We start from the raw sequence: 110,879 nt of genomic DNA, 5'->3' as shown, positions 1-110,879 counted from the left end.
TGCACAGTCCTAGTTCTGTAAATGGGGAAACAACAAGTAGCTTGGACCAAGACAAACCATTTCAGCCAATCAGCATGTTGCTCTGGGAGCACACAAGTACACAAGTGGGAACGTGTGTAACATCAACAACCTCTCACCACTCTGAGAGCCTTTAAATGGACACAATACTCCAGCTCGTTAGGAGTTCAGTCGGCCAAGCTCTTTTATCTACACTTTGAACGGTCAAGATGATGGTATGCGTCCAACTTAGTATATAAGGATGCAAACTGTAATAACTCTCCTCACCAATGACTACGTCCACAGGTAGCTGGGACAGTAGGCTCCCAATGGTGGTGAGCTCTCCGGAGACATCCAATGCCCCTTGCTCTCTCAGGTACGTCATAGCCGTCTGGATACTGGAGGCAGGCGGGGGGTCAATAAAGGAGAAGGAGCACGGGTCACCCAGGCCCATACTCTTCATCTGCAAAACATGCACCAAAAACAAGAACACAACGCAAGTTGCTGATACAAAAGGGATGGACCTATATCAACCATTAATTCATAGTATACATACACATTTATGTTCTGTACTAACAACTTATAATAAGATAATCTGAGCAGTTTCAGAAGAGTTGATCACACTACAGGAAATGTACCTGAAGCACCAGGGAGTCTAGTGCCACCCTGTGGATCTCTGGGACAGGGTAGGGAGCAAAGGCATCATAATCAGACTCGGCGTATAATCGGTAGCAGACCCCGGGCCCAGTGCGGCCCGCTCGACCTTTCCTCTGCTCAGAGCTGGCCCTGCTGATCCAGAACTCCTGCAGACGCTGCATCTTCGCCTTTGGGTCAAAACTCATCTCCTTCACCTTACCTGAGAGGTCGTAGTGGGGTAGAAGCATGTTTTCAACTTTGCAATACACAAGCATTTCATGTGGTTCATTCATAACAGTAGTTCATTCATAATAGTAGTTCATTCATAACAGTAGTTTCTAAACAGAGAATTGAATTAACATTTCAACTCTTCGGAGAGAAATCCTCTGAGCACAACATAGTGTACTAGTACTATAGCCATTTCACTCACCCAAAGGATTTGTTAAATGATTTTACCCCTCCATCCACTAAGACACCCACCTGAATCCACTACAAATCTTACTCCATCAATGGTAACTGAAGTCTCAGCTATGTTCGTGGAGATGATACATTTTCTTACAGCAGGGGGGGCTATATCAAAAACCTAGAAGGGGAAAACACAGAAATGTGTTAAAGGTTTAAGTTACTTTCTATTGCATCAAGATTTACATTTTTATAATCTATATTTATTCCATCCTAAAACAAGTGACACTGTTTGACAAACCTAACAAAAGTACCAGGTGGATAGTTTTTTCTTTGAACTTTCACATTTTAATGTTTCGTGTTCAGAAGTCAAATAGGTCAATTTAAACTGTAAACAAAATGTCAAACAACATTTCTAGATTTAGGCTCAACATGGCCCTTTGGTTTGTTGACAGCACACCTTATCCTGCTGAGCCAGCGAGAGGGTGCTGTGGAGGGGGAGGACGATCCAGCGCTGCGTGTGTGTGGCATACGCCTGGCAGGCCTCTAGCACGGCGGAGATCTCAGCCACGCCGCTGAGGAACAGCAGCAGGTCCCCCCGCTCCTCTGGAGGGTACCGCTGATCAATCCCCTGGAGCACACGCAGAAATGGCCGTGGGTCCAGCTTCTCCGAGCGGGAGACCTGCTCCTCCGGAGGGATGGGCTGATAGATCACCTACCCAAAACACATGCACAGACACCACATTACCTAAATGGCTACAGCTACTCAACAACAGCACTATAATTAAACTGAGATCAATAATGACTATTTTGCAGTAACATACAGAGACATACAGAGACACAGCAAATAGGATGCTTATTCAAAGCTTCAGACATAATGCAGTCAGTTACAAAAGATGGATATATGGCATTCTACATACCTGTATGGGAAAGAGCCTGCCTGGCACCTGCAGCACAGGTGCCCCACGAAAGTACTCAGAAAAGAGCTTGATATTGATGGTGGCAGACATGAGCACCAGTCGTAGATCTGACCTCGCGCCGATGAGCGCTCGCAAGACCCCCAGCAGGAAGTCACAGTGCAGATGCCTCTCGTGCACCTCATCCACTATCAGCACCTGGTACTGACCCAGCAACGGCTCCTGCTGGATCTGCCTCAGCAGCAGCCCCTCAGTCAGAAACAGAAGCTTGGTGGCCAGTGTACGTGTGGTCTCAAAGCGGATCTGGTACCCAACCTACAAGAAAAGAGAGCCGCTGGTGAGTGAGATTTCCACAATGAGTTCTTCTGAATGTGAGCCTAATTCATGCTGTAAAAAGTTTCAATATTTTTTATAAATGTTCTGATTTGTTAAGGAACAACTTCATACCTTGGAGCCATACTGGTTCAAACTCTCAAAGCTGACACGTTTGGCGAGGGATATACATGCAATGCGACGTGGCTGTGTGCAGGCAATGTTATTAAATCCAGACGCAAGCAGGTACTGGGGCACCTGGGTGGACTTTCCACAACCTGTGTCCCCTGCCACTACAACCACTGAGTTGGCTTTCACCAGCTCCACAATCCTGTCTCGGTAATGGAAAATAGGTAGATTCCTTTGCTCCTGACGGAGTTTGGCCAGCTTGTTGAAGCTCTGCCTCTGGGTGAAGTCCAGGAAATGTAGTAGGGCCAAGCGGCAGTCTGTGATCTCCTGTTTGCCTGGGCCTGAGGCAGTTTGTCGTTGTCGATGTCCACAACTCTCCAGTTTCTCCTCCACATCCTTGGTGTACACTGATGTGCTGATTCTGTACCGAGCATCATATTCCTTGGGCAATCCCAAGTCTACAGACCCACTCTTACGGCTTTTGCTGCACTTTGGGTCAATGTCTTTATTGTCTTTTGACCCTGACATCTGCCTCTTGGCTTTGAACCGCTGGAAACGCTCAAAGAATGCCCAGAAATCTTTGTGCTCTTGACTACCAGCTTGGATGTAGTCATGTTGGCGGAAAAATATTTCATCTAGTTGTGCGCGACACCGAGGGCTGTCCCAGTCCCACCTCTCCTCCCTCTTCTCTGATGCCATCTCATAGATAAGACGTTTTAATCTACAGAGCTCAGCTAGGCCTACTCATTCAATCCTTCGGGGACATCATCAATCAGGACACATATAACTATCAGACACAGAATCAGCTAGCTTAGCCTACTAGCAGACACAGTGGAGTATATATATTGTCTAACGTGTGTTAAAGTTGCCTAGACGGACAATTTGATTTAAATAATTAAATGAAGTGGTAAGGTTACACAGGGCAGGACCTCCACATTGGCTAGCTAACGTTAGCTCGTTGACTGTATGTTCAGCTTGTTGGCTTGAATTCACTGACCACTGCATACATCACATGATAGCATCATACTCTCGAACTAGTTTAGTTGCTACTGATTTTCCTACCCAGAGCAGAAGAAATGGTGGGTCTGCATGTAATTACTTTGTCTAGTAGTGTCCACAAACTTTTGAATTCAAGAAGCTACATCAGTAAGAATTCTTCTTCTCCTCTGATTTGTTTGCAGACTGGTAACTTTAAAGTGCTGTTGCCGCCACCTGCTGGATAACAAATGTCATCGCTAGGGAACCAAATGGCAAAATGTGTTCACATCACTGTTATACTGTCTACAGTATACTTAACCTATTTTATACATAGACTGTATAATATAGGTTCTCATACGCCTGTTTGCACATTCATTCTTGCCACCAACATCCGGGTGGACAGGTGTGCCATGTTATGGTGGAAACAGCAGGTGTGTCACCATTCCCTTACGAAAAGAACTAGCCTACTCTGAGATGGTAGTATATACTGTGATGTTCTGTAATACCTCTATAATATCCTTAGCCGCCTATACTGTTTCAGTCTTATAGTACTTCTATAGTATGTCAAAAAATACTATAGTATTCCTATAGTATTACTCTGAGATTACTATAATATTTTGTCCCAAGATACTACACGATTCCTATAGTTCTTTTTCATAAGGGTTGAGATAATAGATACTGTAGCCTAGGAGCTTGTAACTTATCTTTCAGTCCACAAAGCTTCAGCTTGCTTTAAAACTTGGCTGGAGGTCAGAATGATTTAAGGATCAGCATAAAAAATCACCTTAAAGATACTGGCAGTCAGCCCAGTATTGGAGGTGATGCAGAAATTTGCTGTTATTTCAAATCTACCGTAGATATATAATACTTCAGTGCCTATAATTGTACAGATGGACATATTACATCACTGGATTATGTAATTTTGTAAAAGATTCTGCTGTCTTTGGTGTGTGTTTGATATGGTGTCATGTGGTGAGTGAAGAACAATAATCATTCTTGCATTTCAAAAGTGGTAGGGTACATTCAATTATTCATTTATGGTGCGTCAGCACAGAATTTCTATTAATTTAAACATGAAATTACACCAAATCAGAAAGAATGAAGGCAATTTTATCGTACAATATCTGACATTATATGCTGCTGAAGAAATGTAAGGCAAATAACTGAAGTAGAAAATTCCATTGAATCTGAAAAAAATATATGCAATGAAATTGCATTGTAAATATTCCAAAATGTTTTTTTTCCTTCAAGTGCGTTGCAGCAATATAGTGGAGTAAATGTTTTCACACAAAAAACTAATTCCAGTTCATTCACACCCTTAGTTGATTTTATTTGGTTACAAAGGAACTAGAAGCGTTTAGGACAATGAACGAGAGTTAGAAAGCACCATTCATGGGAATAAGATTTTTAGAGATAGAAAAAAATGGATTCACATGCTTGAAAGAAAAATAAAAAATGTACAAGAAGTGAAATGAGGTTTTTGATCATGTTAAGTCTACCATCATACATGAAATTAAGTTACAGTGTGTTAGGCTACCTAATAAAAGTTTTAATCAGGTGATATGTCTGAAAAAATAATTCACAGTCAAAACTGTTAAACACATTAGCAAAAAAAAAAATCCCTGCTGTAAAAGTTTTGAAACACAACACAACACAACACAACACAACACACCAGGTGCTTTCCATTTTAAAAGGGATACCTTCAAATGATAGAGATGTAACAATTTCCCTCCATAATCTTACCTACAAGCAACAGCAACAAACCAATTAACATACTTTACAGAATATTCTCCAAGGCACTAAGACATACTTCATGAAACACATAAAAACTTAAAAAAAAAAAAAAAATGTATTTACAACTTAAAAATTATTGTAAAACAACCTCGGTCTCTCTCCATTAATATTTACAAATGTGCCTGCATATCACATTAGCTTTGTATGGACATCATTTAAAATAAGTGATAAATGACCACTGTTCCTTTGTGCTTAAATCTGGTTTGAAGTAGTGTTAGGCTAAATGGAAGTGTTGACAATGTACATTCGGATAAAACAAGGACTCAAAGCAAAACATTTCAATTTCATTGATTTTAAAAACAGGCCCGATGTTGAGTCTCTTGAGGTGGATGGCCCCCAGTTACTTCCATCTTTGGCCATTGGTCTTCCTGCTCACCTCTCCCTTCTTCTGCACTAGACTCCAGTCTTCTCTTTGATCCAGCCACGGAACTTGGTGACCGCTGTGTAGATACCGGGCTTGTTTCTGCGGGCACAGCCATCACCCCAGCTCACCACTCCAGCTAGAAACATGCGACCGGTTGACAGGCTGGACAGCGGGCCCCCAGAATCCCCCTAGCGGTCAGAAAGAGGAGATGAAAATGAAATGAACTGATCAACCAGCGTTCCCTCTGTGTAGCTCACACTAGGGGATAAGCGTCTTATAATGAAAGAGACTCTCTGTGTGGGGGCTCTGTGAAACATCAGGAGGATGTAAAAGATTTCCCAAGGTGGAAAAAACAGCTACAAAGTAAAGACCTACAGACAGATGAATTATGAGAAATACTGTAAAATACAGTTGATGCAGCAAATATCAGAATGTGATTATGTTAATGTTAACATTAGCTAACCGCTTTGAACTAACTCAGGGGCTCTGGAGTACTGTTGGCATGTGAGGCTGAGAGTTCTTTACCTGACAAGCGTCCACTCCGCCTGCCAGCACACCAGCACACAGCATACGAGATGTCAGCTGGCCACCCATCAAATCATTACACACTGTACTGTTAATGATGCGGACCTCTGCCTTCTGAAGCACATTTGGACCATAACCTGCCACACACACACACACACACACACACACACACACACACAGAATACTTCATGACAAATTCAAGATTCCATTTGTTTATGCACAAACAGCCATTTGTGCATTCTGTTATGAAATACAAAAGACCATATAAAAAGAACCACTTCAGCCACTGACCTCCTTCCCTAGTGGCCCCCCAACCTGTGATCCACACAGAATGGCCAGCTGGGAACATGTACGAGGGAGAAGGGAGGCAGATGGGCCGGATGTAGTCGCTGAGGGTGACGGGCGAGTCCAGCTCCATCAGTGCAATGTCAAAGTCAAAGGTATAGGCATTATAGGAGGGATGAGAGATGACCTGCTTCAGGTCCCGTTTCACAGCCTTGCTCTTTTGACGCTGATCGTGAAGGCCCAAGTAGACTTCCCAGGTCCCAGGCTGGGAGTATCTAGCCCAACACACACAAATGATGTGAGTCAATGGCAGAGTATATTCATGTAGAAGTATATCTCCATCATTTACAAAGACATCGTACCATACTGAAAGCTAATATGTTGTCACTAGCAACCTACATCTGTCCTCTGTCAAACACAGTTGCATTTTCAGCTTTGAACAAAACCGTTCTGGAGTTCTGGTCCGAACCGCTCTGGTTTGCCTGGCATGCAGGCTAGTATATTATATCACGTTGGTAAAGAATTTGTGGACTCATAAACTAATTTCCAAAGCCGTTATATAAGGTAGTACAACGATTTATATAATTTGCTTATGCTAATGTTTTCAGTCTCTTGGTTGTTGAGGACAAGTTACCTGGTCTTGGCATCGTCCTGCACACAGTGAGCTGCGGTGACGATCCAGCGGTCACTGATGATTGAGGCTCCACACACGTGAGAGGAACCCTTGATGTGGAGGCCGACCTGCCAGGGGAACTCCCCGGGAGAAGCATCCTGTCCACCCACAATTCGCGAGGTCTTGAAGGGCTGCTCTCCACAGTCTGTCAGAGAGAGAGCAAGCCACATTCAAAATGTTCTAATCCAAACTCATTTCAGCCCAGTTTACAGCATAAGTCCATTTTAACGCATTAACATTTTTGTTTTTAGAAATGAGGAACTCTTACTGCAGTTCTCCTCATCTGAGCCATCACTGCAGTCATCAACGCCATCACATTCTGGGTTCATTTTGTTCACACAGTTCTTATTCTTACACTGGTAGGTGTAAGAAGTGCATTTCACTGAATTTGCTGAAAAAAAGGGGGTAAAAAGTCAAAAAGATCTCAGGAAACTTCCCCTAAACAATTTCTACTTTCACTAACCAAATGCTGCAATGTTGTGGAGACAAGGAGGAAGACTTACATCTCTCACAGTTGGCTTCATCTGAACCATCACCGCAGTCATCTGAACCATCACACTTTTGCTTCTCAGACACACACTTGCTATTGGAGCACGTAAACTGTCCGTTAGCACAGAGACCTGCACAGAAATATAGTGATGTAGGAAGCAAGGAATGACAAGTCATGATGACATGGAAGCAGAACTCTGCTGGAGTGGTTCAGCTAGCTATAAGACATGGCAAAAGACATTCTGAAATCATGAAAAACACTTACAAATATCATACAGCATGAAAGTAGAATTAGCTTTAACAATTATAAGCCATCTGGCTCATTGTCTAAACTGTAAGAAACAGGCAGTGTTAGCCTCTCGTACAAACAACAGGTATAAACGCTCAAATAGTCACATGTGAAAACTCATTGTGAAGCCATACCGCAGTTCAGCTCGTCCGTGTTGTCCCCACAGTCATTGACGCCGTCACACAACCAGAACTTGGGTTTACACAGTCCATTCTTACAGCTGATCTGAGACTTCTCACATTCTACACATTAACACAGGTTGAAAAAGTGACAAATTAGCCATGTCTTCCAAACTCAAGTGTTCAATAATAGTGCTAGTCTTGACTACAATGCTTTTAGACGCTTCAAACACACAGGGCTTATGGACACTTACGACACTTGTGCTCATCACTGTTGTCTCCACAGTCATTCCACCCATCGCACTTTAGTAGACTGCTGATGCAGTTACCGTTGGTACACATGAACTTGTTTGGGCAAGCTATTGATGTGCATGAAAAGGAAAAGAGGAAAAGCATTAGCGAAGCCTCAACTCCTCTTATCCATCTTTATCCTCTAACAGTAATGCTGACAGTAGTCATAGGTAACACAGTGAGCATTTGACATTAAGCCACTAAGCCACAACCAATACAAAGCTCTGGTGTGGGCGGATTCCTGTACTTACGGTCCTTAGGTTCAAAGGCCTCATACTTTGCGGTAAAACCACGGTCCACATAAGATGCATCAGAGGAGAATTTCACTTTCAGGAAATTGGTCTGGGCAGTTTCAATTACATTATGGAAATCACCACACAGCCTGACCAAAGTGAAGCCACATACACACGTTAATGTAGGGCTTTAATATAGACATTTATCAATCAACACATTGACATTCAAGGAAGTCTAAAATCCAGATTAAATACTTCATATGACAAAACTCACTTCTTTCCATTTATCTCCACGTAGTCCTTTAAGCACATATTGTTATTTTGGCCCGGTTCAGAAATGAGAAACTTATCAAATGTCACCTTTATGTGCTTGTCAGATGGCACCTTGGAGAGCAAGAAACAGCAAGTCAAGATAAAAGCTTTTGCTTAGCTGTAGCATGAATGGCAAGTTCAAGAGAAGTCAGTCCCATCATTCCCACATTAGTTCTGGAGAATGAACTCTCACCTGGATACTCCACTCACAGAAGCTGCGAGGGGGGTAGAAGTTTGGGTAGTTTGGTGATGTAAAGGTACCAGATGATCCTGAAAGCGTGCCACCACATGACGATGCTGAAACATTGACACAGGAATGAATATTAGACCCTTGACTAGGGCATTTACAGGTATCCATAGTGCACTTGCACTAAAAGCTAGCGGAAGTTTTTTTTTTTTTAAGTTAATTTTTTTGGGCTTTGTATGCCTTTAATTTGATAGGACAGTGGAGAATGACAGGAAGCGAGTGGGAGAAAGAGTCGGGGTGGGATCCGGAAAGGACCATGGGGCGGGAATCGAACCCGGATTGCCGGTGTACGGTGCAGGTGCCCCAGCCAGTTGTGCCACAGCTGGGGCTAGTTAGCGGAAGTTAACTCCAAGAACAGGCCACAGGTACCTCTAGTTTTTCCGGGAACCTGGGACACGTGGGCCCTGAAGCCTGGGTAGTTATTGGCCTCATCCGTGACAAACGTGACAAGCATGACATTCCCAGAGGACGTGAAGGTCAGGTGATCCCTCGGCGAGTAGTACCCACAGATCCTACAGCAGAACGCAAGTCAATATCCACACAACTCAATATGTCCCCAAGCATCCTAAAGCAAGTGATGTAGGAAGAGGTAGTCTAGAGGTAGAACTGCATGTTAAATTCACACTTACTCTTCAATCACGCGGCTTTCAATGGCCACCAGCGAGTCGTATATTTTCACAAAGTCCTTTTTACAATTCTCCTCCAAATTGAACGTGTCAAAATCCAGCTTGATCACATGTCCCCGGTCAGCCCGGAGCTGCCACTGGACCAGTGTGTTGGGTGGGTATGGGTAGTTTGGGAAGCCAGGGGACTCCAACACCCCAATGTGATTGTCCTTAGTGTGTTGGGAGTAACTGAATGCTGTGAAAAGCAGTGAAATTTTACTTTTTCCTGTTTTTGTTATCAAAAAAAGTGTTGATCTGATTTTATCTTTAGATAATGACAACTCACCCTCGGATGATTTAAACAGTCGTGTGTCTAATTCTGAAAATTTAAAAAAGAAATGCATAAGACTCCATTCAACATCAGTTCAAACAAATCCAAACATCCCTATTAACTCACCTGAGGTCAGGATATCATCAAAGACGAGGTCACTGGTGCCTCTGTCCGAGTGTCGTCGCCGTTGCTGCTCTTGCTGCTTGTCCACTATTTGATTCATGGAGGCCATAGTGTTGTCCACTGCGGCCTCCTGGCCCGCAGGCACGGTGAATTCAGATGTGTAGTACGCAATCACACTGCCCTCACTGTGGGAGCATGGAAAATATAACGTTTCTACATTTCCCATTTTCACTTTACTAACATTCCATCCTTCTGAAGCTCAAACACAATTACGCATTTTCCCTTCAAATGCTATTAGATTCGATCAAGTTGTATATTTGTTTAGTCTAAAAGTCATCTTTTAGGTTACAGTCAAGTTGCAATAAAGGAAATAAGAAAGAACATCAGAGATTTAACACCCTACCTAAATGCCTGTATTGTTGACCCGACATAGTATTTAGACAGTTGTGGTGTCTTGGAGTAGATTTCTTTTAGCTGGAAGAGGTAACAATAAAGCATCAATACACCTTCAAACAAGAATTCATTTTTGACATCGCTGTACTTTGGTGTATTTTCTTACCTGTGATGCAACCTGCCTGGCCAACGATTTAAACTCTGTGCTGTTTGGGTTCTCATAGGCGTCTTCAAACACCTGATTTGTGATCTTCATCGATCCAGTGAACATTTTCTTCACTCGCACATCCTTGCGGACTACAAAGATGACAGTGTGGATCCAACATTACTCATCGTTAAAAGATACAAGAGAAGTATGCAAGTTAAAAGACTGGGTGAAGGAGAGAGGTGCTCACAGTGGAAGTGCCAGACGAGCAGCCCAGTCATCAGAGAGATGATCAGAAAGAAGACTATCAGTCCGATCACGGCTCCCACCTTCCCAGGCCTTTTCTTCTTCTCAAGCTTTTTGGAATCGGAAACTGGCAGGAACTGCAGCGATGGGTCCCAGTCATGCTCCTGCAGGATAGAAACAATCACATGTATGAAAGGGATGACAGAACCAAAGGATTCATATTGCAAAGCAATGAGCTACATATTCAAAGGGGTTCCAGATTTTATTTATACTCAAATACCTGCAGATGTTTCTAACTGACTCGACTCCAACAAGGTATCATTAGTGTGTGAACACACAGGGTATTGTGTATACATAGAGAATTTACATTTAAAATGCCAAACTACTACAGCCTACAGTGTATGCTTAATCTTGCTTATTAAAAGTATGTTGAATAGACAATAGAATAGCATGGAAAGAATTTGTTCACAGTGTTGGCAGCAAATAAATAAATACATTATATATATATATATATATATATATATATATATATATATATATATATATATATATATATATATATATATATAAATAATTAATTTGCATGCATCTAATACAATGTAATTTAGGCTACATGAATCCAATCCAATGATCATCAGAATACAATTAACACACAATTTACTGGCAGATGCACTACTGAGATGTGAATGAAAGACCATCACTAAAGTGCTGTTTGACCAAATCTAGGATATAACATAGCCTATTGATGTGACATATTTTTATTTTCTGTTTTCAAAGACATTATCTAAATGAGCAATACTGGATGAGGTTCTGACATGTCTGAACTGAGCAGGAATTTGTGAACCACAGACACCAGCTATAGTCGTGTTTAAGAGCCTGGACCTCCATCACCACTCTGAACCACACATGATAAGGGTAATCATGCTCATTCACTCAGTCTCATCACACTGCAAATGGCAATGTGAGGTTCAATCATCAGCTATGGTTTAACCACATGCAAGTCACTTGTGAAAACGGGACTCTTTAAATCACCTTTAAAAGTACTGTGCATGATATAATGGAGGAAATGCCGAAATGGAGAACAATAAAGGGTAAAACATTATTCAGTGCTTAAGTTCCTGATATCAAAGAAACTGTCATTGAACAGAGTAAAGGCCTACATGTCATCTTTTTATACATGATTCTCTAATGCAGTGTGATGAAGTAGTGTGTGAACCTTGCTTAGTGCTGGTAGTATAGTGCTGATAAACAGGCAGACCCCTTCACAACCACCTCCATTACATTTAGCTGAAGTTACATTATACACATCTGGTGAAAGGTTTCACATAATTTGCTAGGCTATCTTTGACTTCACGTTATTGAAATGCAGTGTAGACCTATAATAACAATTTAGGACATGAGAGTTCAAAGTAGATGACACCATGCCATTTAATTTGTCGACTGATTAACAATAGTCACCACGTCCGTTTCACGCTCAAACGGTAGGTACAACATGGTACATTAGAATATAAAATAATAAGGCAACAGGTTCGATAAAAGTATTTTCTTCACACTGCTAAATCACACTGCTAAAATGACAATGTTCTCATATACATTGCAGAAAGCTAATCTACGCTGGTAAATTTAGGACATATGCTAGAAAGAATTATGCGAGTATGAATTCCAATTATCAAAAACAATGTCATGACAAAAAGTGTGGGCCTATGCCTGGAGAATGAGTGAATGAATTGTGAAAAAAAAAAAAAAAAATATCAGTGATCAGTAAGGCTGTTTTTTTTAACTCAGTCGTGATTCTCTATAAGGAATAGGTTAGGTATCCTACAAGCTGTCCTTAAATTTCAGGTAGGCCAGTGTCTTTGCCTGAGTATCTGCTAAACGAATATCGAATGAAACCTACCGTGGCCTTCGGAGTGTAGCGCATTCCTGAGTGCATTGGATCCATAACTTCAAAGGTCGTATAGGCCTTATAGTCTGTTTTTCTTGCTTCTTCTATCAATTCCACTTCGGTTCAAGTCTTCTTTGCAATTTTCAGGGTGTGTTCAGATCTCGTCTTCAAAGTAGTCTGCAACTTCCAAGGTGAGCCAACAAACTAACTGGCTATAGCCTACAAAATACGGAGATCAGTTAAAACTTAAATCAAGATTATGGCTCAAACAATGACCCCAACGTTTAAAAAAAACGTGAAGTTGCGGTGAAATAATGTAAACTAGACTAATACCTCGAATGTCCGTCTTGTCTGTCGTTTGTTTATGGCGAACTCACAAATTTCCGGGATGATTGAGTTACAGCGGGGTGTGTTCTCTGAGCGATACTCACCTGTGACTCCCAACCCAGGTGACGTGTGAGCAGACCGAAAGAAATAGAGCAATCCACATACAAATATATATATGCTTAGGCTGAGGAATGCAAGTAATCTGTTTAAAAGAGGTAGCCTACTGAGCACTACAACAAAATTCAGTGGATGTAAAATTAACTTTGAGAAATAAATACATTTAAAAAGTAAGATCAAAACCGAGGGAAGGCTTCAGTTTCTGTGGTGTTGAGTCACGCCAATTCTGCGAATCATCTTAACCACGCAATAGACCGGTCTTACTAGTATATGATAGGAGATTTTGTTAGACTGAGTACAGTTGAGACAAGTGTACAGTTGAGACGCCTTATATATCTTGCGTAGCCTACAGCAAGCTCAAATTGTGATTTTTGATATGCACATGCGTATTAGTGCCCTCTATCATCATGGAAAATGTAGAAAGAAACAGGTATCTCTGATCCAAAGATATCGCAAAAGTTTCTTTTTTCAAAGTAAAATTTTCACTTCACCATGTACCTTCCACAATGAATAACTCATTACCCTTATGTGACTGTTAAACGTAACTGGTATCATCACAAACGTTATTTTGTGCTCTATAAACTGGCATATTTCACGACACTGTGTCATGTAAGGTCGTTGCAAAATCTAGAGAAATGTGTGAAGTGGTCAGAGGGGTACAGTTGAGACACACATTGTATTGATAGTGTTATTACTTGAACATTCCATTTGTACTGTTCGCCATATCTGTTCCTGTGTCACATATTTTGTTCATGATGTATTCCTTTTAATCAATGCTAATGTAAATGAAATGAACGAATTTGCACTACAAACACTTTGCAATTGCTATGTTTTTATTTATTAAATTTTGCAACGAATGGTTAGTTAACTATACATCATTAAAAATGGGTGTCTCAACTGTAGGCAGGTACTGTCTCAACTCAGTATGGGTACAGTTGAGACACAGTCGAGACAAAAATGCACCTTATGTTTATGAGCTAATTGTGAAAAATATAAACTACTTATGGGTATTATTGATTGATAATATTTTAGTCTACAAGCTAAGGAAATGGCACGTAGAATGTCATGGGGGAAATCACTTCTTTTCAGTATCTATTTTTATCTAATATCTATTTTTGTTTGATTTTGTGTGGACAAAAAGTGTCTTAATCACTCAAAAATAGGGGTACGGTTGGGGAACATTTTTGTTCTTTTAGGTACAACTTTTGACCCTGTACTTTAGGGAACACATTTGAGCCCCTAAAATACTAATATGCGTTCCTGGGCCATTAATGTACCTTTTCACATACTTAATAATTTAAACTTCTCTGAAAGGCTGGTTTAACATTAACGTTAGTGCTGGTGAAAGAAGCCTGGTATGTGCATGCATTCAGTAAGCATGATCACTCTCAAAACTGTCATTTTGTTTAGGTGAAAATTAATTAGTTGAGTTGCCTATTCACCAGAACACCCTGTTTGCCATTGCTTATCTATAGCTCCTTGTTAGAGGGAGCAACTCAGAACCATTCTATAATGTTATAAAGTTACTCAGAGCTTGATAATGGTCTAACGTTAATCTAACGTTAATGTTAATCCTTTTACCCACCAAGGCAGAATATGGCCACTTGGAAATACCTTTCCTAAGGATCTAATGGCTATGTAAGTAAATTTGTCTTATTGATGTTAAATACATAGAAATGTATTGCATAATAAATTATGCAAATTATAATAATACAGACAACTTTTAGATTTTTTTTGTCCAAGAGCAATTTATATATGGGTTAGTTTTGTCTTTGTGCTATTTCATTGTTGTGTCATTTTGTTTAATTCTATTATTCTATTGCATGGCATTTGTCTCTCAAACACGCAGCTTTTGTTCATGAAAATAAGGTGAAAAGGAGTAAGGAGAAGTTTGGGAGTCAGCCGGTCCATGGAACTTGCAAAGACTCAGCGTTGATCTATGCCAGGTGAGAAGTTTGATATAGTTGCATACATGTGTTAGACAAGGTATTTTACACAATCTGTCTGAGGCTATTTATTTGTGTGGTTGAAGAAATCTTATTCTGAGGTTTGTGTTTGCATTTTGCTTCTATCAGACATAAAACCCCTGCTGTCATTGGTGAGGCTACCACTGCTATTGAAAATATGTGAACGTCCTGTAGATCAAGTAAGGTTCCAGTTAAAATCAAAGTGGATGCAGAGGAACAGAAGTTGAAGAGGTGGGAAACAGCTAGGAAACAGCAGCCTCCATTGCTAACCTTTACTTAGCACACTCTCCTGAATGTTGGATTTCTGCCAGTTTTTTACGTATATTGAACTTTGGTGCCTTTTGAGACTCTTGCCTTTTTAATAGCTCACCTCATGATTGGAAGGACTGTAGTGTATTTTCTGATTGATGAATGATTTATTGGTGATGTTTTCCAAAATGTCGATATGACTCATTACATCACACTTAGACCCTATTCAATTCTATGGGGTATGCACTGTGAATCCAAGCATGAAAATTCTAAGATCATAGCTACTGCAAAGTTACTGCAAGGACTTTGTTAATTTTGCAAAACCTTAAGTGACAAGCACAAGATGAGATAGTGGGAGCTTTTCTCTTGTAACATTCTCAATGCATTTGTAAAAGGTGATGGTAAGCAGATACATGTACTGTATTTTCATCACTCATACATGATTATTAACATGAACTTGAAAACATACAAGGTTGGTTTTTGTATGAAGTGATTACTAACTCAAATATTGGTATTATATAGATCATAAAAAGGTGTTATTAGTGTTGACCACCTATCGTGCAAATTATTATTTTTTTCCTTCTGCATAAACACAATGTGGCTACTCAGGCAAAAAATTGTAAACCAAATGTTTTATTATTTGCACTTACATTAAGAGTCATAACATGTTTTACGTGAATATGCATATTGTATAAGTATAAGTATACTCTTTTGATCCTGTGAGGAAAATTTGGTCTCTGCATTTATCCAAATCTGTGAATTAGTGAAACACTCAGCACACAGTGAACACACAGTGAGGTGAAGCACACACTAATCCCGGCGCAGTGAGCTGCCTGCAACAACAGTGGCGCTCGGGGAGCAGTGAGGGGTTAGGTGCCTTGCTCAAGGGCACTTCAGCCGTGCCTACTGGTCGGGGTTCAAACCGGCAACCCTCCGTTAACTAGCATGGAACCATCGTTTTTCGTTTTGATCGGTAGCCCCCCCGCTGGACTGAACCCCCCGAAAGGAGGGTAGGGCAGACACAGTTTTCTGTGAATATCTCGAGAACCGTAGGGTTTAGGAGGACCATTTTTTTTGTATGTTGATCTCAAGGGGCCATGTGAACCCATTCCATAACCACTCATTTCATGTATAGCGCCACCTAGTTAAACACAAAAAAGTAAAAATGAGGTGTTGTAATCGCAGGTATCTGTGACCTAACATAGTCAAAACTGCACGAAATTGGAAGTGTAGGATCATTATGACACCCTCTGTATGCACGGCTAAGTTTTGTGGAATTCCGTTCATGGGGGGCCACACAATAAATTAATTTATGTTACTATACACCAACTGGCCTGTAGGTGGCCGGAGACAGTTTTCTGTGAATATCTCGAGAACCATAGGGCCTAGGAGGTCCACCTTTTTTATGTATGTTGGTCTTAAGGGGGCATGTCAACCCATCCCATTACCACTTATTTCATGTATAGCGCCACCTAGTTAAAAATTAAAAAGCAAAAAATTAGGTGTTTTCATCACAATATCTCTGGCTGACAAGGTCAAAACTGCACGAAATTAAAAGTGTAGGATCATTATGACACCCTCCGAATGCATGCCAAGTTTTGTGTACTTTCGTTCATGGGGGGCCTTACAATAAAATAATTTATGTGTACATTTAGTGACGTACACCAACAAGGATTCCGGGACACTGAAAGACCGGGGTACACAAAACTTGGTGGGCATGTAACCCCACATGGATAGCATGGAACCGTCGTTTTTTGTTTTGATCTGTAGCCCCCCCACTGGACTGGACCCCCCGAAAGGAGGGTAGGGCAGACACAGTTCTCTGTGAATATCTTGAGAACTGTAGGGCCTAGGATGACCATTTTGTTCCGTATGTTTGCCTCCTGGGGTCATGTTAACCCATTTCATGTGCACACATGTGCACAAACAGATACACACACACACACATACATTCACAGTAATCATACGTATGACACATACTCACACAGTAGACATATGTACGCATGCATGCACAGGCACATACGCAGGCACACACACAAGCACGCGCGCACACACACACACACACACACACACACACACACACACACATAACATAAACATGTACATGCACACATGCACACAATTCAAGAATTTCTCAGAATTATCAACAGGCAAGATGGAGGTGGGGTTGTATAAAATGAATTTTACATGTGAAATCTATGAACTAATCATGATTTGGTACTTGTTGTCTAGCAGATACCAGTGAGAATTGAGTGTGGATAATGCAATTTAGTGAGACAGTTAGAATCATATAGGCCTTTCAGCGTGATTTATTTTTGTGGAAAAAATGTGCTGGACTGGGCGGCGGTCATATTTTGTACCGCTCTGCGGTACATCTAGTTATTTTATTTTCTTTACCTTGAGAAGTCCCAGCTGTAACAGTAGGCTAAACAGTGCGCTCTACCACCAAGCACATCACGCACTGTGTGTAGAAGAATTTCAATACATTTCCTACTTTTGACGGATATAGGCATGGCATGGATGGATTATGAAGATTTTTTTTTTAAATGACCCTTTAAATGATGACTTCTGGTGCAACTTCACACAGAGGCTTGGGCTTCAGGACCTCCTGAGCTTGGGCCCAGTAAGCCCATTCAGTAGTCCATCCCTGGACCTGTGGTATGACTCCATTTGTCTTCAAAATGTATACTTAAAAAGAAATGACAAACTAGAGTATCTTTGTTAACCTCTATATTACACAGAATGTGGTTCTTTGACTTATTACTTACACCTGAAGATTTTTTTTAACTAAGGCTTAGACTCATAGGTTTAGGCTCATAAGATTTTGTCTTTTAATTTAGATTTTTTTTATGCTGGCGGCTAATCACACAATTTTAACGTTGAAAGGGACAGGATTCAGGAATAGGCTACTAACACAGGCCATTCTTCTGTCTGACTCACCTCATGTTACCCCCTGCATTATAGACTGGCTTCTGACAGAAATTACATTTTGTGCCAACATGTAGAAACACTAGGCCTACTACAGCCTTTAATGGAGGTGCAAATTCCTTTCTTTGGTTATTGTCCATGATTCACATTAACTGTAGGCTTTCACCGCCAGTGCATTGTAAAAGTTTTTTCCAACTTGTGTGCCATCGCCACATTTAATTCCTACGTTTTGCCTGCATGGATGCGCGATTGAGTGCGCATCTAAATAATATGCAAGATGCAACAACCATTTCTAAGAGCCCTATAAACGGCCATTTCTGGCAGTACTACTAGCATATGAATGCATTATTTATGTTGAAAGACATGTGAAAGAAATGAATAACACAGGCTTTCACAAATTCATCATTTAAAACTAGATGTACCGCAGTTTGTACTGCGGTACAAAATATGACCGCCGCCCAGTCCAGCACATTTTTTCCACAAAAATAAATCACGCTGAAAGTATATGATTCTAACTGTCTCACTAAATTGCACTATGCACACTCAATTCTCACTGGTATCTGCTAGACAACAAGTACCAAAACATGATTAGTACATAGATTTCACATGTAAAATTCATTTTATACAACCCCACCTCCATCTTGCCTGTTCATAATTCTGAGAAATTCTTGAATTGTGTGCATGTGTGCGTGTACATGTTTATGTTTATGTGTGTGGATGTGTGTGTGCGTGTGTGTGTGTGTGCATGCTTGTGTGTGTGCCTGCGTATGTGCCTGTGTGTGTGCATGTGCATACTGTGTGAGTATGTGTCATACGTATGATTACTGTGAATGTATGTGTGTGCGTGTGTATCTGTTTATACACATGTGTGCAAATGGAATGGGTTAACATGAACCCTGGAGGCAAAAAATTGGTCATTCTAGGCCCTACGGTTCTCAAGATATTCACAGAAAACTCTGTTAGTGTACGGTCACTAAATGTACACATAAATTATTTTATTGTAAGGCCCCCCATGAACGAAAGTTTATGAAACTTGGCATGCATTCGGAGGGTGTCATAATGATCCTACACTTTCAATTTTGTGCAGTTTTGACCATGTCAGCCAGAGATATTGTGATGAAAACACCTAATTTTTTGCTTTTTCATTTTTAACTAGGTGGCGCTATACATGAAATAAGTGGTAATGGGATGGGTTGACATGGCCCCTTAAGACCAACATACAAAAAAAGGTGGTCCTCCTAGGCTGTACGGTTCTCGAGATATTCACAGAAAACTGTCTCCGGCCACCTACAGGCCAGTTGGTGTATAGTAACATAAATTAATTTATTGTGTGGCCCCCCATGAACGGAATTCCACGAAACTTAGCGTGCATTCAGAGGGTGTCATAATGATCTTACACTTCCAATTTCATCCAGTTTTTACTATGTTAGGTCACAGATACCTGCGATTACAACACCTCATTTTTACTTTTTTGTGTTTAACTAGGTGGCGCTATACATGAAATGAGTGGTTATGGAATGGGTTGACATGGCCCCTTGAGATCAACATACAAAAAAAAGGTGGTCCTCCTAAACCCTACGATTCTCGAGATATTCACAGAAAACTGTGTCTGCCCTACCCTCCTTTCGGGGGTCCAGTCCAGCGGGGGGGCTACAGATCAAAACAAAAAACGATGGTTCCATGCTATCTATGTGGGGTTACATGCCCACCAAGTTTTGTGTACCCCGGTCTTTCAGTGTCCCGGGAATCCTTGACAGAAATGTGGCCATGCGAAAAAGAAAAGAAAAAAAAGAAAAAAAAATCTGACTAAACCTATATGACCGCCGCTTCGCTGCGCGGCGGTGGTAATAAAACGTTTCACTTTTGCTATCATTGCCAGAATAGGCTACAATGGAAAATGTTTCAAAGTTCCCTTTGAGTCTGATCGGCTCCAAAAATTTATGGGATTTCCTTAGCCTGTGCCACACCTTTCCAACAAGTTTTGTGAAAATTGAAACCGAAAAGCTTTTGCGAAATTGTTGACAACCCTACCTCACCGCAGTAGGGTGCAGTAAATGGAAGCTTTTAATAGCGCACGCCACTAACCGAGGTGAAGTTAGTTTGATATTTGATATTCGGATATTCGACAGATATTCTTTTTTTTTTAATGCGGCCGGTTTCACCCCGTGTTTGCAGACAATGTACAAACAGATGACCTGTCTACTTGCTCCCAGCCGACCTACTTAGGGACCGTCTATAAAGTACCTTCTGAATTACCTTCATAGTCTTTTTTGTCAATAGCTTTGACATCATGTGACCTAGTGACTCCAAACCAATGCAGAATAGTTATCCTATATGGGACTCATCAGACACACCTCTTTTCATAGTCACTGTATGCACACTGTATTTTATATGAATATTTTAAAGAAAATACATTATTTTCCATAAGGAATGGTCTCCTTTTTTTCAATACCTCCCAAGTCATGTGACCTAGGGACTCCAAACCAATTCAGAATGGTTATCCTATATGGGACTCATCAGACATACCTCTTTTCATAGTCACTGTATGCACACTGTATTTTATATGAATATTTTAAAGAAAATACATTATTTCATATAAGAAACAGTCTCCTTTTTTTCGATACCTCCCAAGCCATGTGACCTAGGGACTCCAAACCAATGCACAATAGTTATCCTATGTGGGACTAATAAGACACACCTCTTCTTATAGTCACTGTATGCACACTGTATTTTATATGAATATTTTAAAGAAAATACATTATTTTCCATAAGGAATGGTCTCCTTTTTTTCAATACCTCCCAAGTCATGTGACCTAGGGACTCCAAACCAATTCAGAATGGTTATCCTATATGGGACTCATCAGACATACCTCTTTTCATAGTCACTGTATGCACACTGTATTTTATATGAATATTTTAAAGAAAATACATTATTTCATATAAGAAACAGTCTCCTTTTTTTCGATACCTCCCAAGCCATGTGACCTAGGGACTCCAAACCAATGCACAATAGTTATCCTATGTGGGACTAATAAGACACACCTCTTCTTATAGTCACTGTATGCACACTGTATTTTATATGAATATTTTAAAGAAAATACATTATTTGCCATCATGAATGGTCTCCTGTTTTCAATAAGCCGTGTGACCTAGGGACTCCAAACCAATATAGAATAATTATCCTATTATTCCAAACCAATGCAGAATAGTTATCCTATATGGGACTAATCAGACACACCTTAAATTAATATGATTTTTACACATACTATTTCATATTAATTTCTTAAAGAAAACCAATTTGTTTCCTATGGAAGCTGCTTTGTGCTCAATACCTTCAATATACTGGGTCCTAGACATCACAGATCAACATAGAACTGTTCTGCTATGTGATACTAATCAGACACACGTCAATGTGAAAAATTATTTGGCATCTACTATTATATGGAAGGTATTGAGAAAAAAAACAGTTGGGTACTATAAAATAGTATGTGCAAAAATTATATATATTTGAGGTGTGTCTGATTAGTCCCATAAAGGATATTCTGCATTGGTTTGGTGTCCCTATGTCACTTCCCTTGGGGGGGGGGGGGGGGGGGGGGGGGGGGGATATTGAAAAAGGAGACCATTCCTTATAGGAAATTATATATTTTCTTTAAAATATTCATATAAAATAGAGTGTGCATTCAATGGTTATAGAAAGAGGTGTGTCTGATGAGTCCCATATAGGATAACTATTCTGCATTGATTTGGAGTCACTAGGTCAAATGGCTTGGGAGGTATTGAAAAAAAGACCATTCCTTATGGGAAACTAGATGTACCGCATAGCGGTACAAAATATGATCGCCGCTCAGTCCTGTACATCCTTTCCGCGAAAATAAATCACACCAATCAATTTGTCTCCATCTTTTACTCCATCCCCCACTCTTGAAACTTTTGTGTATGCTTGTTTGGCATGCCTGTGTGTGTGCGGCTGCACAGAAAGTAGCCTACTGGCGCTGAAAATGTGAATAGATTGTAGAATAGCCAAAGAAGTTGTAGCATTGTTATAAAACCTTTAAAATCTCTAAACAATCACAAGTAGGGCAGTTCATCACAGTTCATCCATTGCAACTGGATTGATGAAAGGTCACTTACACCTGTAGGCTACATTGTATTTGGGAAAAGCAAAAGGTATCAGCATAATGTTATATTTTTATTTATTTATTTATTTATGACCGCCGCTAGCAAAGCTAGCGAAACGTTTTTTTTTTTTTTCCCCGTCATCTACTTCCTGAATTTTTGGTCAACGATACCCGGGACACCGAACCACTGGGGCACATGAAATTTGGTGGGTATGTAGCCCCACTAGACTTTTACGGAAAAATTTAATTTCGTCCCCAGGGGCCACTCCACCCCCCACCCCCCCCCCCCCCCCGTGCTGGGCCCTCCGAACCACAAAAAAAGCAGTTTTTCCTAAATAACTACCTGAACCGTAGCACTGAGGATGAAGAATCTTTTATGGTATGTTGGTCTCAAGGGCCCACATCAACCTGGCCCATAATCACTCATTTGTGATTTGCACCCCCCCGGTAAAAAATTAAAATGCAATATTATTCTGCTTTAATCGCCCCTATCTTCAGTTAAGATGTTCAGAACTGCACCAAATTTTATGTGTATGATTGACCTGGCATTCTCTGGGGGTATGCCAAGTTTCGTAGAATTTCATCCATGGGGGGGTCTAAAAAAATTAGGTTATGTGTACATTTAGTGACTGTACACTCATTGGCCTGTAGATGGCGGTGCACACATATACACATGCACACACACACAGGCACCCACATACTGTCGGTATTAGAACGGCTGATACATAATTACAAATTCAGTAGGATTAAAAGAAAGCCAAAATAAATATTCATCATCTTCATCATGGCTGCATTTCCAGTATTGGCTATAAGTAGTCGTTTGTCCACTAGATGGCGCATTGTTGCAGTGAGACGTAATTTTGTTGGAAGTTAAAAGTGGGTTGGAAAAACAATGGACGCTTCCTACAAGGACTGTAGTTTACCGCAGAGAACGTCTAATAAGGATAGGACGATGTTCACGTGAAATGTAATTCCCATTTCTTCTTGCAGCAGAAATAAATCTGAGGATGTTTATCGGACATGCTTGGTTTTTACTGCAGGTACGTTAATCTTATCATATCAATAAGGACCTAGGTAATGTTACCGTTAGCGTTGGTTGGGTGATGGAGGCCAATTTGATTGATTGCATTTGTGGAAAACTATAAATGCGGTTATACCAAGCAAAGTGATAGCAGCACTGTAATTGTATCTTTCGACTGTCATTTATTGCACGTGCTACAAAATCATTCTGTGCAATGGAAGATTTACCAACGTTACACCAGTTTGATACAGTTTTGCCTATACATGCGTGAGACTGAGACGCCTGTTTATTTGTTTTAAGTGCGTGCAGGGTGTGAGAGGGGAATCTATGTGCTTTGATTCCAGCTTGGTAGTTGTAGTCTGTGAAATTAAAAAGCATGTGTGTGTGAAGTATCCAAACAATGACACCTTCATTTCATTATGGCTGCTTTAGCAACACACCTTAAGCTACTGTGTAGTGGGTCCCATTTAGAAGTGGCTACTTCATTCGCGCTTTTCTTGACTCATGGAGCTGCGTGAATTTTATTACAACTTTTCGCCACGATATGGCAGTTTAAGTCCGCTTGATACTGTAAGGCGTAAGCCATTGGGTTCCAAAGGAGTTTTTATTTGTGTTGCCAGCATAGCCTATTGACAATTTATGTTGTAAATAGGCCTACCTTATAAGCCTACCTGTAGCTTAGGGAAGCTAACAGCTTTCTATTAGGATCTAGTTTGTTAGTTACAGTTTTGTCATAACTCCCTGATGCATTTTTGCATTTAGAATAGCCAGAGCGTGGATATCTCAATTAAAATTAAACAATATTGGATGCCTATGGACTAGGCTGGGTGAACCCAGCCTGATCTGCCCGCTATTTATTTTTTGATTTCTTAAAAGATTGAGCTTGGTCTGGTGAAAGCCAGACTAGCCATGGACAACAGCTCTTCAACTTTGGCCCGTTAAAATGTGTATGAACAGTCTAGCGACTCATTTCATCAAGGCCCATTTGGACATGTCAGTTATTTGCACCACTGGTTAGATGTAAAACAGCATTTCGTATCAGACTACTGTTACTTAATTTGTGCATTAACAATAATGTTTCAGACTACTGTTACTTAATTTATGCATTGACAATGAAGTATTACATGAACTAAAGATGACTAAAATGTTATGTAGAAGAAGAAACATTCACAAAAAATCCATCCATCCAAAAATGACCTTTGTTTTTGATAGCTGTTGAAAACGGCATGGAACTGACAGAGATGTTTTTGTTTATAAATAAATAAATAAATAAATAACATTATGCTGATACTTTTTGCTTTTCCCAAATACAATGTAGCCTACAGGTGTAAGTGACCTTTCATCAATCCAGTTGCAATGGATGAACTGTGATAAACTGCCCTACTTGTGATTGTTTAGAGATTTTAAAGGTTTTATAACAATGCTACATCTTCTTTGGCTATTCTACAATCTATTCACCTTTTCAGCACCAGTAGGCTACTTTCTGTGCAGCCGCACACACACACTCAGCAAGCATAGCAAACAAGCATACACAAAAGTTTCAAGAGTGGGGGATGGAGTAAAATATGGAGACAAATTGAAGTGTGATTTATTTTCGCGAAACGGATGTACAGGACTGAGCGGCGGTCATATTTTGTACCGCTATGCGGTACATCTATTTATTTATTTATTAATAAACAAAAACATCTCTGTCAGTTCCATGCCGTTTTCAACAGCTATCAAAAACAAAGGTCATTTTTGGATAGATGGATTTTTTGTGAATGTTTCTTCTTCTGCATAAGATTTTAGTCATCTTTATAGTATGTGCGTACCTGTGTGTGTGTGCATGTGTATATGTGTGCACCGCCATCTACAGGCCAATGAGTGTACAGTCACTAAATGTACACATAACCTAATTTTTTTTAGACCCCCCCATGGATGAAATTCTACGAAACGTGGCATACCCCCAGAGAATGCCAGGTCAATCATGCACATAAAATTTGGTGCAGTTCTGAACATCTTAACTGAAGATAGGGGCGATTAAAGCAGAATGATATGGCATTTTCATTTTTTACCGGGGGGGGGGGGTGCAAATCACAAATGAGTGATGGGCCAGGTTGATGTGGGCCCTTGAGACCAACATACCATAAAAGATTCTTCCTCCTCAGTGCCACTTCCTCCTCAGTGCCCCCGGGGACGAAACAAAATTTGTCTAGTGGGGCTACATACCCAACAAATTGCATGTGCACCGGTGTTTCGGTGTCCCGGGTATCGTTGACCAAAAATTCAGGAAGTAGATGACGGAAAAAAAAGAAAAAAAAGAAAAAAAAAACTTTGACAATCATTATATGACCGATTCGCTAGCGGCGGTCATAATAATGTATTTTCTTTAAAACATTCATAGAAAATACAGTGTGCATAGAGTGACTATAAAAGGAGGTGTGTCTGATGAGTCCCATATAGGATAACTATTCTGCATTGGTTTGGAGTCACTAGGTCACATGGCTTGGGAGGTATTGAAAAAAGGAGACCATTGCTTATGGGAAATAATGTATTTTCTTTAAAATATTCATATAAAATACAGTGTGCATACAGTGACTATAAGAAGAGGTGTGTCTTATTAGTCTCATATAGGATAACTATTCTGCATTGGTTTGGAGTCACTAGGTCACATAGCTTGGGAGGTATTGAAAAAAGGAGACCATTGCTTATGGGAAATAATGTATTTTCTTTAAAATATTCATATAAAATACAGTGTGCATACAGTGACTATAAGAAGAGGTGTGTCTTATTAGTCTCATATAGGATAACTATTCTGCATTGGTTTGGAGTCACTAGGTCACATGGCTTGCGAGGTATTGAAAAAAGGAGACCATTCCTGATGGCAAATAATGTATTTTCTTTAAAATATTCATATAAAATACAGTGTGCATACAGTGGCTATACAAATATGTGTGTCTGATGAGTCCTATATAGGGTAACTATTCTGCATTGGTTTGGAGTCACTAGGTCACGTGGCTTGGGAGGTATTGAAAAAAGGAGACCGTTTCTTATGGGAAATAACGTATTTTCATTAAAATATTTAGATAAAATATAGTGTGCATACAGTTGCTATAAAAAGAGGTGTGTCTGATGAGTCCCATATCGGATAACTATTCTGCATTGGTTTGGAGTCACTAGGACATATGGCTTGGGAGGTATTGAAAAAAGGAGTCTATTTCTTTCTATGAAATAATGCATTTTCTTTAAAATATTCATATAAAATACAATGTGCATACAGTGACTATAAAATAAGGTGTGTCTGATGAGTCTCATAAAGGATAACTTCTTCATTGGTTTGGAGTCACTAGGACATATGGCTTGGGAGGTATTGAAAAAAAGGAATCTGTTTCTTATATGAAATAATGTATTTTCTTTAAAAAATTCATATAAAATACAGCGTGCATACAGTCGCTATAAAAAGAGGTGTGTCTGATGAGTCCCATATAGGATAACTATTCTGCATTGGTTTGGAGTCACTAGGTCACATGATGTCAAAGCTATTGACAAAAAAGACTATGAAGGTAATTCAGAAGGTACTTTATAGACGGTCCCTAAGTAGGTCGGCTGGGAGCAAGTAGACAGGTCATCTGTTTGCACATTGTCTGCAAACACTGGGTGAAACCGGCTGCATTAAAAAAAAAAAATTGAATATCTGTCGAATATCAAATATCAACCGCACGCCACCGCACTAACAAAAAACGGTAAACCACCAGGACAAACCACTCAGGGGTGTAGGCTACTCTGGAACCATCACTAGGTCACTAATTTGTGCGTAATTTACGTTTGATTACATTTCAGATGGTGGTGCGTGTTGGTTTCCTGTAGGCCTAGTAGCGCTTTTTTCTTTCTTTATTTTTCTATGTCCGTATATTGGGGGGGACATTTTAGTCATATTTGAATATTGGGGGGGACACGTCCCCCTCAATGTCTATGGTGACTACGGCCCTGTGGTAATGCGCTCCGTTTTGCAAACTGCAAAAAAAAAAAGCTCACCGAAAAAGAAGAAGGGTTCACTGGCATCTTCTTCTGTGAGTTTTTTTTTTTTTTTGGCAGTTTGCAAACGGAGTGCATTACCACCACCATCTGCTGGACTTAGGTGTAATGCCAAGTGTACCCTTCAGCCTCGTTCTGGCCGCCGGGTGAATAAGGCGAATATAAGTAGGCCTACCGTAGCTTTATTTGAACGTCATGCTACTCCATTTAATTGGGAACGCATTGAGCGCGCATGAAAGGAGAGAGAGGGGTAGAGAGAGAACGTTTCCGAGATATTCGGTTCCCACTACTGACCATTTATAAGCTGCGAGCATGGTGGCCGTACCATAGAGGACACAGAGATAATGTCCTCTGTCTTTCTTTCTCCAAGTTCCTTTAATTTACTAAGTAGGCTTAAACTAGCCGACGAAACAATTATCATGGCCTCATCGCACCTTCAGGTGTCACATAGCCTATCACATGGCGTAGGCAACAGGTATTTCTTTCTTTCAGTTTCGTTTCATTGCTGGAATGAGCAGGTGGAGACCATCTCTTGCGAAATAGTCAGAATGAGAATGGGGGTAAAATTCCACATCGGATTGGAAAAGTGGGCTACTGGATAGTTAATGTTATATAGGCCTAGGGTGATGGATATCATGGCCCAACCATAACCTATTGTTAAAGTATATATTATTGATCATTTAGACTTGTTGTTTTAAAAACACATCACATGAGACAGGAGAGAGAAATCAGACAGTTGAGGAGAAAGAGTTAGGAGGAGAAGAGAGGGAAATAGATGTGACACTCACCGTGTCAGGTAGGTCGTCTATATTCAACATTTCTAGCGATGCCCTGACCTCGGTATTTGAAAAATCCTGGCTACGGCCTTGACTGCGAGAGGGCACAACAGGCTGCACTCACTGTGATTTCAATAATTCGTTCCCTTAAAGTTTAAACTGCATTTACATGAAGCACATGATATGTCGATTGAAACGCATTACAGTCAGACAGGTGTGTTTTTTACTGTTCAAAAGATATTTCACATTCTTATGAGTTTTAACACTAAGGTTCTTATTATTCTATTACATTTAGGCCTACTGGAAAAATCCAGACTTCAGGTCAGGGTCATGATCAGGGCAATGAGGTGAAGGGAGTCAGTAAGAGGGGAGGTGATGACAAGTGGAGACCATCTCTTGCGAAATGGTATGACACTAGCTGGTATAGGCTGGCTACGGGAGTTGCTGGAATAAGCAGGTTGAGACCATCTCTTGCAAAATAAGGGGTAAACTGGGAGTATACTGGGGGTAAAATTCCACATCGGGTTGGAAAAGTAGGCTACTGGAATTACACAAGATCAACACTGCAAACAGGCAAAAGGCAGTAACATTTTTGGTCGAAAATGAGTTAGTCATTTTGGGATATTAAAGACTTCCTTTATCATGTGGATAAATATCTATACTCAATTTGACTGTTTTTTTTTTTTTTTTTTTTTTAAATAGAGGGTTGTGTTCACCGTAACTCCCAAAACCACAAGCAACCATGGCAGAAAGCCACAACTGCAGTTACTGTTCTTTGGCTTTGTTCTTCGACGCAAGTCCAGTTACCATACTCTGCCTTTGGTAGCAAATATTGATTATATGTCAATTACTGCCTTTTGCCTTTGCATGACTCCTTATTTTTAGTACATAATACAAAGGCAGAGTACAGTATCTGACAAATAAGGGTCAACTTTGAGCACACATTTTTTTACATACACACATTTCTTCAGCATGGTAACAATTCACCAGATTTTCATTGCTCTACCTACAATACATTTGTGTAGACAAAACAAAAAAAACAAAAGTCATTTTTCTCGGTTTGACACTGGTCAGTTACTGCCTTTTGCCTTTGTAGGGCAGAACAGTCTTCGGAATCTTCTGTCTGCATTGTTGGACTGCATTGTCCTTCGGATGCTTGGTTCCAGAGTGCTAATTGGCTAGCAGGATTTGGTGGTGGATTTTTCCACGACACAGGCAAGGTGGCTACCAGGCTCATAATTGCAAACAAAAATATCTAGATGTCATGTCATGACATGCTTCCAAAGAAATGAAGGCTGTTTAAACCAACTTAATATTATGCATACTATTGTTAATATTGTGCTATAAATGTGGCACACAGTTTGTTTAAATCAGCCATTGTCTATATTTTAATAGAGCTGGCAAAAAGCTCATTATGTAGACTCAATGCCCTTAAAGTGACTGCCATTTATACTAGTACTTCAAACTAGTAGTATTTTTCTGAAGAAATTAATATTTTAACAGTTCTGCTTAGGGCACCCAAATGGCCAGCAGCTGCACTGAGGCTAAACAAAGCTTTGTTTACAACAATTTGTCACTTTTTGAAGTGTTTTAGGCAGCAATGGTTTTAGTGTTTATTTAGTGTTTAGGTGACTGAAATGGTACTGTTACTTTTTATTTAATGCAATTGTAACAGATAACAGTATGTAGTATTACAAAAGAAGAAAAAATAGTGTGGCATTTGTCAAATCCAGTTAAATGCTCTGTCCTTTAGCTGTCTTTTCTGTGTGTGTACTCAAAACACTGACATTCACACACAGTTCTGGTTCTGTAAATTGCTTCAAGAACATGGTAATTTGATTGACAGTTCAGCTCAAATGTCAACAACCTTTTGCCATCGACCCTACCTTTTAGACTTTACCTTTTATGATTGGTCATTGGTAAAGTTTCCATTGACCCTTCCAGGTAGACCCTGTTTGTTGAATGTTATCAATATACTATTGATACATGTGACTCTACATTATGTCATAGGCGTTGAAAGTGTTGTGAATCAGCCTCATTTCTGTAAATGTACATACTGCGTACTTCTTATGGTCATCTGTGATTTTTGTACCCATGTCTACCCTGTGTGTGTCTCTGGTCTGTATGCAAGCATCCTTTGTTTATCCTTGAATTCAATGAAAACTTGTCTAGAGGCCTTTGCCTATCACCAGGTGTGAAATGTTAATGTTTGTAGAACAGCATGTGTCCAGGCCTCTGAGGAACTTCCCAGGAAAGGGGGTAGTTTTAATTAAAAGACAATAGAAGCTGACCAGACCTGATGAAGGCCTAATCCTCATCCTCCCTTTCTATTGCATATTCAAACTGGGTTGGACCTAGAGGTCACTCCTTCTTTTGTTTGTAACATAAAGTTAGTAGACTGTTTCTGTATAGTCAGAGAAGTCAGAGAATACTGAGAATCTGGTGAAATCCACGATGGGGTGAAACAAACATGTACTTCTCTCCCTTGAGGGCCACTGGCCCCTCATTGAAAAGAATAAAGCCTGGATCCTGATCTTGCATCGTCCTGAATGACTCTTAAGAGAAATATGGTAGTAAAAATATACTATCAGCGTGCATATCATGACTTTCACTGACATTTCTCAATTTACATCTATTGAAAATGTCCACTGGTATTTTCCAATGTTCATGTTCTACCATAAGCTTCACACACAGAGCCAATCATGGGGTAAGCCCTCAGGGCTTGAAGCTGTCTATCTTAAATTCAATGCCTAAATGTTAGTGTGTCATAGGAGGCAAGGTGCTATAGACCCTTTCATCATCATAGTTGGCCCCACAAGACTTCCTTTTTAACATTCCATATGTTATCTTAATGTAGAGGATGTAGATTGGGGCCCAAATAGAATGTTCAAGCATTGTTTTTGTTTTTATTGTTGAAAGGGTCTATATAGGGGGTCACAGGTGCAAGACAAAGAATAGTCAATAAAGTCTCCACACCTCTTAATTCTTTCCTTTTTTGTGTTTTATTTTGTCATGCTTGGCACACCTGTCCTACAGAGGTGGAGCCAGCATAGATCAAATGCCAGATAGCAAATAATATGCCTGAGACCAGAGATGAAGTGGAGGCTAAATGAGTTTTTCCACCTCTTATTAGTTTATCCACTTCTCAAAAGAGTTCATTCACTAATTGCAACTTTTAACATTCAAAAATCACACTGTATTATCCACATTCACAATATGTACACTCATCAACACTCTAGGAACCATTTAATACCACTGGTATTGTCATAAACATGGAGGACAATAACCTCCAACATCATCAAACATGTTCTCAATAGCTTTTTTAAAAATCCAATACCGCATGGCGCAGTCCACCTCACTGATCACAGAAATCATAGTTTACCCACCTCTTAATTTACCACTACATCCCTGCCTGAGATAGTCTAGAAATCTACTGGCTCGTCAGGCTATGCCTGAGACACAATACCAAAAATCAAAAGCAAAATAAATGACAGGGAAAAAACAGACACAACAGACTATATTCACTATATTAAGTACAACATCAAGAAAATACCCCCCAAACCAGCTGCATGCCTTAAACACCTTTCTAGAACAGTCTATATATTTTTTATTTAAATAACAAGGGGCTAAGAAGAATGTCCAATTCTTCATTGAGCACTAGAGTTCCAAGAAAAATGAATCCAGAAGGCCTCAGAAGCTGGTTGTCTCCTCCTATTCGGTGTTTCGTAATCTGTTCTGTCCCTAACCTTAAGGTTGAGAGTGGGTGTCCAAGTTTTATGAACAGCCAAAGGTGCTACATTGGACCAGTGGCGTCTGCAGCTGTACGGCTGTATAGACAGTGCGTTCAATCAGGCTATTCAGTCAGTAACATAAAGGTATTAAGTTAGGAGGTGAGAGAGAGAGAAGGGGAAAGAAGAAAATGTGTAGAAGAGGCCCTAGATTCCATTTGTGTGTGTTTGCTAGTGTCCGGGTGCAAGACCAAGGTTACTTGAAGTAGGTAAATGCTGACATTGTATCTTTTTCTTTTGTCGATTCACTCCCAAATTATGGGATGTGTTTGGAGGGCTGCGGCGTAATACTCTTGGTAATTTAAAGTAAATGTGAAGGTGCTCTTTGGTAAAAAAAAAATATATGTCTGGATAGTCCAAGGCACTCTTCAAAAAAAGGTTAAAAAAGCTTTAATAGGTAGGCTTAATCATCATGCTAAAATTGCCAACATGTTTCGGCCTTGGCTAGGCCTTCATCAGGGCAAAATCTATTACAGGCAAGGTGTTCAGACAAGTAAGATAAATCAGCTGTTCAACTAACACCAGCTGACGTGGGCGGAGTTAGGTAATTACAATGAGGTCTAGACCTTAACACATTATCACATATACATACAATATATCACTCCCATGATATATTGTATGTATAATACATATATCACTCCCAAATTAGTTTGTTTCCTGACTTTTCTCCTGTATTATACGGTACCGTATATTAGCTGCAGCAATAAGTTATTCAAACCTGTGTGTTGATCACATTTTGCTACAACATTATGGCACAGAACTTGCTGGGCAAGCGCACATTTTGTGTGAAAAGGAGAGAATGAGAAAGAGCACGCACCAGGACATTGTTGTGGGTATCTGGTAGCCTACAGCAAGCAAACATTAGTTAATTCACTAAGGCATGATGACTGCAATGAAATGGCAAGAGCAAGGTACCAAGAGCAAGGTAAACTAGCATGCACAAAATCTGTAGGTTGTAAAAGGCTTGTCATGAAATTGTGGTATTACTGTAGGTTAGCCATGTATGTGACAAATGTATTCCTGCAGAGGCCCGTGTATGGAACTGATATTTGGTAACTGACGCTCTGGCTGAATAGATACTGAGGCATATTTTTCTTTTCTTCACTATGCAGCCTACACAAGGACAGGTAAACACACCTGGGACCGGAGTTTGGCGGTGAAGCCACGTCAAGGCGGGGACTCTGAAATGGGCGAGACCTCTCGGATGAAGTGAAACTATACCAGTGTTAAATTCTGATCTAGCTATCTATCTTTTATTAATTAGCTTCGGCCTAACTCAGCCCACTGTGTGCATCTGACTTTGCTCTGTCCACAGTGTGCATGCACTGTCAGCAAAATACGCTGTCAAACTTGCTTCTCCTAGGCCTATATTCTTCCCACTAGACATGCAGGATGTGTTATATTATTCTATTTTCCAGGACGGAACACCCTGCAAACATTTAACAAATGATTTCACAGCATGACGTGTTTGCTAGATTTATATGCCAACTGTTTGTTATTTGCCTATGCCAACAGCTTTTTTGGATTATGGACTATGGATTATCACTATTATTTTTACCACAACAAAATCACTACTCTGTCCAATAAATATTGCATAAGATAAGGCGTGTCATGGTGGGAACCACCCACCAATTTAGCTTACTGCAGTATTCTGCACATGTGCTAGAGGGCGCTTTAATTTCTCAGTGGTGCCGAATAGGCCCCCACAAATTAATAAAAGGCTACATTAATGCAGGCTAAACTTGGTTTGTTCCAGTAATCCTATAGGTAGGTTAGAACTACTATGTTGTTCTGCAACAGTAGCCTACGTTAATTTCAATTAGGCAACAAGCCTATGGGTTACATAGGCCTATGTGATGTTTCAATGTTAGGATTAGCCTAGACTAGATGGTGTGAAATTACATCATAGCCAATTTCGACAGGTTGCAGGTTGTCTTAACTTTCGAGTAAAACGCGTTCGTCTTTTAAATATCATTGTCTGCTGAACAACCAAATTTAGCTCAGTTTCCGTCCATCTATTAAATTAGAACCACTTTCTAAAGGCATGGTGAGAACATGACTTCACTTCCGGTAGCTCTTAAAGCTGTCGCCTGGCGGCGCAACGAGTTACTTCTATTTAGGCTGGCGGTGTCCTCGCACTGTAGACGAAGACGTTGTATTTCTATGTCCGACGCAGTCGCATGAGCAGCAATCTGTGTTTATTTCGGGGGGAAATAAAGATACTGGACTTTCACTGCAGTGCGAGAGAGTAAACACGTACTGTCCAGGGACCAGTCTCACCTGCATATCTCTAGAGTTCGCCGTTACACGACAAAACCAACGGAGAGGTCATCTCATATAAAAAATCTGTGGAGACCTCAGTGGAAGATGGGTTCTCTCTCCGCTATATCTCTTCTCTTTGTGGGAATAGTTGTTGTCCCAGCCCTGGCCGGATACATTGAGGTATGTGTATATCGTGTACTTTGACTTTGGCTAACATAGATGGAGTTTCACAAGGTTTTTCTTTTTTAAAAATCAAATTAAGTAAGCTTGGTCAACCTTATTGAAATAAGTGATAATATTTTTTGTCATAGCGCGAGCCTATTTTCCGCAAATCAATGCCTGCTCTTACCTGATCTTTAATTTAATTCCTAATTTTATTTAGTAATGGATGTTAGGTGTTAGGCCTATTTATGACAGAGGTACGTCAGCATCCCTATAATTTGACGGCTGTTGCCTATTCTCATTATAGGCAATCATGCGACACATTTGTTACCATAGAGGTTTAATGTTGTAGGTTTAATGTTTTTTTTTTTTTTATTATTTATATTATTTAGGCCTTTTCTTTTTTCTTTTTATCCCATAGAATAATGTTAGAAAAAATGCGGATGACTATTGTAAATTATTAAGCGTGCCAACTCGGATATAAATCTGTCATTTTAAAAATACGCGAAGAACCACCCATGGACGTAGGGTTATTTTCGATGCGGTTCTTGTGGTCCGATCAAGATATAAGTCACGAATAGGCTATTTGGCCATCCTCTCAGCGGTCTATTGGTAGGGTATTTTAAATCTAGATTATCTGGGCAGGTAGACTAGCAGTGGGCTATAAGGGAGACAAAAGACACACAAAATGGGAACACAGAGGCTACCATGTCAGCCATGCGAGGTCTGATATAATTTAACATTCAATATCCTTACAGTTTACCTTCAGACTTGTGTGGTCTGTTCTTGTTATTCCCATAGGCCTGAGCATCCACTCATTCCCATGGCCTAATGCCAAGTGAAATTACGTTTGATCCCATGTTAGCATGGTGTTTCAGAAAACACTTAGGGCTATGGCATTTTTTTGCGGAGGTCAGAAAAGTTGTGTTTGTGATACGAATAAGATTCATTATTATTTTACTGGCGTAGCCTTCCCTCAATCATTTGATGCTGCATGCTCTTTCCAATAAGTAATCATCATCTCTGCCTCTGAGCATAGGCCTAAACACATTGGAGTAGCCTAACTGCAGGAATAATTAAATCAGCTACATATTTTCCTACATTATATCATAATTCGCATTTTGCAAAATTCATGTAATGAAATGTATGAGATTATCACTTTGTCCCAGATGTAACGCTTGATGTGTGCCTTTGTAGAGTTCACATTTCAGCTGAACATGTTGATTAGGCCTGCATCAGAAACATTGGTAGATCAAATTGTCTGTGTGTTAGGACTGCAGCAATTATTTTCATTGTCAATTATGTTATTATGCTAATTAGTTAGTTGTTTGATAGATAAACTGTCAGAAAATTGTGAAAATAAATGCTCTCTTCAGTTTTGGATGTTCACATTTTTTTTTTAGGTATTTTCTTTTAAAATGACACAACCTGTTAACAGATTACCAAAAAAAATAGTTGGCGGTTAATTGATTGAATTTTGCCGTCCTAGTGTGCGTGTGCGTGTGCGTGTGTGTGTGTGTGTGTGTGTGTTGTGGGTGCATGGTGAGTCTTGACGCCTGGGATATTTGTGGATTCTGTGTGGGTTGCTTTGCACTGTCATGAAAAGACAGCTGAGGTGGATAGACCTATAGGACTGCTGTACTGAGTGCCAACACCACAGGCTTTGAACCGAAGTTATGAGCTGTCTTTGCAAGTGCCAGAGAAATACTTAGAACACTTTTAGACATTCATACCAGATGCAGATTGCATTCTACGTAGAATGCTGAATCATTTTCAGTAGTTTTAGTAGTTTAGACCCAAGTTTGTTTTGTGAATGTGAAATTGGTGTTGACACCTTTTGGGTGTAGAGTGGAAGTGTGATCCCATATTCATAATGCTGCTTAGCTTGCTTCAACACATCCCTCCCTTTGCTTGACTTAGTTTGTGTAGTCACCTGACATCTTCTCTGATTCTGATAAGCTGCAAATGTGATCACAAATGTCTCCTTCTTTGTTTATTGCAAAATCTGTTTCTTATCTAGCATTGCATGTTAAAGGAAAAGGACTACTTTTTTTAATTTACAAAATCAGTGGATTTGGGAAGCAGGCAGCCATCTTGGCATATATGATGGAGGGATTGCTGTTCATTGCTAGGCACTGGATGATACGACTTACTGTAGATTACAGCAGTGTGAAATCACAGGAATTTGTTCTCTGTTCAGTTCTCTGTGAATATTTAAGTGTCCTCGGGTGATGAGCAGTACACAGGATCTAGACAAGGAACATATTGAGTAAAATATAGTTTAGACAGTGATTTGGTAGCCTGACAACAAATATACATTACACTCATGTCATATCTAAATGTATATTGTTGTAGTTTTTTTGTAGTATATTGGCAAATGCACAGGAAAATAGTTGGGTGAGTTTGGTGCTGTCAGTGGAACCAAATCTTTGATCTTGGGTATACTTGGGCATTAACTGCTGCGTCTCTCGATTGTATCCAGGAGCAAGTGGTTGTGTGGATTTGATACGCACACAGAGGTGTGTGTGTGTGTTTGTGTGTGTGGCTGGATGGGTGTGTGTTGGTTCGGTGATGCTGTAAGGGGTGTGTGTGTGTGTTTGTATTTTCACATGACTTTCTGTCTGCTGGCCTGATGCACATGAATGGCGGTGTCTGATGGCCCAGCAGCAATGAATGGCTTTGAGCGAGTGCTCATTGTGTGGCCTGAATGCAGTGTTACAGCAGAGTGACATGTGCTCCAGGTCCAGATAAAGCCCCATGTATTTGGTAGGCTAATAGGGATGGAGAGATGGATATCAGAGAACCACAGCAGTATTGGGGGAACCCTTATCTGCTTGTGTGAATGCAGGTCTTGGCCCCAGTAAAGGTTTTGTTAAAAGACTTGTCCCCTCTACCAAAGTACTGTTCTTTGTGAGAATAGTTCTGTTGTGTTCACAGCCCTGGTAATTGGCATTTGAATAATGTAAATGAATTGAAATCGATGGGTGTTTGCATCACAATGCTGCTGACCATGGCGGGTTGGTGTAAAAAAAACACCTGGGAGGAATAAAGGGAAGTTCTCAGTAGCCAGTAGTGGGAGAGGCATATAGCTGGTTGTGTACCTGAAGTTTCAGACTTGCATACCTCTGAATCAGAACATGCCCAGCTGATCTTCAAATCCACTGGCTGAATACAAATAATAAACACACTTTCAGTTGTTTGACCAATTGCGCTTTACATTCCAGCAAATCCTCTTAGCTGTAAGAAATGCCCTGAGTTAAGCTCTTCTGAAGAGGAGGGGAAAAGATGTAATCCTGGGTGCATGCCCCACCCCTCCAGTGCAGCAACACACACTAAGAAATACAGACAGACAGACAGACAAACAATTCCATTACACTTCTTTATGAGTGCAAACATGTTTCAGTGAAATGCAGGAATTCTAGACCAGCAACTCGTGTTGCTGCGCAGCCCCGGAGTGCAGGTGGCTCATGTTAACCCATGGGTGTTTAGCTGTGTAATCACACCGCTAATGTGGAGTTGAAAGTACAGAGAATGTCTTCACCAGCGAGCTCTTCTTCATTGCCTCTTCAACCCATTGGCATGGATTACCACCAAAAAAGCATTGATGAGAGCATTAATGGGGATTCTGTCTTTCTGAGTCCTGCAGTGGCTGTACCAGTGCCACTGCTTGTGTGTTTGAAGTTCGGCCATCTTCAGCTGTGCATGAGGGTGGGGGGGTGGGGTTAAATATAGTGGCCTCAACAGACAATCCCCCATTCTCATGACTCCTGCCTCCTGGGTGCTGTGTGCTCTAATTATCTTAAGTGAGCCTACTGTGCCAGCTCCTGCTTTGCTTGGGGTGTCCGCACAAGACCAAATCCTTCTACAGCTCTGTTGCAAGTTTAGTCCTTCAAATGAAATCTTTTCAACTCGAGAGATTTGAGTTATAGAGGAACAGTGGTCAAGAGGAGAGTTTTTCTCTCTCCCTCTCTCGGTCAATACACCAACAGACCATCCCAGTCAGTATCAGCATTGGGTTTGTGGCGCACTGAACAAATCTTGTGGGTCTGATGAAAGCCTTGGCACAGCAGTTCTCTGCACTGCAGTGTATTGTGCTGCTGCACGTAGTTGTATGGCCCAGGATGGACTGGGTTGTTGCATGTGCTGTTTGGCTGCTTCTTAGGCTCAGTTTCTCAGTCTGATTGCTCAGTACAACAGAGCAGTTTTCTCAGAGAAAAATCTGTTGCTGGCCTCCCAGCTCGTTTGGTGCAAACATGTTCCAAAATGGGACACCAAGTTAATTAGTAGCTTGGTCAGTACCATTTGGGAAAGCCAGTATGGTGACCACTTCTTGGCTTTTCTCTGGGTATATGCAACTGTGGTAGCAGTTGCATGCAGGATACAAGTCTCATATTTGCCTTCAGGACTTAATGCCATGAGCCAGACTAGTGTGTGTGCGTGCGCGCGTTAGTGCGTGTGTTTGTGTGCAAAACAGCAGAGCAGCGGTGTTGCAGGAGGGGGATGTCACCCCTCCTCTCCCCATTTATCAGTCTCTGTGCTGGAGCTGAGTGGCCTGGGTGGCCCAGTGAGTCATCGCTCCTGTTCGCTCTTTCTTACCCATGAATAAAATATCTTGTATTCTGTCTAGGAGCCCTGCTCTGCACGTGTGTGAGTGTGTGTGTGTGTGTGTGTGTGTGTGTGTGTGTGTGTTTTTGTGCTTGGGCATATGTGCCTGTCATTGTTCCTGTCCCAACTCTAAAGACGATAGCGAGGCTTCAGGTCTTTGTCCCTGATTATCTTTGTGCTGCAGAGAGCCTGTCTCTTGATGTCTGGTCCCGTGTGCGTGATCTCCCTCGGAACCTCCTGATTTCCATGTGGCTGCTCTGCCACTCCCTTTCTTTTGTTTGGGTTTGCTTGTGCACTGAAGCTCACCGTGTGGTGGTCTGTGTATGTGCTTGTTCCTGTTCCACGGGCTGAAGTCTGTCGTGCAGGACTGAGAGCTGTCTGCAGTTCTGTAAATATGTCACTCTTGTCTAGTGTGTGTGTGTGTGTGTGTGTGTGTCTCCCTTACCGAGGAAGTGGGAATGTCTGTGTTTGCATGTGTGCAAGCACAAGTGTGAGTTGGCTTTCATCTCGGTAGATGTTTGGGTATCTGTCTCTGGGGTGCCATGAGTCATCCTCATCATGGCTTTTCATCCTGCCCAACTCACCAGTTCATACCTAGACCTTTGAGTCAAACATTATGGGCATGCTTTTAACATTATGAATGGAAGATTACACACAGAGCTTTGAAGAGCTGCTAGTGTTTTCCTCATGTTTCTCTAACATGTTTAAAGAGAGGCCATTTTGGTTGGTGTTCTCTTTGGAACAGGCATTATTTTGACTGACTTGCAGTCTTTATTCATGTTCCATGCATTGGCTTCCACTTCAGTTTAATCCCATTCTCATTCGCAGTGATGGTTGCATTCCCCTCTTGTTTTTTTGAGTTGGTTGTGTATGTGTGATTCTGAATGTGATTCATACTGTGTATTGCCACTTATCTTTCTGTGTTAGTTCTTGTCTGAGCATTGTTACAGCCACAGTGATTGGGAAAGGTCTTTCTTGCAGTAGGCATTGGCTTGGGTAACTGTATGTTTGGCTTGGCCTTGCCCTGCAGCTATCTTTGTGCCAAGAATCAACGTAGACTTGGGAGAGGTTTACTTGGCATACCAGCCAGTAGTTGTCTACCTGGCATCCTGCCGAGCCTCTGCAACGCTCTGTTTTTGCTCAGAATCTTGGCCCATGGCCCCATCTCCTTCCCTCCATCATGTAAGCAGGTAATGGTAATTCAGCACCCAACCGAAGCGAAGATTCTGGGTTTTTTCCGTCTCTTATTTTTCTTCCGTAGTCATTCCAGTCTGTCACAGTGAGCAAGGGGAAGGGGAAATGAAAATGTCCGAATAGCAGGACACGGGTGTGCTGCACTGTAACCTTATACTCCCTGAGAGGGGGGCTCTCTGCTGCTGCTGCTGCTGCCGGCGGCGCTGCGCGCGCTGCACTGATACAGCACTTTATCTGAAGGAGACGCTGAGAAGGACAAAGAGGGAGCCGTGGCTGCAGCGCGCCTCGGTGGAGGGGGAAGGGAGGAGCCAGGCACACGGCGCGGAGCTGCTCCACATATGGCGCCGCCCGCCGCCACGCTGCTCCCGCAGGGCATATAAATTCACCTCTAAACACCTCCCGCTCTGCTGCTTTTTGCTCACGTTCGTTTGGGCTTGTTGTTGTCATCTAGACGCACCCTTATTCCACCGCTGCCGTCTCAGACAGCGAAGTGCATTAGAGCCTGTCTCAGCTGCAGCAGCTGTGCTTTCTCTCTCACACTCGGTTTCTATCTCGGTGTTTACTCCGAAAAGGGCTTCACACCACACCCATCCCGTTTCATCCCATCCCACTAATCTGCTGGCAGAGGCGAGAGTACACTTGCTTCCTTTAGCGTAGCCCAGAGAAATCTGGAGCACAGCGAGCGAGCTCCCTCCACTCCCTGAGGAGTCCCGGCCCGCCTCCCTGCCCCTTCCCCCTCCAGATGTGTAGCATCACAGACACAAAGGCCAAAGAGGACGGAGTCCAGCACCATGACATCACCCCCCCCCCCCCCCAGCCCCCCCGCCCTCCTCTTGCTCTCCTGTTTGTCAGGATGTCTATGAGGAAGTGGATCTTCCTTGAACTTGCTGATTGCTATTTGCGGGCGACGGCAGCTTCACCCAGCCATTCTCCTCATGGTCCTGTTGCCCTCTGCAGTTATTTACCAACAGCAGGAGAGATAATCTCATCATCTGCGTGACAATGAACTCATTACAAACATTTAATGATGAACACCATCATCTTGCTGAATTAACAGATGATAAAATTATTTCCCATTGTGTGCTAAATTAAATCATGTGTGATTGCATCAAACCCGCATTTTGAAATAATGCCCAAAGTGCATGAGACCCTGTGCAATAACTTGATTTAACCTCCTCTGGGTGATGAGATCTAATACAACACGACAGAACTAGTCTCATTTGTAAAACTATTAGATATTATAAGGGCCATCAGTCTTTAAGCCAAAGCTAAGTCTGAAATGATCTGGACTGAAAACAACCCTGTGACTGTTAGTGTCTAATAATAAGTTAATTAAATAACATGGTATTTATAGTGTCATGTAAGCCATCCTGATGAGCCCAGTTTATAAAAAACTATACTAATGTTTCAGATGGCTATTTAGCTCTCCTCCTGGCTGCAGTGAGAATTTGCCCTGAAGTGCCCTGTATAGTATTATTGTCTGTCTGCTGTGATGGAAGGGACATGCAGAGCTATCTGGTCTGTTGAAATGTGTACTAAATAAAGGATTAACTGGTTTGGTTCAAATTCAAAAACCTTAATTTACTAATCTTAGTTAGGAGTGGATCTCTATCACTAGCGCAGCTTTTAGCCTTGTTGATGACGAGTTGTGAACTCTTCTCATGTAGTGACAAATTTACGTCTGGCTCTGTGAGGGAGGGGATTTGCCATACATGTTCTGTGTAAGACTGTGTGAATGTCTGAAATATTGCTGTGGATTTTTCAATGTTTTTTCTGCTGTTGCTTTTATGCTAGATAAGTGCTTATAGCACGTTATGTAATCGCTCAGAATCTAAAAAGATTTAACCTTATTATGATAATACCCACATTTTGCAACAGCTTCATGAATTTTGTAATAACCATGTTGAACAAAATATGAAACCGATTTCTCCCTAGAATAGAATAATACATATTGCAGTGGTTAATACAAAATGCACTGAGCAACACATGTACTTTGGTGCAGCTACCATAGTATGCAAAATTTATTACAAAATGTGGGTATTGTTTTGTTGGAATTGTATTGATGGAATTGTCATTAATAGTGCCGAATGTACGATCACAGCCTATAAATTTAGCAGGATTTCGATGTAGCTCTCATTTGTGTGACTCGTGTGTGTGTCTTTGCTCCTTGGTCCTGCCCACACAGGTTGTTGTGTGCAGGTGTGCTGGGGGAGGGGATGTTATTAGTGTTGTCAGAGGGTAGGGGATCAGTATAGAGCTGAGCTATGTAACCTTCCAGGTCATGAGAAGAGTCCAGCTTCCTCTGACTGCAGCTCTAATGACCTAGTGGCACATACCGCCGGGTGCTATTTAGTAACAAATGGCCATGCTGCTTGAAGGAGACCTTTTCCCCCACACTATCTGTTTTTTCTAATCTACCTGACTGACTCACTTCAGTTTTTTTTCTTTTCCTGATTCCATATCTCCTGTGCATTTCTTTTCACCTTTATCATTCTTGCACTTCTAGTGAAGTAGGCCATTAAGAGCATGTGTAGAGAGCTGTCAAAGGGAGGTGTTCTAACTTGTCCTGAGTCATACTGTTTTAGCATGTGTGTGATTGAGAGGGAGAAAGATGGCAGCAGTCTTCCATATTGGCTGCATGGAGCAGCTGGAGCAAGACAAAAGAAAATGAAGTAGATTGAGCACAGGTGGGGCCACAAGGTCTCGGGAGACGGGCAGTTAGAGGGAGAGAGGCAGTGAAGGGATAATGGGTCACTGTCCAGAATCAATTTCATATGAATAGATCAAACATCCATCCTGTGATGACTGTCCGATGAGAGCCACGCTCCTGATCAACCTCCCGTTATTGAAATGGCAAACGGTGGAAAGTTCTAGAGCTCTCTGGATTAACTGTTTGTTCTCTAGAGGCTGCTGTTCGTTCTAATGAGCCGATTAAGAGCGCGGCGTGGAACACAGATACCCTTTGGCAAACATCGGTGGGGCTTTGATATCTCAAATCGGACAACCTGCAGTGTGAGGAGTGTGGAAAGAGGTGGCCATTGTTCAATGTCTGCAGCATAGGAGCTGCTGTTCTGGCTATTTTGGTCGTAAACATCTGGTGTGGTGATGTCAGGAATGTAATCCTCTCAGGGCCACGTGGACTGTAAGCCCAGATAGAAAGGGCTGAGGGGGTCGCCTGCTCACATGGCGCACGCAGAGAGAGGGAGAGGAGGAGGGGTGGAGGGGTTTGCACAATTTGGCCAATGCAGATAAATATTTAGGGTGGAATGTGTGACGGAAAGGAACAGACCAAAATGGGAGGGGGGGGGGGGGCGAGAGAGAAATAGAGTCAAGCAAATAGGGGGAGAGGGAAGAAAGCAGAGAGGTTTTGAGAGAATGGATGAATCTGGGCAAGAGGACTGGAGGGCAAGACTGTTGGGAGAGCTTGCTGCTAGAATGAGGATGGAGATGAAAGGGAAGTGGGAGAGGGTCACTCATGCAGAGCAGAGGGGTTTCTGGAGCCCTCCGTCCAGGCCTATGGCCACTACAGCCAGGGCTCCAGCAGTGTGAGACCCACACGGGGAGTTGGATTGTCCAGCATCCCTCGTTAGAATGATTAAAAAAGATCCCAAATGAATTGCCCTCCTATAAAACCACAATGATGTTTAAAAAGTAGGCTATGCCATCCACAAGAGGTAATGATCAGTACACCAGTTAGAAAAGATTTTTCCATTTTCCCTTTTCAGGGACAAGATTCAATTATTTCATCCTTTGTTCAAGTGATTGCCTCGTGTAATAAGAGACGCACACACGGGTATCGGCTGGTTTGTGTGAGTATCCTACAGTCAAAAATAGGCATAAGAATAAATATCCTAGGTATGGGTAAGAGCACAGTGCTGTGTAAACGCTTTGCTTTGATGCCTGGGCACAGAGGACCCATTGCTGATGACGGTGCAGAAATGCAAAAAAAATCAGGAGAAAACACTGACACTCTCTCTCTCATGCACATTTTATGTTTACAAATGGTGTCAGCCTGGAATTGCTTCAGTTGGAATGAAGCAACTGCATACTCAAATGTCTGCGTTTCATTTTTAGTCTTCGGTAAACAGAGAGAACAGATACCTCAAAGTGAAACTAATTTAACGTCGGAGGGAAATTTGACTGCACTGGGGGCGTCTTGGAACCTTTGCTGTGGGGGTTTATGGGAATATCATGAGCATGGCAGAGGAGGATGATTCACTCTCTTCCTCATTAACTCCTCAGCTTCCCTTTTCTGCTTCTACTTTCACTTTTTCTCCCCCCCCCCCCCGCCCGCCTCGTCTCGTGACAGTGATCGCACTAACAAGGTCGCGGAGGCCAGACTCTGGCTTGAGCCTGTCAAATATATCCCAGTGAAGTGCCCAGGCGGCGTGTAGGAAGGAAGCAGAAAAGTCTGAAGGGGGTGGGCAGGACCGCTGGAGTTGGCTGCTCTCTCCCTCCCACTCTCTTTTATGTGAGATAAGCCTCTTTCATATCAATCCATTCACAATGTGAGACCTCGACAAGGGACACCTCATTGTTTGTATAACCCTGGAAAAATTGATTAAAAGGTGTGCGTGCACAACATTTAGTCCTAGAAAGTGCTTGTGTGCAAGCGATTGGGTTGGGTAAGGATTTTGTATGCATGCATATGTCTCCTGAGGGACGGTATAATCTTGAGATGGAGCTTGTGCCTGCATGCAGCTTGAAATGTGTGTCAAGGAGTGCTGGGAGGGAGAGGGCTTTAGCCGTGCCCTGCTGCGCCTCCCTGCCTCCCTGCCATTTCCTCCTGAAGGGAAAGGGAAATGGAGAAGTGATGGGCCACCCGCTCCAGTCGGAGGCGCACGCACGCACGCACACATGCACCTCCATGTGCATGTAATGCCAGGGCTGGAGGAGAGCCGCACGCACCTCCATGTGCATGTAATGCCAGGGCTGGAGGAGAGCCGCACGCACCTCCATGTGCATGTAATGCCAGGGCTGGAGGAGAGCCGCACGCACCTCCATGTGCATGTAATGCCAGGGCTGAGGGGAGGCGCACATCCAGCAGTGTTGCGTGCCTTTCTCTCCCTGGTGGCCGGCGCTGGTGGTGCGTTTCTCATGCATGTCTAAGCCGTGCTCGGCGGCGGAGGAGAGAGGCCGGTGCTGCCAGGACGCGGAGGCTGAGGCTGGGAAGCGGCAGAGGCCATCAGGTGCAGCGTGTCCACTCCGTCCGTCGTCCTCTCCTTGGCTGCAGTACAGCCCCCACAGCACCGGTGAAGCGGAGTGCAGTTTGGGGCCGCAGCCCCGGGGCCCGGGGCGAAATGGACTCCGGCCCAGGCGCTCACCGGACTGTAACCTGGAGCCCCACTGGTCTGCCAAATGCTGCACGGCCGAAATAGCCAACATGCAGCTGCTGTTGCACTTTTGCTTAAAAAGATTGAAAAACAGCAAGTGCATTTAGAGGAGAAGAAGAGCTTTGTGCTAATTAAAAGCCATTAGTTTAATTTATGCGCTTCTTGAGCACCAACTGCTTTGTAGGCAGAGCCTTCTGCTGGGGACAGAGCTTTGTTGTTGAAGTTTGTTTCTCTCTCTCTCTCTCTCTGTCTCTGTCTCTGTCTCTGTCTCTGTCTCTCTCTGTCTCTGTCTCTCTCTGTCTCTCTCTGTGTGTGTGTATAAGTGAAGAGGCTGTTCCATTCTACTCTGGGACACTTTGTGGCTGTGTGCAGTATGTTACCTACTCTGTGCCATAAAGACAGCCTTCCACCCCCTCCCTCCCACTAACCCCCCCCCCCCCCCCCACACACACACACACACACACACACCGTTTTCTTGCCATTTGCCTGTGTGAATAGCTGGGATGCTTTTTCTTGGAGGTTTCTGTGGTGCCGAGAGCATTGGAACAAGTTGTCATTCACGTCTGTACAGTCTGTGCTGGAGAATAGCCAGGTTATCTTTCTTCCCCTGCACGCACAGTAATGCCCATTACTAGATACCCCCCCCCACACACACACACACACCGATTGAAACTTGCAGTCCAACTCCAGCTGACCTTGGCTGGCTGGTTAGTGGTGTGGTGGCTCTGTGCTGGGTGAGGGCAGTGGAGGGCTTGTTTGCTCTCAGGTGGCCTGTGATTAGACATCATGGATTTGTCATTGTGGTGGTGAGCTGTTTGTGTTTAGTCAGGTGCTGTGGGACAAAGAGCTTTGTGCTTTTGAGTTTTCCACTATCTCTCTCTCTCGCTCTCTCTCTCTCTCTCTCTCTCTCTCTCTCTGTCTCTGTCTCTGTCTCTGTCTCTGTCTCTGTCTCTGTCTCTGTCTCTGTCTCTGTCTCTGTGTGTGTGTGTGTGTGTGTCTTGGACGTTTCCATGGTGTGTCTGTTTGTGATTGTGTTACTCATCAGTAATCATCACTGAAATTGCTCACCCTGGACATGTTTCCCATTCTCCTTCCCAAGAAAAGAATGTCATAATTTCTGAAACATCCTAGACCTTTCACATCTCTTTAGAAAACTTTTTGTAGAATGCCAGTTTGTGAGTATGACCATTTAGTGCTAGTATAGAAATCTAGGATAGAAATAGTGTATTGTGAGGTATAGAAATGTCTAAATCGTATTGTTCTAGATTTCAGCAGTTTAGGATGTCTGGTCTGGTGGTATGTGGATTTAGCTTTGGTGGATTCAAAACAAAAGGCAAATAGTTGGCCAAGCACTAGGCCTGTTCTATATCAGCAGTCAGTCATGTTATTTAGAACAGACTGATTCCTTTATCATATGAAATGGTGAACTGCTTAAGCATGTTAGACTATTCTGAACATTTGGCACCTAATGTAACTTGACTTGTTGTGTGGAATGAAATCGAATAAAGTGTTGGCTATCTGCGTGTTTACGTGTGTTTGTGGCTGGTGAAGTTGTCTGGCTCAAAGTGATGTTGGCACTTCTCTATTGCTCAATTACCATTGGATCAAAAATAATTCACTTGAAGGAGCTATCTGATAAAGGTCGATGTGCCACTCACAAGAAATGCACTCAAACAAGGGTCACCAGGTCCATAAGTGGTGATAAAACCCAAAGTTGCCTTGCGTATCTGCCGGTATACTCTGGTACGCTCTCCTGGGCGACCACACCCCAGAGTGTGGGCCTCCGTGGCATGTGCTGGCCGTGTGGCAGGCGCAGCCCAATATCTAGCCTGGAGCTATGGTGCTCTGCTGAGTAAACAGAAACGGCTGGAAGTTACAAAGTTGCATAGTGAATCACTAAGAGGAAGGGACTTTGTCTGTCTTTCTGTGTGTGCACATGAACTAAGGTTGTGTGTGTGTGTGTGTGTGTGTGTGTGTGTGTGTGTACAATGTGTTCAGAGCGCTATGTTAGTTCCTGAAAGTCCTAACGGAAGTGTAGTTCCCCACAGAGCTCGAGTTCCTGCTGAAATCAGCGGGCTGGTGGAGTTTAAGGGAAATATGTTTGGGTGTGTGCTCGGGCGTCTGTGTTTACATCTCTTGACGTCATGACCGTTAGTCACAGCCAAGAGTTGGCTGTGTTGGGAAAGTTCCCGGGACACTTCCCCCCTCATCCACAAGCTGGTGAGAGGAAGCGAGCGGCAACCCTGATCCGAGCCTCGGCCCTGCACAGCAGACGGCGAGCAGTTGTCGTCCCCCCCCCCCCCCCCCAGCAGGTTTTTATTGGCTTGATGTCACTCCGCTAACCTTTTGAAGGGGACACGTGGTCAGGTCACAGCAGATAGGCAAATACCATTGTTCTGTTCCCAGTCGGCTATCCTTCCTGCACTCTCTTCCCCCTGACTCTCCGCCCCGCGTTATCAGATAAGGGTTATTTGTTTAGTCCAAGTTTCAGTTACAGCCCTGCTCAATCTGGCTTATCCGCTTCCTGCTTGGGTCACTGGAATGGGAAAGACGCTGGCGATCACAGTGTATCCCTGTGACCTTCTGATATATTATGTCTCTTGGTTTTGTCTGTGTTTTGCATGTGAGCGTGAGTGAGTGTGTAGCCTGTGCATTCTCACCAAGCCATCTCTTCCTTAAGCGTTAAATCCCAGCTCGGGGATTATAGGGACTTACAGGGAGCGGGTGGCGGGCATTCCTACTCATGGTCACATGTGCCCAAAGCATTTTGGGAACTCTTGAGATGTGACCATTACCATGACCAGTGCCCTTGTTGTTGTTGCTCTCTTTTGTGGAGTGAAGGTGTATATTTATAGTGCCGTTGTAGAAGGAAATGACTTGAATGAAGGACATACCTTTATGTTTTCAGATAGACTCTCAAAAGCTTAATTGGCTGCATCTGGTACCCAGAATGCCCCGTGGCTATTTAAACCAGTACATGTCACTTATTTACTTAACCCTGAAGAAGGCTGTTGACGAAATGTCTCTCGTGAATAAATAGCCTAAAAAGATGTGAGTGTGTGTGTGGCTACTTTCTTTATTCAAAAATGATCAAAGAAACAAAAAAGTGTATTTTATTTGTCACCGTGAGACATAACATAGAAGTGTGTGTGTGTGTGTGTGTGTGTGTGTGTGTGTGTGTGTGTGTTTATGAAACTTCAAAGTGGTGTCTTCCTGTATAGTAAATGCGGTCATGAAGTTTGGCCACACACATTCTGACAACAAATTAGTCCTGCTGGGTTGGTGGCCTTGTGTTAAGTGATACTATTAAGTGTGTGTGTGTGTGTGTGTGTCTTTGAAAGATGAGTCTACCATGTCTTTCCTTTGTAATATGTCTGTGTCTGAGAAATAAGGCAGAGGCAAATGTGCTCAAGTTTATTTGGGGAGTTTTATGGGACTTTCTTTATTAGCTGGGGCCAAGCTAGTATATCATGTCCTTGTCGGGGAGACATTTGTGGCGTTGCCATTTGTGGGCCCAGTTTTAACAGTGGTGTTAAACTTTGCTCTGTGTGTGAGAAGTTGTGGTGGTGTGAAACAGATGGCTACTCGTGTGCAGTAGTGGGGTTTTCTCTTGACTCACTCCTCGCATGTGGTTGAATATTGGGTGACGTATGGAGGTCTAAGTGAATTTCTAAAAGCCCATTAGTCTATCTTTGCCCACGGCTGCTTGTAGCACTCAATGTACCTGTGCCCTTTCATGCCGTCTCTTCAGCCTTCAGCCGTTTGTCTTTCATGCATCCTCCACTACTATTCCTCCTCTCATGTCTCTCTCTCTCCTTCAGCCTCTTCTGTTCCTTCTGTTCTCTCTCGCCATGACTCACAGATGACATTTTCCGCCCCACTCGCTTTTCACACCAGCTGACGGGGAGGTTTGAAACGATGCCCCCGCTGGTGCATAGAAAATGAAGTTTATTGCGTCGATTGGTATTTTTAGTGTTGGGTCTTTGCTTTTCTGATGTGCAGGAAGAGGGGCGATCCATCCGCAGCCAAGGGCCCTGACGTACAGAGAAAGACGTTTAAGGCTGCGCTGGCACTGATTTGTTGTTAATTAGTGCCTTGGCAGCGCTGTTTTTGTTTAGCGAGGGAGTCTGAAGGGAAGAAAGGGGGGGGGGGAGAATGAATGCAGGGAGCTGGGAGGTCAGGCATGCTGAGCGTCCAGTCAGCCAGTGCCACTCGCACAAAAGCCCTGTTGTCCTGCCCTGTCCGCTGTGGCGTGTCTCGGGCCCGTAACATGCAAGCCAACACATGCGCTCAGTGAGTGGGGTCCCCCTGGTGTGCGGAGGATGAGCAAATGACTGTCTGTTTTTTTCTCTCTCCTCGGTTTGGCCTCTCCGGCTACACTGCGGCTCTCTCGCTCATTTGTATGGGCCCTCCTGTTCCATCTGCAGGACTGGGCTGCTCGGCTGCGGAGCATTTGTTTATTTGTTGGCCTCCTGCTTTTACTCTGATGCCCTTAATGGCTTCTCCCTCTTCACCATAGTGCATCCTTTTGTGTGAGGAGTGCATTTCCCAAGTCCCTCCTCCTCTTTTTTTCCCCCTCCTCTTTTTTTTGCCCTCATTCCTGCTGCCATCTATAGCTCCTTTGCACAATTCTCTCTGTTTGCTTAGAAGTGGCTTGACCTTACAAAAGAATGCGAGAGACGGGAGAGGCGAAAAACTGCCACTTTGTGGCTCCTCTCAGACCATGCATGAGCTTTATTTTTCTATGTCTTCCCAGACGCTAATTTGCTGTCTTTGTCTTTTTTCAATCTCTTTTTCTCTCCCTCTCCCTCTGTTTCCTCTCTGACTGTTGATGAGTGTGCCAGGCGTGAGTTGACCCATAACTATTGGGAAACAGGGCTGCCTCTAATGGATGTGCTCTGTTGTATGTCAAAGTAATCGCTCTTTCTTACACACACACACACACACACAAACACACACTTTGCTTAATGTCTTAGTCTTTCGCTCTCTGTCTAGTACACACACAAGGACCGACTCCTTCCCATGAAGTGTAATTCTGTATTGTACTTCAAGAATGTGAGGGCCAGCACTGTCCACCTGTCTGTCTGTCTGTCTGTCTCTCTGCCTGACTCTATTTGAATCTCCATGTATCTATTTTTAGAGGAAATTGTCAGTTAAAGAAGTGAAGCGCCTCCCTAACCTCATAATTGTTATTCAGTGATCTAAGTCTGTTGTTTGGGTTCTGGTAGGTTCTTTTGTTGGATTGTAAATCAGTGCTGCACTCTGCAACTGTGTGGGCTGTGTTGGCTATGAAGTCTTATTTAGTCTTATTAATCTGTTATGAAACAGTATGAAGTTCTATTTTTGAATCATCAAATGGTTAAAATGCACATAATTAATATGAACATATGGAGAAAATGAACATAAACAATGACCCCTCCTATTAATTATATTATTATTATTATTATTATTATTATTATTATTATTATTATTATTCTTCATTGAGCCACAGAAATACATGCTGATGTCAAAAGCATGTGTCAGGCAAACATTTCAGAAGCATCTCTTAAAGTTACTGACAAAATAACTTCTGACCTGTCTCTAAAGGCTGACCGAATGACGTCCACAGCACTAATTGGCTAATTTATCCATTATGATGGTAAATATCACTTGGTTACATAAGAGTACTGTGGCCTTCCAAATAAACAGCCCTATTGTTCCACTCTCTTGACTGACTGTATTGACTATGCCAGCCTGGTTTTGCAGGGACACTGTATTTTCTCTACAACCTTCAGTTCTGTATGCTAAAGGTATTATCTCAATGGGCTCATTTGGTAGCTGTCATAAAAAGATCCTATAATCCTATAAAAGATCTATAAGCTTCTCTATAATAGTCTTGAGGAGTGAATTAAGTTTAAATTGTGGTTGCATATAGTTAAATTATGAAATGGCATATTCAAATACTAATGTTGCTTTCAAAGGAATAATTAAATGAATCCGGTTTTCAACTGATCAGGGATGTAGAATCAGTCAGGAGCATTGTGAGTTGGTTTAACAGCTGGGCATTAGGGATCAAATTAACTGGAGAATGTAGATGAGAAACTGAATAAAGGCCTCCATGCAAGGCAAGGAACTAGAACTAGAATGGATAGATTTGAGATGATGTAAAGTCCAAAATGCAATCGGTCCACAGTGCCACAGATTCTGAGGCGTGTGCACCCATTCTCTGGCTTTTGTCCTCTACTCTCTCCAATGTGTGCTAAATCATGCATGGCACAGTGAAGGTCTCAGTCTCTCTTGGTCTTCCTCTCTGGCCGTCTCCGTCCCCATGCCCTGTCCCACACTCCTACGGGAGTCGGGAGCACACGAGTGGTTTGGGCCATCCTCCCGATGTGAGCCATTGTTTCTGCTCCAACTATCTGACCTCCTGTTTTTTTGTGTTTCGTGGTGGTCAACTGATGAAAGCCTTCCTGTTATGAGGGAATATGGAAGTGCTGTGACCGTTCCAGCTGAGGACAGTTGGAGCTGGGTCATGTTGTTAAGCAGCGCTTGTGGTCCATAGTAATGGCCGGCAGGGTGGGGCTGCATCCTGTGGAGGGAAGTGTAGCGGCAGGACCAGTGGGGAGGAGTGGGCACATCCTGTCTGTTGGAAGGACAGAGAGGGTGGGTGGGTGGGTGAGCGACCAGCTGACTTCCCCCTACGCAGCACACCGGACACTCACTTCTCCATCAGCCCACTACACGTGATAGACAGGGCTTCCCAAATGATGCCAAAAGCCATTGTTTCAATACAGCTCATTTCTTTACATTGTGTGACCCTTCTTAATGCTGTGCTATGCAGGTGAGGTGTTTTTGACGACAGTGGGACTTTGCTCTCCTGAGAGTGTTGGGCAGTATGTACGTGTGGCTAGGGGTAAATGATCCATTTGCAGGCCAGCACCTCCCCTTGAGTGTTTCTATTCCACTGCGCCCAGGAAGAGCATGTGCTCTGAAGTGTGACCGAGTGCCAGGCCCCTCTACAGACACACACACACACACACACACACTCTCTTGTACGCTCCTCGGCAAGTCAATAACTGGCAGTCCACCGGTGTATGGAGAAAGAAAAACAGAGCAGTGAAGTGATGAAGGCCCTCTACCCCAAGACAAGCCCATGTCCTCCCGGCTCCATACTGGACACTCCAAAGGGTCTGTTGCAGGGTATTTCTAGAATGCGCTTGACCTCCGTGTGAGCGTGTGTCCTTGAAATGTATTATGGTCTGGATAATGGACTAGAGCGTAAGCAAAAGCTGGTGTTTTGCAAGGGTGATGCTAATGAGTCCAGCCTGTGGAATGCCTTAGCGTTGCAGATGACTTGATTACCTACAGGATTTAATGGCTAATTATGTAGCCATAACAAGTGTGGGCAGCAACTAACAGTATCTCTCCCCCCCCCTCTATCTTTCTCCCTCTTCCTCCTCCTCTGTGTCCTCCAGGCTCTGGCTGCTAATGCAGGCACTGGCTTTGCCGTGGCCGAGCCCCAGGTGGCCATGTTCTGTGGGAAGCTGAACATGCACGTGAACATCCAGACCGGCCGCTGGGAACCCGACCCTTCTGGAACCAAGAGCTGCACAGAATCCAAAGAGGGCGTGCTGCAGTACTGCCAGGAGGTGAGGTGACACTGCAGTTCACGCTGCCTTCTAAATTATGCTAATCTGCATGTTAGCGCCTGAGTCAGGAGGACTCCGAAAGAGCCGCTCATCAGACAAACACATGTAAATGTCTGTGCCGCTAGCTCCTCTTTTCCCCCTAGTCTCATGCAGATTCTCTCTCACCCTCCTTCAAGTACAGAGGCTTCATATTGTTCAGTACGCCATGTAAGTTGCCATGATATGACATGAGACACGTGGTTGTGAGGAGAGCTGATCCATTTTATCACACATTTCTGATGGCATCTCAGGAGAAGTTCATTTGTGTAATTTCACACCTGAGCGGATAGCATTTGAAGATGATTCTGGATGCATCACTGAGCGCTCTCTCTCTCTCTCTCTCTCTCTCTCGCTCTCGCTCTCTCTCTCTCGCTCTCTCTCGCTCTCTCTCTCGTTCTTCCTGTCCCAGATGTACCCTGAGTTGCAGATCACAAATGTGGTGGAAGCCAACGAGCAAATCAAGATTGAGAACTGGTGCAAGAAGGAGAAGAAGCAGTGCAAAGGCCACTCCCACATTGTGGTCCCCTTCAAATGCCTAGGTAAGAACAACACGCACGACCTTTGAGAGGGAGGGACTGAACACTGCCGCGGTCAGATGCAGTTGCTCAACAGATAATCTGCCAGACTTTGATGTTGATGCTTGCTGTGCAATAGCTAATGCCTCGGAGGGAGGGTGGAAATGCTGTGGATAGAAAGCTATTACTGAGAAGCAAAGATTGTGGTGCAGTTAAGCACAATATTCTGCTCTGTAACACTAGCTGTAAGGCAAAGATAGATGGAGAGAGGGAGGGAGAAAGGGAGTGAGTGATAAAGTGATCAGAGGGAGAGAAAGAAGATGAGGAGAGAGTGCAGCTGAGAGGGGAATTCTGCTGACTTAACTGCTGCTCGTCTCTGGTCAGTGGAAGTCCGGCATGGCAGCTTTGTGCTCGTACTGGGAGGAGGGAGGACTGTCCATAATTGACCACGGCCACAGAGTCCTCTCGGTTTTATGGACCGTCAGAGCTGGTAAACTCCAGCTCCCAGAGCAAAGAAGACTCTTCTCCATGGCGACAGTGAATTATTTGAGCCTCCCTATCTGTTTTCTTTCTCCCTTCTCTTCTGCGCCATTTTCTCTCCAATACAGAAAGCAGACCTGTCTTTGCTGGGCAATTTTCACACTCCGTAGAAGTAGAAACCCTGTCCTTCTTACTCAGCATTTGTGATGTTGAAAGGAGACTACACTTTTCCTGTTTTCTTGTTCAATTTGTCCTCTCCACTCCTCTCCTCTCCTTTCATCTCTCCTCTTGTTCATTCTGTCTGATTGAGTTGTGGCGCTGAGTTAGGGAATGAGAAAGCCATTAGTGCTGTCAGTGGACTGTGAAATGGGATGACAAGCGGAGGCTACCAGAGATGGCAGGGTGTTTTTTTTTTTTTTTTTTTTTCTTTCTTTCTTTTTCAATTTTTTAGCTGCAGGTTTTGGAGTGAGGAGGAAGGGAGAGCTGAATAGGTATTGCAAATGGCTGATTCCACTGTTCGGGTAGAGTTGTTGGACTGGTTTTGATTGATAGACTGTCAGAACCACAGACCACTTTTGTGTTCTCTCTGTACTTAACAGAGTTTTAGATTTAGCATTTCACAGATGTTTTTACATTTAGGGTCTGAGGTACGCTATGATGGGTTTGTATTTGTATTTGTTTGGGCTTTCCTGCTATAAACCATTAGAGGTCCTGCACATAAAAAAAAAAAGCTGCTAAAATGTCACTGGTGCAGTGCAATGTCTTCCTCGGGCACAGTGCATCTGCAGCTCTTTGTGCCCTGTGGTCCTGGTTAGGCCTGTTATCTGTGATGATAAAGATCATTCATAATCAAGCTCTCTTATTTAATTAGAGCACTACAGCCCCCCCTCTCTCTCTTTCTCCTCGTAATTAAGCAGAATTACTGCATATTCCCGCTCCCCACTGTCATTACCCTCTTGTTTCTAAAATAGGTTGCAGATATGAGGATTTATTTCAGCTTATTTTGTTGTGTGCCATGTTTGTTTCTGGCTGTTAGTTTTGATTCTTCATTGAGGTTCAAAGTGATCATGTCATGGGGACTGAGGAAGGTGAAGTGCTGATGTAGGCAGCTGATGATGGAGAAAGCACAGCTTGCTAAGAATAAGTGACCACAGGTCAAATTATTTGAAGCTGGTCAAATGAACCGCAAAAGCCAATCATGACCCCGTTCCCAGTGAAGGTTCAATCTGCTCACATGAAGGGCTATTGTCTTTCTCTTGAGATTTGTGTAATCAATATCAGTTGTTTTGAGGAAAGTGTGTTGAAGACCCAAATCTACTTGAGGATTCAGGCATGGCCTGGTCAGTCTTGTTTGAGCAGGTGCCTGACCACATGGCCGTGTAAAAAGTTACAATCAGTTAATGCCTGGAGCAAGAGAGCGTTAAAGAAATCATACAGCGAAAAATGGGTCACTATGTAAAGTGTTCCGTTTATGAAGTGTGCAGTAAAATCTAATGAGATTTATTGAGTGACTCATCTCTCTTGCCGTTGGCCAGTGATTGATCCCTCGGCCGTGGGCTGGAGGCTCAGTGGGAGCCCACCTGCCCCGCCGCTTGGCTGCTAAGTGCTAATCTCTCCCCCCCAATCCCCCAGTGTGGGGCCGCTGGGCCCCAGGGGAAGGACGCGCTCCCATCTGCACAGCCTCATGACTGCAGTGGGCCATGCTGCGACAATCCCCACAGATTGATGGCTGAGATACTGGTAGTGATGGAAGAGGGGCAGAGGAAGTGCTGTGGATGGAGGAGGAGTTCAGATCCACATTCAGCTGTGTGGCTAACAGGCAGAGATGACTAGGGAGAAGAGGGAGCGCGCTACACAGCCAGATGTCACCGGCTCACCTGTCAACCTGCCCACCTGTCTTCCAGGACGACTCCTGACACCAATCCTAACCGGCCCTAAACAGAATAAGACCATAAGGAGCTTGAACACACAATGGTGTTTGTGCGCCTGCACCAGAGAGGACAGACAGGGTGAAATAAAAAAGGAGGAGGCTGGAGCGAGACTCTCTCCCTCTCACGGGTTCTGTCAGTTGTACTTGAAGACGTGGTCTTATTCTGCCCCTCCAGTGTGGTCTTCAGTTCACATGAGGAGTATTGTCATAAGAAGTACTATCCATGTGATGGATTTGTCTGAAAATAGGATTTCTAAATAGTAAAAGTAATGGTGACTAAGTCTGATTTTTGTCCTTGTAAGAAACGGACAGTGACATTGTTGTTGTGCTGACCCCTATTTCTCTGGCTCGTCTAGAGTGTGTGTGTGTGTGTGTGTGTGCTTGTGCAATGTGCTTTTTTTTGTGGAGGACGAAACAGGCAGCTGTCTGCTGTGCTATTTGCAACTCCCTTCTTTTTCTCCAAACCCTCTCATTTTCCAGAACACTGCCTTCTCTCTCTCTCTCTCTCTGTCTCTCTGTCTCTCTGTCTCTCTGTCTCTCTGTCTCTCTGTCTCTCTGTCTCTCTCTCTCTCTCTCTCTCTCTCTCTCTCTCTCCCCTTTTCCTCCTGGTCTTTTTCTTTTGCTTCATGCCAGAGTGGCCTGAGGTAAGCTTTGTGGCAGGCAGCTAAATAAGCAGTTAGAGAGCCATCTTTTGTACCTCCATTGCACATGTAATCTCCCTGCAGCCTCCCTGCGGACGGCGCAGTGGCTCTCCACTCGGACTGCGTGTCCGGAGAGGTCCATGGCTGACCTCTGGTGACACCAGCGCCATATGCTGGGTGGATCAACAGCCATATCTCATATTCCTGGCGTTTGATGAAATGTGAAGTGTTATTATTAATGGGACTCATTTCACATGGGTGAATATTTATCATCAGAACGGCCCAGTCACAATTAGACTGTGAAAGGACACTGATCCTGGACCTGCCAGCTGCACTGATAAGTGTTTTTTATTGGACATAGAGATACGGCTGAGGAATTCCTGTCTCCCAGTTGCAGGTCTGGTCACTGTGAGCTCGGAGTGTGGCTGTGTGCCGGGATCTCTGGGACATGTCCAGCTATGCAAGTGTCACTCGCCCACTTTGTAATACTGCTGTAAGAAAGATCAAAGTATCAGATGGCCATGAATTATAAATGATGTCAGGTTTTTGCCTTGTGTCATTAAATATTCTCTTTTTAGGATGGGGTGGGGTGTCCACATCTACAGCAGAGCCTTAATTCTGTGTGTGTGTGTGTGTGTGTGTGTCTGTTTGTATGTTTGTGCTGTTTCTGAAACCGTGTCCTCTCTGTTCATTGTCTTGTAGTGGGGGACTTTGTGAGTGATGTCCTCCTGGTCCCTGAGAAGTGCAAGTTCTTCCACAAAGAGCGCATGGACATGTGCGTCAGCCACCAGCAGTGGCACGGAGTGGCCAAGGAGGTGAGCTACTGACCACAACCCACTGGGTAAACACACTGACTCACAGACCAAACACAACGGATTAGGGGAGCGCGCTCCAAATGGAATGTTCCAACATGAGGAAATCTTAGTGGTTTTCAGACCACTGTTTTTCTCTGACCACTTTTAGATTGCATTGTGCTCTTACATCACAGACTAGACAGCAGATGTTTCACAACAGACTGTTAAATAGCTGCTGTAACAAAGTGGGTAGGATAAGGATGGGTGTAGCGCTGGGTGAGTGGAACCATCCATTCACTAGAGTCCACTTCCCTTCACGACCACTGTTATCTGTTTTCTCTCTCTTTCTCTCTCCCTCCCTCTCTCTCTTTCTCCCTCTCTGCCTGTGGCCATGGAAGCTGTCACATTGCAGGCTGTAGTCAGATTAGCCGTAATGCCACTAATCCCCAGGCCCGTCCCACCTTTCAGGCCACAGCGTACCAAACACACACAATGCACACGCGCACACTCGACACACAGCAACTGCTACGCTTTTGGCCCGGTTCCCTCGGTACGACTTACTGTGCTGCATATGGCCTCCTTTTGTGTACGCTACAACCACACAGTGCTCAGGAAAGAGAGGACCTGAGCTACCTCATTGAATCGTGAGACTATTTCATGGGTTTAGCCATGCTTTCACCATTGTCTATGCAACTCCATCCCCATGTCCACATTATGTGAGCCAGTCCACAGCAGTGAATCACACACCCAGTCAGGAGCCTCTGTTCGCATACAATGAAGTTGACTCACTGCTCCCGCAGAATTAGTGGAGATGGTGGAAGTTCTGAAGGAGATGTATGTATCTGTCCGTTTTAATCTGCGGTCTCATTCCTCACTCTTAACATCCCTCTCCTCTCTCGTTCCCTCTCCTCTCTCGTTCCCTCTCCTCTCTCGTTCCCTCGTTCTCTCGCTCCCTCTCTCCCTCTCTTCCCCAGGCCTGCATCAAGAGTAGCATGGTGCTGCACAGCTACGGCATGCTGCTGCCCTGTGGCATCGACAAGTTCCACGGGACCGAGTACGTGTGCTGCCCCTCCAGCCGGCCCGAGGAGCCCGCACCGCCCGCCCTGCCCGCTGAGGTAGAGGGCGACGAGGATGAAGAGGACATGGAGGTGGAGGAGCCCGAACCTGAGAATGATGAGCCCATTGAGGAGAGGTGTGTGTGTGTGTGTGTGTGTGTGTGTGTGTGTGTCAGCTAACATCTGGTGTGTACGTATGATAAATTACGGGGCCATCTGGTTGCTGCCCTGTGATAGCTGCTCTTCCATTTCATCACACACAGTAGCGTAACCCGAGTCATGGCCATCATCCTAAAATCACTCCTCCCTCCCCCCCCCCCTCCTCTCCTCTCTTTGTCCTGCAGTGAGGCCCCAGCCAATGAGCAACTCACACAGAAGGAGGACACTGCCGATGAGGAAGAAGAGGAGGATGACGATGATGATGATGACTACCACTACGTTTATGAAGATGAGGAGGAGGACCGTGACAGCATGGAGAAGCAAGACAAGAAAGACAAGTCTGCTGAGAGCCCCGACGATGACGACGAAGATGATGATGACGAGATTGAAGATGATGATGATGATGATAAAACTCTGGAGGATGTTAAGGGTAAGTACAGTGGGTTGCTTTTTTTAAAATTATTTTGATATATATGATATGGGTCAAGAGTAAGCACCAGATTTCTTCAGACATCTTTCTTTTTTTTTTTGAGAATAGCCATTACTATGATTAATATATTTTTCACTACCAGGCAATTAACCAGGCATCAAATGTAGTAACATAAAATATTAAAAGGCTTAAGAATGAACCAGATTTAGCCTTAGTCAGTCATCATCGGTCATATTTGAGTCATCTTGGCTCCAACCCCTAGCCTGTAGTGTTTTTTGAAATGGCCGTCTTGAGTGCTGCCCCCTCTGGTGGGAGGCTCTAACTGCTGTCCTCTGGCAGCCGTGTGCTCTCTGGAAGCGGAGACTGGCCCCTGCCGTGCCTCCATGCCGCGTTGGGCCTTCGACATGCGCCAGAGGAAGTGCGTGCGCTTCATCTATGGAGGCTGCGCCGGCAACCGCAACAATTTCGACTCCGAGGAGTACTGCATGGCCGTGTGCAAGCGCCTGAGTAAGTTGGATGGAATGGGAGGCCAGATTTCTGACACGCTCCTCTATCCTCACACACATGGGGTGCATGTTTGGCGGCGGTGTCTCCATGTGCATTCGCCGGGGTTACATCGCTGCCAAACTCACATCCATTCTCTCTCTACCTCTCTATCCCTCTCTTTCTGAATATGACCCTCTCTCTCCTCCCACCATGCACAGTCTGCTTATGTACATGACTAGAGAAAGCGAGATCTGAAGAAGAGGAGCACACATCTCTGTAGATCACACCTCCTAAAGATATTCCTTCTTCTCTTTCCTTTACCTCTCACAAGAGTCTGGACTAACAATCACACCTTACTGTGTTCAACTTGCACTGCTCTCTCTCTCACACACACACACACACACACACACACACACACACACACGTTTTCCTGGCCTAAGGACCCCTTGTCTCTGTCTGCTTGCTTCCATGTTCAGTTTCCCCTTTACCTGCACTGTCCTATGTGAGTCCTGTTGTGCCTACTGTGTCTGCTAAAGATCCTTAAAGGTTGAAGATGCTTCTGGAAGGAAGTGGTGTTAAGATGCAGATGCAGTTTGATCAGCAGGATTTTTGAGTCTGAACTGAAGAGCTGTTCCTTAGCTAGCCCTGTGTGTGTCCTCTGTGTGGGCTGTGAATGTCATCTGGCTGCCTATCTGAGTGGATCATTGTTGCCTCTAAACTGCTAAGCTTGCAGAGCAACTAGAAAACAATCTCTTCTCACATTACCCCTTTGCCTTGGAGAGTCAGGCATCTTGTTTGAGTCCCCTCTTTCATCTGTCAGTCCTTCTCTCTGTTAGTCAGAGGAGACACTTTGTGTCAGAGACACTGCTACCTTGCTGCTTTACCTCCTGTCTTTGTCCGTCTGCTGGCCTTCTGTGTTTATGCTTTTAGTCACCTGTCTGTTAGCTGTGCACTCTTTCACTCATCATTGTACTTTTGCGTGTGTGTGTGTGTGTGTTTGCAGTTACTCCCACCACACCTCAGCCTACCGATGATGTGGATGTGTACTTCGAGACCCCAGCCGACAACAGGGAGCACAGCCTCTTCCAGAAGGCCAAGGAGCAGCTGGAGATCCGCCACCGCAACCGCATGGAGAGGGTGAGTGCCCCGGAGACGCACCACAGGAGAGGGGAAACCATCCCAGTGCTCCCAGTGGGTGGTCAGTCACATCTTCTCTCTCTCTCTCTCTCTCTCTCTCTCTCTCTCTCTCTCTCTCTCTCTCTCTCTCTCTCTCTCTCTCTCTCTCTCTCTCTCTCTCTCTCTCTCTCTCTCTCTCTCTCTCTCTCTCTCTCTCTCTCTCTCTCTCTCTCTCTCTCTCTCTCTCTCTCTCTCTCTCTCTCTCTCTCTCTCTCTCTCTCTCTCTGTCTGTCTGTCTGTCTGTCTGTCTCTGCTCAGGTGAGGAAAGAGTGGGAGGAGGCCGAGCGCCAGGCTAAGAACCTGCCCAAAGGTGACCGGCAGACACTGGTCCAGGTGAGTCAGTCAGGCCCCTCCAATAGCAAACAAAGCGACCCCACCTCATCATCCCTGTCTGATTCCTTAAGCATAAGGAGCCATCATTGTTAATCGCTGACTAAAAAGAACCTTCCCATCTCTCCTCCTTGGCCCTCTTACACGCGTGCCGTTCCTGTGTGCTGTGCAGCACTTCCAGAAGATGGTGGAGTCCCTGAGGAGGAGGCCGCCAGTGAGAAGCAGCAGCTGGTGGAGACGCACTTGGCGCGGGTGGAGGCCATGCTGAATGACCGCCGCCGCCTGGCCCTGGAGAACTACCTGGCCGCCCTGCAGGCAGACCCACCCAAGGTAGAGCCTGGGGCCTGGCTTGACGCACTCACTTAGCAGGATGTGCTTACTTTTTGGACTTTTTTGTTTGTGAAGCCTAACTTACGTTATTGATTTTCAAACAAAGGACAGGGAGAACTGAAAGCCTAATTTGATGAGTAAGCACTTAAGATGGCTTGGTTGCCATCATAAAATATGCTTGCTTGTTTTTTCATTGTTGCATTCACATCGTCGTTAACATGGTTAAATCAGTAGAGTGAGCATAAAATGTCATTATTTATATTTTCGGTAATTTGATTCTTTGTGTCTGCGCTGCAGTGATCTTCATTTTGGATATTGCAGTGTGCTTGCATATTCAGGGCCCAGATCAGTATTTGTAGCAGTGAATCCTAGAAAGGTGCCCGGTCTGGAGGGGATATTTAAAACGAATCAGCATGATGAATTGAGCTGCGACTGTAGTCCCCCCCTCAGGCACTTTGGAAAATCAGTTTTTCATAATCCCCCCTCATGTAATTTTTTTTAACTGATCCGCTCAGCCCAACCTGTCCTGCCTGCAAAGTATGGCCATGTAACCCTCCTCTACCCCCCCCTCTCCCTCCCCTCACAGCCCCACCGCATCCTGCAGGCGCTGAAGAGGTATGTGCGTGCAGAGAATAAGGATCGCCAGCACACCATCCGCCATTACCAGCACGTCCTGGCTGTGGACCCAGAGAAGGCTGCCCAGATGAAGTCCCAGGTAAGTCCACATAGTAACACGCACCCCCCCCCCCACACACACTAAAGATTAGTTCTCATTACTGCAGGGGACGAAGCCCAAATTCTTAGCAAGTTTGCCACATCAAAAACAACAGAGTTGAGTGTGAAAATTCTATTTGCAGTTGAGTGCTGACTGAACTGAGTGTGTGGGATCCAATGACTGTATAAACCACGCGCAGCGCCAGGAGCAAAGTACAGCGCAGTTAGCCCAGAAGCTGTGGGTGGGCTAGCATGACTAGACAAGAAGCATGCAGAAACCCTGAGCTGCAGATTAGTGTAGCACAGGTCTTGTGTAACGCTGCTGAGCACCAGTGTTAGAGATTTGATTGGATGGCCTCTTGACTCTGATCCCTTGGTACACTAGCTCGGCGTCACTCTCAGCTAATCTGACAGATCAATCACCTCGTGATGGTACAAAACAAAGGTGCAGAGACTGAGATGAGCACGCTAACGCAGAGAGAGATTGTTGGAGAGGGAGGGAATTTGAATGTCTGTGCGAAGCCATGGGAACAAATTTCCATGGCTTATCTCATTATGCTTTGTGACATTCATTAGGGATGTTCCTGTTTATTTGGTTTTAGATTAAGATTACATCCTCCAGTTTGCTGTGCTTGGGTACATTAACACTGTATACAAAAATCTAGGCTGTTCTCTCTGACGTACGGTAACTGAAAAGAAACAAATTGCATGGTGTGAGTTGCGTGCCTCTCTTTCCCTCTCTCTCTGTCTCTCTCTCTCGCTCTGTGTGTGTGTGTGTGTGTGTGTGTTGGGTGGTACCACCCTTCTGTTTTTGGAAAGGCATATTATTGCCATCTGTTGCTGGCTTTAAGAAACTACATTCATGTGATAAGCAGTGCATAGCAGGGTGTGATTGTTTTTGTTTTTTTAAATAGATTTTTCTAATGCACCAGAATCCAGACTAGATTTGTAGTTCCTCCTTTTTTCTGGGTTTAGTTTGGAATAGGGTATTAAATGGATGATTCGGCTTAAAGGAGTTACAGTACATAATGCTGTCATTTTACAGATAATGAAATTTAATTTCTAGCTATTCCTTAGGGTTGCTTTTATTGGGCCTTGCGGTTGTCTTTCTGCATTGTATTATAGCCTACAAAGTGAATTGATCTCTCCATCCACTTGTGCTTTCCCAAGGTGATGACACATCTGCGTGTGATCGAGGAGAGAATGAACCAGAGCCTGTCACTGCTTTACAAAGTGCCCTACGTCGCAGATGAGATCCAGGATGAAATCGGTAGGTGTTGATGATGATCCTGAAGGCTTAATGAATTTCAGGAAAATAATGAGTACTATGACACCACTAGATGAAAATTCTGTTCTGTTCTGAATATAAAATATTGTATCAGTTAAGTTTCATTGCTCCAGTCACATCTCACTGGGAGCAAGAAAAAGTGGGCTACACCATTTTCTTTTTACACCCATTTATGGACTGAGGACATCATTTGATTATTAATATCTACAACTCCACTGCTGTTCCTATGAACCAATTAGTAGAGCTGCAGGTGGAGATCAAATCATGCCCCCCCCCCCCCCCTCCCTCGCTCGCCCATATGAGGGTAAAGGCAGCCTGGCACTGTACGCGTGTCTCAACATGAGATCTGTTCAGCCCACCAGCACAGAGCCCCAGCACACAGCAGCTCGGGCAATTAAACGAAGAACAAGCTGCACTGCAACAGCAGTCCCAGCCAGTCTCTGCCTGTTTGTCTGTCTGGAGCCGGAGGTGCGTGCGAGAGGGGGCTGGCTGCCCAAACATCTCCACAGTCGCTCGTTTCCCGCTCCCCGCTCCATCTCGCTTTTTATTCAGTTCTGAAAGGAACCTGTGAGGTTGCGGGAACTCGAGATTAAAGAGAAGTGGAGGCTGTGACAGAACTGGGTCATGCCTATTTCATACCACCAGAGAGAGAGAGAGAGACAGGGAGAGAATTATGTAGAGTTTTTTAAATTGGGTGAATAGTAGTAGTACATTTCATATATACTGTGTGAGTGTGTTGTTTGACTTGATATTTTGCCAGATTATGAAAGGGTATTGGGGAGAAAGATGTATATAACTCATTTCTTATAATTGGATAATTTTATATTTCTTACAGCTGGAAGTGGAGTATTTTGAAGTCTGCTCATGAAACATTTCTTATCTCTCTCTCTCTCTCTCTCTCTCTCTCTCTCTCTCTCTCTCTCTCTCTCTCTCTCTCTCTCTCTCTCTCTCTCTCTCTCTCTCTCTCTCTCTGTTTTCTGGACCCCTAGATGAACTGCTTCAAGAGCAGAAGGCTGACATGGACCAGTTCCTGTCTTCCATCTCCGAGTCTCAGCCAGATGTCACCATGTCATCAGAGGAGAGTGTGGAGGTCCCCACCTTTGATGGCAAACCCTTCCAAGTCAACTCTCTGGGGTCCCACCCTGAGCCAGAGGGTGAGTAGTTGTTCTCAAGCTGGGGATCACCCAAAATGTGCACTGTTTTGAAGGATCCCAAAGCTACTTTTAAAAAAGACAGCAGAGGTTCATGAACATCCATTTTTATGTAGTTGGTCCACAGCATAGTACTAACAGCACATTTCACTTACACATGGACAGTTGAGAAAACAATCCATCATATTTCTGAGCATCATTTTGCTTCAAAAAGCCTCTTAAGTGTGTGTTTTGCCTGTAGCCTTGGCAGTTGCCCTCCTTTGGTAGTGTGGAGGAACTGCTGGGTCTCTAAGGACAAGTCAGGTAATGGTAGAGCTGGGAGCAGAGAGAGCCAGTAGCTGTAATGTTTGCTAAGAGCGGCACTAAGTGTACCGAGATCTGTTGGTGTGTCGAAAGGAGCCACGGGCCTGTTCTTATTGGTGCTAGCATGAGTCCCAGTGGCCTTGCCTTCAACCCAACATCGAAGTTTCGACTAAAATCACAAGACCCCAGGCTCTGGTGCCAAACTGGAGCCGAAAATTGCCCTCGCAGTGCAGTACTCCTCCATTTTCTCAGCCTGCTCTCAGTGTTAATGACAAGTGGAAAAACCAAGAAGGCGTGAAACAAACACATTAGTCCAGGAAAGCACTTTGATTCCAGCAGGCCCATATTGAGATTCAACCCTCGTCTTTTTGGGTTCTCTTTTTACCTTTTGTTTTCCGGAAGCTGTGCTACAGGACTTATCTTCAGTCATTTGGCACAGCTTGACAAATCTGCCTTTTCTCTGCTCACCTGAGTTTCTTTCTCTCTCTCTCTCTCCCTCTTTTCTTTTCTCTTCTTCCCCCATTTTTATCTCTTCGTTTGCTCACTCTCAATGCCTAGGTGATCTGTCTGACCCCCCTCGTGCCTTCAAGAAAGGTTGGTGGCTTTGCTGCTTCTCTTCTTTTCTCCTCCCGTTCTGTTTGTCGCCTCTGTGCCTCTCACCAGCTCCCAAAATGGCTCCTTTTTGTGTTGTGGTGTCATCAACTCCTCATCCCCCTCTCTGCTCTCCTTCCTCCCATGTTTTGTCTAGTTAGCCATCTGTGATGCCTCACGTGCCCACTCATTCGTACAGTCATTCATCAGGGCTGGGGGTTCGTTTTTATTGTATGTGATGAGAGGAAAAAAAAGTGCAGTAGACTGCTGGCTCATGGATAGATATACAGCTCAGTGCACTCTGGATAGGCCTGAGGGTTGCTTTCCAGGCTGCTGTCCTCAGCTTCACACTTCATTTTTACACTTTTATCTAATTATGACTCCCCCCGTTCCTACCCTGCTTCCCTACCAGTTAGGACTCCTTTAAATGAGCAAACCCTGTTGGAGGGCTGCACAATTTCACTGACCTGCAGCCAAGTTTAAGCTGGTCCAATTTGCTCCTGCCGTGCTGAAACACAATCATTTGACTTCTCCTGGTTTAGCTCGAGTGAGTGGACATTCATGGAAAACCCATCCATAGATTGTCACTTACACTTACCTTTTTCTCCTTGGAAAAATGTATTATGAGCGTTTGTATCGATGTTAGTTGGGAAGCTTTGTCAAGACCACGTTTTTCTTTTATGGTGAATTGTAAATCTGTGGTCACCAAGTGTGATTTTTTTTTTTTTTTTTTTTTTTTTTCCCCATTATTGATTGTAATTTGTTGGAGTTTCTGTATCGATCCAAACTGTAGCATCTATTGTTCACTGTGACTCACAGGATGATTAGGAAAAGTTCCCCTGATAAATAGCAATGTACTGTAACATCACAACCCATTGCATAATATTGGTAAGAAAATTCATGCACAGATCCAAGAACACTGGGATGAGTCATAGAGGGTGTTCCTGGGTTTACCCTTCTGCAAGGCTTGGTACTGGAGGACTGTGGCCTGGACCTCTGATTTGGACATATTACTGGACCCTACTTTATGAATGAAGGCCTCAACCTGACTGGTTCATGTCAATTAGGGCAAACAAAAAGAAACAATAGAGGTGTTAAATGTTTGCTTGTTTGTTCAGTTAAATGAGACTGTTATATAAGGTTTGTGTGTGTAAAGCACACACATTCACATGTAAGTACAGAGGATGTCATTTGCACCTCCGCTTGAGTGTTTGCAGTCCAAGAGTTCCGTTTGTGTGTGTGTGGATGTGTGTGTGTGTGACTAAGTTCTGTTGATCCCCCGCAGGCTCTGGAATGTCTGGGATAAACGGGCTGATCGGCGCAGAGGAGAGAATCATCAACAGCAAGGGCAGCAAGGGCAGCGACAAAGTGGTGAGTGTGCCTTTCCCTGTCCACCTGCCTGCCCGTCATTGCCTCGGCTACACACTGCTGGTCAGGCACGCCGGCCCATCTTACCTCAGGGGTGCCCTCTTAATCCGGCACCCACCCCATTCCTGCATCTGAGAACTGGCCAAGTCATTAAAACGAAACACTAATCTGGCATCCAACTCTGATGAAACCACTGCAAGGCACACTTTTAGGGGAACAAAATAACCGGCATAGTGTGCTTGTTCAATCACATTCAAACAATTTATCTTCATCTTGGCTGTAAGAGGACCTCCTGTCCCCATGTATGTTAAGCTTTTAATGAGTTATGTGATTACTGGAGCCATGGGCCCCGTAATAACTGCTGTGTTCACTGGAATGACCTCTCCTCAGAATTTCTGTGATCTTGTTTTGGAAAGCCAGCAGCCATTGCATGTTTCTGTGCTCGAATGTAATGCTTGTCAAGGGTGTTGAATGATGGGCAAATGACTGGTAATTTGCATGATCACAGTGCTGTGAGTGTGTGCGTGTGTGTGTCTGTGTGTATATATGAAGGTGTGTATTTGTATGTATGTGTGTTGTTGCTGCAAGCTATTTTTTATCAGCATGTCGACATTTCCCTTGTCAAGTCACATAGAGAACATTGGTAGAACATCAGAGCTGCTAAAAGCTGAATCCTGTGCAGTAAAATGGGTGGCAAGATTCAAATGAATGTTATCACCCATGTCTGATGGTTTTGCCATCCTTATCACAGTTCTTTTTGTACATCACTTATTTTTAGTCTTGGAAGATATTTCATACCTTAGTATGTAAGTGTTTCAGTAACTCTGTGATACAAACAATCCATTTCAGACCTCCAGTGAGAAAGGAGAAAAAAAATGTAAACATTTCCAATAGTCTCCTTCCCTCTCTCTTTCTCTCTCTGTAATTCACAAGAGTTAACATCTGTTACAACCTCGTATTGCATTTTCTGGACATGTAACCTAATCAAAGGGGAGAAAAGTGACAATTTTGATGTCAACAACACCACTGCCAACACACATCTCTCTCTTACACACACACACATAAATACACAAACGCACATTCACTTATTTTGACGAGTTTAACTTGGGCTGCCCTGTCTGTGTCGACAGGTGATTGATGAGACTCTGGATGTTAAAGAAGTGATTTACAGTGCAGAGAAAATCAGCGTTATGCATGATGATGAGATGGTGAGTACAGTGCCCCCCAGTGATCTCTCTGGGGAACTGCAGACAGCTTTGTTTTTTAGCAGGAACTAATGGGGGGGAATCCTGCCTGTGTCCTCTGCTGACGCTGTGGGTCAGTCATGGCTTGAGCAGACGAGACAGCAACTTGCAACCTCATTACCACAGTGAAGTTTTCTGTCTTGGTTCAACTGTCTGACTGCCTTTTCACTGCATGTGTATGTGAGTGTTGATATGAATGTATTTTGTGTGTGTTTTCCTTGTCTGTTATGAGGATGTATTTGATTGTGAGCTCATTTCCTCTGTATGTGTGTTCGACAAATGTTTGTTTACTAAGAACCTTTGTGTGTCAAAAGACTGGCATGTCAGAATGTCTTGCCTGGCAACATATCATGTAATATTTTCAGTATACTGTATCATTGTAAGGTTTAAGATTGAATAGTCAAGGATGTCATCCATATCAAACCAAAGATTGCTGCATGCTAAACTTTATCCATGTCGTCTCTCATGCATGTGTAAAGTGTCAGCTGTGTTTATATAATAAACCTTGAACTTTATGTTGTGGAGTATTATGGGATATAGTTCAATTTTGGCAGAAATTAAGAGATGAAACTTTTATGTTCCCTTTTCTTGGAAAAATATGCATTGTGATGGCATCTGTCAGTTTTAAATATTTTTATCAAGACCGGCCTCAGAGCCTTCTTAAATAATTAGTTCATCCATGACAAAGATAGCTCAATTGTGTATTTTCTTCATCTCACAGTATTTTTTTTTTGACTCCTCTATAATAGGAAACCTTCCGTCCTCTTGGGGAAGACTTCAGCTTTGGGAGCAGTGCTCTCATTGGCCTGCTTGTTATCGCAGTGGCCATAGCAACTGTGATTGTGATCAGCCTGGTTCTGCTAAGGAAGAGACAGTATGGCACCATCAGCCACGGCATTGTGGAGGTAAGCCAAGAATCATTGCTGGAAAGGCAGGAAATTACAATCGGTTGATGGCTATACAATATTAGTAAAATGAGAAATTCTGAATGCCATTAATTGGTTCGTCCTTGACTCTTGTAGGTTGATCCTATGCTCACTCCTGAGGAGCGTCACCTCAGCAAGATGCAGAACCACGGGTACGAAAACCCAACCTACAAATACCTGGAGCAGATGCAGATTTAGTATGGGAGAACATGTGGCACTGTGTAGATGGGGAGGAGTAAGGCTGTGGAGAGGGGAACATACTACTGACCAATAACAAAACTGCTCTTGTTCAAAATCATTTCATGCATCAGAAATGACTATTCTGGTCCATTTAAAAACAATTCTTAGATAATGCTACTACTTCTACTGTTGTATCATTGAGCTATGTTTTACTATTTTACTTTTATCTTTTTAAAGCCGCTGTATCTGAGATTTTAATTTTTTGAAAATGTGATTCTGCAAAATTCTCTGTAATTACACACAAATATCAGAGTTAGATCCGTTGCTATCTTGTTTTAAATGTTTTTCTCTCATTTGTAAAAATGCAAATCAGACTAAACCGATTTGAAATAGTGAAATATTACTAAATGAGAAACAATCAACAGCAAGACATTGCCTGTTCTCTGTAAAAACTCCTCAGATGTCCCGCTGATGGTCAACTCATTCAGAAGGTCTTTTTCCTTTTCGATAGATTGCTTGTATATGAAGATTCTTTGTACCGACCTAAATGTATAGTGAAAGAAATGAGAAAATATGATAAGAAAATCACTGAATTCATTTACTTTGTTTTTTATTATTATAAACAAATCTATCTATCTGTCTGTCTATACATATATAAATATATATGAAAAAGTAGGTGTTTTCTTCAACACGGTTCTTGTTTTGCAGAGCTAATGTGCTGGCTGAGGTACTGATTTCAAGTGGTGTGACCTAAGAGATGGTCACGTGGGTTGTGAAGGTGAAAAGCCATGAGAGAGGTTTATGCATAAGGGTTCAGGCCTCCAGTCTTCCATGTTGACTAGTGCCGTTTATTATTTTCAACTTTATGAGTAGGGATCACTCCTCATGTCACAAACTCACAGCCAATGTGTCCTTCATGAGATAAATTAGAACAAACCTTTGTGCAAATATACCAACCAACTAGTCTTTTCCCCTAATGGGACATGAATTTTTATTTTGGTATGGTATTATTCCATAAACATACATGCATACACACAAGCATGCACACATGTACCTAAATGTCAAGTGTATATACAACATTTGCTTGTTAGATGTTTGCTGGAGTTACTGGTGACTCCCTATTGCTTTCTTAACAATGCCATCTGTAGGTGAGGACGGAGACTGTGTAATTTGCCCCATCCAAATGAAGAAATGCCTACAACGTAAATTGGATATAAATGTTTTTTCAAAAAGTGACATTTCATGTTTTACACTTTGTAGTCAACTTAAATGCACCCCAAAAAGATGAAGCTGGAGGCCTGGACAAGATCAGAGCTTTACTGATTGTTCTGGATAATTTCAAGTGTGTGTATTTATGCAGTTCAAGGATGCACAGAAAGAGTTCAATCATTTTTTTTCCTCTCCTAGTAATGTCTTTGTATGCCTGTATAGTTGATGTTGCAATCATGAGTTTTATGGAGGACAACCTGTGGTGTGCATTGTTCTTATATGAAATGATATATATTTTTAAGTTTGTTCTCTTTTTTTCTATTTTTTTTTCTCTTCCTGTGACAGTATCTCTGTATGTGACTGTCTCACTATGCACCCAAAATGGCTTCAATCTTGAATCTTGTAATTGCCTGTTTGATGGTTGATTGGCTTGAGGAGTGACAACAACTAATCCAAGGGGAATACATCAGTTGAGAAATAGGTGGACTCCAGTTGAAATTGATTTGGTTGCAGGGGGAAACACATAAATAAACTCACTACTTCCATTTAGGAGTGACTTGTATTCATTTTTCTGCCAGTTCCAGAGAGCATCATTATATCACTCTCCATATTCTTCTGACCTCCAACCCAGAACACACATTTTTGGCAGCCATTATGTATGATTATATGTTAGTATTATATTCTGTAAATCCTGTAAATGGTCACCTTATGTTGAAAAGTATTTCCATTGACTCTGGGAAACTCTCTTTGATGCATCAGACTCCCATGGAACTGAACATGTCATAGTCTTAGACCCATAACCACCCATGGGCTGGAGAGAGGGTAAACTGGATCCAGGCAGGACCAGAAAAAAACAGACGGTGATAATACAACTAGACCTACATTAGCCTGTAGTTTGGTGAAGGTAGCAAGGAGAATGCAGTGAGATTAGAGGCAAGTATAATTATAAGATGCTAGAATGATTGTAAAAAAACAAAATGGCAGAGAAATACATAGCCTATAGGAGACAGACACTGACACTAGTAAAATGAGCAATTGGAGTGCAACCAATAATGAATAGTCTTTAAAAATGCCATCCTCTACAGTTGATCAGCCTAAATGCTATCCTTCGGTAGGCCTAAAGCTGAAGCATGCTTCAAAGCTGTGAATAGCCTGTCCTTCAGGAACCAGCCCTCTTCAATCACCAGATTTTAAACATTCAGATCTTCAGCATAGAGTAACAAAATGCATGCCCTATTAGTCCATCGTTGCAGAAAGATGTGGGTTGAACTGCTGACTGATAGGCCTATTCAAAAAATGATAAGAATGTTAAAGGACTGAAAAGCTAAATTACAGCAAAAGGTGGATTATTGGTGAACATTTGTTTAATATTACAAATACATAGCATTGACAATCTGTCAGCTTTGAGTTCTGGTGAAAACGGGTGAGAATGGGGTTGGGGTATATCCACGGCTGTGGTTTGGCTGTAGGCACACTGTCTAAATGTCTGCATTTATTTTGTTTTAATATGTTCTATAAATAGGCTATTCAGAACATGTTGTGTCATGACAAAGATTTATTTATTCATAATGTAGCCTGTATTCAGGTATACTTTGTGAAAGAGGAAAATAAAAATTCCAAATGTCTGCAAATGACCAGAAGGATTCATGTAGCCAGACTAAATGGTTCCTTCATATTTCTGTAGGACTATTTTTTTTCTTTATAGCAGTTTTAAATGACAAGAACCACTTGCAAAATCTACCAGATCCTTGATGTTCTAATTGGGCAGTGTCTGTCTGCATTTTTTCGATTGGCTAAAGAGAAATGGCGGATTTTTTCCCATTGGTCATCAGCGAGACCGGTAGTTCAAAGCGCGTGCCAACAACACCACTGTAACACTAACTATCGTTGTTAGTCTCAAAGAAACATTTTACAAATTTATTTTAAATGATGAATTTTATACAATGCCCCTTTTAGAGCACGATAGGCAGTACTCGATACGTTCCTTAAGGTAGAAGCAGGACAGATCACCAATCACCGCTAGGTCCACATGTGTTGCTAGGAAGATTATGTTAATATATGCAATGCAGCCATCTCTGCAGCTACCATTCTGAGGTAAGATCCACTTGTACGTTTTCATTAAATTAATCAAAACGCAATAGTTCTACCATACCAACTTTAAACTTCCACCACCAGTTAATCTTTCTGTAAGTATTTATTTAGACTTGGCCGTCTTCGGTTGTTTTAGTATCGATAGAAATATGTCGCTTTCTATGGATCGGTTCAAATGTGGTTGTTGTTGTTTAGTCCCACCCAAAATGGAGACTATCCTTCCTTGTTCTACAGCATAGACAGGGCTGGGCCCAAGTAGCCTACAAGGGGGGACGGGATGGCCTATTCTCAATATTTGGGTCCCATGAAAATGTAATTGGTGTCTCACCAAATTGTTACATGATGCTGGTAGCGTTGTATAGGTTTGTTCTAAAGATGTCCGGAGTCGCTGTCTCTCTCGCCCGTGTTATGTGCGATAATGTGGGTATAGGGACGCCTCAATTGCCCGTGTTTAAGCGGCGTTGATTTTTGTGGTATAGTCCGATTGGAACTCAGAACCTTAGGGGTCAATATAGGGGGGAGTAGACTAAAAACGCTCAATGTTCAACTCAAATCATTTGTGTAATTGCTGTTAAAATTATAGACGGAATCATACCACTGGGCTTTGTTGCAGGAGTTTTGACTCCATTTTTGTCCTGCGCCCTAACGCACATTTTCGTCCGCGTCTGTTGTGTACCCCCATAGAATTATTAGACTGACCGTTCCTTGCGAATAGTGCCGTGCTTGTGCATTTGGTTGACAAGTGAGGTTGCTGACTTCTCCACTGCAGAATTTCCTGTGTTTACTTGTCACTGAATCATGTTACTGTCGTTGTCAAAGCCCGACATTCTCTACCTAGATAGATTAGCCTTGTACACGCTAGCTGACTAGCTTAACCGGTGGTGACAAACATACACCGGTTTAAGCCAGGTAAAAGTATTAAAGAACATAATACACTAAGATTTTGCTATATAAAACCATGCCATTAATTTAACACACTAGTCACCATTGATGAACACCATTTTCCCTGTCCAGTAACGTCGGCAAAAATGTCGCATTCAGTTGTCATATCGTATGACATTGCTAATGCTGGGCCTCACTGGAACCTAACGTGATAATTGTAAGCTTTCTCTATACCAAGTTCTCTCACGTCCCCGTGAAGACTTGGTGCACTTTGTAAATTCTATTCGACAAACTGCATTTAAAGGCTGTGTGTTGCAAACCCTACCCCGCACCTCTTATACATTGATAGATGCTGATATGCAACGTTACAGGAACAGCCCTGTCTTTTATTACGTTCTGTGCTGACCAATGCGTCTCTTGCAGCAATCAGCAACCTGGATGGTGTTCTCCAGGTGTGCCATAATTAGGCAAGGGTGAATAGGAGCCCAAGAAAAACCTGCAACAGTGTCATCATGGAAACAAAGCAGGAGTCATCATCTATCTGGAGTCAGACCCCTAGTGCTGAATCTGGCAACGCCACTCAGGTCTGTGTCCATGTCAAGTGCATTAAACTGGTCTTACACTTACAGGGTCAGTGAGTTTGTGGTGGCAAAACAACTCTTCCATTTCAGCCTTCATATTACACATACTTCTTTATGTCCCTGTGACCAAACCAAATGAATGAAAACACATGCTTTCCTCTTTACTCTATATGACTAACTGAGCTTATGTAATATTTGCATAACGAAATGTTTCTACTGAAACGATTTCTTCAATTGTCCATTGATGGATATGGTAGGTTCACTTTGAAGGTGGCACAGTGGCTCAGATCGTGTACAGTGGGGATCAGCAGGACAGGGGCCAGCAGCAGGTGGTCTATGCTGCAGATGGAAGCTCCTACACGTCTGTGGAGTCAGCAGAACACACACTGGTTTATATACACCCAGTGGATGGAACAACACAGGTATGACACAGAGGACTCAGGCCATATGATAAAGGCCATGATGCATGTGCCATAGGAATAGATGGACAGTTTGTGTAATTGCCATCTTTTGGATTAAGGATGGGATGGGTGGTGCTAAGTCAAAGAAATGTAGTAGACAAAGATACTGCCATTATTGCTTCTCTGAATTGCCTCAAACCTTTTCAAATGCATGGATTTACATCATGAGGAGTTGTACATTTGCAGGTGTCCTCTCCTCTCCTAATATGTGAATGCACCAGCACCATACAGACTTTTTTATACCATATTTGGTTTTCCAGGCAGTGTTCGCTGACCAGCCTCAAGTGGCATACATCCAACAGGATGGAACCACCCAGCAGGTGATTTAACCTGTGCAGCTGAATCCACATCCTCCACACAATCAGTTTAGATAAGTCACATGAAAACACATGCTTTACTCTTTACTCTATATGACTAACTGAGCTTATGTAATATTTGCATAACGAAATGTTTCTACTGAAACGATTTCTTCATGCTTTTTTTTCTTTTTCTTCATGCTTCATTTCTTCAGTTTAGATAAGCCACATGAAAACACATGCTTTACTCTTTACTCTATATGACTAACTGAGCTTATGTAGCAGCAGGTGATTTAAACTGAGCAGCTGAATCCACATCCTCCACACAATCAGTTTAGACAAGCCTTTTATGCTTTGGAAATTATTAAATGATTTTGATGTGAATTTGTTGTTTGACGTTGACTGTTTTTTTTATTTGTTCTAGGTGACAGTCCTGCTACCAAGTGGGCAGAATATGAACACAGCCAACCTGCATGTCCTAAGCAATGTAGCTGATGGCCCTCAGGCCATCCTGGAGCCTGTGACACAGGTGAGGGTGCTCCTAAATTGCCGTCACCATCCACAACGTAGTCACACTGGACTCAGAATGAACTTCAAAGTAGTAAGGTCTGAGCAAGCACTGACTCATGGTCTATTGTGCATAACAAATCAGATCAGCTGTGTTGCTGTGCAGAATATTTGTGCTTCAAAACATATCAAATAAGCTGATCTTTTCCTCGGTTTGCCTTTTTAATTGAATGTTTTGAATTCAGTAATTATTTCTTCTCAATCCCAGGGTCAGATGGATGTTTCCAACTCCTCCTTGCCCCCCATGACCAGTGTGGGAGACTCAGCCTCTAGTCCTCTTGGGGCAACAGACTCCACTGTGGATTCTGAAGATGAAGACGATGACGACGACGATGGAAATGATTCTGACCTTGACGACTGGGAGCCTGAACCTCTACAGCCCTTCACTCCTCAAAATCTCTGTGAGTGTCGTGAGCAAGCTGAAAGCTGAATTTACTGATCAGAACTAAAGCTGCAATCATTGTAGTGCAACGGATTACTGGGATTAAACAGTAACTGCCATTTCCTCATAGAACATGTATTGGGTGCTCTTGATGGAATTAATTCTCTGATATTTGTACATATCTCAGAAATGGGTAAACGTGTTGTGTCCCAATACCTCTATAATTAAATTTTATTTCAAAGGAATGAATTCTGTTGAAATCATTGATTTCTTTTATCATCACACTCCTAATACCTTTCTGGATATAATCATCTTGTATGTATTGACTTCAGTCAAGCTTCATTCAGTAATTTTTTTCAGTGTGAGTGTGGCTTTAGAATATTGGACTGTATATGCATTATATAGGCTATACATTAATGTTTTGCCTTTATTTCCCCATGAACAGGGTGTGAGGAGTGTAACAAGGCAAACCCCACCGTGTGTTTGAAACATGGGCCCTTGCACCCTATTGCCAGCCGGCCTGTCGTGTCTAAAGCCCGTGCCAGCCTGCCCCTGGTACTCTACATTGACCGCTTCGTGGGCGGGGTCTTCTCTAAGCGCCGCATCCCTAAGCGCACCCAGTTTGGGCCAGTAGAGGGCCGCCTGGTGCGACAGCACCAGCTCAAGGACTCCCACATCCACCTCAAAGCAAGTCCTCCTCTCTGCCTCTCAATCACCTCTACGCCACAATCCCACTAACCCTGTATGAGCCCTCTGTCTGAATACCTGTGATGGCAAGCTGACCCAACATAGTCTACCTAGTCTAGATTTACCAGATACATCCAGAGATATCTGTGAGCGAATTTGGTCTTGATGTGGGACAACTACCATGGGAAGTGTGTTTGAAACATTCTAAACCAGTCCACTACTATCTAAAGGCAAATGACAAACTCGGTGTTGATTCATGGAAAATCCCCAAGATGAGTTTTGAATATTGGGTTTTAGTGGGGAAGACAGCCTTGTTGCCTTGACCGTCACCACATTACAAAACATTAGACAAGATGTCTTCAAGCGTTGTACTTTCATCATAAGTGCAGACGTCACATTTAGCCACAACCTTGACATGTACTCTTTAATCTAAAGTGACTGGCAGTGAAGACAGGCAGTACCCACACACTGTATGTTTGGACTGTATAAAATAAATAATATTACTAATGTTTTTATTTTATGTGGGCCACACTGACAGTGTTATGTCTAGAATATGTTTTGACAGAAATCTGTTTGTGGAGTGTAGAATAACATAATTGTTTTGTTTCCATGGAGTATTGCTGTAAATAGTATTAATATCTCACTTTCTTTGCTCTCTTGCTAGATGTATGTGCTGGACTCTGATAAAGGTGGAGACAAAAATGAAGATGTATGGCTGGACCTGTCAGATGAGGACCACAGTAACTGGTTGATGTTTGTCCGACCTGCCCAGAATCATCTGGAGCAGAACCTGGTGGCCTACCAATATGGCTCAGAAATCTTCTACACCACCATCAAGAACATCCAGCCCAAACAGGAGCTCAAGGTCAGAGCTCCAGTTGGGCTTGAATGACGCTGGGAGACCAAAGATAGATGTTTTAATCTGTGATGTTGGGGGGTAGACTACCAAATAATGGAAATAGTACTGTGACTGTTTTGCCTCTGTATATGCTCCTTTTGTCAATAGCTGATTGCCAGACTTTTTCATTGGTAGGTGTGGTATGCTGCTTCATATGCCGAGTTTGTTAATCAGAAAATTCATGATGTCACAGAAGAGGAACGAAAAGGTCAGAATTGCTTAGAAACTGTTCAATGTTATTATGTTGTAGTACTTTCAGTGTGATTTTAGGTGGAGACTGAGATGACTGTATTGTAGCTTTGCCATTGCACTGTACGTGAGCGTTGTGCTGTTGTGCTTGTGGCTCAGTGTTGAGGGAGCAGGAGAAGAACTGGCCGTGCTACGAGTGCAACCGCCGCTTCATGAGCTCTGAGCAGCTGCAGCAGCACCTCAACATGCACGACGACAAGCTGGATCTGGTCAATAGGTAAACAGGCCTTCAGATATGAGCCATGCTATGATCCATCTTTCTGCATCGATCCGCTGGTGTCCTGGCCTGTCTTCATCCTTTTTCTCTGCTGCAGGCCAAAGGGACGCAGTCGAGGGAGGGGTCGGAAGCGTTTCGGGACAGGCAGAAGACCGGGGCGGCCGCCCAAATTCATCCGCCTAGAGACCCCTGCAGAGAGCGCAGAGAAGACAAGGGTATCAAACCTTAAAGTGTCGCACACAAACATGGAACTGTGAAATAGCTACTCTTAAATACTCCACCATAAAAACATCATTACTGACATTTCTGTATTATAGATTTGGTAGGACTTTGGTAGGAATGTTTTTTTAGATTTTTACGATACATAGAAATTATGCAATTTTTATCACCCTTTCTGTCATGTATTGCATAATCCTGCATTATATTGGATTTCTATGTCTTTGTGTTGGTGACATGTTTAATATTCGTGGTAGGATATGCTGGTGTTCCCTGGAAGTAAGCTGCCTTATGAGGATAGGACAGATGGAGCCCTGAATGGGCTGAAGGTGGTGGAGCTCGAGCCAGAAGCCATCGCCTCAGAGTTGGAAGGCCGGCTGGAGCCCCAGGTGGACAGTGCGGAGCCCCCAACAGATGGGGAAAGTGACCAGCCAGTGCCCCCACCAGCTGATGCTCTGGAGCCCCTCAAGGAGGACCCCACTCCTGCCGCCCAGCCAGATCCCCACCTCACGCCCCAGGACATGCGCCGAGCCCGGAGGATACGGGTATGACCTCTCCGCCCCCTCTGCTGTCCTAGCTCTCTCTGAAATAGCCAGTCTTAGCTAGTGACTTAGTTATTTGACAGTGTTATATGTATGTATGTATGTATGTATGTGTGTGCGTATGTATGTATGTATGTATGTATGTATGTATGTGTGTGTGTTTTTCTCTCAAAACTGGCCTGCCTAAAAGATGGACTTACAGGTACGAAATGCCTGGAGGGGGTCAGAAAGGCAAAGTTGGTGTCACGGCACGATGTGGTTTTTGTTCACGTGACATTTGACCGTACATGGCCACCCCTCCATTCTCCATTGCATTTGTTTGCTCCTCCGTCTCAGTGGAATGTTGTCTGTGCTTCATGTATTTGTCCAGATTTAGGCAAACTCCACCACACCTAGGGACGCAGAAAAACATCAGTTTCTCAGAAACCGAGGGTTGTGAACATTGGAACCCTCTAAAGTTCTGCCACGTGCAAGCCTGTCGTGCCCTTTTCTCCTCATCCGTCGTCAGGCGTCGGTTCCTTTCCCGGTAGACTGACTCTGACTCTTTTGCAGAACGCTGCGCTCCAGCACCTGTTCATCCGCAAGTCGTTCCGGCCCTTCAAGTGCTCCCAATGTGGGAAGGCCTTCCGGGAGAAGGACAAGCTGGACCAGCACCTGCGCTTCCACGGACGCGATGCCTGCGCCCTCACCTGTCACGTGTGCAACAAGGGCTTCCTGAGCACGGGGGCGCTAGAGGACCACCTGCAGCTGCATGCTGACCAGCGCACCTATGCCTGCCTCTTCTGCACCGACTCCTTCGACCGCCTGGAGCTGCTCAAGGAGCACGTCCGAATCCACATGGTGGACGGCTGCTTCTCCTGCCCCTCGTGCAAGAAGAGCTTCACCGACTTCATTCAGGTAGAGCAAAAAATACAGGCCACTGAGAGGATAGACATGCTCTCAGGTAGTCATCACAAGACTGCCTCATCTTATTCAATGTCTACGAAGGAGATTTGGAAACAATTTCAAAACCTTGCAGTGGACATTTCTATCTTGAAAAGTAACAGTGATCTCTAATGACTGACTGTTGATTACTCATTTTGGCTCACTGTTTTGTACCCTTTGTGGGTGTGGGAAGATGTACACCAGTTGACTGTGTGATGTTGAACTGGCGTGATCTGACGTTTGTTTTTCCGCGCCCCTCTCAGGTGAAGAAGCATGTGCGCAGCTTCCATTCTGAGAAGATCTTCCAGTGCACAGAGTGTGACAAGGCCTTCTGCCGGCCCGACAAGCTGCGCCTGCACATGCTCCGCCACTCCGACCGCAAAGACTTCCTGTGCTCCACCTGTGGCAAACAGTTTAAGGTGAGAAGCCACTCACTCACTCACTCACATGTCCAACATGTTTATTCAGGACACGAGTCACGGCATGTTGTAAAAGGACAAGGTTCCTCCGACAGAGTAGATAATTAGTAAATGTTGATGAGTGGTATTAATAGGTGGCTAAGCAAATGAGGATCTAATCTCTCTTTTTGTCCCTCTGTTAGAGGAAAGATAAACTCCGTGAGCACATGCAGCGCATGCACAACCCTGAGCGCGAAGCTAAGAAAGCGGACCGTAGTCACCGCTCCAAAGCCCTGAAGCAGAAGGTGCCCACCACCGACTTTGAGAGCTTCATGTTCAAGTGTCGACTCTGCATGATGGGCTTCCGGCGCCGAGGCATGCTGGTAAAGCACCGACCCTGCACCACCACCTCCACCTCCTCCACACAGCCCCTGTGGCCTCTCTGCTCTGTGTACTGAGTTAAATCTGTTTGTGTGTGTTTGTGTTTGTGTGTGTGCGTGTGCGTGTGCGTTTGTGTGCGTGTGTGTGTGTGCGTGTGCATCCGTTTAGGTTAATCATCTGTCCAAGCGTCACCCAGAGATGCGGATTGAGGAGGTACCTGAGCTCACACTGCCCATCATTAAGCCAAACAGGGACTACTTCTGCCAGTACTGTGACAAGGTCAGGAAACATACACTGCTCCTTACTCAGCTCAATAAATGTCAGTATTTGAAAATGAGCTGAAGATAACGGAAAATTCTATTTCATTGCTTAAATCTGTTTGGAGTTTTTAAATTTGCATGGTTGCATAAATCCAGATCTTTAAGAAGACCTGCCATCATATCAAATGAATCTGATATGCATCCTGCACCACAGCTAAACATATCCCTGAGTGTGTAAATCATTTGTGTGTGTGTGTGTGTGTGTGTTTGTTTTCTGCTGCAGGTGTATAAAAGTGCTAGTAAGAGAAAAGCACATATCTTGAAGAACCATCCCGGGGCAGAGCTGCCACCCAGTATCCGCAAGCTGCGGCCTGCCGGCCCCGGAGAGCCCGACCCCATGCTGAGCACGCACACGCAGCTGACCGGCACCATCGCCACAGCTCCCGTCTGCTGCCCACACTGCGCCAAGCAGTACAGCAGCAAAGTGAGTGGCAGCACAGCGGTTATCTCATGCCCACACATAAACACGTGCCTTCACACACGCGCTGACAGACATGCATCCCACGGGGACTATGAACACTGTGATTAAGGGAGATGTTCACCATCCGTCGTGTGTGTGTGTGTGTGTGGGTGATTTATTGTTCTTTCTTTTTGCTCCAGACAAAGATGGTTCAGCACATCCGTAAGAAGCACCCAGAGTTTGCTCAGATGGCCAACAGCATCCAGGCCCCTCTGGCCACTGCAGTCATCAGCAGCACCCCTGCGGTCATCACCACCGACAGCACCACTGCAGAGGCCGTTGTGGTGAGACGCGTTCATGCTCACAGACATAAATGTATCATTTTGACATTGGTAGTAATTATGAAGATGGCGGTCTTAAAGTAAGATAAGTATTGGTCACATGCTACCCAGCTATCCTGTCATCAAACATTACAAGAACATGGCATTATTATGAGATGACATTATTATCACAGGAAGGCAGTTGGCATGATTTTGATAATATAGTCTTATGAAAGAGAGGTCTATCATTTGTGTCTGGGATTTTACCTGATTGACATGGACTGAACTGCATATGTATAAAGCCAGCTTGTTTGTGTGTGCTCTAGACCACGGACCTGCTGACCCAGGCCATGACCGAGCTGTCCCAGACTCTTGGGTCGGACTACCGAGCAGCTCAGGGCGATTACCAGCGCATCCAGTACATCCCTGTCTCACAGGCCGCCGGAGGCCTCGCCCAGCCACAGCACATCCAGCTGCAGGTGGTGCAGGTGGCTCCGGTACGGACCTCTCTCGCCGTTTCCTTCTTTCTTTCTTTCTTTCTCTCTTTCTTTCTCTCCCATTCTCACGCTCTTTCTCTCTCTTGCGCCCTTTCTGTCCTCAGTATAAAAATTGTATATATATAATATATTAAATAAATAAATAAAAGAAATATATGCCTAATTTGAAGTGTATCAACAGTTATTCTTCCCCAAAAATGTCTTGTTGAGTTCTTTGCAGATTCCTGTTAGCTACTAGTGAAACTGAAGGGCTTTTTCCTCTGCAGGCCTCCTCTCCCCACTCCCAGCACTCCACGGTGGATGTGAGTCAGCTGCACGACCCCCATGGCTACAGCCAGCACTCCATCCAGGTGCAGCACATCCAGGTGGCGGAGCCCACGGGGAGCTCTGTCCAGGGCAGCGCATCAGTAAGTCACATGGCCACAGCTCACATTCATCCAGCACAGAGGCATATCAGCCAGCACATAGCAATATCATCCAGCACATAGCAATATCATCCAGCACATAGCAATATCATCAGAGGCATATCAGCCAGCACATAGCAATATCATCCAGCACATAGCAATATCATCAGAGGCATATCAGCCAGCACATAGCAATATCATCCCACACATACTGTAGCAATATCATCCAACACATAGCAATATCATCTAACACATAGGAATATCATCCAACACATAGCATTATCATCCAACACATAGCAATATCATCCAACACATAGGAATATCATCCAGCACATAGCAATATCATCCAACACATAGGAATATCATCCAACACATAGGAATATCATCCAACACATAGGAATATCATCCAGCACATAGGAATATAATCCAGCACATACTGTAGCAATATCATCCAGCACATACTGTAGCAATATCATCCAGCACATACTGTAGCAATATCATCCAGCACATAGCAGTAACTCAATTTCACTGTGTAATCTTGAAACATGAAAGTGCACATTCTATACTACTTTACACTTTAAGTGCCAGTGCTCATTCTGGTAGATGTTAGCACAAGATCATGCAGATGGAGACTCCAAATGACTGAAGAATGAGCAGGTTTATTTGTCTTCTGCTTCATGCCTCCAGAACCTAGGATGGGCCCAGAGGCCATATGTTTGTTCAAAGTATATACAGTGATGGTATACTGTCTTGTCTGATCTCCACATGAAACAGATTTTTCTCTATTATCAAAGTTCAAAGGTGTTTGTTCATTATCTTATCAGTGTGAATTGAAAGCTGCTGTTGTGTTCTCACATGAATACCCATCGGCAATTCCTTTCCCCCCGTACTGATAGCAGGTATCTGGGCAGCCTCTAAGCCCCTCCTCTCAGCAGACCACTCAAGAGCTTAGCCCCACCCAGCTGACCCCCGTGACCTTGGCACAGAGTCACACGCTACAGACCTCCTCAAATCAGGTGCAAGGGACTGTTCAGCATACTTACCTACCCAGCAACTGGAACTACAGGAGTTATCGTAAGTCAATCTACCGCAGTGGAGTCTGTCACAGTAATTAGATCAATTACATTTGACCCTGAATGGGTAACATGAACCTTGATAAACAAAACTGCTAACAGGACCACTACTTTAACCTATGTGGTATCACTTGACATTTGGAGTAATTTCATAAAATTAAATGACTGAAGTTTGTTGTTCAACCACAACTAAATTGAATTTTGTGGTTGCCATATGTTACCAAAGTTCAAGGTCTGGTTCATGTGATGCCGAAAGTAAAGGATTAAGGTGAAGAGGGGAAATAGTTATTTTCTGTGTTCATAGATTTTAATAAGACATAAGTCCTTATGTGATTATTATATCACAAAACAAAAATACCTGAGGCATATGGGTTTGTTTTATGTGTGATTGATGCATAGTCAAAAGCAATTTATCTGAGATGATACTGAGCCTTGTATACTGTGTGAATTTGTGATTTGTGTATGTGCTTGTGTGCGCCTGCAGCCTCAGAGATCCAGATGATGGCGCTGCCTCATGCCCAGTATGTGATCGCAGAGGCCAGCACCCCAGGAAGCGGTGGAAACAGCAGTCAGGTGAAGACTGTGAGTGGAAGCATACCTGTTAACTTGTAATCACAGAACTTCTCATTTTTATTGCACAAGGCAAACAAATGTAGATACAAAAGAATGTATTGGGAAGTGTACTAATACACACACACCCACACACACACACACATAGTTTACACATTGTTCCACAGGATTGTCAAGTTCCTGGGGGTATTTAGAAGGTAAATTCACATAGTTTGATGTTTGTTGATGTTCACTGTTTCTGTGTGTGTGTGTGTGTGTGTGTGTGTGTGTGTGTGTGTGTGTGTGTGTGTGTGTGTGTGTGTGTGTGTGTGTGTGTGTGTGTGTGTGTGTGTGTGTGCGAGAGCAGACGCACTATGTGATCTCGGAGGGCCAGGCAGAGCTGGAAGGGAAGCCCAGTGGTGCGGCCGCCAGCGGGACTCAGACGCACCCCGAGTCCCTGGAGCAGCCGCCGCCCACACAGTACATCATCACCACCACCACCAACGGCTCCAACGAAGTCCACATCACCAAACCCTGAGCTACGCACGCAGACACACACACACACACACACACACACACACACACACACACACACACACACACACACACACATACACATAAATGCTCCTCCAATGGGAATCGAATCGCATCAGACGCACAGGACAGCCATGCGAACCTGAACACAAACACCTGACCACATCCACATACGCCGCCAGACTGTTAGGGTGATCTCTACTGCATGCAGACCCTACCACTGAAAGCTCCTTCCTTGAACTGACCAGAAGTGGAGAGACGTGCATACAAACACTAGCACACAGCCCCTTGGACACCCAGAGCTGTCAGCTCACGTGGAATTCCTGAGAAGCAAGCTGCTAAATCAGAAGAGGACCGTGTACGAATCAGAAGAGGACAAAGTGGCCAGTGGATGAGATGGTTGTTTAACTTGCAAAGTTTTGGTTTGGAGGTGATTGTGATCCTATGCTAGGTATGACCTACAGATGCCCTTGACATCCATGTATTGGAACAGATCCTGGTGTGATCTGATGAGGATCTGATGAGGTTCTGGTGGAGCTGTCCGACTGGCAGCTCACTGCTGGGACTTTTCGGACATTTCCTTTGATCTTCTGACCTGTTGTTCCACTTTGACCAAGCCCATGGCACTGTGAAAGCCAAGATCATGCGAAAACCACACAACATGTAGCACTGGTTTGGTCTTAGTTGGCACCGTTGTGCTGTAAGAAGGCAGAAGGTCTGATGGGAAATTCAAGTTGTGTATGGTTACGTTTTCTTTTAGCAAATCTAAACCTAGATTGAAGTCCAAAAAGACTGATTTCTGAATTTCTGAACATTCGAGAGATCACCGAGCATTGGAATCAAAATGCTTGCATGATAGGCCAAATGACAATTTCTTTCTACTCTGATCTATATAACAACCTTAAATTATAATGTCTCCTCTGCCAAGGAACTACTTGACTCAGTCTCTGAGTGCAGTCGTGGGGAATTCTGATGAAGGCTCAGAGACTCCCACGTCCCACCCATTTACAGAGCAGAAAACAGCACACACGTTACAAGGCTTATCTGCACTGAAAGGGAGTTTCTTTCTCACTGTAACTCATCTCAGTTCCAGTCTGAGTAATGCTTGAGAGCGTATTGTTTTTTGTTTTTTTTCAGGGTAGACAACACCTTGTCATGGTATTCTGAAATGAGTTGGGATGGGATGCACTCGGCTGCTGGTGCTAACATCTCATCTTAAACTGCCCATCCCCTTGCTACCCAAAAGGGAAATTCCTTTGAATATTTATAAAAAGACAGTTTGTCAAACTGGACTTGTACAATGTAAAAATAAGAGATAGCTGTATTATGAACTTCCTGTACAGGTAACGTTACCCCTGTCTGTTTCCAAGTGAACTCATTCTTGTTGTAATTTGTGTTGAGAAAATTAAACAATGTTTTTATAGAAACATGGATGCCTCTGCTGTGTGCTGCCTTCATTTGTAAAGCATTTTTAATGACAGACAGGTCCAATATAAGTGCTGCTGGTTATGATCGTTTAGGTGGGAGTTCCCTTCAACTTATATTATTCATTTTAAACTAATACATTTTAAATTAGTAATTTATTAAAAAATATTCAAACGCCTTATGTTATCTGTAGATAATAAGTCTTTTAAATGAGCAGTTTGTACACAGGTTGGAAACTTATCAGTACTCTGACCACATGACCACTTGTTACATTGAGAAAACAATTGTGTTGGTGATATCGGTGCCACCTCTGAAAATAACCTTGTGTAGTATGAGTGACCGGTTGGGCATGTATGCGCATTCCGGACGCTCCTATGTGCTGGAATGAAGAAAACAAAGAAATAAATGGCAGCGTTTGGTCACACAAATTAATCAGCCGACAGAACTGGTTATGCCAGCTGGGCCAGCTCAGCCCCTCAGCTAAATCAATGGAAGATCAGTAGTGTAGGACTTCATAGGAGTAAGTCGCACCAAGCTAATGCCTCAGCTTAGCACAGGCGCTGGAATATGTTGGCAAACACCGAGTGGAGGGAAAGTGGTGGAGCAGCGTGCTTACTGTCGGATGGACACTGGAGTGGACAAGAGAGCGGGCACGCTTATGGCAGGACAGACAAAGTAAGTATGACACACTTTCACTTCTGAAACAACTAATAAGTGAAGCATCCAGCTCTCATGCAATCCAACTCGCACAATTATACAGCAGGTGATCTGTAGAGTTGTTTTTATAGTTATTATCAATAAACTAGAAAGGAGAGACGTTTTTATTTGACAGAATTGAGTGTCTTTTGGGCTCAGATTCTGGGTGATTATGAAATGCACAATTCTAAAATGACATTGCTAGTAATTCCGAAAAAAAATTTTTTCCAAATGCCTCTACTTATTTCCCCAACCTGGTGTCCGTGTGGGTTCTCTGGGACTGGATGCAGGGCGCTCAGGCTGGAGTGGTGCTGCCTTATCCCCGTGGCAACGCTGTGGCTGGTGGTGCAGGAGGAGGCCCCCCTGTACCCCTCAGTGGACCTGGCTGAGGTCAGGGTCAGACTGCTGTTGGTTGCAGGACTGTGCCTATTGGTGGGCCTTGGAGTCCTGGCCCTCAGGTACAACAACCCCACTGCCCAACTCCAAGAGCACCAGGTCGGCATCTGTCACTGATCAGCATACATTCTGTTTTCTATTCATTACAATTTGGGAGGTTGTAAATACATGTTTCATATTTCAAATATTTGCTTAGTGGGTAGTACTGCTTCTGAATATTCCTGTGGTCTGCAGGAAGAAGTCTTGTCCTCAACACACAGTAATATGGTGATGGCAAGACAGAATGCCATGAACACACAGACATGGTGAGCCTGATGATACTGTTTAATGTTACATGTTAAAGTGAATCTGATCACCAAGAATGCATTATCTTATATTGCTGTACATTCTAGCCATACTTCTATCTGTAGCAATCTGACATGAACAAAATGATTAACTCAAACTGTCACCCTTCAGCATGCCTGGAGGGGGCGCTGTGGGACTCCCAGGCCCTGCAGTCCAGGCCCTTATGGACTGTCTGGTGCTGTCACTGCTCCAGGAGCCTGAGCTCACCTTGTCCCCCTTCAGTGTGCTTCCCCTCGTCTCCAAGCTGGAGGTCGGTTACACCCGCAGGGGACTGAAAGTGACACCGTTCACAGCTTATCACTTCCTTTTAAACACTGCTTGTGCAATCTTGGTAATGTGGTATTACTGGAATGCAGTAATGCCCTGCCATGTTATCATTAGCTGTGTCTTTTGTGGGCAGTGATACATACCTCCTCTGTATTAAAGACATGTTCTCACAGGTGATTTCTGTTTTGGACAGGCATTATCAAAAGCACTCCAGAGGGCAGATGCCCTTTGGGACCCACCGTTGCCAGAGAGACAAGGGCAGGAAGAAAACAAGGATGATGTCATAAAAGAAAGGATTAAGGATATAAACACGTATCTAAAGGAAAGGTAAAATAATTTCTGATCATCTGGGTTTCCCTTTAAAAATCACCCGTCCTTGAGTTATGAGTGTAATTTGGATAGGATTATTCAGTGTTTATTCACATAGAGACTTTCTACTAATTTATACTGAACACATGCATCTTAATTTATATCCATGTCCAGTCGTTTTCAGATATTTCTTTCTAATTGATGATACTGTGGAGAAACAACGCTGGGAAGATATTATTTCTGTTTCATTATGTTTCTCTTCCATAATCGTTATAAGCGAGGCTGTTCACTTGGCAGCAATTTTGATAGCACCTTTGGGAAAGTTTTTTTTGGTCATAAAATATCAGCCTCCTCTCCAAGGAAGGAAAGAAAATGCCTATAAATTCACATTGCATGGTCAGGCCTTCCTTAAAGCGGTCATCTAGAATCATTAAACATTAAAAATGACAAAAACATTGTGAACTCGCAGATTTATTAAACTCTTCAATATGATGTGCATTACATTGTTTTGTATGTTTCTGTGGTGACCGTGAAAGCAAACAGTGAATAAATGTTAAGATGATCCAAAGACAAAGCATCAGTTATGCTTTTTCCAGTAACGTTCAGTATGAAAATGAGTGGTTAGGGAGATAGGTCTGATTTATTGCAGTATGAAAACTCAAAGCCACTAAAACAGATCTCCAGTTTAGGCAGGATTTAACAATGTGGGACACCGTTTTTCTAAGACTGAATGCTTTGTCACACTCAAATGAAAATTCTGTCTCCAGGATGTAATTTGAATTACATTCCCTCATCCAACATACATATAGTCATACAGTATAGTGACCACTGATGACATTTTTTTTTTTTGAAAAACATGTGACATTTGCCACTTTATTTGACACAATATTCACTATGGCTATGTGGTTATTTCCTGTATATCTGGTTGGATATTGTGTGTGTGTGCCTGTGTGCGTGTGTGTGTCTGTTTGTGTGTATGTCTGTGTGTGTGTGTGGGGGGGGGGTGTAGACTTGAGGCCCTCCACTGTCTACAGCAGCTACAGACTGAGTTTGAGGCCTGTGTTCAGGACACACATGGCCAGCTGCAGAAGTACTGGACCCAGCTGGAGGAGCTGCACGTCAGCGTCACCATCAGCCCCACGCACACCGACAGCCTCCCGGAGTCCAGCCAGGCGCTCACGGACACCCAGGTAACGGCCCTCACAGCAACAAACACATATGAGGTGGAACTGAGTGCTCATTTGTTACACAGTAACACGTGTATAGTTTGTCACGAGCAGGCCTACACCTGTGTATAAGGTGCGCTCTGCTCATGTTCTCTGTCCTGTGTACTTTTGACTCTCTTGCTGATATTACTCATCGGTCGTGTGCTTGTGGGGGACAGCGTTTGTTTTCAGAACTGGACAACTCCAAGAGCAGTGTTCAACAATGTCAGACATCCCAGGCTGCCAACTCAAAGATCCTTAAGGTGAACTATAAATTGAAACATAAACAAAACACACACTCACGCCGTTTGTGTGCAGTAGACACTTTGGTTTTAAGTGTCTGTGTGTGTTTGTGACATCACCACAGAAATTAGACCACAGCTGGCTTGAGCTGAGTAAGACTGTGAACACCGAGCTGCTCTGCCCAAGCTGGACCTCAGATCTACTCCAATCCAACAATGACAAGGTAGTGGCATATACACCACCAGTGCTTTTAACTGTAGCAGATGTACTTTGTTTGAAGTGCATTTATCTTAGTGTAAATTGGTATCCACCTTTGTTCAATCACATTTTCTGATAATGTTTGACATTTCTATACATGAATCTCATTTCCCCCTCCAACAGGTTAATGATGTTCTTCAGAACTCAACGTCTTTGGAGCAACAGACATCTACATTTGTGGTGCATTTAAAGGGTCTTGAGAAAGCAGTGAGTTTAGACAAGAAGCAGATCACCAGATCTAGTTCTCTGCCTGCCAATAGGTCTGTGCAAGATACCACTCATCAGTCAGCCTTTGAGAAATCAATCAAAACCCTCTTCAGAGTGAAATCTACTGGATTTCGTGGCCTGAGAAGAAAAAGGAAATGAACTTTGAACCTGGCACTTTTTGTGTGAACAGTGCAAATTGGATACTTGAGGAGTCTCTGTTATATGGATATGTATGCTATGGCCAACTGTGCAATAGTTTTTCATGAAGGATTATATGTTTTTGTCAATAAGGAATGTACATTTTTGTCAATGAGTATAGTGTCAGGTAAATAATATTTTATTAAAATACTTATTTTTATATTTACACAATCACAACTTGTTTCTCTGACTGCTTTGAGAAAAGGAGTGCTTTCATAACTTGGGTGTGGTTTACAGAAGAGATGAGAAAAAAGGATGAGTGATTTGGAAAACTACTGAGAATGTAGATGGAAGGATAAGCCAAACCAAACTTCAGAACTGCCAAAGGTGTATATCTTGACAGTAGCAAGGTACAAAATAGTTTCGACCTGCAAAAGCTAAACCAAACAGGCTGACAACAGTAACATTCATTGAACTGATTAAGCTTTGATATCCACCGTAAAGAACATTTCAATACATTTTGTAATATCTATTTAGATATATCTCTTCCATTGGACAGGTAGCTCCAATATAGTTTCTGCACAAGTGTGATAATAGCAACCACTAGGAGGCAACATTGAGCTATTTATATCAGGGCATGACCTCATGCACAACAGTTCCAGGGCGCTGATACAGTGCTGTGGTCTTCTCCCTCCTTCCTTTGTGATATCACAGATCATGGCACAGAGCTTTCCACCATCCCTAGAGTGAAGTGCAAAAGCGTCTGCTCACTGTTTAAAACACATGCCTTCTTTAAGAGTTCTTGTAAAGATGATGTATGGGATGAAGATGATGTATGGGATGAGGTGTCCTTTTTTACGCATCCTTTTCCTGGCCTAATATTTTTCAATATGTCTTAAAAGTTAGTCTACAGTTGGATAGCACCAGGTGTGGTGAGCTATTGTGTTTGTATAGAAAAGATATGATAGGTCACATTACAGTGACAGGGTGAAGTAAGCCTTTCACATCAAGTGTAGGTGAGTGGATGAGATGTACTTGTACAGTAGATGCACCCTTTCCCTCTTTCAGTAAAGATGCTACTCAGATGTACCTAGAGGAGTGGAGGGGAGGGGGTGACCATGAAAGGTTGAAGGAGGAAGTCTATCTGTTATTGCTAAAGAACCCGAGCAAACCTCCTGACTACTCTTGAAAATGAAAATCTCTTTGATCCAGATGTAATTGCAACCCCATCTGCCGAGTCTGAAGGATCATACCACATGTGACTCTTGCTTAGTGCCAAATGATTTCTTTTTTCAGTACATGATCAGTGAGGTGTGGTGAGTTTTCAGCTCCTCTGCACAAATTACAATTATTTCTGTATGATTTCTACTTGACCTTTCCTTGTCAATGCCTCTCCAGTATGCTCTTTTCATTTGTTAATGTGCACTTTAATCCCAGCTGGTGGGTAAAAGCACAAGTATGCTCATGCATCTGCAGTCAATAGAGCCAGATTGGTATCCAGCTCTTCTGAATGCTGCACTGGCTTGATTACTGAAAGGCTTGATGTGAAAGAATGAGGCTTAGAGGAGGAGAATAAGGACTGAGGAGATGGCTGGGCCTTAGCCTCAGGCAACACACATACCAAACTCCTCAACAAAACCTTTACACTGACAAATGTCCAAGAGCTTGATTACTGTGTGTGTGTGTGTGTGTGTGTGTGTGTGTGTGTGTGTGTGTGTGTGTGTGTGTGTGTGTATGTATGTACATGTATGTGTGGGTGGGAGCATCTGTGCATGTGTGAGCCCCTGCCTAATTGAAAGCGGTTTTGTGGCCCTGCACCTGTTGGGCTCCTTCACATTGGGGACTAATTGAAAAGGTTGGGCATCACCCATGGGCCAGTGGGGCAGAATGGAATGTGTGCAAAAGTGCCCCAGGACAGAAGCTGTCACAACACCAAGGACACAAACATACCATTTCAGTGTGCAGGGAGGTGTGTGTGTGTGTGTGGGGTGGGTTGGGTTGGGCGGGGGGGTTGGGGGGTTGAATGTAGGAAAGCAGTGTTGCTGGTGTCAGTCAGTCAGTGTTGCTGGTGTCAGTCAGTCAGTGTTGCTCTAAAAAGTGTGTTGATTTTCTTTCTACACTTCCCGTAACTAAAACTGGTGCGATTTCTATATTGTGGCTTGTGAGTCCTCCATTAATGGGAGCAGCCCCCTAACCTCCAAGCCATTGTCTCAGAAAGGAAAATCACACTGCAATGCTGAGGCTGTTGGTTGAACTCCATTAAAATCAAGTAACTCCTAGCAGACAGCTGGAGCTCTTCTGCACCAGGCAGAGGAAGAGAGGAGCACCCCAGATCCTCATGCCTGGCATGGCTCTGCTCTGATGTCATCCCTGGGTTATCTACTACTGACAGAATGCCGCAGACTTGAGCAGTTCACAAGGGCCCCCATCACCTCACTGTGGCCTATTGGGGGTTCTTTTTTTTTCATTGATTTAGTTTGAGAATACTGTAAGAGCATAGATTTATGTTAATGTTTGGCAGGGCTACTTCTAGGACAAGGTGAACATGGAAAATAATATTCACTGTAGCTTGTAGTTTTGATCTTTTTCACATTTGTAACAGCTAGTGAGCATTGCCATGAATCTGCTTGATAGAGCATGGAGGTGAAGTGATTTTGGACTTGGTTAAAGACCAAATGAATGTCTTGGTGCTCATTAAGCGAGATTCTTGGATGTGGAATGGAGAGTTGCCCTTAGCAACCAGAAGTGAAAAATGCAAGGTGCAGATGTCTGCAATTAGCAACCTGATTTGAAATGTAGTTTGCCAAGGGCCATAACCTCCTTTCCTCTTACGGTCCATCACAGCGAACCAACATGTGGCAATAACTGCTTCATTTTGGAGTAATAGGTGTTAAACTGGGTTACTTTGTGACATTTGATCATAACCTTTCTAAACAAAACATAAATGGAACAGTAGTTTCTCTCTGTTTAAGTAAGCTTAATTTTATAGGTCTATACATCAACAAAGAAGAAGAGTTTACAAATATGTCTGTGAATGTTTATAGGTAATTATATTAGTATGGATATGCCATTCTGTGTCTTGAGTGGATGTGCCACTCAACCTTTTGCAAAAGTATACAAAAGGCCTTCTAAAAACTTTCCCTAAAGAAAAACTGAAGCTTTCCTATAAAGCTCAACATTAGAGGTCAAAGAAATGTTTCATGAATTTTAAGGCCAGTACGAAGAAAAACATTAAGCGTAAATTAAGTTGTTCCAATTGTCATGGTATACTTTGCGCATTATCTAAATAAAAAAATGCTATTCTGTTTTCTTAGATGTCAGTACGGTACAATACAGTTTATGAGCAGTACAGGTTGTAGTAAGATTTCTGTTCCTATGTCACAGCCTGCGCATGAATAAGGAAACTAGCCTGAGAGAATGTCCTTGTAGATTGGAGTATACAAACCATTAAGGAGATAAGCTGCCGGCAGTGCAGATCCCAAGGAAACACTTGTTGAGTAACCTACTGTAAATAGTTTGATATTTTTGTTTTTCAGGTAGCCAGCAACATCAGTCAAGTCCTAACCTGTAACCCCACATAACATAAACATTCAGCTCACAGCTTTTTTCGCCAGTTGTGCAAACTCTAAACTAATGACTCTTAACCTCACAGCAGCAACTTTTCTGCTTTGTTCAAACTACAACCATAATGACATGCACCAATTCTTACCCATTCCCACCCCTTACACACACACACACACACACACACACTCACACACATACTCACACACATACTCACACACCCTCAAAAGATATCTGTGGAAGTGCCAGTGTGTAAGGGCCATGCCTCAGGAAAGGCTAAACAAACAGGCAGGTCCATGACAAAGAGTGCACCACACTGACACATGCGCTAGCAAAACCCCCTTCAGTCTCCGTTCCTGCCCCCTTCACCCGGGCGCCTCCCAGCTCCTTCATTTGCCCCGACGCCGAGACTCCGAGGGGGGAGGGGGTGGCCAACGCTGAGGCCTATTCAGTGCGTGTCACCGGCTCACAAAGGCGACTGCATGACACCGCCACTAAATCAGGAGCTAATGGACTTTTTTTCTAAGCACGGCGAACATGACAGGGGGCGTGCCGTGTGCATGTGTGTGTGTGTGTGCGTGAGTGAGTGAGTGAGTGAGTGAGTGGCCTATGAGTGAGAGGATGAATGTGTAGTGTGTGGATAAAGGGAACGAAGTTCCAAAGCTTTTTGTTGAAAATGTATCAATATTTTGCATAGGATAGGAAAATGATTGCAGTCGCAAAATAGTTTTCTGGGAGAAAAGTCTGATTAGTGAAATGCTGATGTTTTTGTCATTTCTGACTGCACAGGGGGCTGTCGAGAAGTTTTGCTCACACAAATGAATTAACATGGTGCTGTCAACTCTGTCAACTTGTCCATCACAAGTAAACCATAAAAACACTATTAACACATTAACCAGCGGGTAAAAACAATCCAGATACTTAACTCAGTTCAATGAGGAGAAACAATAGCTCCTTTCAGTCCACTATGTCGTTCACAGAGAGATTGTTGATTTGCATGTGAACACTTGGAGGAACAGGCAACGCAATTTGGGATAGTGCTCCCCCCGTCCCCTGTGTGAGCTCTCCGTGTGAGTATGCCTGGAGATGAGTGAAGATGACATTTGTGTCGCGCTGCTTCATTCATCCCCGAGTGCCCCTCTGTCCTCCCATGAGTGAAGCCTGCAGGGATGGACAGAGCCAGAGCCAGAGAGACAGAGACAGAGAGCCCCCAGGTACCGACTTCATTAGCAGATAAAAGCAACCTTCCATGTGACCTCCGACCCTGGGGGTTGCCATGGAGTCTGCCCGTCAGGCCAGAGATGGAGCATGCTGGGGTGCCAGTGGGGTGCAGTGAAAACGGGCTCCAGTGGAAATTAGAGTCCCCCCCCCTCTTTCCCAACATGCTCACCCAGTCATCGGTGTCTTGGTTCTGGAATGGCCTGGCTGGTGTCGTGTGGTAGGCCTAGCTGGTATCCAGTGTTGTTTTGTTATTGGTGCAAGACAGATTTTTTACTTTTTATTCGACAGGTGGCATGTACGCTTGGGAGTTGTTGTCATTCTCCACAGGTTTTGTGCAAATATTAAGGAGAGGATGTTCAAACAAGTTGGCCCTGAGTAAAGGTTTGCTTTACTGTAACAGTTGCCATTTTTAAGTTGCCATAAAAGTTTTTCATTGTTCACCTCTATAATCAAGCATCAGAAAATGTGCAAATGTATATAATGAACTGCAGAAATGCATACATACACATTCCATACATACTAACTCAGTTGAGCTTGCGCTGCATACCTTGTTTACATATCCCATAGTGCTTTTAAGGATAGACTTTTTGTGATAGAAGAAGTATGTTTCTCCCTCTCCTCTTCTTGTGTGTGTGTGTGTGTGTATGTGTGTGTGTGAGTATGAGTGAGTGTGTTTTGTGTGAGGGGGGAGGGGTGTATATCTCGGTCACGCTGACTGAGTTTTATAAGCTGTGGCTAACCCCACTCCCCACAGCTGACTGAGTATTAAATAAACAGAGCCAAGTGGCTGAACTGAGTCGGGTAAGTGCTGGGGCTGGAGGAGCACTAGCACGGCGTGGAGGGGCCTCCCCCTGGGGCCCCACGGCTGCCTGACTTATTCTTGGCAGCTGCTGCAGAGAGGCAGGCTGCTGGACCGAAGGAGTCACTGTGTGCAAGGGGGTGGCTGAGAGAGAGAGAGGGAGAGAGAGAGGGAGAGAGAGAGGGAGAGCAAAAGAGGGGGGAGTGAAAGAAATGAAAAACAGGGAAGAAAGAGAGAGGTCTTTGTATTTATTACCTTGCTATGAAGGGACAAACTGCACCAGCACTGGATCTAAAATGGAGGGAGAGGGGAAGTTAAAAAAATATTGTTGACGTAGCTACATTCTTTTCTTAGTTTTGTGCGAGCTGACTGGCTTAGAGAGGGGGCCGGCTCCTGTCACTCACTCTCCGTGTGCTTCTTTGTGAATGTAAGTCAGTGTGTCACTCAGGCTTTGTGACGGAGTCGAGTAATCCGCTGTCGTCCACTCCCCACACTACAACATAGCATGGGTAGGAAACCCCCACCCTTGGTCTGAATGGCAGACATGGTTTTGTGTCATCTGATTGGGAGGGATGAGCCCCTGCATTCATTATGACAAAACACACAATCATACAGAAACCACTCAGAATGGTAATGATAGTATGTCAGTGGATGCCCTAAATTACCCATAATGCACTTTGACTAGTCAGCGCACACCCCTAGGTCCTGCCCTGGCCTGCTCCAGCGATTAATTCACGATTACTCAACACATCGGCCTCTTCTTATTGCACAAAGCAGACCATCTCTGAGTGTTCGAACTGACCATTTCTTAGAGTTCACTTTCTCTCTGGTGAATTTGGCTTGGTGTGGGATAATTCCATTCCACTGTTTAGACTCATAAGAACGGAAACTTTCTGATAAGGGGGTTCCAGGCTCTGGATAACCTCCAGGAATTCATTTTTTGACGTTTTAGCTCATGTGAGAAAGAGACACTTCATAGCACTGATGCTTCGACTGGTCTAAGTCCTGTGTAGGCTACTCTAGTTTTGTGGGGGGTTTGTCCAGAACTTATCTGACTCCAGTGCTTCCCCTCGTTAGTCCCCACTATCTGTTTTTCTTTCTAAATCTGAAGACCTGTCAGTGGTACCCAAAGGAAGAGTCGGGCCTGAAGAAAGAACAATACAATTAATCCTGACGTTGGGACATGAAGTAATACGTTATGGTGTGTGAGAGAGATAGAGAGTGCGAATAAGCGAAAAAGGCCTCTCTAAAAAGCAGGAGTGTGTGAAAGAGCAGAGAGCATGGAGGGAAAATTGTTCAGCTTCTCTAACTGTCGTTTCTCTCTCTCTCACTCTCTCGCACTCTCTCTCTCTCTCTCCCCCCTGCTAGCAAGCTGCCCCCTCCACCTCACTGCTTGTGTGGTCTGAGTTCAGATTCATTCCCAAACAATCGGCATTAATCCAGGGAGAGAGGGGGCCCTCGAGCTCACTGTGCCAGACTGCCCAGGCCCTGCTCACCCCCGGCCTGTGCCATGCTGCCCTGGGTGTCCTCCAGCATCGCCCCCTCTGGGGTGCCCCCTCTGCCCCTAGTCCAGCCGCCCGCCATGCGGAGCCCGTCTCCACCGAGTCCCTACGCTCCTCCTTCCTGCAGCCCAGCCTAGCGTGTATGACCTGGCATGACTCACAGCAAATTGCTGTAATCAGCCATTACTCTAATTCAGCCATTTACCTGACTTCATACATCCATCACTCGCACGGCCTGCCAGGCTGCTTATGATGGATTGAAGTGATCTCAGGGCCCCCAGGTCTTGCCAGCACAGCGTACTTGGACCATCTGGGCGTGCAGAAAGTTGTTTTTTTCTGTTTTCCACCTCTTTTCTTTATTTCCTTTCTCCCATGCTATTTCCTTTCTCCCTGCCCCCTGCCACCCCGTGTCTTTTTTCCACACATGTTTTGTTTTCTTATTTTGATTCTCTCTTTTTAATCAGGGCGCTTACTGGCCAATACACTGGTGTTCAAACCTCCTGAAATCCTGAAACCATATCCTTTCCCACTCTCTCCCTCCTCTTCTTCCTGTGTGGGAGGTTTGGAGGTTGGGGGTGAGGTGGAGAACCAGGTCAGCGACTCCCTTACAGCCATTACAGTAATTCTGGCTGGCGTTGTTAATTGTTTTTTGTTGGCTCTAATGAGAGGAGGGGCCTTGCCTATGTAATAAGACGGAGAGGGGGAGTCACCGGGCCCGGGTTGGGGAGTGGAGTGGAGCGGAGAAAGCAGGATGAGCTGAACAAGAGAGAAAGAGAGAGAGAGAGCAGGATGAGCTGAACGAGAGAGAGAGAGAGAAAGAGAGAGAGCAGGATGAGCTGAATGAGAGAGAGAGAAAGTGAGAGAGAGCAGGATGAGCTGAACGAGAGAGAGAAAGAGAAAGAAAGAGAGAGAGAGAGAGAGCAGGATGTGCTGAATGAGAGAGAGAGAGTGGGAGAGAGGGAGGAGGTGATTGAATTGTCAGCCCAGGTTATGATTAGGAGGCGCAGATGCAACCATGTGAGAAATGAATTTCATGCCTGTTGATTCTGCGATTTCAGCTGGAATGCAGGGGAGCAGTGTAACCCTTTCCTGTTGAGAGGAAAGATGAGTGAGACAGAGAGAAAGTGACAGTATTACAGCTTTTTGTGGTTTAGCACATTACTTGAGCCAGTCTTGGCGTTTTCAAAACATTAAGTGGATTTCCCAAAACTCTTTATATTGCACCAAGTACCACTGCAGTAAAACATCATAAACCAGTCAGTTCATGTTTGAGTAGTAAATGGCTGCATCAGGGAGTAAAAGAGGGCCATCAGATTGTCCAGTTTTACACTATAGATCTGTCACTAACACTAATTACATAGGATCTAGCATGGTGCAATGTACATACCGGTAGATAATGTGACAAATTTGGAAATACACATTAAACAACAGTTTGTGTTAGTATCCAGTTGGAGATGTATAAATGGATTTGGAAATGCATTTACTGAAAATAATGTTTCTGTTAAAATGCTAACCTGACTGAGAATATTGTATCTGTAAAAACAACAAGTTAAATGGTATACACACCTGAATTATGTCAAACTGGAAAATAGTTTTGCTCTCTCAATTCAAGTCTTGTAATTGAAAATAGATTTATATATATTATTTAGATACTTTATTCTTTTTAGCAAAATGGTTTGTAGTTCTGTATCATGCAATCCTATTTGTTTTGTCACCTAATGCAAATATGATGTCTCAGTGAAATGTCCATATTAGAAATCAGATGCTGTCTGCTGTTTCAGCGCCTGGAAAGCTCTTTCTGTCCATCACTCTCTGATTTTTCTGGGTTGTGAAGAGTTTGTACAGCAAGAGAAAAATACAGTTGTCCGAAGCGAAAAACAGACTGTCTTACTGGAAGGAGCAGGAGTCCTTGTGTACCTTCCTCTTAAATGTATTTAAGTGTGTGTGTGTGTGTACTTAATGTGTGTGCACATGTCCGAGTGTGTGCTGAGCGCATGTTTTCCACCTCGGCTGAAGTCAGGCTACTGGAGGCCTGAAGACGAGACACAGGAGATGGGAGGTTTGAGGACTATTTATCCTGGCTGACTGGAAGAATTGGAACTTTCTGCCAACAACCTCCAGTCCCCCCCACACCCCTCCTCCTCCTCCTCCTGTGACTTCTCACTCCATCTCATCATGTCTGAAGGTCGCAGGCTCTTGGCCTGCCTACACACGCTGGACTCTGGCTGTCCTCCGCTCGGCGTGGGACTGTGTCGGGGCGGCAGGATCTGGGTGGTGTGGATCTGCCTCCGAGTTCCAGCAGGCTGAGGTAGTGCTCGTACTGTAATGGGATGACAGTGGGGAGCTCTGTTGCCACATCCAGCGGGGACATCACATCATGGAAACATGGCCTGCTTCTAGTGACTTCTCTTTTTCCGACGCATGTGTGTTAGTGTTAATTGTATGAGGTAGAGATTTTGGGAATACGTCAACAAACCAGCACTGTGGTGGTCAAGCAAACAACGAGTTCACATTTTTTTGTGTGTTCACCTCTAGCATTCCATAATGTGCAGGTTGTGCATGGGGTTATTGACCTATAGTTGTATAGTGGTGTGTGTGTGTGTGTGTGTGTGTGTGTGTGTGTGTGTGTGTGTGTGTGTGTGTGTGTGTGTGTGTGTGTGAACGAGTGAGAGAGAAATAGTGCGGTGTAATTCTGTGTGCTGTGTAAGTGTGTGTGAATGTGCAGAGTCCTCTGTTCCTGACTCTCCCACTGTGCGTTTTAATGAAGGGGGCTAATTGGATTGCACAGCCGGAAAGCAGGGTCCAGAACACGCCGAGTCCAAACGGAACCCCTGAGGCTTGAGGAGATGCGGGGGACGATACTGGGAGACAGACGACAACTGCGCCCCATTCTCCTGCTCCATCCCCCTGAGGTGGAGGATTAGTGTGTGTGTGTGTGTGTGTGTGTGTGTGTGTATGTGTGTGCGTCTGAAGAGACTGGGGTGAACATTTAATAAACTTTGCCTTGTTAAACTTCAGGTCACGCAAAAGTACGAGAAACCTGCAGAGATTTTTCCTGTTATTGAACTGTGGGATATTTTTGGAACCCAAATCTTGCCTTGTAGCCTTCAATAAAAATGTACATTTCTGCTTTGGAAATATAGATTCAAGATAAGTGCAGTTTATCTTTTCTTCTCAAAGTCTCATGATAGACAAGCTAATCCCAATATCCATTGTAGTTGAGCCACATAACATTTAATTGATCATTAATATATTGTTAATTAATGTTGGGTTTGAAGATTGTTTATTAATTAATATTACATACATGATGCCACACACACATTTATTTCTTACATACAGGTGAAAATAAAAACAAACTCTACAATCTACAAAGGAGCATAATTAAAAAGCATAAGGCTTAGGCACAGCCAAACCTAAAGAGAGAAAAGAGAAACAGATGGAGAGAGGGAAAATGCAGGAATGTTGCTCTCCTCCCTCTCGCTTTCTCTCCCTCCTTCTCTGCCTCCCTCGTCCCCCCTTCTCTCTGCTGGGTTATTGTCCGGCTCTGCCCTCCTCCCCTGTCTTCCGGCCAGGGTTTCAGTGGTTCACGATGGTCACAAACAGGATTACGGAGACGCCGGTATCGGCTCACTCTGGCAGGATTTGGGTGCGTCAGTGTGACAGTGCCACTGCTGCGCTGCTTTAATTACCTCAGCAGCAGGGAGCAAGAGGCCAGCTATGGCTTCAGGATGGGGTTGGTGGTTGTGGTGTTGGGGTGGTAAAGCCTCTCTCTCTCCACGCGGGAATAATCCCCGGCCGCTCCCATCAGGTCAAACTGTACTTAGCACAGACAACCATCCGTAACCCTGCCGGTTGCCACCACCTCACTCTCTCGGGTTCCAGGGGCTTGGCACCAAGCCGAGAGCCGAAGGCCAATCGCTCCCTAACACTCAGCAGCACAATGGCTTTGCTCAGAATTCCTTTTATAACTGTTCATTCACATTCACCGGCATGCTTTACAGTGCTGATGTGGATATACTGATATAGATTTATTCAATTACAGACATTGTTCTGTTGGATAAAATATTTCAGCTCAGTATGTTTCAAGTGGTGTTCCCACAGTATGGCCTAACCTGATGGCCTTGAATACGTGAGAACAGCAGAGGATTTAGGTTTCCATTGAGTTTAATTTGTGACATGACGTTATGGTTTTATTGTAACTTTGTTGAGGCTCTTTTAGCTTTATTGTTATTTTGTTATGTCAGTGATCATTTAAAACAACCCCTTTAAAACTTTATGAGGTATGCCTTTATCAGGAAAATATATTTATGGTATTGGAACCAATTTTGATGGTATAGCCATGTGATAACAGATAAACACATGTGTCATTCCCACCAGTCATCTAGGATAAGCACTGTGCAGGTCCGTGTTCCGCAAAGGAACACCATACAAAAAACCTTGGAAGAAAACGCCCCAAACCACCAGTTGGCATGTTAGCAAGCTTCTAGCAATGCTAATGGTATTTGCTAAGTTTTGCAGTTTTAAACCAAAATTTGCATAATGCTACTTTAATTGGTACAGTAGGTGGGAATACCCTAATTCATTTCCCTATTTTGTGGGTGATGTGGTTTATGTCATTTGAGATGTTGAGGTAACCCAATACTATGGATTATGCATCCTACATAAAAACCTGTTTACTCTGAAAGTTGACATTGGTAAAGTAGGGTCAACATATGTTTTTCACGATGTTTAGGTCCCAGCAAGTGTGTGCACTTGGGTCTAAAGAATATAGGTGAGATTCCGTCCACTTATTTTCCTGGGCAGTACAACAAAGCCACACACAAAAATAGGCAAAGTGCTCCTCACCTACTGAAATTCTACTTCATTCTAGGCCTCCGAGCTAGCTACTAAAATAAGAGACACACATTCTGGTGAGGTAAGGTGACTTGTGTCTGCTGTTGCTTACCCCCAATCTGTGGTTTAATGTGGACCAAAATAGCATTACACTCCAATTTACCAGATAATATTCAATTGACCTCATGGCATTAACAATGTTTTTTTTTTTTTTTTTTTCAAAAAATGATAAATGTTATGTTAGTTATTTTGTGTTACTTATGGTACAAATACCAACATGTTTCAACAGTCACTTACCTCTGTTTTCTTCGGTCGCTTCATGGAATGTCCATACTAGTCATACTACAGTAACTGCCTGTGTGGTGTCTCTTTGTCAGACTACATATGTCTTGTTGTGTGTTCCCACTCTCAGCCTACACTTTCACATTGCGAGTGAGCTTTAAACTAAATGTAATGGTAGCCCATTAAGCAGCATGTAAGTTAAGCAGCATATACGTTAAATAAACCTTTTGCCCCCAACGACTTAAGAGACATGCTAGGAAGAGACGCCCGTGGCTTTTAGCTCCTTTGCTAGCACGCTTACGAGGTGCTGCAAGTTCCTGGTTCTATGGCGGTACAACAGTGCCATGACTGTGATGGTAGCCAGCTAGTATGATAGCTGAGCAGTATGTATGTTAGGTAAGCGTGGTTAGGTAAGCGGTAGGTAAGGCGGTTCCATGCATGCATCACGTTCAGCCAGATCTGCACAGTGCTGAAGAAAGTAAAATGAGCCTAATGTCATGGCTAAGGATTTATGTTTTGAATCTACAGATGACCAATCACAGCCTCAGTATGCAAATTCAAACTGCAGTCCTTTTTGACCACCATAAGGGTATACTAAACCAATCCTGAACACTTGGAACAATTCTTCACTGACGGGACAAAAGACACTGAAGAGCTCACTATGCGTCAGCTGCAGCAGCCAGTAGCAGGTGGACAGTGTGTTGTGGGGCCAGATAGATCCCAATTCCTGAAATGAGGAAGAAGGTGTAAAGTTACATTTAAACCATTTTAAGGCCGCAAGGGGATTTTTTGTGAAAAAACAACTTCTGAATGTATAGAGACACGGGGAAGAGATTTAGAGGTGTCATAAACTGATGGCGTCCATCTTTAATCAATCGGCTTGTTTTCCCGCTACAGGTGTGTTAAAGGAGAATTCCGGTGTGATATTGACCTAAAGTGTATTGAAACATGATACCGAGTGTGAATGTATGTCTCATAGCCCATCTCGACTTGTCCCCTGCACTCCAAAATCTGGCGCTAGTTAGCCGATGCTACCAACAACGTTTTCAGTAGTGGTGCTTCGGCATCGGGCTAGCCATGCAAATAAATCACTGTTTTACACCCATTTACAAGGCTCAATGTATCTCCACACTTCATTGGTAGACTTCCGAGGGCCCTGACATTTAAAACGAGACATTGAGAACTTTGAAAAAGCACTGGTAGTTTACTTACAAGACGATTTATACAGACAGTATCTTATAATAATTCAGTGGAAATGCATGGATTCCAGTTTCTTCCAGTAGCAGCAACTGGAATCCATGCATTTCCACTGAATTATTTTTGGAATCTGATCCCTTATCATAGCTGTTCATTCTTACTCGTTGCTCGACTTATCGTGACTAAATTCAAGATGGCTGCAAACGCTAAACTTCGTGAAGATACTGTCTGTATAAATCGTCTTGTAAGTAAACTACCAGTGCTTTTTCAAAGTTCTCAATGTCTCGTTTTAAATGTCAGGGCCCTCGGAAGTCTACCAATGAAGTGTGGAGATACATTGAGCCTCGTAAATGGGTGTAAAACAGTGATTTATTTGCATGGCTAGCCCGATGCCGAAGCACCACTATTGAAAAAGATGTTGGTAGCATCGGCTAACTAGCGCCAGATTTTGGAGTGCAGGGGACAAGCCGAGATGGGCTATGAGACATACGTTCACACTCGGTATCATGTTTCGATACACTTTAGGTCAATATCACACCGGAATTCTCCTTTAAGGTAACCTGACTCTCGCCAGATGAATTTCATTCCGCCTAGCTCCACTCATCCATCTGGGATCACTCCATAGGTGTTTCAGAAGGCTGGGCCTTATCAAAAATCCTTGCATATGATTGGATAAGCCACTTGTCCGTCATCTTTATTGACGTGCTACTTCAACCACTCACATCAAAACCAACCTGTGGCGCTGATGACGCTTGCTTCCTCGATGCGAGCCGCAAAACAGTCTCACAGTCGCTTCTCCGCTACGTCATCTATGAAACTCCCGCCCTGCGTCCTGATTGGCTCTACCATAAAATCTGGTGCCGAAATCACTCCCAATGGAAACGATCCCAGATGGATGTGAGTGGAGCTAGGCGGAACGAAATTCATCTGGCGAGAGTCAGGTTAGTGTTAAGGTGTTACCATGTAAGATACTAGGTTGCTCAAGGAGCAGGGTCCTAGTTTCTAGTATCCTGGGAGAAACAGGTGTGATCTCATTTCAAATTTTGCTTATCAAGCCCTTTACCTGAATACTCTACATTTAATCCTGTTTACCACACAAAAAAATTAAAAATAATAATAAAACAAAAGCGAAACATAATTTCTTCAGCATAGCATTCTCAACATCTTTATGGCCTCACAGAAGTTTGCATTAGTTCAGTGCAGCCTACCCTACAAGCAAGCAACTACATAGACTGAAAAACTGACCATGTTTGCACATTCAGAAGGTACTGAGGACCCAGCATGTGTTAACCTGCAACAGTGTGGGATTTCTTGTGTGCGTGTCCTTCTGGACGTGCCAACAGTAATCCCACAGTGGTGCAGTCTGCCTTAGCTCACTCTTACACATGGACAACCCGTAGTAAACCCTCATGAGCACAGTGGCTTCCAAGCCTCAGCCAGGGCACGGCAGCCGGCAGGTAGACAAAGACGGGCCTGTGTGTGCCCCCAGCTTAGCCCACCTGTGGAAAATTCCTCTGCTGCCCTGTGCCAGGTGGGCCGAGCCCGGGGAGAAAAGAGACCGAGCACAGCTTGTTGGACTCACATAATTGAGACTAGCTTACTAATGTCGCTGCACATTCAGGAAAGCTGGTGAATTTCTCTCAAACAGAAACAGGGAGAAAGTCTAGAGGCAGCAGTTATGGCCAGGCTGCTGTGTGCTGCATGCTGCTGTGTCCAGGTGTCATATACAGGTGTGTGTGGAGATAACCTTAAGATGAGAATGACCCATGCGACCACCACAAAACAATACGCCTTCCGCTTCTGTCATTTTTTTTTCTTTCCACCAATAGCCAATAGGCCAGGACCACATGGAAAATAACAAAGTGGTCATGGCAAACCGCAACACAGCTCTAAGACCATAATAATTTTATTAGTTTAAACAAAGTTGTATCTCTTTCCTAAGTGATGTGAAGTACTTCACAACAGAAAGTCTTGCCCTTTTATGGACCAATATTACTGCTTGGTCAAGATGCCTGAAATGTTCTTGGATTGCCACGCATCACAGGATGATCTGGAAGTTGAACAAAGTTCAACTCAAAGCCCAGCTCCAATGTCATTAGAACAATGCTAGTGGCGTCAATCAATCTGTTGCCGAATCATAACAAATAATAGAAAATCTACTGCTTTTACTGGTCAGTGATTCCCACCTTCCCAATGCTGTTAGCCAGACTTACCTGCCTGCTGCCCATCAGTGGTGGCTGAGTTTTTGGGATCTCCAGTTCAAGGGCACTTATGTTGTTTATGAGATACAAGCCTGTCTTTCTGGAGGGCCCAAGTATGTTTACTACCTCACGTGCAGAATATCTTAATATAAATTCACTGCAAAAACTGCTTATCTAACAAAATCTAACCAAGTGTTCTTAATCTTATATCAATATAGTTGTTATTGTTTTCAGTATAAAGAGACTTACCTAGTACTTTCTTGTGAAATCATTTGACTTAATGTAAAAAATGTTTGACTTATTTTAAGACATCTCATCCTGAAAACAAGCTAATTTGTCTGCCAGTGCGTTAAGCACATTTGTCCTAAAAACAAGCAAATTTGTCTGCCAGTGCGTTGAGTAAATTTGTCTTGATAAGACTCCTTAAAATAAGTCAGTCTTCTTAAATTAAGTCAAAATGATCTTTTGAGAGGGCACTAGGTAAGTCTTTTTATACTAAAAACAATACCAAATAGATTTTGTAATCTTAATATAAAATTAATAACATTTGGCTAGAATTAATTTTTTGCAGTGTTAATCATGTATTGCATAAAATATCATACACCAAGCCTTATTGTACAAATATGTTTGTGTGATTATGGTACTCTTTGTGTGTGTGTGTGTGTGTGTGTGTGTGTGTGTGTGTGTGTGTGTGTGTGTGTGTGTGTGTTTGTGTACATATGTGCATGTAGGAGCACAGCATATAGCATGGATTACAGGTATGACTGCCCTGGTCAGAGCGTCTTATCCATGCCGTGTAAAGGCAGTAGGGGGGTTGGATAAAGACTGAAGTTGGGGTGGCATCTCTCTTTGTAAAGGCCACAGCATAGGAAATTGGATCGCTCTGCCAAGCTTCTTCTTGTTCCCGTGAGGGGCTTTGGTGAGTTTCTGAGTGTCCTTCATCCTACTAGGCCCTGGAGCAGACAAGACCCCTTCATCTGTTCCAGCTTAGGGCTGCCAAACCCCCAACGTATGATCCCCACTGCTTCCACTATCATTCAGTTCAGATACACTACCCAAGAAAGCCTACAAATCAAAGTGGATTTATGTGGTGTGTGTGCACATATGCATGTGCGTGTAGGATGTGTGCATGTTCGTAAATTACCTTTTTGTCTGTTCTTCACAACTAGAGGGACTGCAAAAGGCCAGCCACATGCAGACCATAACTGCATAAATGGTGGTCGACCAACAGGCATACAGGGGAGGAAAAAACAAATTCACACTGACATACATAATACTCACATTTCCATAAAGTACTGTACTGATATTCCAAAAAGCACTGTACCAAAAAGGTTAGATGTGGGTGACGTTGAGAAGGAGAGAGGGAGAGAATAGAGAAAGGTTGCATGTGAGTGACATTGAGAAGGAGAGAAGGAGAGAGGGAGAGAATAGAGAAAAGTTGCATGTGGGTGATGTTGAGAAGGAGAGAAGGAGAGAGGGAGAGAATAGAGAAAGGTCACCTCCCTTTTGCCCCAACCCTTTCTGGCATTCCTGAGGCACCTGCACTCACTTAATATTTTGGCAGGCTGGAAAAAACCGTCCTCTGCTTAGCGTCTGTCGTGTTTGTTCACTGAGGGAAACAAGTTTGGTTTTAATTAGAGTCCCTGCCAAGAGCTGAGGTAATTGCCGCTCGGTGTGTCTTTCTTTCTTGTCTTTTCTTTTCTTTCTTTCTTTCTTTCTTTCTTTTTTCTTGTTTTACTTTCTCCCTTTTCTCTTTCTCCTTATTGTCTTCCATCATTCATTCATTAATTTATCATGCTTTGTTTCCTTTCTTTTTCTTTCTATACATCTTTTTTAAAATACTTCCAGATAGCTGAATATGTACATTAACCTAGACCCCTGCACTATCCAGACTGGAGATGGTTTCTGGATCAAGCTCCACCTATTTCGCCTGGTTCTCACATACAAAAATGAAAAACACATTGGACTGTGCTCTTATAAAATTTCCCTGCCAAGAAATCTGACAAGGGGGGAAATAGTTGTGAAATAGCTGATGTGTCGTTGTTATGTCCACCTCTCTCTTCTCTGTCTTTCTCTCTGTCTGTCTAAACCACTTCAGTTGACACTAGACCTGTGCAGAGCTCTGTCACCATTTACCCATAGCTCTCCCCTGGGGAGGGGGGTTGCGGACTCAGCCCCTCCTCTCCCGCCCTCCACCTGTATCCCAGCTGTACCCGAGTGCAACTCATGAAAATTCCCACCAAATTATTCTGACAAAACAGCAACATGTGCTGCAGACAGCAGATAGCAGACAGCCCTCCTCTGGCCCAGTGGCCCGTCCTTTATCACAACCACAACCAGAACCAGAACCCCTCCACGGACCGTTCCTCAGCAGTCATCAGCAAGAAAGAGACACAGAGAACGAGAATTAATAATAAGCCTAAATAAAGCCTACTGACATGCGGGGAGAATATTACAGTAAAAGAGACCTGGAACTATGTGAAACAAGGGGTGAAAGGAAATGAATGGGTCACTCCGTTAAGTAAGTCAGGCGAGGTTTTTTTTTATCCTAGGTTCGCTGGGCAGAGCCTCAAACAGTTTGAATAAATGGAGTTTCTCTCTACAAATGTTGACGTGTTGCCAGTGATTCCTGCAGGGGATGGAATGGAGCCCTCTCCGCTGAGGGCCCTACGGGTCAGTGAGAACTCTGCTTTCCAGCCCCCCACCCCAAAACACACACACACACACACACACACACGCACACACACACACACACACACACACACACACACACACACACACACACACACACACACATGCATGCCATCGAGCTCACCAAGACCATAGCTCACAAGAAAGAGGACAATTGGATTACTCTGTTCTAAAGGTCAACTTGAGTTATGACTAGTTTGAGGGAACAGATATCATTTCCAGGGACGTTAAGCCTTGTACAAACTGTGCGACAACAGCAGCAGTAAAAATTAACTACATGTCATTCTAATAGATGTACTGTATCTTGACTACATTCTTTGTCCAACTGCAGAATATGCCTGTAACAAATCATTAGGATAATTCTGGCCCGTGGACATGCCGCCGTGGACCCACTGTGGGTTTCCTGTGGGAAACGTGGGCTACAGAAAGCCAAACTAATTCCACATGCTGCATCAGTCCAGTCAGGGTCCAGGGCACCTCTGTGGCATGTGGGCCATTGTGGTATTACTGTGGTAGGATGATCTGGGCAAACTCTGAGTCCCACATGGGTCCAGTAAGTTAGCCCACAACAGATTATCAGGACCCTCTCTGGAGGCCACAGTTGTGCTGGCCCATGAGAGTTAGCATAGAAACATCTTTGAAGGCTTAGTGTGAGATTAATGAATTACTCTGTGGAAAAAAAAATGTTATTTTATGTAAATGTGTGTAAATATATAACTAATAATATAAATAATGTATGTATGGCTGTGAAATGTCATACATATGTATGGCTGTGAAATGGAAATGTTTGTATTTTACCATTTCTCTTATTTGCATAGTATCTTGTATGAACTTTTTAGTAGTCCGAAAAAAGCTTTCCATATACATTTTTTATTATATGATCTCAAAGTCAAAGAGGAAATGTCATGTACAACAACACCTACTATTGTATTTCCTTTTGTTTTTTTCTGTCACATCTTTGCATTGTTCTACAACTTACGGTAAGAAACACGCCTTAAGAAACTTAAGAAAAATGTCATCCTATGAAATGGTATTGTATCCTATATGATGACCATGACAGTGGTCCACAGCGTTAACCTCTTCAGTTTAAATAACAATAACACATTTGAAGGTCTTTGAAATAATCCCAACCCTATGAAAAGTTATACTTGAATGATTGATCATGGAAAAGATGGAATATACCATCTCTTTGATGCATTTCACATCCCTAACACAGGGATGCTCAGTCAAAACATTATGAAATGACTGATTATAAATGGAGTTGAAGGATTGATTATCTTGACAGCAGTTAAATAAATAATGTGATGCCTTAATGTACCGTAATTCCTGCCATTAGGCAGAGCACTTACTGGGCTCTTCAGCCCTGTAATGACTGAGGTGGTGAAGCATGTGTGAAGTGCTGTGTGTTTTTTTCTCCATATCTGGGAGTTGTGTGGCTGTGAGAATCATAACCATTGTCTTGGCCCTCAGTCACTGGATTTCCTATAAAAAATAATTTCCCCATCTCTTCACCCCCTCCTCCCTCCAATCCCCTGTCTCTTCTTCCAGAAATGTCTATGCCAGATGTATGGAGAGGATGGGGGGAAAGTCTTTTTGAAGGACAAAGATGTTTTAGCTATTTACTGCTGCACAGTTAATCTGGACATTTTCTGTCATCAAACATAGAAGAACACTGAAATTCTAAGTAAGCAATATATCTCAGCTTGGTGCTCTTCCGGCATAGCTGGAGGTAAGACGAAGGATGGCCCTAAAAAATGCAAGTATCCTACCAGGTCACTGGGTCCAGCTGGCCCCTACACTGTGGATAATGTTATTCAGCAGGAGCGTAGAATTGTAAAGAAACAAACAGCTATGTGCTCAAAGGGTTTTGACTTGATGCCCTCTCCATTTTAATCTTGACATGCTGGCTCTGTGTAAGTGAAAGTATGTATAAGTATGAGTACTCTTTTGATCCTGTGAGGGAAATTTGGTCTCTGCATTTATCCCAATCCGTGAATTAGTGAAACACACTCAGCACACAGTGAACACACAGTGAGGTGAAGCACACACTAATCCCGGCGCAGTGAGCTGCCTGCAACAACAGCGGCTCTCGGGGAGCAGTGAGGGGTTGGGTGCCTTGCTCACTTCAGCCGTGCCTACTGGTCGGGGTTTAAACCGTTACAGATCTGAAGCGCTAACCAGTAGGCCACGGCTGCCCCAAAGTGCAAGTGGAGTCTGGCATGAATGTGTCATATTCACAGCAGAGGGATCAGCCTACTAGATGCCCAGGGGCTTTCCTCTGCCTGGTGTCATTGGTTCTATAATTATGATTTTTGTAGCACTTTTAATGAGGGATTTCTGAATGTTCCTGTATTTTTCTGTATAATGAGTTTCCCAACACAAACATACCAGTCCAGGTAGGTACCCTGTGTTTGGGCCCAAAGTAAAGCTTTTCTGACATCCCAGACCACAGACCTAGACGCATAAGAGAATAACAAGTGTGTTTATCTATCTTGCATCGTCATTTGTCATTAAAATGACATGAGCCAAAACTATTTGACTATAACAGCTTACCTTAAAAAGTGGAAAATTGCTGCATAGTGTTGTTTTAAATGTAAATAATTTCAGTAAAATAAGACTTTGTGTGGTGTAGTGAACACATTTGTTATTCTTGATTACTGTGAAAATATATTTCAAATCTCTC

At 43.5% G+C, this 110,879-nt stretch overlaps 5 protein-coding genes and 1 long non-coding RNA gene across 12 annotated transcripts in view; 3 read left to right on the top strand and 3 right to left on the bottom strand.

Moving 5' to 3' along the window:
• The window catches only part of dhx34 (DEAH (Asp-Glu-Ala-His) box polypeptide 34), an 8,133-nt gene extending 4,554 nt beyond the window's left edge, over nucleotides 1-3,579 (bottom strand). The window contains exons 1-6 of the mRNA XM_042064097.1: nucleotides 2,400-3,579; nucleotides 1,956-2,267; nucleotides 1,496-1,750; nucleotides 1,114-1,216; nucleotides 636-853; nucleotides 286-460 (exon numbers count right to left, since the gene is read on the bottom strand). Coding sequence (XP_041920031.1) covers nucleotides 286-460; nucleotides 636-853; nucleotides 1,114-1,216; nucleotides 1,496-1,750; nucleotides 1,956-2,267; nucleotides 2,400-3,092 — 1,756 coding nt within the window. The 5' untranslated portion in view covers nucleotides 3,093-3,579. The remainder of the gene's footprint in view (nucleotides 1-285; nucleotides 461-635; nucleotides 854-1,113; nucleotides 1,217-1,495; nucleotides 1,751-1,955; nucleotides 2,268-2,399) is intronic.
• A 1,097-nt stretch (nucleotides 3,580-4,676) lies between these two features.
• st14a (ST14 transmembrane serine protease matriptase a) lies at nucleotides 4,677-13,225 on the bottom strand. Its single transcript, XM_042064102.1, has 20 exons — nucleotides 13,054-13,225; nucleotides 12,733-12,939; nucleotides 10,840-10,999; nucleotides 10,611-10,741; nucleotides 10,455-10,525; nucleotides 10,055-10,236; nucleotides 9,944-9,976; nucleotides 9,622-9,853; nucleotides 9,362-9,504; nucleotides 8,939-9,042; nucleotides 8,708-8,817; nucleotides 8,452-8,582; nucleotides 8,164-8,268; nucleotides 7,925-8,032; nucleotides 7,516-7,632; nucleotides 7,281-7,403; nucleotides 6,974-7,157; nucleotides 6,346-6,614; nucleotides 6,055-6,191; nucleotides 4,677-5,717 (listed from the first exon to the last, which is right to left on the bottom strand). Exons 2-20 carry the CDS (start codon nucleotides 12,775-12,777, stop codon nucleotides 5,559-5,561), a joined length of 2,544 nt encoding a protein of 847 aa, XP_041920036.1. The 5' UTR covers nucleotides 12,778-12,939; nucleotides 13,054-13,225; the 3' UTR covers nucleotides 4,677-5,558.
• Nucleotides 13,226-34,137: 20,912 nt separating this feature from the next.
• Nucleotides 34,138-71,100, top strand: aplp2 (amyloid beta (A4) precursor-like protein 2). The gene is given in 18 exon segments (XM_042064109.1): nucleotides 34,138-34,470; nucleotides 53,039-53,212; nucleotides 53,661-53,790; nucleotides 57,520-57,632; nucleotides 58,586-58,803; nucleotides 59,011-59,255; nucleotides 59,595-59,762; nucleotides 60,745-60,878; nucleotides 61,176-61,250; nucleotides 61,420-61,441; nucleotides 61,444-61,577; nucleotides 62,164-62,292; nucleotides 63,462-63,561; nucleotides 64,569-64,733; nucleotides 66,910-66,995; nucleotides 68,123-68,200; nucleotides 68,986-69,141; nucleotides 69,259-71,100. Coding segments are annotated over 18 exon segments (2,304 nt in total). The 5' UTR covers nucleotides 34,138-34,395; the 3' UTR covers nucleotides 69,361-71,100.
• LOC121684193 lies at nucleotides 70,971-73,060 on the bottom strand. Its single transcript, XR_006023058.1, has 2 exons — nucleotides 72,971-73,060; nucleotides 70,971-71,836 (listed from the first exon to the last, which is right to left on the bottom strand). It is a non-coding gene; the product is annotated as an uncharacterized LOC121684193 (long non-coding RNA).
• Nucleotides 72,535-85,829, top strand: prdm10 (PR domain containing 10). Of its 6 annotated transcripts, none has more exons than XM_042064095.1 (23): nucleotides 72,535-72,645; nucleotides 73,948-74,108; nucleotides 74,363-74,527; nucleotides 74,827-74,886; nucleotides 75,287-75,391; nucleotides 75,638-75,830; nucleotides 76,257-76,498; nucleotides 77,163-77,363; nucleotides 77,532-77,604; nucleotides 77,745-77,862; nucleotides 77,960-78,077; nucleotides 78,336-78,623; nucleotides 79,173-79,517; nucleotides 79,808-79,963; nucleotides 80,146-80,325; nucleotides 80,492-80,602; nucleotides 80,867-81,067; nucleotides 81,244-81,387; nucleotides 81,690-81,860; nucleotides 82,127-82,267; nucleotides 83,164-83,338; nucleotides 83,822-83,919; nucleotides 84,254-85,829. In XM_042064095.1, exons 2-23 carry the CDS (start codon nucleotides 74,037-74,039, stop codon nucleotides 84,422-84,424), a joined length of 3,528 nt encoding a protein of 1,175 aa, XP_041920029.1. In that variant the 5' UTR covers nucleotides 72,535-72,645; nucleotides 73,948-74,036; the 3' UTR covers nucleotides 84,425-85,829. The 6 variants fall into 6 exon arrangements, with proteins under 6 accessions (XP_041920029.1, XP_041920030.1, XP_041920025.1 ...); XM_042064096.1 differs by having other exon boundaries at nucleotides 83,161-83,338; nucleotides 83,822-83,910; XM_042064091.1 differs by having other exon boundaries at nucleotides 72,536-72,645; nucleotides 83,161-83,338.
• Nucleotides 85,830-86,317: 488 nt separating this feature from the next.
• On the top strand, nucleotides 86,318-90,140 carry si:ch211-151h10.2 (uncharacterized protein LOC567699 homolog). 2 transcript variants are annotated; one of them, XM_042064141.1, is made up of 9 exons: nucleotides 86,318-86,520; nucleotides 86,799-87,036; nucleotides 87,172-87,242; nucleotides 87,394-87,532; nucleotides 87,743-87,876; nucleotides 88,868-89,048; nucleotides 89,243-89,326; nucleotides 89,431-89,529; nucleotides 89,688-90,140. In XM_042064141.1, the coding sequence occupies exons 1-9, from the start codon at nucleotides 86,384-86,386 to the stop codon at nucleotides 89,928-89,930; spliced, it is 1,326 nt and encodes a 441-aa protein (XP_041920075.1). In that variant the 5' UTR covers nucleotides 86,318-86,383; the 3' UTR covers nucleotides 89,931-90,140. The 2 variants fall into 2 exon arrangements, with proteins under 2 accessions (XP_041920075.1, XP_041920076.1); XM_042064142.1 differs by having other exon boundaries at nucleotides 86,320-86,520; nucleotides 86,832-87,036.
• Nucleotides 90,141-110,879: the final 20,739 nt, after the last annotated feature.

Source organism: Alosa sapidissima, chromosome 15 (assembly GCF_018492685.1).
Source record: "Alosa sapidissima isolate fAloSap1 chromosome 15, fAloSap1.pri, whole genome shotgun sequence".
NCBI classification, from domain to species: Eukaryota; Metazoa; Chordata; class Actinopteri; order Clupeiformes; family Clupeidae; genus Alosa; species Alosa sapidissima.
This window is presented reverse-complemented; position numbering and strand designations above follow the sequence as displayed.

What these genes read in the sequence shown, in the direction of transcription:
- st14a (XM_042064102.1), bottom strand. Translation starts at nt 12,777, where the DNA reads ATGGATCCAATGCACTCAGGAATGCGCTACACTCCGAAGGCCACG. An exon ending in GGTTCCCGGAAAAACTAGAG is followed by an intron (nt 9,043 to 9,361) that starts GTACCTGTGGCC and finishes TCAATGTTTCAG; the next exon opens with CATCGTCATGTGGTGGCACG. An exon ending in TCTGTGAGTGGAGTATCCAG is followed by an intron (nt 8,818 to 8,938) that starts GTGAGAGTTCAT and finishes TTGCTCTCCAAG; the next exon opens with GTGCCATCTGACAAGCACAT.
- prdm10 (XM_042064091.1), top strand. Translation starts at nt 74,037, where the DNA reads ATGGAAACAAAGCAGGAGTCATCATCTATCTGGAGTCAGACCCCTAGT. An exon ending in GCTTCACCGACTTCATTCAG is followed by an intron (nt 79,518 to 79,807) that starts GTAGAGCAAAAA and finishes CGCCCCTCTCAG; the next exon opens with GTGAAGAAGCATGTGCGCAG. An exon ending in CTGTCCAGGGCAGCGCATCA is followed by an intron (nt 82,268 to 83,160) that starts GTAAGTCACATG and finishes CCGTACTGATAG; the next exon opens with CAGGTATCTGGGCAGCCTCT.
- si:ch211-151h10.2 (XM_042064141.1), top strand. Translation starts at nt 86,384, where the DNA reads ATGCCTCAGCTTAGCACAGGCGCTGGAATATGTTGGCAAACACCGAGT. An exon ending in CCCAACTCCAAGAGCACCAG is followed by an intron (nt 87,037 to 87,171) that starts GTCGGCATCTGT and finishes TGTGGTCTGCAG; the next exon opens with GAAGAAGTCTTGTCCTCAAC. An exon ending in AGGCGCTCACGGACACCCAG is followed by an intron (nt 89,049 to 89,242) that starts GTAACGGCCCTC and finishes TGTGGGGGACAG; the next exon opens with CGTTTGTTTTCAGAACTGGA.